General features: G+C 52.7%; 3 protein-coding genes across 9 annotated transcripts in view; 1 reads left to right on the forward strand and 2 right to left on the reverse strand.

Moving 5' to 3' along the window:
* Positions 1-1,174: 1,174 nt before the first annotated feature.
* Positions 1,175-21,774, reverse strand: SLC6A7 (solute carrier family 6 member 7). Of its 4 annotated transcripts, none has more exons than XM_029052286.2 (16): positions 21,567-21,774; positions 15,177-15,360; positions 14,720-14,851; positions 13,395-13,629; positions 12,498-12,636; positions 11,745-11,879; positions 10,710-10,813; positions 10,118-10,242; positions 7,426-7,538; positions 7,175-7,306; positions 6,663-6,762; positions 6,442-6,542; positions 5,377-5,544; positions 2,932-3,137; positions 2,134-2,210; positions 1,175-1,513 (listed from the first exon to the last, which is right to left on the reverse strand). In XM_029052286.2, the coding sequence occupies exons 1-15, from the start codon at positions 21,597-21,599 to the stop codon at positions 2,138-2,140; spliced, it is 1,980 nt and encodes a 659-aa protein (XP_028908119.1). In that variant the 5' UTR covers positions 21,600-21,774; the 3' UTR covers positions 1,175-1,513; positions 2,134-2,137. The 4 variants fall into 4 exon arrangements, with proteins under 4 accessions (XP_028908119.1, XP_028908118.1, XP_028908117.1 ...); XM_029052285.2 differs by having other exon boundaries at positions 1,175-1,553; XM_029052284.2 differs by having other exon boundaries at positions 1,175-2,210.
* A 9,851-nt stretch (positions 21,775-31,625) lies between these two features.
* Positions 31,626-63,101, reverse strand: CDX1 (caudal type homeobox 1). Its single transcript, XM_029050258.1, has 4 exons — positions 62,678-63,101; positions 58,524-58,541; positions 33,705-33,850; positions 31,626-31,949 (listed from the first exon to the last, which is right to left on the reverse strand). The coding sequence occupies exons 1-4, from the start codon at positions 63,099-63,101 to the stop codon at positions 31,743-31,745; spliced, it is 795 nt and encodes a 264-aa protein (XP_028906091.1). The 3' UTR covers positions 31,626-31,742.
* Positions 63,102-95,014: 31,913 nt separating this feature from the next.
* The window catches only part of PDGFRB (platelet derived growth factor receptor beta), a 65,482-nt gene continuing 19,353 nt past the window's right edge, over positions 95,015-141,143 (forward strand). Inside the window, exons 1-10 of one of the 4 annotated variants that reach the window (XM_029050254.2) lie at positions 95,017-95,171; positions 98,632-98,698; positions 132,481-132,551; positions 133,807-134,127; positions 135,934-136,200; positions 136,473-136,600; positions 136,860-137,034; positions 137,287-137,479; positions 139,178-139,293; positions 139,577-139,700. In XM_029050254.2, the coding sequence (XP_028906087.1) occupies positions 132,512-132,551; positions 133,807-134,127; positions 135,934-136,200; positions 136,473-136,600; positions 136,860-137,034; positions 137,287-137,479; positions 139,178-139,293; positions 139,577-139,700 (1,364 nt within the window). In that variant the 5' untranslated portion in view covers positions 95,017-95,171; positions 98,632-98,698; positions 132,481-132,511. Of the gene's footprint in view, positions 95,172-96,556; positions 96,807-98,631; positions 98,699-132,220; positions 132,366-132,480; positions 132,552-133,806; positions 134,128-135,933; positions 136,201-136,472; positions 136,601-136,859; positions 137,035-137,286; positions 137,480-139,177; positions 139,294-139,576; positions 139,701-141,143 lie in introns of those variants that run through there. The other 3 variants (XM_029050255.2, XM_029050253.2, XM_029050256.2) reach the window with 3 other exon arrangements.

The following is a 141,143-nucleotide window of genomic DNA, read 5'->3' on the forward strand; positions in this document are numbered from 1 at the left end:
GAGACCCGGCGATTGGTCGATAGTCCTGGCTCTGTTTGCTTTGGGAGCTGGCACGGGTGATGCCCTACCTTTACTTCCTCTTGGCCGGGCAAATGGCAAGACAGAACTTTAGGCTTTGGACTCTCTCCCTGGCACCTGTTCCGTAGGGCCCCAAAACCCGCTGGAAAGGGGGCACTGGTGGTGAGAGCAGCCTGGGCAGGGGGAGTGGGAGGGCCCATCTGCACATCCCCCTGCCAATTAACAAATACAGCTCTACTCCCCAGCAGAGGCTCAACAAAGAGAGAGTTGGGGGGGCGGGGGGGGAGGGCCCTTTGTTCAAGGGGAATTTATTAATATCCGAAATATGCAAGGGCCTGGTCGTTCCCATCCCCAATCAAAGCCTCAGCAAACACCTTGGTGTTAGCATTTGAAAGACCCTGGGCCCTTTCTATGAAGTCTCCCAGCTGAGCGGGGGTGGGGCCGGGCGTCCCGTCCCGCAGCCCATTTCAATACCCTCAGGCCCCGGAAATCCGCTTCCAGCCGCCTCTCTGCTGCTGCCGCCGACACCCCCAGGGAGGTCAAGGAAGCTAGGGCAGTCTCCTCTCCCCTCCCCAAGCAAAAAAGGGAAAAAAAAGGCTTTTGGGAAAAGCGGGAAGGGGCATCTCCCCATTCTCCTGAGGGACATTTCTTTCACTTCCTGGGTCACCAAATCCTAGAACCGGAAGCAGGTAAACTAGACCGTAAACTCATTGCGGGCAGGGAACGTGTCTACCAACTCTGTTGTATTCTCCCAAGTTGCGTAGTATGGTATTCTGCACATAGTAAGCTTTCAGTAAATACTATCGATGATGATGACAGCAAGAGGTCATTTGGTCCGGTCTCTTGCCTCCAAGAAGGTGACTATACAAGTCACTGAGAGTTGCCTGCTTTTTTCTGCAGGGCGCTCTAGACTGTAAGCTAAGGGGCAGGGAATATGTTTACCAATCCTGTTATATTGTATTCTCCCAAGCGCTTAATACAGTGCTCTGCACACCATAAGTGTTCAATAAATACAGTTGATTGATTGATTAGTAGAATGTCTTCTAATATGCCGCCCGGCCAGCATACCTCACCTCGATCGGCCGACTGATCCTCTGGCCACCCTGTGGGAGCTAGTGACTGTCCATCCGGGACCACCGAAGAGAAGAGCCCTGAATCAGAAGACTTCTCACAGAGGGTTTAATAACGTTGAACCACTGACAGCACAAAAACAGCTGAGAGCACATCAGGGCCAGGGGCCGGGGAGGGGGCCACGCTGAGGCCCGCATTCAGGCTGCACAACTGCACCTTAAAAAAGGGTGCCCTGCACCCTCTACACAACACCTTTTTAGGAGACAAGCCACCTGACACACACATATACACACGCACTACACCCAATGTTCACACGCGCACACGCACACATCCACACACGTGCACACGTAGGGCTGAGGAGATTCACTGCCGCTGGCTGAGCCTCACCCCTGGCGTGGAACAGGGTTGCTCCAGCTTCTTCTAGCTGGAGGGTCAAGAGAGGGAGTTCCCCGCAGCAAGATGAGCTGATGGAATTGTGAGAGTGGATTCCCTCCCCTTTTACACTCTCCCTTCGCTCTCACCCCATCCCTTGCCCACTCCAACCCTCGCCACTCTGGCACCAGAGTCCAAGGCCACAGGCCCTGCCAGGGAGGAAGGTGGAAGAGAATTGCTCAGCCATGGGCTCGGGTACATGGGCGTTGGCCCAGGCTCGAGATTCCTCCAGGGTCATCTTGCCTAGGAGAGCCACAGGAGGTGTCTCCCCTATGGACCCCAACCCCCGGCAACGTTTCTTGAGCAACTGGCAGTTTCAAGCTACCCCCAGACTGCCACTGGGGCCCTGCTCTGGCTTTTGGGAGATAAAACCCTCTCTGGACTAAGATATACATTTGGGTGGGCACCACCAACACAGAGGGTCCCCGGAGAAATCGGGCAGAGGGGCATGAGCAGATGGGACCTCACCCACAGCACTCCCTTGCTCTGTGGCCTCCCACCCCTGACCTTGAGGTGAATCAGGGTTTTCCCTGGGCTTAGGACCAGGACACCCAGGAGAGAGCATGTGCAAAGCTTCCCATGCCTGACCCCCTCACTGACCCCTCTTCTTACCCTCTCAGACAGATGCCCTCTGCCCCTCGCTGAAGAAATCAGTGGTCTCCTCTCCGGCTCCTCTCTGGGACTTCCGGCTGGGGTGGCGGGAAAGAGGAGTGAGAGGACAGAGTCCAAGGAGAGAGCAGGGAAGAAAACGGGGCGGGGGGGGGTATTCCACCTGCCTCCGGTGGCTCGGGGCCTTGATCCAGGACAGGTGGGTGGCCCAGGCTGTCAGGTGAGGTGAGGCAAGTGTCCTCCCCATCTCCACTGCCTCTTGAGCTGGCAACCCACCTGCTGGTGACCCAACACTGCCTTGCTCTGGGAGGAAAGGAGGCTCTCCCTGCCCCCACCCTCTCTGACATGGGTTGGGGGGTGGAGAGGGAAGAGAAGGGAGGGGGGACCATGAGGCTATCTGGTGTCAGAGGAGTTTGCAGGAGGAGTCCCGTAAGGGCCAGAGAGAGAGAAGGATTGGGGTGACTGGTGCCGGGCCGGTTGGAGAGGGTCTGGAGGGTGGAGGCTGGGCGGTGACTTCAGGTGACACCCCTGGAGTCTGGACAGATTTGCTCACCACACAAAAGACCTTAAGGGTTGACCACTCCCATCACCAGTGGATACAACACAGTCACTGATAGCAGCAAGGCCCTGCATCCATCCACTGGGGTGGGGGAGGAGGGGACCACCATGAACCCGCAACCCTGTCCCCCCAACCCGGGGGAGGATTCCACATGCCCATGCATCTGCCTGGGCAGCCGTCTATCCCTAGACCGTGCTGAGGAGAAGCCGTTCTCCCTCCCCCCACCCGCCCCACGCCCTCACATCATTGACTCCTCCTCTTCCTCCATCTCCTTGTCCACCTCGATGGCTGTGTTCTCATAGCTGGTGATTCCCCCGTACTTCCTCATGTGGACCATCAGCGGTCTGGGAGACTGGCTCCCGGCCAGGGTGGCCACGTACATGCCAGTCCGGTTCTCCTCCAGGGACGGACCCCAATCCATAGCGGGACGGCTGGCCTGCCGGATCCTCTGAGGACAGAGAGGAGGAAGAGGTTGGAGGAGAGGGGCGGGCAGGGCAGAATAGAGGAGAAGAGAGGAGGAAAAAAGAAGGGAGGAGGCGAATGGGGAGGAGAGGAGTAGGGAGGACAGAAGAGGGAAGGAGAGGAGAGGGGAGAAGGGGGAAAGAGTAGGGAAGGAAAGAGAGGGAAGGAAAAGGGAAAAGGAGGGAAGGGAGGGGAGCCACTTTGTCAGGGCCTTGGCCAGTAGAGAAGCAGCATGTCCTAGTGGATAGAGCACGGGCCTGGGAATCAGGTCATGGGTTCTAAACCCGGCTGCTCTGTGACCTTGGGCAAGTCCTTTACCTTCTCTGTACCTCAGTACCTCATCTGTAAAACGGGGATTGAGAAGTGGGGATTGAAACCTTCAGCTCCACATGGGACAGGGACTGCGTCCAGCCCCTGTTTGTAATTACCCCAGCGCTTTGTACGGTACCTGACACCTAGTAAAGGCTTAACGAATACCGTAATTATTATTAATTATCGTTATTATTATCCCTGCTATGTCCACAGTTGCCATCCTGACCCTGGGGAGCCGAGGATGCTGCGGTTCCACCCCTCCCAGACCTCTATCCACCCCTGCAGTAGCGGCGGGAAAGGAGATTTGCATGTGTGAACTCCGCTGATGAGTGTTTCCCCAGCAGCTCATTAGCTTGAGGCTCAACACGAGGAAAGCCATTAGCGGCGGGCGCTCACGGCATCTGCAGCCTCCCCGATCCCAGCTCCCTGCACAGCTTTTGCTCACTGCTCGTTAGCTCCTGGGAAGAAAGGAACCCCCAGGAATTCACTGGCCTGGACCTGTCCTGCTCCTTGGCCACCCTCAGGATAGTAATAATAATTGTGGTATTTTGTTAAGTGCTTATTATGCGGCAAGCACTGTGCTAAGCGCTGGGGTAGGGACAAGAGAATCAGGTCCCACTGGGGCTCACAGTCTAAGTAGGAGGGAGAACAGGCATTGAAACCCCATTTTGCAGAGGAAGGAACTGCGGCACCGAGAAGTGAAGTGAGTTGCCCAAGGTCACAGAGCAGACAAGTGGCTGGAGCTGGGATTGGAACCCAGGTCCTCTTACTCCCAGGCCTCTTCCAACTATTCATTCAGTAGTATTTATTGAGCGCTTACTATGTGCGGAGTCCTGTACTAAGCGCTTGGAATGGACAATTCGGCAACAGATGGAGACGATTCCTGCCCAGTGACGGGCTCACAGTCTCATCGGGGGAGACGGACGGACAAAAACAACGTAATCACGATAAATAGAATGAAGGGGATGGACACCTCATTAACAAAATAAATAGGATCATAAAAATAGATACAAACGAGCACAGTGCTGAGGGGAAGGGAGAGGAGCAGAGGGAAAGGGGGCTTAGCTGAGGGGAGGTGAAGGGGGGAAGGGAACTAGGCCACGCTCCTTCTCCAGGGGAAGATGGTCATTGTCCAGCTGTTCGCCACTGGAGAGGACTCCCTCCTCCCCCCGGGAACAACCAGGCTGGGCTGGGCTCCAGGCCGCAGCTATCCAGGGAAGGGAACCCAGGAGGGCCCATGCCAGCTGGCAGGGAGCTCGGCCACCTTTCCCTGCAGAGCATCGACGCCGGCCAAACTCCGACACCAGCCTGAGCCGTGGCCCGGCCGCCGAGGGCCACTAAGGGGCGCCCCGCCCACAGCCAGCCGTGTGCCTGCCGGGTCGACCACCCGAACCCCAATTCCCCGGCACTGCCCTCTCCCCGACTCCCCACCCCAGGAACCCAACTGCTTAGCACAGCGCAATCACATACGACGGTGCTCTGCCCACAGCAGGCTCTTCATAAATGCAGTCGAATGAATGATTCCCAGCAGGGAGCCTCAACCTCGGTCCAGGTATTCTCTTCCATCCACTACCCATCCTGGGGGCGCCACCCCATTTTCCACACAAAGGGTCGCAGTCGGTCTCCTACTTCTGCCCCCACAGACAGCCCCCGGTCAGGCCCCTTGCGGGGTCCTTGGTTTCCCGAGCAGCTCGGTGAAACAGCAGGTTGAGGTCCATCGGTCAGATTGAAACCAGGGCCGGCTCTTCCTCTGCCACTTGCCCCCCGGAGGGTCTGCTAGACCAGAGGTCTCTGGGGGAGAGCCTAGGGGGCAGCCTGATGGCTTGGGAAGGGGGGGAGATGAGCAAGCAGCGTCGACGGGCAGATAGCAGGGCAGGCGGCAGGGCGGGCAACAGACGGGCGAAGGGTCTCACCTCCCACAGAGGCCCCTCTTCCCTGAGGACGGCGACCACCATCCCGGCGGGGATCATGAGGCAGGAGAGGAGCCCCATCAGGATGCCCAGCAGCTCGGCCCAGAAGGGGAAGTGGTAGTTCCCGTACTCGGAGGGCTGGTACTTGACGATGCTGTACACCAGCAGGGCCTGCGAGGGGAGCGGCGGGGGAGCAGCTGGGGGAATGGAGCGAGGCAGGCGGGCGACCGGCCAGTCCATGGCACCCCAGTGCCCCCACGCTGTCCGGACATCGGCACCGGGACTTGCCCAGGCAGGGCCCTGCCCCGTTCCCCTTCACTCCCCTCTGCTGCTGACCAACTTCTCTCCCCTAATGCTGACCTTCTCACTCTACCTCAATCTCGTCTATCTCGTCGCTGATCTCTTGCCCAGGTCCTGCCTCTGGCCTGGAATGCCCTCTCTCTTCCAATCTGACAGACAGTCACTCTCCCCTCCTTCAAAGCTTTACTGAAGGCACATCTCCTCCAAGAGACCTTCCCTGACTAAACCTTCCTTTCTTCTCCTCCCACTCCCTCCTGCGTCACCCTGACTTGCTCCCTTTATTCATCCCCTCTCCCAACTCCACAGCACTTATATACATATCTGTATTTATTTACCATTTATGTTAATATCCGTCTCCCCGACTGGACTATACGCTTGTTGTGGGCAAGGGACGTGTCTGTAATATTATTATACTGTACTCTCCCAAGTGTTTAGTACAGTGGTCTGCACACATTACGCACTCAATAAATACGTTCGGCTGACTGAAAGATTGGAAAGGAGCTTTCAGGTCACTGTCTCCCTTTGGGGCCCTGGGCCACAGCTGACCCTTCCATGGAGAGAGACAGCAGGGGCAGCCCAAGATGGATTCTCTTCTCCTCCTCCCCCTCTGACCCTAACCCATCTCCTGCCTCCACTCTTGTCCTGCCCCAAGCCACCTCACTTACTGCCCCTCCTCCCCCACCCCCCCCACAACATCTCCTGTCCCCTCTCCTGCTCCCGCCTCCTGCTCTGAGGACATTCCATCTCCTGCCGCCGTATCCCAGTTACCATCATCGTCACCGGAGACAGGCAGGCCCAGCAGGCCTTGAAGTAGAAGCCTGGTTTGAAGCCCAGCATCATGTGGATGTCCCGGCAGAACCTCTGTATGCCTGCACAGAAGAGACAGTGGACGGGCTGCGACTCAGAGGCTCCTAGGGGCTTGTCCCCAGAGCCCCTCTCACCTCCCCTGCACCCTCTGCCTCCTCCCGCCCTCCCGGGACCGGCCTTACCGTACACACGGGTGACTACGAGGCAGGAAGTGATGACCACCACCATGAGACCAAAGCCGGCACTGTAATCATCCAGTAGAACCAGCCAGTACATTCCCCCCTGGAAAACAAGGCAGGGTACCCTCTCCCCATTCCCAGCTGCACCAGGAGCCTCTGCCCTTCCTTTCCCAGATGGGGCCATCTGGGAGAAAACCCACTCCCCAGGAGCCTGGCAGGATGTACCCTAGGGTGGGCCCTTCTGGAAGCAGTCCTACTCCCTAGGAAGACTGGAAGGAGGTACCCAGGATGAGGGGGCTGGAAGAGGGCGGTGAAAGGGGATATTGGTAGGTCCCCCCGGAACAGGGACCCAGCTTCCCTCGGAGGTGCTCTGGGTCTGCCAGTGGGATTCAGTAGTGCCACCCTACTAGCATTTTGTACCATCGCTGGACCTGGGAAATGAGAGCATCTTTGAGCCCCCAGTGATGGCAGGGAGAGTGGGAGCTGATTGTGGGGGGAGGGTCCGGGCTGCTTACATCAGTGGTGAGGATGAGTCCCATGAGGAACATAGCCACACAGAGGACCCCCGAAAAGAAGGCCTTCTTGGGGCGCAGGTAGTAAGGAAACTCGTCCGTCACAGCCGTCACAATGGTCTCCATGAAGGCGAACTGTAGGAGGGGGTCAGGGAGCAAGCCGGCGGGCAGGGAAGGAGCGGGGAGGGGAGCTGTCAGGGTGGTGGGGACCCCTGGACCTGCGCCCCCAGTCCTCCCGACCCGTGCGGCCTCACCTGGCTGTCCAGGCCCAGCGTCAGCAGCATGAAGAAGAAGAGGAAGGACCAGAATGGAGAGAGGGGAAGCATCGTCATGGCCTGGGGGTACACCACGAATGCCAGGCCGGGCCCTGGGGACAGGCACAGGGTCAGGGCCCGGGGCAACAGAGGCAGAACAAAGTGACGTGAGGGAGACCCTCTCCCTGCCCACCTCAGGCGGGTCTCCAGAGCAAGAGTCAGTAAGCTCGTTTTGGGCTGGGGAAGTATCTACCAACTCAATTGTATTGTATTCTCCTAAACACTTAGTACAGTGCACACAGTAAGCACTTAATAAATACCACTGATTGATTGACTTGGGGGTGTGGGAGGAAGCGGAAGGCCACACAGATCATTGACAGGGATGGCAGCTGCATAGCCCAAGCCACCGGCTGGCAGGGAGGGAGCTTCCAGGGGCACAGCCTTGTGTTACCTCATTTTCCCCCGCCCGTAACCCCGATGTCCTTTCCCAACTGGTCTCTCGCCGAGCCACTGCCCCCGGTTCTGCGGAGGAGGGTGGGAACAGGGTTTTGTCCTGAGTGGTGGAAACCAGGATGGGTGAATTCGGAGAAGGCCAGGCCTGGCCCCCAGTGGGCAGAGCGCTGCAGATGTGTGTTCTCCTGGTGTTGCCCTTTGGCTTCCTAAACTGTGAATGACTCAAGAGTCCAGTGTGCCCACCATCTTGTCAGCTCATGACTGAGGGCAGAGAGCTGGGTATTAGCCTCACTTCCAGCCCAGTCCTCTCTTGGCTCATACTGGCATTGGGATAGTCCCAAAGATGTGGGGCCTCACCCGGGGTTGGGGGGGGGGGTAGCCGGCCAAGGGGCTAGTGGGCCAGAGAGGGAAATGGACTGTGTCCAACCTGACTAGTCTGTACCCACCCCAGTGCTTAGTACAGTGCCTGACACATAGTAGGCACTTAATAAATACCATAGCAAAAAGAAGGCAGAGGGGTCACTTTCCAACCTCCTGCCAACCTCCTGCCCAGGGCTGGAGCCTTGTGCCCTCTGACCCCCTCCCACTGCCCAAGGCAAAGCTTCCCTTCTCATCCGGGAAATTTCCTCTTTTTTACACACACAGACACACACAGACACACACACACACCCCTCCCCTTCCTTTAGCCAGTGCAGAAGTATCAAGTGTCTATATAGTACAGGTACAAGCCCGTAACCTTGACATTTTCCTCCACTCCTTTATCTCATTCAACCCACATAGTCAATCGGTCACCAAATCCTATTGGTTCTACCTTCAGGTCTCTAGAATTTACCCTTTCCTTTCCAACCAGACTGTCATGCTGATCCAAGCACTTATCCTATCCCGCTTTGACTACTGCATCAGCATCCTTGCTGGCCACCCAGTCTCCTGTCTCTCCCCATTCCAGTCCGCACTTTACTCTGCTGCCCAGATCATGTTTTCTGAAAAAAAAGTTCAGACCATATCTCTCCATGTCTCAAAACCTCCAATGGTTGCCCATCCCGCCTCTGCATCAAACAGAAGCTCATTACCATTGGCTTTAAAGCACTCCATCACCTCTCCCCCTCCTATCTTACCTCACTGATCTATTACAACCCACAGTGTATGGTGGCCGACTGGAAAGAGCCTGGGCCTAGGAGTCAGGACACCAGTGTTCTAGTCCCAGCTCTGCCACTCGTCTGTTGTGTGACTCTAGGAAAGCCATTTAACTTCTCTGTTCCTCAGTTTCCTTGTCTATAAAATGAGGATTAAACTGTGAACCCCATGTGAGACAGGAATGGTGCTGGATCTAATTATCTTGTATCTACTCCAGTGCTTATGCACAGTATAAAACACATAAGTGTTTAATAAATGCCATCATTGTATTGAGGATATATTATTGTAATAATTATCCAGCAGAACTTGTTCCACCCAAAGCAGGAGGCTTTGCGAAATGAGCTGTGAGCTAGAGGATAGAAAGGAAAGAAAAAAAGGAAGCAAAGGAGAGAAAAGAAAGGGAGAGAGGAGAGGCTGAAAACAGTGAAGGAAGAGGATTGTGGGAGACAGTTAAAGAATCCAAAATCTGTATGAGAAAAAGGAGAAAAGGAAGAATGGAGAGAGGGCAGAGGAAGAAGGAAAAAGAGAAGAGTTTGGGAGAGAACAGAGATGGAAAAGAGAAAGGAGGAAGAGAGACCAGACAGATGAGCTGATGACACGGTGGGCAGAGATTCTTAATAACGGAGGTATTTGTTAAGCATTTACTATGTGCCAAGCACTGTATTAAGAACTGGAGTGGGTACAAGGTTAATCAGGTCCCATATGAGGCTAGCAATCTAAGTAGGAGGGAGAAGAGGAATTTTGCAGATGAGGGAACTGAGGCACAAGTGAAGTGACTTGCCCAAGGTCACACAGTAGGCAAGTGGCAGAAGTAGAATTAGAACCTAGGTCCTTTGACTCCCAGGCTCAGCGTCTTTCCACTCGGCCATGCTGCTTCTCAACTGATTCAAATTCTTGAAATGATTTGGGCGGCAGCATCTCCTCAATGAGCTGTGAACGTATTCCAGGTTCCCCGGGCATGCTTCCTGCCCTCCCGCCCTCAATCCTCCCTCCCTCCCCAAGACAGGGCTGCGGGAGTGGGCAGAGAGTCCACTCAGCCTCCATGCCCACCAGCCCCCCTCCTCCCTCCACACACACGTCTGATCCCCACAAGTCACTCTCTAACCTGCTTTGGCCACTTGGTTGACAGGGACGCCCAGCTCCTGGGACATGTAGCCCAGCACGGAGAAGATGGCGAAGCCAGCCAGGATGCTGGTGATGGCATTGCCCAAGGTGACGATGAATGTGTCTCTGGGAACAGAGAGGGCCGGAATCCCTGGGTTGCCCCCTCCCACTCCGTACTCACCTCCTGATGGGGGGTGGAAGGCAGGCTGGCAACCCCAAGGAAATCTGGGGTTTTCCCCTGCCCAGGTGGCAGGGCCCCAGCCTGAGGGGTCTGGAGCCAGGCTGCCGAGCTCCACCATCCCGGATTCTCTATGGGCAGCTCTAAGCCTCGGGTGGGGGAAAGTATGTCCAGAGGACAGGGGCCGGGTCAGCCCAGCCTCCAGACCAACAAAGTCCAAGCCCTGGGGAATGGAGCCCCTTTCTAACTAGCAGTGGGGCGGAGGTGGGGTTAAGGTCTCCAGGGGGATCGTTCCCAGATGACCTTGGCCTCCCCCCACCCTCCCCTCTGTCCTTAGGTTTAATTGATCCTGTTATCCCCCTTCTCCAGCCCCTCCCTGCCCAACCCACCTCTAGGTGGGCTCCAGGAGCCTCACCTGTAGATGTTCTGGTGAAAGGTGTTGTAGGAGGCAAAAGTGAGGAGCCCTCCAAAGCCCACTCCCAGGGAATAGAAGATCTGCAGAGCTGCCTCAATCCACACCTGAAGGAAAGGGAGAGCAGAGTGGAAAGGGGGGAGGACAGGGGAAAGGAGGGAGTGCAAAGAGGAGGGGAGGGAGGGAAAGGGAGAAGAAGGGGAAAGAAGAGAATAGGGGATTGGAAGAAGAGATAAGATGGCCTGAGTTAGGAATGTCTTTTATTCCCAAGGCAGCATCCTCTTTCCTCTCTCCCCAGCCTGGGAAATCCCTGTGGAAACCCTGCCCTGCTCTATCCAAGCTCAGATTCATGGATCTTGACTTCTAGAGAGAGGAAGTGCAGGGCCCATTTGTTCACCAGTGTCCTGGATTCACTTAGGCAGACATTTGTGCGTTCCCATGTGTATGTCAAATCATACACACACACACTTGCATGCACATACGCATACATGCAGGATAGTGTACATACAAACACACACACACAGGGTATATATATACATTCCCACTCTCGCTCCCTCTCACCCCTCTCTCTCTCTCAAGCCCTCCAGACCTCCCCTGTAAGACAGTGCTAATGCTTCTCACCCTCTCTTATCCACACTTGGCTGCTGAAGTCAACTTCCTCTTAATTCAAAGACGTTTACTCCCAGGATGGAGGGTATTCCCTCTTCCATCCACTCACCCACCCTACCATCCTGGTTGGGCAGGTCTCCTCCAAGGAGGAGGTAAAATGCTGACCCAGAGCAGGAACTGCTGACAGCTTGGGGCAGCCCTGCTCAAGGTGAACTCAGTGCAGCAGAGCCTCCAGAAGTGAAAACCATGTTTCTATCTTCCCTGTGTTCCTCTCCCTCTCTCTCTGCCCCTCACCTTTCCCTTTCCCACCGGCACTGAGGGTCCTGTCTCTCCAGGAGGCGGGAACACTCCTCCCTCCCCCGAACCCCACATACACACTCCCCAGTCCTGCAGAGACCAATCAATCTCCTGGACACTCTCCACGCTCACCTTGGAAGACAGCAGGTGCTCAAACTGGGGTGTGAGGTAGAACCGGATGCCCTTCCAGGCCCCCTGCAGCGTCACACCGCGGACCAACAGCATCAGGAGGATGACATAGGGGAAGGTGGCCGTGAAGTACACCACCTGGGGAGTGGGAGGAAGGGGTTGAGGAGCCGAAAGGGCTGGGGTAGGAGACCCCAGGCTGCCTCTTCTGTCTCGACAGGCCTGAAGGTTGCCCGGGGCTGGAGATGGGAGGGGTCGTGCCAGGCTGCCCTTTTTTAATAATAATAATAACGATGGCTTTCGTTAAGCACTTACTATGTGCCGAGCACTGTTCTAAGCGCTGGGGTGGATACAAGGTAATCAGGTTGTCCCTCCTGGGGCTCACGGTCTTAATTCCCATTTTACAGATGAGGTAACTGAGGCACAGAGAAGTCAAGGGACTTGCCCAAAGTCACAATGCCGATCAGTGGTGGAGTCGGGATTAGAACCCACAACTTCTGACTCCCAAGCCCGTGCTCTTTCCACTAAGCCATGCTGCTTCTTGGCCCATGGCTGCGACAACTCAGACATGGGCCCGGAGCAGCTGAGCTGCCCACCTTCCACCCTCACCTGGGACTCACGTCCTTCCCACTTTGCCCTCCACTCATCCTGTCAAGGCAAAGACTTCCTCTCCCAGGCGCCCAGGCCCCAGGTCTCCCCACCCACCAGCCCATCCTGGGCCAGGGCAGCAGCAGCCCAAGGGGTCGGGCCGGGACTCACCTTGCCGGACGACTTGACCCCCTTGAGGATGCAGAGGAACACGATGACCCAAGAGAGCAGGAGACAGAGGCACAGGTTCCAGCGGATCCCGCCGGGGTCTCCGATCCCTGCGCTGCCTTGGATGTGAAGGACGTAACGGCTGCAGGGAGAGAGAGATCCCCCGCCCCCTCAACGCCTGCAGAGCCCTCCCCAGCAGGGACTCATGGGAGTGCACGCAGACCTCCCCAGGGTAGGGGACTCCCCAGCTCCCGGGGCATATACTCTGATGCCCGTATCTGCCCCAGCCTCCCGAAGAGGGAAGACCCAGTGAGCATGCCCAGTTCCTTCCCTAGAGCTCAGCTTCTGGCATCTGCGGGAGTCACTCACTAGTTCCAGTTGCCCTTTTCAAGCTCCTCCATCCTCTCCTAAGTGCAAGCCCACCAGACATTGAACTTTCACCCATAGCATGCCCAAATGACTCAGGGCACTCCCCAACCCCTTCGATCACCTCTGTTTCCCCTATTCCCTCCCCGTTTCTGCATTGCCTATGCATTAGATCTGTTCCCTTTAAGATCTTGTTACTCACCCCACCCTCAATCCCACAGCACTTATGGACATATCTGAAATTTAGTTTAATGTCTACCTCCCCCTCTAGACTGTAAGCCCCTTGTGGGCAAGGTTTGTGTCTTCCAACTCTGTTTCCTTGTACTCTCCCAAGCGCTTAAAACAGTACTCAGCACACAGTAAGCGCTTAATAAATACCTTTGATTGATTGACTTATTGTCCCATGATCCCTCACTCGAGAGAGACACAGGCAGGGTCCTGGGGGGGGCAGGGGCAGACCTCGGGCACCGGGAGAGGTGCCGGGTGCCTCCTTCTCCCCTCCTGCACCCCGATCCGTGTCCCAGCTGTCCCCACCTCCAGTACTCCTCGCTGGGGCTGACGGTGCCGCTCAGGTTGAGCGGCAGGGCCACGTTGGCCTCCCGCATGGCATGGTGGTCCAGGCAGAGCTCCGTGTTCCACCAGTTGCCGCAATGCTGCCAGGGCAGGTCGCTGGTCAGGGAGGCGAAGAGGTAGAAGAGGACGTAGGCGATGATCATGTTGTAATAAATGGCCACCAGCGACACGATTAGCAGCATGCCAGCTCCAACCCCTGGCGGGCACAGCAAGCGGACGTCAGGGCCCGGTCTCGGCTCTTGCCTGGCCTGGCCTAGTTGCTTCCCACCTCTTTCTCCTCCTCTTCCTGTTCCTCCTCCTCCTCCCTCTCTCCACATCCCTTCCTCTTTCTCTTCCTCCTCTTCCTTGCGGAGCACCCGCCTAGGCCCTTGGAAAGATGCCATAGGAATTGAGACAAGGACCTAGACTGTAAGCACGCCGTGGGCAGGGAATGTGTTTGCTAACGGTGGTGTACTTTCCCTAGTGTTCTGCACATAGTAAGTGCTCAATACTTAGTATCATAGTAGTGTTCTGCACATAGTAAGTGCTCCATACTATGCACATAGTAAGTGCTCACACCAGGGATTTACTGATTGATTGACCCTGGCATGGAGGAGCTTACAATCTAATGATTGTACCTCTCCCCACTGTGGTGGGGGTCCATGCATGGTCTCCTCTCCCACACCTCCCTTGTCAACGAGGGCCAGCAAGGCTGTAGGTCTCCAGTGGGTAGAGACCAGCGATCCATGCTTGAGGAGGAGAAGGAGAAGCAGGAGGAAGAGGAGGAGCAGGAGGGGGAGGAACAAGGAGGTAGGGATGAGACATTGCTCCCTTCAGGAGGAAGAGCCCCCATCGATGGTCTGGCCTGGCCCTGGATCTGAGGATCTCTAGTTGACCCCTCCAAAGTAGGACAACCAATTTAGCGTGGCTTAGTGGAAAGAGTCTGGGCTTCGGAGTCAGAGGTCATGGGTTCGACTCCCGGCTTTGCCACTTGTCAGCTGTGTGACTGTGGGCAAGTCACTTAACTTCTCTGTGCCTCAGTTACCTCATCTGTAAAACGGGGATTAACTGTGAGCCTCACGTGGGACAACCTGATTACCCTGTATCTACCCCAGCGCTTAGAACAGTGCTCGGCACGTAGTAAGCGCTTAACAGATACCAAATACAAATACCAACATTAATTTGGGTGACCCAAGGGGGGGGAACACTGCCCACCCAGACTAAAACCTGGCCCAGGGCCGGGCTGAGAGCAGGGAAGGAGGAGACCCATATCAAGTTTGGTGATTGGAGGGTGCCCCTGGACTCACCTTTGAAGAGCGGACTGATCTTCCAGACAGCCAGGGGTCCCAGGCTGGAGAACTGGCCCAGAGACAGTTCCATGAAGAAGATAGGGATCCCACAGATGGCCAGCATGATGAAGTAGGGCACGAGGAAGGCACCTAGCAAGGCAAAGACCAAGAGGAAGTCAAGCTGAAGGACCGGCGTTGGGGGAAGATGAGGAGAAGAAGGAGGAGGAGGAGAAGATGGTGGGGAGATCTAGGCCAGGGCCAGGTGACCTCTTGAGGTCCTCCCAGCTCCTTGCAGTCCTGAACCCCAAGGCCGCACCTACGCTAGGGAAAACTCAAGTCAGATCCCTGAACCCAGTGGGGCAGTAAAAGGGGCGGTGGAGGGGTTGGGGGCAGAGGGAGGACTGTGGAAAGGGAGGGGAAGGGACGGGTGGGGCCGGAGGGAGGGATGGGGGGTGGGGGAGCTGGTGAATGGTACCTCCCCCGTTGGTGTAAGCCCGATAAGGAAACCTCCAGACGTTGCCTAGCCCCACACAGTAGCCAATGCAGGAGAGCAGGAAGTCCAGCTTCCCTGTCCAGTTTCCCCGGTCGGCGGAGTAGTCCATCTCCAGGTCCCCATCACCCTGGTCGCTGGGGGTCATCAGCAGGTCTGGAGTGACCGGCTGCCAGAGAGAGAAAGTTGGAGAGGAATCCGTGGAGGAGAAGGGAAGAGGGAGAGAGAGAGAGAGAGAGAGAGCGCATGCAAACCAGGGCAAAACGAGGAAGTCAAAGGGAAAATGACTGGGCATCTCTGTCCCTCAGGATCCCCAGCCTGTGGGCCAGACAGTGAGCAGCCATGAGGCTGGAGGCTCTTCTCACCAGCTCTTCCCGCTCCCAGTGGAGAAAGTTCAGAAGAGGAAGGTGCAGAGGTGGTTGGTGTAGAGGTAGATGCTTACGCCAGGAGCAGAAGGGAAGGGAAACCAGTACAGGGCACTGTCCCCGGGGTGAAGGAGTGTGCTCACTGCTCCCTGCTGAAAACTCCTCGTTGAATGAGGGAACATCCAGCAAAATAGCCCAGCATACTGGTCAATCAGTCAATCATATTTCCCGAGTGCTTGCTGTGGGCAGAGCTCTGAGCTAAGTGTTTGTGAGAGTAATGTATAACAGAGTTGACAGGCACGTTTCCTGCCCACAAGGAGTTTACATTCTAGAGGGGGATACTGTCCCAAGCACATCCACTAGACTGTGAGCGCTTCTTGAGGGCAGGAATGTGTCTACTAACTCATTTATAATCTCCCAAGTGCTTAGAACAGTGCTCTGCGCACAGTAAGAGCTCAATAAACACCTTCGATTGATTGATCAGGAGACCAGTGCACCGGGGCCCAGCACACTGGCCCCCAGTACTCCAGCAGTGTCTAATACATTGGCATCCAGCACACTTATCCCAAACACATCGGCACACCCAAGTCACCGCTCCCCACAGGATAGAGAGAATCAGCATCGAGTAGAATGAAATTTGCAACGTGGCCTATCAGACAGAAGCTTTCCAAAGCCCAGAAAAACTTGGCCCCTCCCTGAGATCCCAAAGGCTACAACTACCATTGAGCTGCCTCCTCAGGGAGGACACTTCTGCACCACAGTACCTGGACCTTGGCGTTTCTTTTTTTTCTTTCGGAATATTTGTTAAGGGCTTACTATGTGCCAGGCACTAAGTGCTGGGGTAGTTACTAGGCAATCAATCAAGTGGGATACAGTCCATGTCCCACATGGGGCTCTTGTTTTACAGACAAGGGAACTGAGGCGCAGAGAAGTGAAGCGACTTGTCCAAGGTCACACAGGAGACACTTGGCAGAGCTGGGACTAGAACCCGGGTCCTTCTGACGTCAGTGCTCTATCCACTAGGCCGTGTTGCTTCTGTTGGGTGCAGTGATTCACACAGGGCTGAGCACCCTAGCTCCTTAATTCACAGAGGGCAGTTGAGGACGGGGAGTCGGAGGAAGAGGTGGAAGGGAAGTGGGAGGGGGATGGGATAGGAAGAAAGGGCAGTGATGAAAGAAGTGGTCCTGTGAAGGTGGAAGAAGTGGATCCCGCTGATGACGGAGAGGGGTCGGAGGCAACAGTTGAAAGAATGAACTGTTTTTTGGTTTGTTCCCTATATGTGTTGGTATTTGTTAAGCGCTTACTATGTGCTGAGCACTGTTCTAAGCGCTGGGGTAGATACAGGGTAATCAGGTTGTCCCACGGGAGGCTCACAGTTAATCCCCATTTTACAGAGGAGGTAACTGAGACACAGAGAAGTGAAGTGACTTGCCCACAGTCACACAGCTGACAAGTGGCAGAGCCGGGATACGAACCCGTGACCTCCGACTCCCAAGTCCGTGCTCGTTCCACTGAGCCATGCTGCTTCTCTGTGTGTATCATATATGTCAGGACAGCTCATAAGGGGTTCATTCATTTAAGAAATCAGGCTTCCTGGGTCTTATCATAGGCTCTGGGTCAGGTGGGTTTAGCCGGATCCAGCCAGTTCCCATCCAGAAGAGAAAGAATAATCCTTTGTCTCTGGGCCCAACACCACCATCCCACTCCCCTTCCCACCAACCAGCCACTGAGGAATCCCAATTCCCCCACTTCCCACTCCACCAATCCTCAGTTCCCTGGAGCCCCTCTCCTTTTGGCCTCTTTCAGCTCTCCCTAGATCTTTCCCTGTCAGGTGAGGTGGGAAACATCTGGTCACAGCCGGACAAGGTCAGGTGGGAAACGTCTGGTCACAGCCGGGCAAAGACAGGCCGGGAAGACCACTTCTAATCAAAATGCTGTCTAGGCCCACTCTGCATCTTGATTGCCTCCAGGGTGAGGACCCTGTAAGCCCACCCAAGGGTCGGTGGCTCCTGGCCTCTGCTCCCCCCAGGTTCCAGCTTGGAGCGTGGTGGGGACACAGACGCTCCCCGCTCCGCCTGCCCCTCTGAAGCCGCAGAGCAGGGTAGCTCCTGACGCTCGGTTTCCATGGAGACGGGAAGTTCGGAGGGGGAGAGGAGAGCGAGCAGGTTGCCGACTCTCTGGAAGACATGAAGGGTTGTCGCGGGGAGGAGGCCCTTCCCTGGAGTTTCCAGAGAGACGAAACTGGGCCCGATGACCCAGAAAGGGGTCAGTCCCAGGTGGGGTCTGGCCCACCCCTCCGGATTTGGCTCCATCTCATATCAGTGAACTCCTAGTCCTGGCCTGCGGCCCTCTCTGCTTGGAAAGGGGCAAATCACAGATCCCTGGGGAGGGAGGTTTGAGGACAGGGTGACGATGTGTGAGGCATTTGACTCCCAGAGAAAGGGCGCTAGGTAAACTGGGGAAAGGAAGATGGCTCGCTAATGAATCAATTAACACACAGCACCCACACGAAGTCACACACACACAGAGTCACAGGGACAGCCACAGGAGCCTCCCATGACAAGCCATCATTGTCTCTGAGCTTAGGCTTCTGGGACCGCCCCGAAATCCCTGGCCAGCCTACTTCATCTGGCCTCAGGCAACCAGGAACTCCTTCCTCTCCTTCTGCCCATCTTCATTTCCTATGAGCCTGCCGTAGACTATACTGCTCTAGATTGTAAGCTCCCTGTGGGCCGGGAACTTGTCTACCAATTCGGTTATAGTGTACTCTCCCAAGTGCTTAGGACAGTGCTCTGCACCCTGCAAGTGCTCTATAAATATGATCGATTGATTGTTTCACTGATCGGTGGCCTCTTCCCTTCAGAGGCCAAGCCTTCTGGGGACGGGATGGACTAGAGCAGGAGGCTTTGAGAAACTGACTTCAATATAGCCTTGCTTCCTGGGCACCCAGGGGAGAAAGAGGAGATGGAAGGAGAGTGTTACGGCCCTTCCCGTTTCCTCTTGCCCGTCCCTCCTTACTCTTTCCTGCTCCTTCCCTTCTTCTCATGCCTGGTTCAGCCTGGTCTTATTCCTGCTTCCCCTCTCCCCACGGGGCACAGTCTAGCCCAAACACGGCCCCCACACACCCTCTGAGGCAGCTCCAGCAGCCCACATGGGCAGGCTCTAGCAGGGACTGAGATGGACTGGTCCCGGACCAGAGTTGTGGAGAAATAACAACAGGCAGGCCCTGCTGCTCTTCCATCTCTCACAAGTCTGGGAGGGACTGAGGGAGGGGTGGAGGGATAGGCTAAGGGAGGGAGTTTGGGCTGGTCTTCTTCCATATGCCAATGCCTCCACCCCAAGTAGTACTGCCCGTTGCAGTCAAGAACAATCAGGGACAAGAATTTCAGGAGCTGGCAGGAATTCAACCCCTGAGAATGGGGTAGAGGTGGCCTGGAAGTTCAGCAGAGGGGGTGGGAGGCTGAGTAGCAAACCGGAACTGGGACTTTCTGGGACCCCAGGTTGTAGATATGTGTAGCAGTACCCAGGGGAATCATATGCCCAGGGTGCCAGTGGGGCAGCGGGCAGGGGCATGGAACAGGGCGAGTGCTTGGGGAAGGGAAACAGGAAGTAAGGGGAGAGACGTCCACATAGAGGGAAAGGCAGGAGCGTGAATGGTGTTTTGTGGCCTGGTGGATAGAGCATGGACCTGGGAGTCAGAGGACCTGAGTTCTAATCCCAGTTTTACCACTTGCCTGCTAGGTCACCTTGGGCAAATCATTTAACTTCTTTGTGCCTCAGTTACGACATCTTTAAAATGGGGGATTAAATATCTGCCGTGTGACCTTGGGTAAGTCACTTAACTTCCCTGTACCTCAGTTAACCTTATCTATTAAATGGAGATTAATAGCGTGAGCCCCATGTGGGACAGGGACTGTGTCCAACCTGAACAGCTTGGATATACCTCAGTGCTTGGCACATAGTAAGTGCTTAACAAGTACTATTATTATTAATAATTATTAATAAAATAATAATAAATCCTACACCCTCTGATTTAGACTGTGAGCTCTATGTGGGACACAGACCGTGTCCAACCCGATTAACTTGTTTCTATCCTAGAGTTTAATACAGTGCCGGGCAAATAGTAAGTACTTAATTAGTACCATTAAAAAAAAATAAAGATTAAGGGAAAAGCAAGAAGGATACCCAAGGGGACGGGGCTCAACCTGTTTACTCGTGGAGGTAGGCAGGGGAGTTGCATCTGTTCCAGGAGCTCGAGAAACAGTGGTCTTGAATTCTTCCAGTCTCCAGAACTGAATTTGCCTCCTGGACAGGAACCACTTTGCTCCATCTCCTTGATCCCAGGAAACCCACTCGCGTCCCCTGAGCTGGGACTTCCTCTCGAGGGGCAGGGACAGTTCCGGCTGCAGCCCAGCCCTGGCTAGATGGTCCCCAAGCCCTAAATCTCCCTCCCCGGGAGGGACTGCAGGAAAATCAGCCCTGAGCTGTGGGAGCTGCCAGGGGTAGGCCAATGGGCAGAGAGGCCCAGGGTCTCCCACAGAGACACTGCAGGCCCCCTGCTTTGTTGAGGCAGGATGGTCCCTGGCTGAGCTCAGAGCCACTGATGGGGCTGAGGTGAGGCGCTTTCTCCACACTGATATGGTCTGCTCCTTCACTGGTATCGGGAGCCTGGAGCTCTCAGTGGAAGAGGATGGAGAAGAGGAAAAGTGGGGAGGGATGGAGAGATGGTCGGGGAAAGAGAAGAGGATTGAAGTGGGTCCCCCCTGAAAGCAAGGGGTAGGGATTCACCCAGGGGGCTGGGCTAGCCTTTGCCTCCTCCCTCTGCAACATTTCAGATCCCCCACCAGCAGCAAAGCAGCATTTCTCCCATGGGAGTCTTGGCACCCCAGTACCCCATCTTCCAGGTCTCTGACCTCCCCAAAGTCCCCCCCAACTCCTCCTCACATTAGATGCTCCCAGATGGAATTGTCTCCTTCTTTCTGTGTGCCCAAAAAACCAAGGACTAGAATGCCAGAAAAGCCTGGGGCGGTGTCTCAGGTGGTTTGTGGTGGGGATTGGGTGATCCAGCCACAGGTAATGAGCAGGGGAAGAGGTAGGAGGGGGAACTGAGGCAGGGGGTGGGGGATTCTCTAGGCAGGGAGTCCAGATGTTCACCTCAAGTCCTTTGCCCAGGACATTAAGCCCACTCTGGTTCTGGCTGCAGAAATCTCTGCTCTCTCTCCTCCCAACCCTCCAGGGTGGGGTCTGACTCATTCCCGGAGGGAAGGAGCTGGGATGCTTTATCCAGGGACCCCTCCCCTCTAACCCAGATGGGTCAGGGGGCCCTTCCTAGAGTCCCCTCCCCTCTGACCTAATGGGGCCAGCCCTTCTAGGATTCCTCCCTCCTCACCCCGAAGCCAGCTAACCCCCTCCCCTCTGAGATTCTGAACCGACCTGAATACCTCTCCTCCACCCAACAGGGTGACGCCTCCCGGCTTAAAACACCTGTTCATTGGGAACAGGAGGAGGGAACCTGGAAGAATCAATTAGCCGGTGGGTGCAGGGTGGTGGGGTTTACTGATTTTACTAATTCAAAAAAAGCAGGAGGAACCCATTAAGGGTTGACAGACACCCACCCACCTGCCCGCCAGCCACCCACCCACCCTGCCTAGCCCGCTGCCAATCCATCATCGCATCTCCACGTAAAACCCCCCTTCTCCCCACCTTTCTGACACAGCTGGCGGATGACAGGCTAAGCAGCCGCAGAGAGAGACAAAGGGAGTGGATGGGGGGGCTACGCAGAGCTCTCTGGCGGTCCATGAGCCCCCCACCCCCAGCTCGATAGCAGCCTTCCCTACCTCCTGTTCTCACTGTTATAATATTCCTCTCTGGGCATCCCCAAGCCATGGGGTGCAGGGGCCCGGCCTCCCCACCTCCCTCCACGCACACACGCATACAACAACATACATGTGTGCAACGAACACACACACACGCACACTCACCACCATCACAGGTCTACGTTGGCTCTTACCTCCCGGAGGTGGTCGGCCTGCAACTTCCTCATCCCGGATCCCCGTGGCTACACACAGTGCTCCCTAGAGACCCTCTTCACGCTGTCCCCTCCCAGCACCGTGGCTGGACCGGAGAGACTGTCACACGGAGAGGAAGGGCCTGTCCAGAGGGAGGGTCTCTGCTGGTGGGGAATCTGGCCAGGTCTCCTCTCCTTCCCCCCTCCCACCCCCCCCACCCCGTCTCCAGCTCTGCCTCCCGCTCACTCCGCTCGCTTGAGCTCAGCTCACGCTCCAGCCTGGGTGTTACTGGCACCGTCAGAGGAGATGTTAACCCTCTCCGGTGTGAGGCAGGCAGAAGGAGGCCGAGGAGGGGATGGGAGAGAGCGGAGGGGAGCGGGCCTAGAGAAATCGAGGGAGGCAGGGCGGAGAGATGGGGGAAGACTGCAACCCCGAATTTGCATCTCTGCCCATCAGGGCCACTCACCCCATAGGGAGAGGAGGGTCCTTGATGCTATTGAGGAGCGGGGTTGCCTCCAAGAGTGGAAACAGCCTACAGAGTATGCTGGAAGTCAGGGGGATCTGTATCCCCCCCGGAGATGCAGTGTGGCTTCGTGGAAAGAGCACAGACCTGGGAGTCAAAGGACCCGGCTTCTAATTCTGGGTCTGCCTGCTGTGTGACCTCGGGCAAATCATTTAACTTCCCTGTGCCTCAGTCCCCCCTCTGCAAAATGGGGATTCATTACCCATTACCCGTTCATTAGGGAAACAGTGTGGCTCGGTGGAAAGAGCCCAGGCTTGGGAGCCAGAGGTCGTAGATTCTAATCCTAGCTCTGCCACTTGTCAGCTGTGTGACTTTAGGCAAGTCACTGAACTTCTCTGTGCCTCAGTTACCTCATCTGTAAAATGGGGGTTAAGACGGTGAGCCCAATGTGGGACAACCTGATTACCTTGTAACCTCCCAGTGTTTAGAACAGTGCTTGGCACATAGTATGTACTTAACAAATACCATCATTATTATTATTATTACCTCTTCTCCCTCCTACCTAGACTGTGAGCCCCACGTGGGACAACCTGATTGCCTTGTATTCCCCCCCAGTGCTTAGAACAGTGCTTGGCACGTAGTAAGTACTTAAATACCATCATTATTATTATTATTGTTATTATTATTACCTCTTCTCCCTCCTACCAAGACTGTGAGTCCCATGTGGGACCTGATTAACATGTATCTACCCCAGAAGTTAGTCAGTGTTTAATACTATGTGTCAAACAACTTAACAAATACCACAATTATTAGCCAAGGGAGTAGGCATTGGGTGGGGAACTGCAGGGTCTGCCCACCCTTGGAAACCCTCCTGGGCTGGAGCTGTGGAGGACCCCCACACCTACCGTCATGCCCTCCGCCCCCCCTCTTTGGGAAACCAGTGTCCAGAGAGATTTCTGAAGTGTGTCCCCCAAGCTACACTGGGGACCCTGGGGAGCAGGGCTATGGCTCTGGAGAAGGAAGGAAGAAAGGGATTCTGAGTATTGATTTTGAACACCGCTAGTGAGCTGAGGTGATCACTTGGGATGCCTCCTGAGGAGAACTGCCGGCCAGACTTGGGGGACAGCGTAGGCTTCAGGGGCAGGGGGAGGAAAGGGGACCAGGTGGTCTGTCTCCCTCCATCTGGCGTGAAGGCAATTCATCCCCCCACTCCCACCCACTGCCGGCTCCCTGCTAATGGCCAGCCCACCTAAAGACACTTACCTCTCCCCCTGTCCTCTACCTGTCCTCTCTGGGCCTTTCCCTTCTCTCTTTTCTGCCCCACCGGGTACCTCCCCAGGGCTTCCAGGAGCTGGTCCTCTGAGGAGGGGCAAGCAGCAGCTGGTGTCTGGGCTCTCCCCTCCCCCAGACTCCTCACTCTCCTCTCTCCATTCTCTAGTTGAGGATGAGATGAGATCATTTCAGAGGCAGGTCTATTTCAAACCAGCTCCACAGGCTGCCTGTGTTGTTAGGTGGGGGCCGATTTAATTGGGCCACCTTGCTTATTCCTGGCTTCCCCTCCCCAGTCTCAGAACCTCTAAGCTTCTCCCCTCCCTGCCCCCGGAAAGTGACGGGAGACGTTCCAGATTTTGCCGGTGAGACCGTGGGAGGGTTTCTGGACCACAGAATAACGTGGAGAGAACAGGAGAGAAAGCCCTACCCAAGCAATACATTAAAAAAAAAAATCAATGAATAGAGCGGAGGAGAGGACAGTCCATCAGCAATAAGGATTCCGGAAACAAAATTAAAAGCATAGCTCTGCCTCTAAATAAACCACAGTACCTCGTAACTGGGATACGGGAGATGGTTCCAGCCACGGCACAGAAGATGGTGCGGCCTAGTGGAAAGCTCAAGGGACTAAGGGGAAGAAGACCCTGGTTCTAATCCCAGCTCTGCCACCAACCTGTTATGTGACCTGGAGCAAGTCACTTTCCTCTCTGCGTTCTGGTTTCCCCACCCAAAAAATGGGAACGACACCTGTTCTCTCCCAACTCACTGCGATTGTGAACCCCACGTGGAGCAGGGACTGTGACCTCATGTTCTTGAATCCTTCTAGACAGTAAGTTCGTTGTGGGCAGGGAACGTGTCTACCAACTCTGTTATTTTACCATATTGTACTCTCCCAAGCATTTAGTACAGTGCTGTGCACACAGTAAGCCCTCAGTAAATACGATTGATCAACTGATTATATGGAACAGCATGACCTAGAGTGCTGTGCACATAATAAGCGCTCAGTAAATAGGATTGTTGATTGAGTTCTTGGAGCAGTGTGACTTTGTGGGATGAGCACAGGCCTGGGGGTCAGAGGACCCACTCGCGGCCCCCAACTCTCCGTGCCCCCGCCTCTAACCTGACTAGAGGTTGGGGAGGGCCAGCGGTGGCTGAATGGGAAAGGGGAGATAGTGTAAGGACAAGGGTAGGAGCACTTCTAGTGTTTCCCAACTTGGGGCTCAGAGCCCTACATCATGGGGTGTCCCAGGCAGCCTGCTAGGAAATCACCGAGGGACCCCTTGATAATAATAATAATAATAATAATAGTGATATTTGTTAAGTGCTTGCTATGTTTCAGGTTCTAAGCACTGGGATAAAAACAAGCCAATCTAGCTGGACACAGTCCCTGCCCCACGTGGGGCTCACAGTCTCAATCTCCATTTTACAGATGAGGTAACTGAGGCAAAGAGAGGTGAAGTGACATCCCAAGGCCACGGCAAGTGGCGGAGCCGGGATTAGAACCTATGACCTTCTGACTCCCAGGCCTGTGCTCTATCCACTATACCATGCTGCTTCCTGGGAGTTGGGTCATGTGAGGGAGAACCAACCATCTGAGCAGGTAGGTTCAGTTACTCACCTGCCTGGTGGCAGGGAGCTGGACTAAACAAAGCAGGATGACCTGGGAGTCAAAAGACCTGGGTTCTAATCCCAGGTCTGCCACTTGCCTGCTGGGTGACCATGGACTAGTCACTTCCCTTCTCTACGTCTCAGTTTCCTCATCTGTAATATAGGAATTAAAGACCTGTCACCCTCCCCTTTAGATTGGGAGCCTCACGTGGGACAGGGTCCCGGTCCACAATCCCGGTCCCACGTGGGGCTCGCAGTCTCGACCCCCATTTTACAGATGAAGTAGCTGAGGCATAGAGAAGTGAAGCGACTTACCAAAGGTCACGCATCAGACAAGTGGCGGAGTGGGGATTAGAACTCATAACCTTCCGACTCCCAGGCCCGTGCTGTATCCACTATCCCATGCTGCTTCTTGGGAGTTGGGTCATGTGAGAGAGAACCTGGACATGTCACCCCCCTCTTCAAAAATCTCCAGTGGTTGCCTATCAACCTTCGTATGAAGCAAAAACTCCTCACTGTTGACTTCAAAGCCCTCCGTCACCTTGCCCCCTCCTATCTCACCTCCCTTCTCTCCTTCTGCAGCCCAGCCCATACTCTCTGCTCCTCTGCCACTAACCTCCTCTCTGTGCCTTGTTCTCTCCTGTACCTCCTTCAACCCCTAGCCACGTCCTACCTGTGGCCTGGAATCCCCTCTCTCCTCACATCCTCCAAACTCGCTCACTTCCTCCCTTCAAAGCCCTCCTGAAAGCTCACCTCCTCCAGGAGGCCATCCCAGACTGAGCCACCCTTTTCCTCTGCTCCTCCTCCCCATCCCATCACCCCTACTCCCTCTGTCTGCTCTACCGCTACCCCCCCCCCCACCCCACAGCACTTGTGTATACATGTACAGGTTTATTATTCTATTTATTTTATTAATGATATGTATAAATCTATAATTCTATTTATTTATATCGATCCTATTGACATCTGTCTACTTGTATTGTTGTCTGTCTTCCCCCCTTCTAGACTGTGAACCTATTGTTGGGTAGGGATTTTCTCTGTTGCTGAATAGTACTTTCCAAGCTCTTAGTACAGTGCTCTGCACACGGTAAGCGCTCAATAAATATGATTGAATGAATAAATGAATGAATGAACGAATCCACTATACCATGCTGCTGTTGCTGATGACCCCTGACAGTCCTCTTCCAGCTTTAGGGTTCTAGGAGTTTGGGACAGTTTAGGGTCCAGGATCACCCACGTGGAGATCATATGGCTCCAGCATTTCCTTCTTCCTGCCTACCAGAGCTCAGAAGTTGATGGCAGGAGAATCAGCCAGAGGAGGCTCAGGGCCAAAAATGTACAAAACAGATATGAGTGTTCAATCCTGAATTGGAACTGGACAGGGACAGGCCAGTGGAAAACTATGTAAAACTGGATGGGTGGCCACCTCATTGATGATGAGCAGCTATCTGACTCTCTCACCCTTCCACCAGACTCTTCCTGTCTACCAGACTGCTTGGGGCCTCTTAAGCCACCCACAAAATCTTTTTTGCTTCTGCCCCTTTGGAAGAAGCACAACCAAAAGGCCTCTGGAGAGCACAGGGGCTGTTGTCCTGCGAGGGATAGAGGTGCCCGTCTTGTCCCTGGCATGTCCACTGTCCAGGCGGGGCGTGGGGCACACTCCTATGCCTTTCCCCATCACCTGAATTCCCAGGGGAAGAGTCCAAGAGATGAGGATGGTTCCTCAGTGATGGTCACAATGTCCTTTCCAATGGAGATTTGGAGAGGCAGACAGTGAGGGAGGAGGAAGAGAAAGAGGAGGAGGAGAAGGAGGAGGAAGAGAAGGAAAAGAAAAAGGAGGAGGAGGACAAAAAGGAGGAGAAAGAGAAGCAGGAGGGGGAGAGCATGGATTCTCCCGAGGGCTCTTTCTACAGGACCAAGTTGCCTGGCTCTCAGTCAATCAGTGGTAATTATTATTTACTATGTGCAGAACACTATACCAAAAACTTGGGAGAGAACAGTGTGGCACAATTGATAAACATTCCCGACTCAAAAGGATCTGGGAAAGAGAGGGCTGCCGCTAGCTCTTCCCAGGCACGAAATCCAACTCCTATGTCCCGATTCAAAAAGCAACTTTGGTTTTGAACAGGGTTAATTCTTTATGGTATTGATTAAACTCTTACAAGGTGCCAAAGTAGAGGCACGAGACCCACACTGGACCCAGTCCCTGCCCCATATGGATCTCATATGGGAAGGAGAGCAGGAATTTTATCCTCATTTTACAGATGAAGAAACCGAGGCAGAGAGATTAAGTGATTTGCCCAAGCTGACACGCAACAGGTGGAACCAGAACTTGGGTTTCCTGACTCCCAATCACAAGCTCTTTCCATTGGACCACACTACCCGATCCTAACCACCAGGTCACCCCTGCCCACCTGGAGCTTCCCTGCCCATGCCAAGTCCCTGGGCAGTCTTGTCCTCTCCCTCAGGCACTCTTTTGGAGGAGAGGGGACGGGGGGCAGTGACCGGAACCACCATGCCGCTGGTTTTTTTTCCTCTCTCGGGGTTGGCGCCCCTGCCTGGCGCCAGTCGGCACAGAACCTGGAATCGAAAGTCACTTCCACGGATTGCCTGCTTCTGGGGCAGCCACCAGGAACCCGGGGCCCGAGGAGCAGGGCTGGGCATCGGGACTGGCACCCTGGTCCCCGGCAAGAAGCAGCACCGGGTGCTCCCCGCCCAGCGTGCTGTGTAGAGTAGAGCCTGACAGCAGATGGAGAGAGGGGGCCCGGCCGTGGGCGTGGGGTGGGGTTAGGGGAGAGGGGAGACAGGTGAGTCAGCCTCCAATGACAGACGCATTGCGAAAGTCGGGGGCAAGGTGGGGCACGGGGATGCTGGCCTGGGCACCTTTATGGCTGCTTCCCATCAGCACCTGCTCCCTGTGCACACACACACACACCCTGGGGGCCCAAACCCTGCCCTCAGCACTGTGGACTTTTACCCGCTGTGCAAACAGAGCCTGGTCTGATAGAGTATCAGTTGGAATTTCATCCTGTCCAGGTTGGGCAGCAACGTTTGTGTGAAAACGCATCTCTTCCCCTAGGCCGGACCACCTCCTCCATCCCCACTCTTAATCCTGACGAGCCCTTCGTCCCGCTCCCATGCCCCCGGTCCCCCAGCTCCACTGCTTCCTGGCCAGCCGATCGCCTTCTCCAGCCCCCTTCCTCCCCTAGGGATGGAGTCCAAGCTGACTACCTCTTATTCGAGCCCAACCAGCCATTTCTGCAAGCTGGCCCAGTCCCTGGCCCACATGACCAGCAGGGACTAGCAGAACTGGGAGCATGAAAGGGGGCCAGAGTGGGGAGAGGAATTCTGTGCCTTTTAATATCAATCAATAAATCGTATTTATTGAGAGCTTACTGAGTGCAGAGCACTGTACTAAGCACTTGGAAGAGTCCAATACAACAGAGATGGCAGACACATTCAGAAAAATGACACAGAGGAGATGTGCAATTAACATTCATGGCCCTGCCCTTCCAGCCCTTTTCCTCAGTCATCTGCCAACGCGTTGTTGGCTCTGTCCCTGGACATGCCTATGCCTACTGAGTGGACACTGAGGTCTCTGTCAGGTCCCCATGGCTCCTCTGCCACGTGCCAACAGGAGACTGTTGGCAAAGAGGAGGAGGAAATGGGAAAATAGACCGTGAGTCCCCAGGAGCAGGCAGAGGACTGGGATCGAGACCCCATGGCAGTCACCACCTCACTTCCAGCAGTTCAAGAAGGGCCACGCAGCTCCTCTGGGGAGACCAGAACTCAGCTGACTGGTATCATCGGCAGAGCCGGGCTTGCCCATCCCCAGGAATCAAGACCGGCCACATCGTTGGAGGATGGGGAGGAAGTACAAAGAGGGTGTGAAGGCAAAGGAGAGAAAAGTGAGAGGAGCATCTTGGGGGCCCCACTGCGATTCCCAGGCTTAGAGGCCCCGGTGCCTACTTGCTCCATGTGGCAGGAGCGTCCTGCCAGCTGGATCTAGTGTGCTATCTGGCCACCTCTCTCTGTTTATTGTTCTGGGATGAGGCGGCTATTCTGCCTGCTTGCGGCCATAAAAGAGATTAGAGGGCAGTGAGAGAGCCCCTGGGTTTATGAGAGGCTGGCCTTGCCCTTCGCTCTCCTAGCACACAGCCCTCCTTTCCGCCCCTCCCCTTTCCCTCCCCTCCGCCGCCTGCCCTCCCCCCTCCCCCCATAACCTCCAGGATCCCATGGAAGGGTTCAGCCAACAGCCTGGCAATGGGAGAAGGGTGAGACTGAGGGGAGGGGAGTGGAGAGGAGGCTCCCAGCACAGAAGATCACGGGCGAGAAAAGGGCAGGTAAGGGCCAGGGGCTGGTAGGACTAGCTACTGCAGGGACTTAGGCTACACAATCACTACCAAGAAAAGAAGGCCCTTCATTCCACAGGGCTGACACCAGCCCAGACAAGCCCTGCTACTGCAAAGTACTATTTCTTCTTCCCACTGACTCAATCCACTCAGAGCCTGCACCTTTCACAAGGAACTTGATCACAAGGATTTTTTACAAATTTATTCAAGCTGTGTCCAAAAAAATCCCACATTATATACAAACAGCCATCACGGGCCTCAGCTCTGAAGAAACAGAAGGTCTGGGAGCTGGCCACTCGCACCCCCGATGCCCCTTGGCCCTGGGGACCCGCACGCTCTGGGGTCAGGGCGCTGAGGCCGTTTTGCCTGATTCTGGCTCTCGCTTGCCAAGCACACAGGTTCTGGGTGCCGGGGACAGGGCTTCCTGGGGCAGGAGAAGCCGGTGAGCGTGGCAGAGGGGCATGGAGGCCAGAATCTTGGCTTTGCCTGGGCCCTGGCTGAAGGTGGCAAGGTTGGGCTAGACCCTTCTGGAGCCGGGCCCAGAACTATGGATGGTTGGAGGGGGCAGGAGCACCAGAGGGGAAGGTGGTAGAGGGACATGTGTGGGACCTAACCCATCAGCACAGGGCCCACCACAAAGGGGAAAGGTGGTTTAAAGAACAGAAATGTTGCTGACACTTCCCCTGGACCGACATTCCCATGCTTTCCTCCCACTCATACCTCCTCCCAGGGAGAGGAGACACCCTGGCAGTCCCAAACTCTAGGATGCCCTCTCCCTCTCCAGGGAGCTACCACCAGGTAGGACGGAAAAGGGATGGGGCAACCAGGGTCCAGTCATTGTTGCCCTCCCCTGAGCCTTGTGTGGCAGCAGGCTGCTGTATACCTGCTCCCCTGGGGCCTGTGGGGGAGGTGGGCAAACTGGGCATGAGAGACCGTTCTCTGCGGTTGGTTTCAGCTGCCAGGAAGCCAGAGGCCCCTGACTCATAGCTCCTCCGCAATCCACAGGGAGCTCCAGGAGGTCGGAGGAGGAGCTGGGCCCCTAACCACAAATGCACTCAGAAATCCTGCGTGCCTGTAGCACGGTTCTTATTGGTAAGCACCACCAGTCCCCTGGGAGTCAGGGGGTTTGACCCTGGGGGACAGGCGGGGGCTGCAGCCCCTCCTCTCGACAAGGATGGCCTCCCTTCCCCGATGTCTTTTTTCAGCTCTCCCTACTGTGGGAGATTGAGCCTGGACAGGGATTTCTGACCTCTGTTCAGTGCTTGGTGCTTGGACAAGCTCAGTCACTGAGGAGGAAGAAGGGGAGAGGAGGGACAGTTTGGGGGGGCTTGGGTGGGTCTCTCCAGCACCTAGGTCCACAAGGTGGAAGCCCCCGCTCTCCCCCCCACCACCCGCGGTGAGAGACCAAGGAAGATGCAGCCCAGGACCAGAGGAGGGAGAGACTGAGGTTTGTGGGTTGGGGGGAGGGGGAGGGGGAGAACAGAGGGCATATATTAGAAAAATAGGGTAGATACAAGATGACCCCAGATTCCTTCTTGTGGAAGGAACCTTTGGTGGTCACCTAGTCCCTTCTCCTGTCCATGGCCAAGAACCCCAACTTCCCCTTAACAGACGGAAGTCTCCCTTAGGCATTCAGTAGATTACACAGCTTCCCTTGGGCCTCCCAAACTTCGTGACCTGGAAGCTCTTTCAGACCCTGCCCTCTTCAAGCTCGGCCCTTTGGCCCTCTCCAGGTTCGGCTTGCCTCTACCCCCTTCTGGGGCCTCGTGTTTACCTCAGCCCTTCTTCATCCCATAATTCTCCGGGAAGCTCCTCAAGCTGGAGATGCTACTTCCTCCACTCCTGGAATCAGGCCTCTCCCCCGGTTCCCTCCACACCCTGGGCCTCTTGCACCGCCCCCACCCTCCGCTCCCTCAGCAATTCCCTGCGGGGCAATGTTCATTTATTTGCCTTTTGGCTCCCCACGGTCAAGTCAGCGGTTCCTCAAGTCAGAGGTTCCTCGTGCTCCCACGGCCCCTCCCCCTCTGACCCTTTAGCTTGGGCTCCAACGTGAAGCTTACCTCGTAGGCTTGGCGGGGGAGGGAGGAGAGGGGCTTCTCCCCTCCCACTCCCGCCCTTGCCTCTTTGGGCCTGGACTCCCTCCCGAGAGGGGTGATTTCCCAGCTTCAGTCCCAGGGAGCCTTCACATTAAATAATTGCCATGAGGCAAGCAGATCATTTCCGGACACAGTCCCCTGCTTGTCCTAGTGCTCCGTGCAGCACTTGCCCACAGGGCTGGGGGAGGCGAAGAGTGTAGCCACCCTCCTCCTCCCCATGCCCCCCCACCCCCCCTGCCACCAGCACCCTCCCACCCCGGCCCCACCGCGACAAGCTCCAACCCCAAGGTCCTCCTTCTAGCGAGCCGGGGGTGGGCCGAGGCAGCGGGCGAGACAAAGTCCGCACAGTGGCAACCCCGCGGCTCAGTCTCGGGGGCGGGGGGGCGAGGGCTACGGCAGGTATTCTTCCTTGATAGTCATTGGGGAGGAAGAGACGAGGTTGGTGGTGCTGCTGCAGATGCCCCCGATTGGGGTGCCGGGGGTCCCCGCGCCGGGCGGGGTGGGGGTGGTGGTGCTGGCTGGCTGGCTTTGCTGCTGCATCTTCTTCTTGTTCACTTTCCTCTCTTTTGCTCTTCGATTCTGGAACCAGATTTTCACCTGGAGAGACACAAAGAGCGGAGCTAGTGACGGGAGAGTCGGCCAGGGAGCGGGGGGATGGAGGGCCGTACCAGAGGGTGACCGAGGCACTGACCACGAAGAGCATGAGAGGGTTGAGGTGGGAGGAGACAAACAGAGGAAGACAGAGAAAGGGCAAGGGAGATTTAATGGGTCTGGGGAGGAAGGGAAAGAAAGAAAATCCAGGCATAGAGGCAACAGAAATAGAGATAATAACAGGGAGGGAGAAAGCTTTCAGCTCAAGGGTCTAAGGAGGAGGGTGGGAACTCAAGGGGAAGCTGGGTCCAGCAATAAGAGATTGAGGAGCTGGGGGAGAGAGAGCGGGCAGAGGAGTAGACGCAGCTGGGCTTTGGAGCAGGGCAGAGTGTTAGGGGCTCTATACTCCACTGCAAGCTGAATGATCACAGTCCAAGGACAGCAACGTTTTCTGGGCTCCTCTTTCTACCGATGACCCTTGGGGGAGCATCAAGGATATCAGAATTGCCTTTCTGGGTCAGACCACTGGTCCACCCCATAAGGATTCCTTATGATTCCAGGAGGGACCCTAGGGGATGTTTTGAGGAACAATGTGATAATCGTTTTTCTTACATCCGTTCTCATGGTTAGGGATGTTGCAGCTAACATCCTGAATTTATTCCTGAATTTGGTCCATGAATCCATCTAAACCCCTCTTATACCACCTAACTTTCCCTTCCATGTTTCCCTCCAGTGGCCCCTTGTGGACCTCTCATCTGTGGATTTCCCCAAATCCCTTTTGATGGTTTCTGACCTGACAACTGCCCAGGGAACTGAACTCCATCTGCAACTGTAATTTGTAAACTCCTGAAGGGCAGAGAGCATCTGGTGTTCTCTCCTAAGTGCTTACTACAGTGTTTAGCCCTCAGGAGGTGCACAATAAATACCAGTGCTCAACTGAGGAAGGGTTTCTATCTGTTAATAATAATTCACAATTGTGCTATTTGTTAAGCGCTTACTGTGTGTTAAGAACTTGTACTAAGCGCTGGGATAGACTCAAGATAATTGGGTTCCACATGGGGCTCACAGTCTAAGTAGGAGGGAGAAACAGGTATTGAATCCCCATTTTGCAGATGAGGGAACTGAGGCACAGAGACGCTAAGTGACTTGCTCCAGGTCACCCAGCAGACAAGTGGTGGAGCCAGGATTAAAACCCAGGGCCTCTGACTCCCAGGCCCAGGCTCCTTCCACTAGGCCATGCTGTTGTTAAGCACTTACTCTGTGTCATGCACTGTTTTTAGTGCTGGGGTAGATACAAGTTTATCAGGTTGGACCCAGTCCCTGTCCCACATGGGGTTCACAGTCGAAGTTAGATTGTGAGCTGCCTCCTTCGGTTTGTATCGCACCCATCAATCAACTGATCAGTGGTATTTACTGAGCACTTACTATGTGCAGAGCATGTACTAAGTGCTTGGAAGAATACAGTACAACAGAGATAGTGGACACTTTCCAATCAATCAGTGGTATTTAGTGAGCACTTACTACGTGCACAGCACTGTACTAAGCCCTTGGGAGAGTACAGTACAAAAGAGATAGTGGACACGATCCAATCAATCAGTGGTATTTATTGAGCGCTAACTTGGTGCAGAGTACTGAACTAAGCTTTTGGGAGAGGGCAATATAATAGCATTAGCTGATATATTCCCTGCCCATAACGAGCAGGCCTTCCCACCCTCGGCATTTTTCACTGTTCCCTTCCAGCCTGGGCCGGGACCCACACACCTGCCGCTCCGTGAGTCCCAGGTTTGCTGCCAGCTCCGCTTTCCTCCGGATGGTGATATAGCGGCTGTAATGGAACTCCTTCTCCAGCTCAAGACGCTGATGGTCCGTGTACACCACCCGGTACTTGTCCTTTGTTCGGGTTTTACCTGGCGGAGACACCAACGAGGGGAAAGGACGATGAGTTGGAGCTGAGGGTGCAGGAGAGGGCGGGAGCTCCCCCGTACCCACGAGGAAACTCCCTGCCTGACCAACAGCCAGGAAGGGGAGCGTCCCCCCGCTCCTGCCCCGACCCCAGATGGGAAAACACCAAACCTCAGGAGGAACAGACCAAAAGTTGGGAGTGCCCTGGATGAGGAACAGGGTCAGAAGCACAGGAATCAGAACAGCTTTGAAATTTTTCACTGTTCGGATAGAAGAACCCGGCCTACAGTAGGCACACACACATGACCCACTCATGTATACAAGCACACTTTATCCGCACGCTATCCTGAGTCCCTCTCCCACTGCGACCCACCAAGAAGTACTACAACTTGATTTCCCAAGTGAATAAAGGTTCTCAGAGGCGAACACCAATTATCGCTCTGGGGGTGCCGGGCTGAAAAGGCAGACGTGCTCTTGGCATCCAGGGCCTAGCATGCGTACCCTGCTGCTGGGGGAGAGTCTGGGTGGGTTTCTGCACTCTGGTCCCAGACACGCAGGTAGGATCCTCAAATGATCCCTGCGCACCTCACCTGCTTTTCCCAGTGCCACCGTCGATGTGGTGCCACGGGCCCCTAGCCAGGACTCCGTCATGTCCAGGCTACACTGCGACATCAGGCTAGGGAAAGAAACATCCGCCTGCAACTAATGACTCCAGCATTCTCCCCCACTCAACAAAAAGGATTGGAAAGCCCAGGCGGGATTTCTTGCATTCTTTTTGAAATATTATTGATTCTCTTCATGAAAACACTAACAACAATTGTGGTATTTGTCAAGTAAGCATTGTACTAAACGCCGGGATAAATGCAAGTTAATCAGGTCAGACCCAGTCCCTTTCCGACGTGGGGCTCACAGAAGGGGGAGAGGGAAAAGAGGTGTTTAAACCCCCATTTTACAAATAAGGAAAGTGAGGGCCAGAGAAGATAAAAGCCTTGCTCAAGGTCTTAGAGCAGGCATGTGGCAGAACCAGAATTAGAACCTAGGTCCCCTGACTCCCAGGCCCTGGGTTACGTCCACTAAGCCATGCTGCCTGATTTCTACCGGGCTCACTGCCTGATTTCTGATCGCTGTCCCATTTCTCTTTTGGCCCTGAGCCCATGTTAATTTACTTGGTTTTTGATTCGCAGCTTAGAAGAAGACCTGAATTTTTTGGGAAGCTTTCCCGAAACGCCAGCCTGGATGACTGGTCACTGGCCACCTCACACGATCACTATGTGGAAAAGACTTTTTCAACGGAAAGTCTGAGTCAACCACTGAACTCAGGCATGAAAAATGTAATAATCACTGCTACTCATCCCTCCCCATCTTAGCTTCTTATCTGCTTGCATAATACTCTCAGGGGTAGATGGATGGGGTCTGGGCCCTGAGCCCCTCCAACCCCTTCCCCAATAACGATTATAGTAATAATGATGATAATAATAATGATAATTGTGGTATTTGTTAAGTTCTTACTATGTACTAAGCACTGTACTAAGCGCTGGGGGGGGACAAGTGGGGCGGTGGGTACAAGCAAATCAAGTTGGATAGAGTTCCTGTCCCACTTGGGGCTCACAGTCTTAATCCCCATTTTACAGATGAGGTAACGGAGGCACAGAGAAGTTAAGTGACTTGCTCAGGGTCACACAGCAGACAAGTGTTGGAGCAGGGATTAGAACCCAGGTCCTTCTTACTCCCAGGCCCGTTTTCCCTGCCAAGCCCAGAAACCATACCAGTGAAGCTTCCTAGTTTGTGCTGGTAAAATTCCCCCTTTGAAGCTTCCTAGTTTGTGCTGGTAAAATTCCCCCTTAAGTGTGACCACAGTCTGCATCGCTCCTCCGGCCAGAACCAAAGTCAGTGGACTCCTGGCTGTCATGACAGCAAGACCCAACACTGGGTGGGGACCGCTGAATAAGTCGAAGGCTCGATTGTTGTCAGTACCCTCTGAACTTTGCAGAGAATCAGGCACCGTTACTTCGGTTGAGTTTCAGTATGTCTTAAATGCTTATTATGTGCCCAGCACCATGCTAAACACCAACACAGACACAAGATAAGCAGATCAGGCACAGCCCCCAACCCATGCAGGTTCTTCATGGTCTAAGAGGAAGGGTGAGCAGGTATCTTATACCTATTGTAGATGAACAGTAATGATTGTGATATTTGTTAAGCATTCACTATGTGCCAAGCCCTGTACTAAGCACTGGGGTAGATTCAAGAAATCAGGTCAGTCTCTGACCCCCATGTGGCTTGCAATCGAAGCGGGAGGGAGAATAGGTATCGAACCCCTTCTTATAGATGAAGAAACTGAGGCACAGAGACTTGCCCAAGGTCACACAGCAGGCAAGTGGCAGAGCCAGAATTAGAACCTGGGCCCTCTGAATCCCAAGCCCGTGCTCTTTCCTCTAAGACATGCTGCTTTTCAGCTGAAGTCCAGAGTAGCTGAATGAGTGGCCCCAGGTCACCCAGACATGCAAGTTTCCCTCTGCCCTCAGTATCCCTCGGGAAGATGCTGTCTGTGGCAAGTGATGGGCAGAGCTTTGTTCTCAGAGCCGAAACATCCCTCATCTTTGTGGACTGTCGGGGGCTGCCCCAAAGCCAAGGCCAAATATAAGAACAGGGGCCCTGGCCCCATCCTCTCTGTCCCAGAACGAGCCCCGGCGCTGGTGTTCCAGGCTTGTGCCCCAACTCTCAGAGCTGGCGGGAGCTGAAGGATTCTGCTCCGAGTGAGTCAGATGATTTTTGTAGAAAAGAGGAGACAACAGATGTTCCTGAGAGAGCTGTCCTGGCTTTGATGTCTCAACAGGGTGGGCGGAAACTGAGCCTCAGCTCTCGCCTGGCATCTCAGACTTGGTCCGGTGTTGGCATGATGAGCAGGGGACGGAGCCCTCTGTTCTCTGCCCCATGGTGGGACCTAAGCAGGGGCCGCGGGAGATGCCGGTGCGGTGGGCAGCACTCCCCCCGTTCCCTTCCTGGCTCCCTCCCCCTTCCCTTGAGGAAATGGAGCATCCACAACAACACCAACGTGGGAAACGCCAGAGGAAAAATCATTCTGCGGCAGAATCAATAAAAACAGGGAAGCACCCACTTAGGAAACAGCCACGCTGCACACACAACACAGACAGTGGCCTTAGAGCCAACTGATCAGTGGCAGGCAGGGCTGGTGGAACTGGGAGAAGCGTGACCTACTGGATAGAGCCCGGGGCTGGGAGTCTGAAGGATCTGGGTTCTAATCCTAGCTCTGCCACTTGTCTGCTGTGTGACCTCAAGCACCTCCCTTCAATTCTCTGGTCTTCAGTTCCCTTATCTGTAAAATGGGGGTTAATACCCCGAGCCCCACGTGGGACAGGGACTGTGTCCAGCCCGATTTGCTCGTCTCCATCCAAGAATTTAGAACAGTGCCTGGCACGTACCATAATGATCGTTATTCTTCTTATTGGGGGCTCCCCGGGCCTTGCAATTTTGGGTCCAGGAAGGGGAAGCCCCTGGAGAAACAGAGGGGATTTGGGAGCAGAAACGGTGGTTTGGACCTGTGACCCAAACTCATCTCTCTCCTTGCTGCAAAGACCAGCGACTCTCCCTAGTGCTTAGTACAGTATGCACTCAATAAATATGATTGATTGACTCCCAGGCCCATGCTCTTTCCACTAGGCAATACTGCAGAACCAAGACCCACTTGGGAAGGCATGGGGTAGTTTGGGGAAGCAGCACGGCCTAGTGGATAGAGCATGGGCCTGGGAGTCAGAAGGACCTGGGTTCTAATTCTGACTCTGGCCACTTGTCTGCTGTGTGACCTTGGGCAAGTCACTTCACTTCTCTGTGTCTATCTGTAAAATGAGGTTAAGATTGTGAGCCCGTATGTGGGATATAGATTGTGCCCAACCTGATTAGCTTGTATCTACCCCAGTGCTTAATACAGCACCTGGCACTGTCTGTGAAGGACTCTGGGACGGGAAAGGATCTGATCACGCTCTTCCCCAATTTCCCCACCACTCAATCAATCAATGCTATTTATTGAATGCTTACTGTGTGCAGAGCACCGTACTAAGCACTTGCGAGAGTATAATACAACAGAGTTGGGAGACACAGTCCCTGCTTATGGTGAGTTTACACCCTAGGGAAAGGGAGACAGCTTGGCCTAGTGGAAAAAGCACAGGCCTGGGAGTTAGAGGACCTGGATTCTAATCTTGGCTCTGCCACTTGTCAGCTGGGTGACCCTGGGCAAATCACTTTTCTGTGTCTCAGTTACCTCATCTGTAAAATGGGGATTCATTTCTTCTCTCACCTGCTTAGACTGTGAGTGCCATGAGGATAGGGACTGTGTCTAACCTGATTATCTTATATCTCCCCGATATACTGCTTGGCACCCAGTAAGCACTTCACAAATACCACCATTATTATGTAGTGGCTTGCGTCACCACCCTCAGACCTAGAGGCTCCATCGAGGTCTGGCGACTTTCCTAAGACATTTGTAGCAGCGGAGCTTCTGTCCCTGGGGAGAGGCAATGTGGCCTGGTGGAAAAAGCTGGGGATTGGGAGTCAGAACACCCGGGTTCTAGTCACTGGCCTACTCAGTGACCTGAGCCTCCCTTTTCTCATCTGTAAAACGGGGATGATAATGTCTGGCCCCTCTCTACCCCTCTGGGATGTTGGGAGGATAGAATGAGATCATTGGCATGAAAGAGTTGGGAAAAATAAAGGTACTAGACAAAAAAAGCGAGGATCATTATTTCTCAGGGCATACCCTTTGCTCCTTCAGCCTGCCGCTGAGGCTTCTGGCCTCAGAAGGCCACAGAGTACAGCGGAACCCTTCTAAACAGGGAACCATCTTAGGAAAGAAGTCACATTTGGGAAATGTTGGTCTGACCCAAAGCTTGTCCCAGCGTCATCCTAGACTCTTCCAAAATCAATCAACTGTATTTACTGAGCGTTTACTGTGTGCAGAGCACTCTACTAAGAGAAATAGGCTCTTCCCCTACTCCCCACCCACACAGAGGAGTGGATGCCAGGGGAGGGCCCTGAGAATCAGCTTGATACGAGGCGGGCCGGGGCCCGAGGCTGGCAGGGCCATGCCGCAGATACCCAGGGGGTGCGGGGGAGGCCGGCCGGCCGAGGGGCCTCAGTGGAATGATTCACAGCCAGATTGGCACACACAGCAGATAAGACGGGGCAACTGCAGGCCAACGAAACAGGTGGTGAGCGGGAGTCCAGGCAAGGCCCACCTGCTTTTCTAATTAGTAACCCGGCCACGGGGCGGCCTTTCTTTTCCTGGCCTAGCACCGCGCCAAGCCCAAGTCGCAGTCAGCTCTGTAGGTTGCAAGTGGCATCGGGCCTGTGGTCCCTTGGGCCAGACCAAGCTCATGGCATTAGAAAGGATTCTGGTTCAGCAACAACAGAACTGATTACCTTCCTGGTAGCCAAGCCAACTCCTGAGCTCCCCAACCCCATTCTTGGAACTGGTCTGCCTGAACTGAGGGAGCCACAGGGTCCCCACTTAGAGGTGCCAAGGCCTCAGCCTCCTCTCCCCTGACCAATGGATGCCCACCCACAGAATGTGAGAAGCCCAGATTCCCTGTCAAGGGTTCTTGCCCAATATACCAAGAACCCTCGATTGATTGATTTCCTAAAGGATACCGGTCGGGTCACACTGGCTTAGGTGGTCTGGCTGTAACAGACCAGACTATTGTTTGAGTAGAATAGAAGCTCCCCTGGGACAGGGCCTGTCTGCCTCAAGATAGCAATGCTCAGAGAAGCCAACTGGAGTGGAGGACAAGCACTTGGTGACTGGTGGCTAGCGACCAGAAAGTGAGGCCAAGCCATACATCACTAAAATGCTTTTCTCCCTCCCTTCTCAAGATCACTTTTCACTCTGCTGCCCACATCAGATTTCTAAAATATTTTGCAAAGCTCTCCCCACTCTTCAAAAACTCCCATGGTTATCCATTTCTCTCCACATCAGACAGAAACTACTGACTTGAAACACCAGCTTGTCAGCTCTCCGCTTCTCACTGATCACTTTTCTTCTTTTTCATCCCAGCCCCCATTCTTGATTCCTCCAAAGTTCTCCTCCTCCCTGTGCCTTGTTCTTGGCTCTCTGTTCACTTCCTTCCTTCTCTTCACAACCCTCTGATCCTTTTATTCTGGGAGACCACAGCTGGCCCCATCTTAAAAGTCATCCTGAAAATCCTCACCACCTGTAGCTAATCTGTACATATCAATCTACATATGCTACTATCGAAGCACTTTCCACTTTTGTTTCTCCCAGCTATTAATAGTTTTGAATCTGTCTCCGCCATTTGATTGTAAGGTCATTGAGGGCATTAAGGTCATCAAGGTCTATTGTATTTCCAAGCTTTTGGTCCACTACAGAGAAACAGCATGGCCTAGTGGAAAGAGCACAGACCTGGGAGTCAGAGAATGTGAGTTCTAATCCCACCTCTGACACTTGCCTCCTTTGTGACCTTGAGCAAGTCATTTAACCTCTCTAGGCCTGTTCTCTCATCTGTAAAATGGGGGTTTCAATACTTGTTCTCCCTTCTTTCCTCCCTCCAAATGTGAGTCTCATCTGGACCTGATGATATTGTATCTACCCCAGCACTTAGTATAGTGCTTGGCATATAGTAAATCCTTATCACATACCACAATTAATTAATTGCTCTGCACACAGTAGCCCCTTGGTAAATATGATTAATTCATTGACTGATTGGGCCTCCCTGTTTCCTCAGCTGTTCCCCCCCCCCCGCAAAAAAATGGGGGGACTTGGAACTGAAAACTCTGAAACCCCAATTGCTGAGTTGGTAAGGAGCGTCGGATCAGCCATGCTCCCCGATGCGACCCCATGCTCCTGTCTGCCCCACTCACCCCTTCCTTCTGGTCCCCCTGTCTCTAAGCTAAGAGACACAAGGAAAACCTGTCTCAGAGGCCATTTCCCAATCCAAGAACAATTCCCAGAAGAATCGAAACCATTGGGATTCAAAAGGAGAGAAAGAGCCCATTCCACTTCCTCTCTGGCTCAGTACACTGTTTCACTGTAGAGCCATAACACGTGTTCACAGGCACAGCCCCGTGGGGCAGGCCTGGCCCTTGGACCCCTAGATGCTTCCAGCTGACAGATCCTAGGGTCTGGCCCCAACGAGCTGCTTAGTCTCTCTCTGCAGGTGTCCCCAGATTTGGGGAGTCCTCTCTCCCTGTGAGAGGGCCCTGAGGGGTTGGGGGAAGATGTCAGCTGTGGGGAGAACTCAGTGCCATCCCAGAGTAAGGAACAGCTGTATCCAACCTGACTAACTTGTATCTAGCCCTTTGCTAAGAAAAGTGTTGTACACATAAGGTAGTGCTTAATGAATATCATAATAATAGTAATAATAACATTCCCATTTCCCTAGTTAATTTTAATGTCTGTCTCCCTCTGTAGATTGTAAGCTCTTCGTTGGCAGGGGTAGGATCTTCCAACCCTATTGTACTCTCTCACATGCTTAGGACAGTGTTCTGAACACATAAGTGCTCAATAAATACCACCCATTGGTTGATTGGGATCACCTCAGCTGGGTCAGCCCCTCCCTCCCACCTGTCCTCCCTTCCTCTCTCTTTCTGCATGCCATCGAAAAAACCACATCCTGGACCAGTGGGATCAGTTCTGAATGATTCCCTTGGAATATTGGCAAGTCCTCCCCAGCTCTAAAACCCTAAGTTCCCCTGCAAATAATTGTAAACCCTCCTTTTAATGGTATTTATTAAGCCCCACCTCTCCGCCAGACACTATACTAAATACTGGGGAACCTACAAGATAATCATGTTGGATGCAGTCCATGTTCCACGTGGGGCTCACAGTCTTAATCCCCATTTACAGATGAGGTAACTGAGACTCAAAGAAGTGAAGTGACTGGCCCAAGGTCACAAAGCAGATAAGTGGCAGAGTAGGGATTAGAACCCAGATCCTTTTTATGGCCAAGCCCAGGCTCCATCCACTAGACCACTCTGCTTCTCTACATCCCAATGAAGGATCTTACCAATCCAGTTCTGCAACTGCCTAGGGAGCTTCCTGCCGACAACCTCCTCCTTCTTCATCTCCTTTATCACCACCACCACCATCAGCATCATCAACACTACCACCAGCACCCCTTAAAGAGCACTCGCAGGCTGCTGATCTGTTGTAGGACATTCCCAGAGCCAGACCCCTTTGTTTGCATAACCCCTCTGCTTCCCGGGTCTAAGCAGCAGCCCCATCACGACTTCCTTCCTGTTCCTTTCCCCTCTCCTGTTCCTTGTTCAGGATTTCCCCCAAACCAGAGGCTTTCTCCTCCCTGGTTCCACTTCTGTGTTTCTCCAGCGACTCTGCACCCGTTGTCCAAATCACTGAGGTAGAAGACAGTAAGAATTTGAGAGCTGGGGTAGACCTTGAGGTCAGCTGGTTCAATCCCTTGCCTTCGGGCAGGTGAATGACTAACCTACCCAGGACAGATATCATTCTTTAAAAAGCTTCAGGGCTGGGGGAACTGCACAACTTCCCTCAGGAACCCGTTTCCATGTGTTTAATGAGCAGACTCAAGGAAGCTCTCGCTGTGAGTGATCTAGTGCTCTCCTGCTGCCATCTAGTCCTTTTTCTTCTTGGTTGGTCCTCTGTGGATGTGCAGAACAGAGCACAAACTCCCTCCTAGAGCCTCTTATTCATTTGGGTTAATTACTAAGCCATCTCTTAGCCTTCTCTTCCTGGGCTAAGCAGCCCCAATTCCTTTACCCATTTTCCATGGGACTAAATTTCCCATCATTTAATCAGTTTTCTCTCTTTTCCTGGCTGCCAGCACCTTTCTAAAATGGGCTGCAATGAGCAGGGAAAGGGGGCGAGGAAAAGGACTGTAAATGAGTGGCCCAGTAGAAAGAGCATGGGCTGGGAATCAGAAAGCCGGGGTTCCAATCTTCACTCTGTCACTTGCCTGCTGTGAGATTTTGGACAAGTCACTTAACTTCTCAGTGCCTCAGTTCCTTCATCTGTAAAATGGAGTTTGAATACCTGTTCTCTCTCTCCCTTTGACTATATCCAACCTAATTTTCTTGTATCTATCCCACTGCTTAGTAGGATTCTTGGCAAATCTCGTTATCATTGTTTTTGTTATTATTATTATTGCTATTATCATTATTATGCATCCACAGTCAATCCTTGGGAGAGGAGAGGCATCTGGGTTTCCTTTCTTTTTCTGAACCACGGGAATCCTCGTAGAGAGGTTCCTTCAGCGGCTTCTTCTGAAGGTAGAAGAGTCAGAGAAGCTGGCCCAGAGTCTGAGCATCTCTCATCCTGCTGTCCTGTCCAGGGAGGAAGGGAGGGGGCATTTCTGTGACAGTGAGGGGACTGGGAGAGGTTCCCATTAGTGGGGATGGTGGGGGAGGGTCCTCATTAAAGTCAGGTGGCTTTTATTATTCATTCTTATTATAAAGCACACTAAATGGCTACCAGACACTTTTTCCGTCTTCATTTGGCTGGGGCCGTTGCCGGTCTGACCTCAATTTGGGTCCGGGACAGACTCCAAGCAGAGGATCGGGATGATAATTTACACTCTAGCACCTCCGTGGTAGAGTAACATTTTGGGGTGGGGCGGGGAGGCTGAGAAATGGAGGTCACTGAAATTATTCTAATGACTATGATTCATGGTGCCTAAAGGCACAACTGGTGAATGGTGCTGAGTTGTGGTGATATCCAACGGGTAAATGTGGGTGATTACAGGCACACAGCAAACAGGAAGAAGCCCACTGCAGGCTGAGCATTCCAGGGTCACCAATATGAAATAGGAAGCATGGATGATAAGGGCGTGTAGAGTGACCTAGCTATTGTCTGGCCCTGCTGTCAAGCAAAGGGGAAGCAGAAAGAAGGAGATGAGCGAGCAAGAAGTTACATGCAACACATGCAAAACACACACACGTACACACTTACATAGATCTCAACTTCTCCCCTGTCATCCCATCCCAAATCCTTCCCTCCCCAACATCACATATCAACAAGAAAGGGACAGTAGCTGCTAATCTTGCCTCTTCAGCTGATGCCAAGTTTCCTTTCCCGCTCAGTGCCTCAGTTTCCCCAGCTATGGCTAACTGTGAAGCAGTGTGATCTAGTGAGTATAGCACGGATCTGGGAGTCAAAGGACCTGGGCACAAGTCGCAGCTCTGCGACCTGCCTGCTGGGTGACCTTGGGCAAGTCACTTCACTTTTCTGTGCCTCAGTTTCCTCATCTGTGAAATGGCGATTCAATAACTGTTCTCTTTCCTACTGTGGGACTGTGAGCCCCATGTGGGACGGGGACCGTGTCCAACCTGATTATCTGGCATCTACCCAAGGGTTTAGTACAGTGTTTGGCACATAGTGAGTGCTTAACAAACACTATTATTAATAGTAAATATTATCATTACTACTAATTATGATAATAATAAAAATAACAAAAATGCTGACCCCAATCTGAGCTAGGAAGACAAAGAAAGAACATGTTTGATAGGAGCTCTTCCTATCAAAGGTGCTTTCCCTGCAGGGAGAGGGCTGTCCGTTGGTTGGAACTGGTGGCTTTTTTAGGGATTATTTCACAACGAAAGGGGGTAGTGAATGTCAGTAGTAGAAATAATAGTAGAAGCTGTATTTACTGAGGGCCTACTGGATGCAACGGCCTGTACTATGCTTTTAAAAAAGACCTTCAGAAACCCAGTGAGGCTAAATGACCTGCCCAGTAAGAGCAGGACTGGGTCTAGAATCCAGGAGTCCCGGTTCCCAGCCTGAGACCTTGGTCAAGGCATCCCAACGTGCCCCTCCATGCTCTTTCTGGTTGACAGGCGAGGCGTTCCCCTGCCACTCTGCTATCCAGTTCATCCCTCTTCCATCCTCTGGCACCCTCATCCACTTGAACACCCTAGCAGCCCATTCCTAGGTCACTGTGATAAACTCTAAATTGTTCCTGACTCGGGGGGCAGAGATGGGGTTCATCGCCTTGACCGGTTCTGCCCAAATCTGGGGGTCTGCTCCAGGCAGCAGCCACAGGGGCTCTGGGGCCCCTGGAGAGATTTGGGCTTTGGGATGGGCCAGAGGGGCCTGAGCGGCCAGAGCCTGTCTCTGAGTCTGACTGCGAAGAGTCTTATCTCTGTTAATGTATAACCCTAATATCGCTCACCTTAGCCATGCTCCGATAAGGAAGTCACTTTAATGTGAATCTGCAAGAGTAAGAGGGAATCACCCCCTGAGCCCAGGGCACAAGCCCATGGACACTGCCTCAAATACCCCCACCACACTTTCACGCACACTCTTACTGCACACCTGATCCAAAAATACATGGTCTCCCAAGCCTGCACAGAGCCACACCTGATCTCCAGTCACTAAATGTGCTGGCCAGGGTCCTGGCAACCTCCAAGCAAATTTGTGTTGCCTTGAGAATTTACCATGACCGGAAAGCCACTCCACACAGCTTGGCCACGCAGGGCAGAGAAGAATCTGCTGCCAAACTCCCCTCTCATCACTGGTCTAGACCTGTTCCACTTAGTTTAAACACCATCCTTAAGGACACAGAATCAACTTGTGACCCACAGGAAAACTCTTTCACCTCAGCAGCCTCCAACCATCATTAAGTCCTTTAGACAATCACCAGAGAACTGCTATATGCTGATGAAAGGACTGGAGGCATGTACATCTGTGTACACACACACAAACACGTAGAAGATTATGAAATGCACCACTTGAGTCAGCACAGCACAATGAGCTGATAATAAACCTCAATAATAAACCCGACTATGAGTAAACCTCTCCAAAACAAAGATTTTTGGCAGTAGCATTAAGTCGAATGCTGCCATCTAATTCTGCTATCTAGGCAGCCCACCCTCCATTAGCGTCTGAGGCGCGAAGAAGTAGAAAACCGAATCAAAAGACAGCATGGCTTTGGGGAGATGGGCAAGAGTATGGAGACAGTGGGCATTAGGTGTCTCATCGAATTAAAGGCCTTACATGGTGTGGTGGTATCCAACTTTTAATGTGTCTATGAGAGGTGAACCTACCACGGAAACCACACTGATCCATCAATCACATCCCACTTCTCAATTCATCAGTCTCATCAACTAGCCCAAGTCAACATCGCACAGGTCAGAATCACAGACAGTGAGGTATAGAAGGGCTCAGTTCACCAGCTCTGAGTCAGTACACGTTGCAACGGAGCCTAGCGGTGTGGCCTAGTGGAAAGAGCCCTGGTCTGGCAGTTAGGTGACCTGGGCTCTTGTCCTGACTGTCAACTGCCTGCTGTGTGACCTTGTGCAAGTCATTTAGCTGCTCTGTTCCTCAGTTTTCCCAGCTGAAAAATGGGGATAATACACCTGTTCTTCCCCAGCCTACTCCCACTTAGACTGTGAGCTCCATAGGAGATAGGGACAGTATCCAACCTGATTGTCTTGTATCCATCCAGTGCTTAGAACAGCACTGGGGACACTGGGTAAATACTTAACAAATACTACAATCATTATCATAAGCCGTGGGTTCTAATCCTGGCTCCGCCACTTTTCTGCTTGTGACCTCGGGCAAGTCGCTTGACTTATCTGTGCCTCAGTTACCTCGTCTGTAAAATGGGGATTAAGACCGTGAGCCCCACGTTGGGACAATCTGAATACCTTGTATCTACTGCAGCGCCTAGAACAGTGCTTGGCATATAGTAAGTGCTTAACAAATGCCATTTATTATCATTTTTATTAGATGGGAGGAAAATGAGTGAGAGTACAGTTCACTAACAGCCACTTTATGGTGAACTGAAATAGAAGATATACTCACAAGTGGGAGGGTGGGAGAGGAAAGACATTTTAAAGACACAGTGAAGCAGCCTCAAAGGGAGGGAAAGAGGTGTGCACAGCTGGGAGATTACTGAAGCACACAGATCAGCTTGAGGAGCAGCAGTCAGGAGAGGAATCACTTTCCATGAGCAGAAATTTTCAGAAGATCGAGACACCAAGAGGTAGATTCCAAAACAGAAATAGCTGCTGCAAGAGGCAAACACACTAATGCAACCAAAGACATTTTTTCCATGCACACAGGGAGGAATGTATGTCATAAATGCATTCCTTCTTGTAAGTTTATAATAATGATAATAATAACTATAGTATTTGTTAAGTGCTATGTGCCAAGCAATGTTCTAAGCACTGGGATAGATACAAGGTAATCAGGTTGTCCCACATAGGGCTCAGTCTTAAACCCCATTTTACAGATGAGGTAACCAAGGCACAGAGAAGTCAAGTGACTTGACCAAGGTGACACAGCAGACAAGTGGCAGAGCCAAGAGTAGAACCCATGACCTTCTGACTCCCAAGCCCGTGCTCTATCCACTACGCCATGATCTCACGGGCTGTGTTATGGTCTTCCGATGCAAAGCTCATGTGTGTATGTTTGAGTACGAACACAGAATATATATCACATATCCCAACATCAAACACCCATCCCACAGGCTGGACAAATTCCCAGGGTGCCGCGGCATTGGGCAGAGTGACCAGGGCGGGGCTTATGGAGATTGGTGAACTCACCGGAGGGTGACAGAATAAAGGGAGGGGGTTTAGTTTAGGGATGTTAAAAGTGCTGCTTTCTCTCACTCCCATCTGGAATCCAGAGTAAAAAACGTGTTTCCACCAGCCAATTCCCAAACTCCCTCTGGGCTCAACTGGCCACGTCGCAGGAAACAGGATGGCTCCCTACCCTACTCTTCAGGCCCCTATTCCTCACCATCCCCAGAAGCAGAGATTGTATGCCCTCCTCTCACCTGAAACTACCACTCCTTCTTGGTTTATAGATTCCTGTTTCACATCCCTTTGACTAGCCATGATCTCCCGAGAAGCAGCTTGGCCTAGTGGATAGAGCACGGGCCTGGGAGTCAGAAGGACCTGAGTTCTAATCCCGGCTCTGCCACTTACCTGCCGTGTAACCGCGGGCAAGTCACTTCACTTCTCTGTGCCTCAGTTCTCTCATTGGTAAAATGGGGATTAAGACTGTGCCCCAAGGGGAACGTGGACTGTGTCCAACCTGATTAGCTTGTATCTACCCCAGCGCTTAATACAGTGACTGGCACATAATAAAGCGCTTAATAAATACCATAAAAAAATCTCTCCCACTGCAATTCAAACCCTTCGTATACCCCCAGATTTGAAACAGCCCAGGGAATCTGGGCTCCTAGCCCTATTTTTAGAGGAGAAGTGGGCAGCTCACAGGAAGTGGCTCACAAGTGCTATAGGAAGGGGGTGGAGAACATCAGGAGGGAGTCTATTGTCCAGGACCCTGTTGGGGGCTGTTGAGGAAGCTCAGGAAAGGCAGGTGTGTTCATCACTCATGTCCACACCCCCCAACAGCTGCATTCAGCCCGGGACTCTGTGTGTCTCTTCCCGGACTGGACTTTGCCTCCTGGGACAGGGTCTTCAGCTAGAGTCCCGGGGGGGGGGGGGGGGGGGGGGGGCACACACATCAGCTTCCTCATGCAAATAAGAACGGGAGGCTCTGCGGACACCTCTCCTCGGGTGCCCACGGCAACGCAAAGGACAACAAATAGGGCAAGCAACCACGCTACCTCTGCAGCCCCAGCGAGAAAACAGGGACCCTGGCAACCTGCCACCATGGGAGTCAACAGGCCAATCCAGGGACCCGCCAAAGCCCCAGACCCATCCCAGTCCGAGCATCAGCAGGCTGGGCTGTCAGCCCTTGGGGAGCAGAGCACTGGGTTCTAATTCCGGCTCCGCCGTTGGCCGGCTGTGTCACCTTCAGCAAGTCACTTAACGTCTCTGTGCCTCAGTTTCCTCATCAGTAACATGGGGATTAAGACAGTGAGTCCCCTTTGGGTCCAACCTGATTATCTTATATCTACCCCAGCACTTAGAACAGTGACTGGCACATAGTAAGCACTTAACAAACACCACGATTATTATTATTATTATTAGGTTTGGAGTATACACAAATCAAAGGTGTGGCCCCTCATGTGTAGGAGTCTATGATCTCATGAGGGGCTCGGTGGGCATCAACAGGTGAACACACACTAATTCGGAGGGGCAGGAGAGAGGTTGACAACAGTCACAACTGAGTCGACTTCTCAGACCACAGAAAATGAATCTATGATTGCTGAGAGGGTGACATCAATCAATCAATCATATTTATCGAGCACTTACTATGTGCAGAGTACTGTACTAAGTGCTTGGGAGAGCACAATACAACAGAATTAGCATGAATTGGAGGGTGGGGTTTAAGCAGGGCAAATCTTCTGGAGGAGGTGAGTTTTTAGGAGAAGACAGTTGTGGTTGGGGAAAGCTTATGGGGAGGGATGGTCTGGGGGATGGGGTTGGGGGGAGGAGGCAGGAGCAGTGGGTCAGAGGTCAGGGAGTCAGAGGGGGAGAGGGAGATTAGAGGGAGAGTTAGTGTGCTGTTAGACTCAGTCACAGATTTAGCCACGCATCCTACAGGTTGTCCCAACTAAAGCCCTGGGGCACTGGCCCTGACTTGTCTGGGGGTTGGGGCGTTCATTCATTCATTCATTTTATTCAATCATATTTATTGACTGCTTACTGTGTGCAGACCACAGTACTAAGTGCTTGGAAAATACAATTCAGCAACAAATAGAGAATCCCTACCCAAAAAGAGGCTCATAGTCTAGAAGGAGGAAAGCCTTTCATGATGAACTACTGGTAGAGAGCAGCTGACTGACTCCCCCACAGAACTTACCTGGCCCAGTCCACCCACCCCTGACCTCCAGATGGTAGGGCACGGCCCAATCCCTCAGTGCCCAAGGACTGGCTCAGACACCACCTCTTCTTGCCTCCTGCTGACTCTGGCCCCTCACCAGTCAGTGCTACTCTCGCCTCACACTCCTCTGCCTCTGCCTTGGGGTGACCTAGGGCTGTTCCAGTGATAAGCTGGACTCTTAACTCAGCTTCCTCACTACCCCCCAGCCCTCCCTCCAGAACCAATTCTTCTGCCTGAATCTCTGCAGCCTCAGGTCCCGTGGAGGGGGAGGGAAAGGAGGAGGGGCCCTCCCTTCTCCGATCGGGACCTCTTCTTCTCCAGTCTCCTCTTCTCTTCAGTCACTCCCACACCCATCCTTTTTCCTTCTCTCTCCAATTCTTTATCCCGTGGGTGGGTAGCTCCAGAGAGCTTCTGGTGGTTATGAACATGGACCTGACCTTTCACTTGAATAACCTGGGCATTATCCTCGACGCGTCTGGCTCATTCAACCCAGATATTCGGTCTGTCGGTTCTACTGTCACAACATTGTTTTCCTTTCTACTGAAACTGCCATCACACTGATTCAAGCACTTATCGTTTACCTCCCAGACTATTGCATCAGATTCCTTGCTGACCTCCCCGACTCCTATCTTTCCCCACTCCAGTCCATACTTCATTCTGCTGTCAGAATCATTTTTCTAAAAAGCATTCAGTCCAAATCTCCCCATTCCTCAAGAACCTCCGGTGGTTACCCATCCACCTCTACATCAAACAAGCTCCTTACTACCAGCTTTAAGCCACTTTAATCAGCTTTTCCCCTCCAAACTCAGCTGGTTTGATATCCTACCCTACCCACTTCCACCCTCCCATCTGCAACAGCTGTGCACTTAAATATGTTCCCTTTAAGCACTTGTTAGAGGGATCTCTTCCCTTTAAGTATTCAGCCCCATAACATTTTTATTCATTTCCTTATACTCTGCCAATTCCCCTTTCTGTAATTTATTTCAAGGTCTATCTCCCCCTTTAGACTGTAAGCTCCTCGTGGGCATAGATCGTGCCATCTCTGTTGTACTGTACTCTCCCAAACACTTTGGACAGTGCTCTGCACAGTATGACCTCAATAAATACCATTGATTGATGGATGGTTTCTCCTCCTCGAGAACAATCAATCAGTGATATTTATAAAGCATTTACTGTGTGCAGAGGACTGTACTAAGCGATTGGGAGAGTCCAACAGAATTAGCAGGCATGTTCCCTGCCCATAACGAGCTTACAGAGGGAAAGACAGACATTAATATAAATAAATAATTTATAATATAGAATTAAAAGAGTATATACAGAAATGCTATGGTTTGGGGGTGGGGTGAATATCAAATGCCCAAAGATCACAGATCCAAGTGCATAGGTGAGGCAGAAGGGAGAGCTAGCCAGGAAAAGAGTGTCTAATCGGGGAAGACCTCTTGGAGGAGATGTGACCTCAATAATGCTTTGAAGGTGGGAAGAGTGGTGGTCTGGTGTATACAGAGGAAGAGGGAGTTCCAGACTAGGGGGAGGATGTGGGAACGGGGTCAACAGTGAGAAAGACAAGATTGGGGCATTGTGAATAAACTGGAACTGGAAGAGCAGAGAGGGTGGGCTGGACTATACTAGGAGATTCTTGAGGTGAGGTAGGATGGGGAGAGCTGATTGAGGGCTTTAAAGCCGACAGAAGTTTTTGTGTGATGTGGAGGTGGATAGACAGCCAGTGGAGATTCTTGGGGAGTGGGGAGACATGGACCGAACGTTTTTGTTGAAAAATAACCTGCGCAGCGGAGTGAAATATAGACTGGAGTGGGGAGAGACAAGAGGCTGGGAGGTCTGAGGAGGCAGATGAAGTACAAGGGCGGGATAGGATAAATACTTACTTCAGCATGATAGCATTTTGGATGGATAGGAAAGGGCAGATTTTAGCAAGGTTGAGATTTGTACTGAATAATTATGGTATTTTTAGAGCCTTATTATGTGCCAAACACTACATTAAATTCTGGGGTAGTTACAATCACATTGGACAGTCTCTGGTCCGCAAGGGACTCGCAATCTAAGGGAGAGGGAGGGCAGGTATTTAATCTCTATTTTACAGATGAGGAAACTGAGGCCCAGACAAGTAAAGTGATTTTCCCATAGTCACATGACAGCCAAATGGCAGACTTGTGTCTCCTGACTTCCAGGCCATTGCTCTTTCCCCAGGGCCACCACACGCAAACTACACTAGTTACCCATAAGGGCATCCTGAGGCCACAGTGACTGTTCACCCATCTCCTTGGACCAGGTGTAGTCTTGCCTGGTGGCGTAGAAACAAACTGGGTCCCATTTTCAAGCTGCCCTTCCCATCCTGGCTGGAGACCAGGAATCCCAGGGTGGATGGGAAGCAACCTGGCCTGGATATTTCCTCCTTCCCACGGACCTCAAGGACCTCAATCAATCATCGTAACTCTTGAGCCCTAAGTCTCTGATGCCCATGATCAAGAGGTTGGGGAGAAGACTGACTTCAGTCTTCCCAATTAACCTATCAATCAACAGTATTTATTAAGTACCTATTGTGTGTGTGCAGAGCACTGTACTAAGCGCTTGGGAGAATACAATAGAACTAATAGAGATGATCCCTGCCCTCAAGGAGTTTATAATCTAGCAGAATTGGAAAGTGACTCAGCCGCCTGCCTTGTTGCCGCAGAAAGATTTAGCCTGGGATAAGAAGTTTTAGAAGCTTCAGCATCTCTCTTGACTGTAAGCTTGTTTGGGGCAGAGGACTGTCTGCTAATTTTGTTGTATTGTACTCCCCCAAGCACTTAACACAGTGTATTGTACTCCTCCAAGCACTTAACACAGTGTTCTGCACCTATTAAGTGCTCAATAAATACCACTGATTGATTGAACACCCAATTGGGAAAGCACTAAAGAAGCAGGAGACTCATTCCCTGTCCACAAGAAGCTTGTACTTTAGTGGGAGAGATAGACTGACAAATATTTGCAAAGAGCGCAATTAGAACAAATAATTGAAAGTCCAGTTGAATATGCAACTAAATACCAGGGCTGAGGATGCCCTCACCAACTGAGTGGCCACTTCAAGCCCCAAGGTACTCCTGGAACAAAGCCACGGAGGGGGCTTCAGGTAGGACAAGGTGGATGGAGGGCGGTGGTGTCCCGCCTTGTGTGACTGGACCCGCTGGGCCTCCTGGAGATGGGATAACTGTCCAGCACTGTTCCAAAGGGCTGTGGAGGCTCCAACCCCCACTGGAGGCAGCTCTGTCTGCCAGGTGTCTGGAGGTCCATCTCCCAGGCAGGCTAATGTTGGCATTGATGGATTGCTTCCCATCCAACCCAGCTTGTTCTCCCTCTGGTGCTCCCTGCCCCTGGACTGACTGAATCAGGATCTCTTGTGCTAATCCTGAAGGTGCCAGGGCCCTCTGGTTGGCTTGGGGTTTGATGGACACCTGGACCAGGGGATCTAGCAGGACTGAGAGACAGGGTGAATGAGTGAGGAACCCAGAGGAAGAGCCTTCTGGGTTCCTGGCTCTCTGACGACATTTATTGGGCAGGTCCACTCCATGCATAGTATTTGGGGTTTGCAGAGGAAGAAGGTAACAGTATCTCCCTCAGGAATTTTGAACTCTAAGGATAAGGCGTGACTTCAAAGGGGACCCAGAGTCACATCTCTCTGCTTCCTGTTTGTGTCCCACCCTTCTACCCTTTCTCATGCCCCACCAGTTCCTCCCACCATGTTCACACCCCACCGGCTCGTTCCACCCCTTTCATATCTCCCCAACCCCTTCCACCCCTGCTCATAATAGCCCATTCTGACCCATTAACTCCTTCCAACCCTGTTCATGGCCTATCCACCATCCACCTATCACTCAGCCACCCATCCATCCATCAATCTTCCATCCATCCACCCAACCACCCATCCATCCTGGTGGCTCCTCACCCTCCCAAATAAATCTTCCCTCCAGTCTATTCATTCTATACCTTAACCACACGGGTCCCATCATCTCTCAGCTACCCATATCTAGACTTTCCTCCATCCCAGTGGCCAGCTCCTTTTCCCTTCTTCATTTTAGGTTTTAAAAAGGGAGGGAGATAGCAACAGGGACATTCTACTAGATGACTTCAGGTGTTATCTAGTCATCTCCTGGCTCCAACTTGATTTAGTCCAGCGGATATATGGGAATCTCCTCTTCTTAGAGGAGCAGCGTGGCTCAGTGGAAAAAGCCCGGGCTTGGGAGTCAGAGGTCAGGGGTTTGAATCCCGCCTCTGCCCCTTGTCAGCTGTGTGACTGTGGACAAGTCACTTCACTTCTCTGGGCCTCAGTTCCCTCATCTGTAAAATGGGGATTAACTGTGAGCCTCACGTGGGACAACCTGATTATCTTGTATCTACCCCAGCGCTTAGAACAGTGCTCTGCACATACATACCAACATTATTAATTCAGTGGGATAGCTAGAGTCTGCCCTAGGTCACACAGCAGACAAGTAGCAGAGTTGGGATTAGAACCTAGGTCCTTCTGACTCCCGGGCCTGTGCTCTATCCTCTAGTCCACACTGCTTGAGTCAGGATCTGACCAGACTGATTATGGTGAAAGAATTAGGTGGAGCTGACCTTGCTTTCATGTGAGTGTGGATTAGCTGTGTGTCCAGAGAGAGAAAGAGAGAGAGGAAGAGAAAGGGAGGGAGGGGGATTCAAAGTGCCTTAAATACTTGGCTGCTGATTGTTTCCCAATAAAACTTTTCCCCCAACACACTCTATATCCTAGAAGCCTCAGTGAATGAACTTGAGAAAATGAAATAAATGAAGATGTCTTCATAACCCCAAGAGACCCAATGGTCTTGTTCATTTTGACATTTAGAAATCACTCCCCAAATCTCTTGGCAGGAGAGAAAAAGAGCTTCATCAGGAACGTTCCCTGTTTTGGTTTCACTCCTACTGAGAGGTGTGATGCATTCTCTGTTCTTTCCTGTGGAAAGAACCAACAGCCGTAACCCCCCCAGGCTCCTCGGTCACATCCGAGTTTGGACCCCACAAACAGATATGGAGAGTTTTGCTCTTTCCCAACATTTCAGAGGCAGAAAAATAGCACAAACCAGCACCACGTATACAACGATTTGGCCCCTCCAAGCAAGCCCCCTCCTCCCTAGGCAGAAACTCTTGCTATCATTCTTAATATCGCCTGGGTTAAACCCCTTCCCAGCAGTGGCCAGATTAACAACCAGGGAAACTGTTTATCCAAGGAGAGACAGAGGCAGACACATCATTTACAACCTCCTAGAGAATGATGATTTATAACCTCCATAATGAAACTACCGATATTTATAGAAAAAAGGTTCTTATATTAATTTCCTATTTTGGCCATGGACAAGTCAATTTGCTAATCAATCTGAGCAGATTAATGCCTTGTTTATTGATTTAAGGTGAACAGTTCATTTCAGCACTGCATTCTTATCTGTGTCAACCCTCCACTTGGTGTTTTCGGCTGGCTCTCCCCACCCCCCATCACCTCTTTTTTTAATAAAGACGGAGTCTGAGAACACACACACTTTGGAAACGAACAGAAGCAGTGGGGAAACGCTGCATATTTTAAGAGGGCAGAGGGCTGAAGAGAGCACATACTGTTCAGGTGAAAAAACTCCACTTTTTGATTTCAGAATGGATCCGTGATTTGGAAATTTTGAACCAACTGAATGTCCAAACTTGTTCTCCCCAGGCTAGGAGAGCAGAAAGAGGTCTCTTAATCAGTCAATCAATCAGTAATATTTCTTGAGTGTTTCCTGGGTGTAGACCACCATACTAAACACTTGGGAAGGTACAATAGAGTTGGTAGACAGGATCTCTGCCCTTGAGGGGAGATACAGACACTAAAATAAATTACAGGTAAGGGAAGCAACAGACTTCAAAGCTTTGTAATTAATTGATTAATGATGGCATTTGTTAGGCAGTTACTATGTGTCAAGCACTGTTCTAAACGCTGGTACGAGATAATCAGGTCAGACAGATTCCCTCTTCCAGCTGGGGCTCACGGTCTAGATGAAACCAGAAAAGGGACATTAATTTTCAAGATTGATTAATGTCTAGCTTAAGGAGCAAATTTGTTCAAATGCAAGATTGTACATACATAACTTCTGTGGCTGTGCATACGAACTAGTCTTCCTGGGTTGCCGTTTTGGAGCTGGGAGACACAGAGAAGGCTAAAAGCAGGATACTTTCGTCTCTGGCCTCCGGGGCGACCATTTCCACGGCTTTATGCTAGACTGTCTGGTTTCCAGCTGGTCTGCCCCTTCTCCCCTAGACAGATACTACTGCACCAGACACCTTTATGTCCGGGGTTTATATTTTAAGTGCCAGGTCCCCCCCGCCCCCACCTCCGCCCCCCGACTCTGCTCCTGCCCCCAAATTCTATGGTTCAGAAACAGCTTCTGTGTTCACATGAACTTGGGAGGGAAATTCAGCTGACTCTAGGGCAGGTGGTGGCTATGGGCGGAGCTGGAGGAGTCCCCTCCACCCTTCCTCCCAGAGAAACAGTCTCAGTTCCAGAGGTGGCCTCGGGGAGGACGTCCGCAAAATGGCGCAAACGACATCAATATATTTATCGCTGTATTGTACTTTCCAAGCGCTTAGTGCAGTGCTCTGCACACACTAAGTTCTCGGTAAATACGATTGAATGAATGAAGATATTTCTCTGTGAGCCTAGAGGAAAGTACTTGATGTCCTGAGGGTCTTCCTGTTCATTGTTTGCAGGGTCAGTAGGCTCTGCCTGCGGGTAAGCAATCCCAGATTCCTCTGGCATCCTGGGTGCTTAGCCTCAGAGCCTCGGGAGCAGGTCCCCTGATCCATTAGCTCTGAATTATGGCAGTGCAGAAGACGATAATGGGCTAGAAGCCAGATAATGGGCCAGAAGCCACTCGTGGGCCAGCGCTCCAATCCGCAGAGGCAGAAGATGTGAATTGGTAGCATTCTAATAGAGAGCCCATTACAGTCCTCCGTCCACCTATAACCCTCTAATGCTTCCCCATTTTTCACCCCCGTATGGACTCGTTCGCTCCTCTCGAGTTAAAAGTCTACCGGCCTCCATCTTAGTACTCATGCCTTCTCCTCTGCCTGCAACCCCCCCATTCCATCAAACCACATCCAATCAATCGATCGATCAATCATATTTATTGAGCACTTACTGTGTGCAGAGCACTGGACGAAGCACTTGGGAGAGCACACCAATATGACAGAGTTGGTAGACACATTCTCTGCCCACAAAGAGCTCACAGTCTAGACGTCCCCCCCTTCTTGCAAAATTCTCCTAAAAAGCCACTTCCTCCAAGAGGTGTTCCCTGACTAACCCCCAATTAGCATTCAGAGGAATAACTGTTCACTTATTTATCTTATTAATTGCTGTTTTATCAATTGTACCTATGGTCTCTCTCTTTTACCTATTGCGTGTTTAGCAATTTATGTCCGTTTGTCTCCATTAAATGGCAAGCTCTCGGAGGGCAGGGATGAGGTCTCTTTGGTTCTGTGTTTGTTGTTGAGCACCTCCTTCAGGTCTTTGCATTCAACAGGTTCTCAAGACATGCCATTGAGATAATGATGACTGGGAAGGTAGGAGTGGGAGATTCTCTCCAGGGGCCCAACTTCTCCACGGGAGATCTGGCCACCCTGATCTTCGGGGATTGGGTTAACAGTGTCCACTACTTTGACAGAGAACCCTGACTCGGGAGCTACCAGTTGGGTCACTTCCAGGGAGACTCTTGGGAACCAGCAGGTCCCTTCCCCCCGGCGCCCTCCCTCATCTTATCTCGCACTCTCCCAGCCCCATCCTCTGCATGGACGGGAAGTTTTGCACCCAGTTAAGCGCTCGATAAATAGGATTGAATGAATAAATGAAGTAGAGTGAGGGGTGGGGAGCTTGAGATTCTTTGCTCACCTTCTTTCCCTCTGCTGGAGTCTCAGCAGCTCCCAAACTCTCCAGGGGCTGCCATGCCCTACATTGTGGCATCGGCCCTACTCAGGATGGCCCAAGACTGCCCCAGACCTCAGCTACCTGATCCTGCCCCGCTTCCTGCCCAGCACGTTGGGGACACTCCCTCTCACGCTCCCCAAGTAGCAACCTGATTCGCCCTCATGCCCCTTAGGGGCCCAGCCGGCCACCACCTAGGGAGGCTTGGGGACTCTCTCTTCCTACCCATTCCCAAACCAGTACACTCTTCCGGGTCTCCTTTCTCCTGGAGGACAAAGCTGGAGCAGGAAGGGAAGCTGGAATCCTTGTGCCCTCCACCCTGGTGATAAGCCTCCGCAAAGACCCGGAATCTCTCCTCATCAGCCCCTCCCCCATGCCTGCCAGACGCAGAAGTGGCATCAGGCAGACTCAACTGAGACCACAAGGCAGCCTTCACGGTGCTAATTTAGTGCCCAAACACTGAGCTAAGTACTGGGGTAGGGCAAGATAATCAGATCAGAATAGCAAGCATCAGTCCGCTTCCATCCCTGTGGGGCAGGCAGCGTTCAGATAAAAGAAGCCCAATCCTCTTATACAGAGTCCTCATTGTCTGGGCGTCCCCTTCACGGTCTCACTGTAGGCTCCCAAACACCTAGAACAGTGCTCTGCCCTTAACAGGTGTTCGGTCAATAGGGATGACTACAAGTACAGGTTCTGTGCGTTCTCCTCTCTCTGCTCTTGCTCTGTTGAATAAGGCTAAGTAAAAGAAACTTAATGCACAGACAAATCAGTTGAGACAATTCCCACAGCACTTATGTACAGACCTGTAATTTCTTTGTTTACGTTAATGTACATCCCCCCTTCTAAACTGCAAGCTTGTTGTATGGAGGGAACGTGCCGATCAACTCTGTTAGATGGTACTCTCTCAAGCGCTTAGTACACTGCTCTGCAAACAGTAAGTGTTCAATAAATGCGATAGATGGATGGATTGATCCCACTACACCTCGCCCCCCGCCCCCCGCTAAAAAAACATCTTTCTGGCATCTTTTTCGCTGCAAAACAGCCTCTTCCACCACCTCTCCCAATCGCTTCAGGAAGTGGAAATCATCACCCCACTTTGCAGGTAGAGAAACAGAGGGATAGAGAGAAGTGACCTCCCGAGTGGTGAACCCAGATCACAATCCAGATTGATTGACCTGCTCTAGCCACGGGGCGGTCCATCCAGTCAACGCCCAGCAGGTCAACGGGTGAGTCTGAGACACACGTGACACACTTCCTTGAGCCTGGCTAGTTTTCATTCTGACTTCCCTTAGGCTTCCAGTGAGAGAACCAGAGAGGGCAGAGAACTCGAGGCAGAGGGCATGCAGGTGCATACAGAACCCATCCACCAACAGTCCCCAGTCACACACACCCCACACCTCCGTGGCACTCAGAGGGGACCTGAGCAGCCGGAACTTCTACCGGTAGTTGTGTTGACACCTGTTGGAAGGAGGATGCTGCTGCTGAGACCTGGGAAGGAGTTCCAGGATATTGATGTAGTCCCATCCCTGGGCCCTCAGAACCCCCCCCCCCCAGTCTAGAGTAGGATGGTGGGGGGGGTAGAAGGGGAAGGGCGTCACCTCGGGAAAAGAGCAGTCAGAAACAACAGCGCGACACCAACCATTAGATTAGCGGTACATACCATGAAAAGCTGTGGGGCTCAGGGGAAAGAGCCTGGGCCTGGGAGTCAGAGGACCTGGGTTCTAATCCTAGCTCTGCCACTGGTCTGTTGTGTGAGTTTAGGCAAGTCAAACTCACTTCCCCGGTCCTCAGTTTCTTCATCCATAAAATGGGGTTCAGATACCTGTTCCCCCCACTCACCTTAGACTGGGTGGCCCCATATGGGACAGGGACTGTGTTTATCTTGTATCTACCACAATACTCGGCCCACAGGAAGCGCTTAACAAATGCTGCAACTACTATTATTATTATTACTGCGGGGAAGGGAAGGGAGAGTTCTCAGGTTCCTAAAATGTGGCAACCTTCTCTTGCCACGGGATCGAGTGCAGCAGCGCTGAGACATGGAGTCTTCCGACATTTGTAATGTTCAGTGCCTGGACTTCTGGATGCAGAAGTGAGCGAGCGCCTTAACCGCTATCCCCTCGTCCCCCAAGCCCAGAATAGTCAGACGTGGTTCCTCAGTTTCCCCTCCCTGAGAAAGGGGGTCGGGATCTCTGCCCATTCGTCCCTCTTGGGGGCGGGGGGGTAGGGGAAGCCAGGAGAGAGCTAAGGATGAAGGAGATGGTGTGTGAAAAACACTCAGAACTCCTGGGAAACAAGGAGGGAGAGAGACCTGCAGGATTGTTATTCTAATAGAACAGGTCAGCCCACTTAACATGGGCCCCATTGAAAGCTGCATGCATGAATGTGGGCTGCTGTTAAACGGGCCACTCTGGGCCCACTACCTGGGGGGCTCGGGTCCTTTCCATATTGCAAACAAAATAAACAGAGCACGCCGACGTGCAGAGAGGAGGCACCGTAGGGTGGTCCAAAGGGGAAGAAAAGAGAAAAGAAATTACCGGGAAATAGATACAGATGGCCCTGAAAGAGCAGAGGAGGAGGAGAAGGAGGAGGAGAGGGAGGAAGGACAGGAGGAGGATCAGGGTCAACCTGCTACCTGCACCTGGTGGTGGTGGAGGAAGAGGGGAGAAGAGGTGGAAGGCAAGGTCGGGCCCAGGACAACTCCTGGGCACTGCAGGGCGGTCGGGCCAGGTGGCCTGCGCCAGCTCGTAATGCCCCCCGACTCGGAGGGTTTTTTTAACTCGGGGAGCAACTCTGCCCACCTCCAATCTCCCCGGGGCTGGGGGTGGACGTCGGGGGCTCGAGCGAGCCCGACGGCGCAGCAGAGGAGGGGGCTGGCGGAAACCTCGGGGTGCTCTGCCAGAGGACCGGGTGGAGCGGGTTGACCAGCAGAAGGGTCCGGGCCTGGTGCACCTGCGCCAGGGCAGAGCTGGCCAGCAGCCCGGCCCCGGCCCAGGCCCTACCCGGCGCCTGCTTGAGGAAATTCTGGGTCCCCTAAGGAGACCAGAGACAGAGACCCCGAGAGCGAGGGGGCAGACAGGCCGGGCCTCGACTACAAGTCGGGGAGAATCGGTCCGGGGACATCAAAGCCGGGGCAGGCCGCATGTTTCCCCGCCCTCAAAGCCGGGCGGCACAAAGGCCGGGACAATGGGGGCCATCGGGTACCCCCTCACCTTCCTGCAAACAGGAGTCACTCCAGATCCCGGCCCGCCATGTTTACATGACAAAGGGGCAGTGCTTGTAAACTGGCACTTGCGGACCCTCATTAAAGGCCTTTGCTTTGTAGTCCCCGCCCCCTTGCTGCCTTTGAAGGGTTGATCAGAGGCTGCCCCAGGCGTGTTCATTTAGATTTCCGTGGGGAGAAGCTTCCACTTTTTCCCACCGAGAAACAAGCGGCGCTTCCCACCTCCCCCTTCCTCCTCTCCCGTGCCCTGTGGGGCCAGGTCAAGAGTTCAGGGACTGGTCGGCAGCCCATCCTACTGCCTGGGGGCGGGGAGGGCGGGGGGGGCTGACCTCTCCCTGGCACCGAGGTGCCCACCAGGGCCCAAGGGCTCTGGTCTCCTTCCGCATTCAACGACAGGGTCCGGTGAAGGGGCTGGTCTGCGGGCAGCGAGCCACGCACCTGAGCCTCGACTGCCCCCGGGGGTGCGGGTGGCATTTCTGAGGAGGGTACGTCCGAGGATGCGGGCGATGGATCCCGGTGGGCAGAAGAAGGCCTCTAGCCTGACACAGTGGGAGCGGCTGCGGGGGCACCCCATGAGGGGTGGGGACAGGGCCGGGGCTGGCGGGGGAACCCCAAACTTCGCAAATCAGCCGGAAGGTCGTTATTCGATCGTATTTACTGCGCCCTTACTGGGTGAGGAGCACTGTACTGACCGTTCTGGTCCGAGCCAGAGGCCCCGAAGACCTCCTGCCCGGCCGTCGGGAGCCGAGGTGCTGAAGCCAGGGGAAGGAGCCTGCTCGGACTGTACAGCCTGATCCGACTGTGCGATCAATCACTCCATCGTATTTATTAAGCGCTTATTGCGTGCAGGGCGCTGGACTAAGCGCTTGGGAGAGGACAGCACACCCCCACAACGAGTTTAGAGTGGGAGACGGACAATAACAAAAGTAAATAAACACAAGGTCCTCGTAAGCTCGTTGGGGCCGGGAACGTGTCTACCAACTGTTTCACTGTACCCTCCCAGGCGCTTCGTAATGATCACAATAACAATAACGGTATTTGTTAAGCGCTTACTATGTGCCGAGCACTGTTCCGAGCGCTGGGGTAGTCAGGTTGTCCCAAGTGGGGCTGCCGGTCTTAATCCCCATTTTACCGATGAGATCACTGAGGGGCAGAGCCGCGAAGTGGCTCGCCCAAGGTCACACACCAGACGCGTGGCGGAGTCGGGATTAGAACCCACGTCCTCCGACTCCCAAGGCCGTGCCCTTGCCACTAAGCCGCGGCGGTCTGCGCCCAGTAAGCGCTCAGTAAATGCAACTGATTAACTGATCGACTGATCGATCGATCATTCAATAGTATGTATCGAACGCTTACTATGTGCAGAGCACTGTACTAAGCGGTCGATCGGGGAGAGGTGCCGGGCCAGGGCTCGGGAGCCCGCTCGTTGTCCAGGGCCGGAGATGGAGAGGGGATTGGGGTGGGGGCAAGTCACTTCCCTTCTCTGGGCCTCAGTTGCCTCGTCTGTAAAATGGGGATTAAGATTGTGAGCCCCCACGTGGGACAACCTGACTACCCCTTATCTACCCCAGCGCTTAGAACAGTGCTCCGCGCATAGCGAGCGCTTAACAAGTCCCACTATGGTTATTGTGATTATTTCTACGCTCTTGGGAGGGTCCATTATGATTATCATTCTACTCGTAAGATTATTATTCCCCGGCTCCACGTGGAGAGGCCGGTCGTCGAGCGGTGCCAGGCACGGGGCGGCTCCACCTCGTCGAGGACCGTGCCGGGAAGAGGAGACGGGGAGGGCCCCGGCAGGGGACCGGTTGGCGGGGGCGGTCCGAGGAGAGGAGAGGGGTGGGAGACGGGGGGGGGGGTCCTCTCCCGGGAAAGGTGGGGAGGGGGCGTGGAGGGCGTCTTACCGCTGTTGTTGCCCGCGGGCACAGTGCGTCGCATCCACTCGTAGGGCGTGCGCCTTTGCGCGCCGGGCGAGATTGGTGCCACCGGGGCGCTGATGGGCGGCGGGAGGAGGCCGGGCCCGGGCCCGGGGGGCGGCTGCATGGGGTTAAAGTCCGGGGGGCTGAAGCCCAGCTGGGCCGGGCTGGCCGCGGGGGCGGCGGGGCCCGGTCCGTAGCCCTGCCATTCCTCCTTGGCGGGCGCGTAGGGGGTGGCCCAGGCGGGCCCGGGCTGGCCGTGGTGAGGGTCGCCGTTGAGCCCCGAGACGTGGTGGTAGCCGGTGAAGTCCGGGTACTGGGGGGGCGCGGGCACATAGTTCTGGGGGCTGAGGTTGAGACTGGGGTGCCTGACGGAGTTGGGGTACATGTTGGAGTCCTTATCCAGAAGATAGCCCACGTACATCTTTCCTGGGGAGCCCCGGGCGCATGCTGGGCCCCAGGAGTCCCCGCCGCCGAGTCCTCGCCCCGAGCTGTGCTTGGCGACCGGTCCCGGCGCCTTCCCGGACCAACTGTTCACCTGAACCTCCCGGCCTCCGGCCGGGGTGGCCCCACCCCGGCCTTTTATTGCGCCTTTTTTTTTTTTTGCATTGAAAGGCGGGTTTGCATTTCAAAGCGGGAGAAAGACTCAAGTACAGGAATCAAAGTGGAAGGCCCCCGGGGGGGGGGGGGGGGCAGAGGGGGTGTTCAAACAGGAACAAAGTTACTGGACGGCTAAGGAACCCTGCGCTGGGGTCTGGCTGGGGCCTAGGGTGAGGGTGGAAGCCATCCCGGCTCCCTGGCTCGGGGGCATGGAAAGGGAGAACGGACACCACCCCCTTCCCCTCGAGAGGGATAAAAGTGGAGGGGTCCCCAGGCCCCCCACCCCTCCCCTAGCCCTCCACTCTACTCCCGGAGGGGACCAGATCGGGCCATGGTAGAGGCAGCGTGGCTTACTGGCAAGAGCCCGGGCGTGGGAGTCAGAGGTCGTGGGCTCTAATCCCCCCTTGGCCACTTGTCAGCGGTGTGACTTTGGGCAAGTCACTTCTCTGTGCCTCAGTTCCATCATCTGTAAAATGGGGGTGAAGACCGTGAGCCCCAAGAGGGACAACCTGATGACCTTGTTAGAGCTTAGAGCAGTGCTTGGAACGGAGCGAGCGCTTAACAAATACCATCATTGTTGTTATTATTACACCTTCCTTCCCTCCACGCCTCCTTTGCGCATCTGCCCTCTCCACCGCCCCCAACCCCCGGAGAGGGGACAGTCTGTGCAGTAAATTGGGGTGGGGGGACGTGATCCGGGGGTGCAACTTGGGGGGAGGGGGAGAGGCGGGACGGATACAGCGATGAAATCTGGTTAGGTTCGAAAACTCCCAGGCCCGGGACGACCCAGGTGGGGAGTGGAAGAAGCGCCCTGGCTAGCCGACCCCTGACCCGGGCCCTGACGGACTTGGAGGACCCGTCGGTGCCTTTATCCTGGCGACAGCCCCCTGCCCTCCCTCGCCCGGGCACCCAGCGGGAAGCTGACTGTGCTTCCGCAGCTCCCTCCCCACCTTCCCCCTCGCCCCGGCGCCGCCCAGCCAGGTGGGGGTAGCCGTGGTCAAGACACACACGGTGGGCTGACCCATGCGGCCCTGGGGGCCAGGAGTGAGCCCCCACTGGGGAGGAAGCAGCATGGTCTAGTGGTTAGAGCACGGGCCTGGGAGTCAGAAGGTCACGGGTTCTAGCCACTTGTCTGCTGTGTGATCTTGGGCAAGACGCTTCATTCCTCTGGGCCTCAGTTCCCTCACCTGTAAAATGGGAATTAAGACTGTGAGCCCCAAGTGGGACAGGGACTGCATGTCTACTCCAGGGCTTAGAACAGCACCTGGCACGTAGTAAGTGCTTAACAAATATCATAATAATTATTATTATTATACTAGCAGCTTAGCGGGAGGCTGGGGTTGGGATGGGGCAGGAACTAGGCCTGGGGCCGGCCAGGGGCAAGGACTGGGACTAGGTTTGGTGCTCCAAAGGCAGAGCTAATCCGGGCCTTATTCCAGCCCTAGGAAAGAGGAGTCTTTCCACCTGTGGATCCTGAATGCGAATGCTGCCTGTCCAGGGGTCAGGGTCTCCTACCTGCCCCCGGCCCTGTGCTCTCCTGCAGGGTGGGAACCGACCTGGTTTTGACTGCAAGAGCCTTCAGCTCAGCGTGTGCTCCCTTCTGCTCAGTGTGGTGATTCATTAGTTTAGCAGGGTCTTTGAAGGAGACAGAGGGATGGAACACGATCTTGGAGGCAAGCAGAGACCAGGCTCTGCAAGAGCCACTAGCTTCCCAAAGGGGTCCTGGGGTCTGCAAACTGTTAATTCTCTCTCCTAATATTTACATCTATTTTCTCTCATTTAGGGTATATTCCTCCCTCTACTTCTACTGATTCAACCCTAACAATAATAATAGTATTTGTTAAGTGCTTACTACGTGCCAATCAAGTTCCCTGCCCCACTTGAGACTCACAAATCTAAGGGGGGTGGGAGGACAGATTCTTAATCCTCATTTTCTACTGATTTACGGAGAAGTTAAGTGAGTTGCCCAGCTCACACAAATGACAGGATTAGAGCCCAAACCTCCTGACACTCTGTTCTGTTCCTACTATGCCTCACCGCTCCCATTAGATTACAAACTATTTGAATCAATCGTAATTTTTGAGCACTTACTAAGTGCAGAGCACTCTTGGAAGGGTACAACCTTAGAGTTGGTAGACATGTTCCCTGCCCACAAGAACCTTTCAATCAATCAATCAGTTGTATTTATCGAGCTCTTACTGTGTGCAGAGCACTCTACTAAGAGCTTGGGAGAGTACAGTATAACAGATTTGGTAGACACATTCCCTGCCCATAATAAGTTTATGGTCTAGAGGTGGAGAAAGACATTATTACAAATAAATTATGGATACGTACGTAAGTGCTGTGGGACTGAGGGAGGGGTGAATAGAGGGTGCAAATCAAAGTGCAAGGAAAGAAGGAAGTGGAAAGGAGTGGGAATGGGAGTAGGAGGAGAGGAAAATGAGGGCTTAGTCAGGGAAGGTCTCTTGAAGGAGATGTGTGTCAATAAGGCTTTGAAGGTGGGGAGAGTGATCGTCTGTCAGGTATGAAGAGGGAGGACATTCCAGGGCAGAGGCAAGACGTGGGCAAGAAGTTGGTGATGAGATAGACAAAATCTAGGTACAGTTGGTATTAGAGGAGCCAAGTGTGTGGGCTGAGTTGTAGTGGGAAATCAGGGAGGTAAGATAGGAGATGGAAAAGAGGTGGAGTGCTTTAAAGCCAATGGTGAAGAGTTTCTGTTTGATGCCGAGGTGGATGGGCAGCCACTGGGGGTTTTTAAGGCATGGGGAACCATGGACTGAAAAATGATCTGGGCAGCAGAGTGAAGTATGGACTAGAGTGGGGAGAGACAGGAGGCAGGGAGGTCAGCAAGGAGTCTGATGCAGTAATCAAGGCCGATTACAAGGTAGCAGTTTGGATGGAGAGGAAAGGGTGACTTTTAGCTATGTTGTCAAGGTTAAACTGACAGGATTTGGTGACAGCTTAAATATGTGGGTTGAATGAGAGAAATGAGTCAAGGATAACGCCAAGGTCACAGGCTTGTGAGACCGGGAGGATGGTGGTGCTGACTACAGTGATAGGAAAGTATCAGGGTGATCAGGGATTGGATAAGAAGATAAGAAATTCTGATTTGGACATGTTAAGTTTGAGGTGACTGCAAGACTTCCAAGTAGAGATGTCCTGAAGGCAGGAGAAAATGAGAGATTGCAAAGAAGAAAAAGAGCAGGGCTGGAGGTGTAGATTTGGGAATCATCTGCATGGAGGGTTGTAGTTGAAGCCATGGAATGGATGAGTTCTCCAAGGGAATGGGTGTAGATGGACATTTAGAGGGGACCCAGAACTGAGCCTTGAGGGGCATCCACATTTAGGGGGTGGGAGGCAGAGGAGGAGCCCCAGAAAAAGACTGAGTGGCCAGAGAAATAGGAGGAAACCCAAGAGAGGACAGAATCAGTGAAGCTAAAGTTGTGTAACGTTTCCAGGAGAAAGGGGTGGTTTACAGGGTCAAAGGCAGCTGAGAGGTCCAAGAGGAATTAGGATAGAATAGAGGCCTTTGGATTTGGCAAGAAGGAGATCATTTGTGACCTCTGAGAGGACGGTTTCTGTGGAGTGAGTGGGGAACAGATTAGAGGAGGGAAGCTTGAAGGCAGATGTCACGATCATCTTTGATTTATTTGATATGTTTCCCAAGTCCCTACATCAGTGAGTGTGTGGTGCCCAGAAGTACTCAAATTCTGCAGCAAATGGAAGTAGGAGAAAACAGTTAACTCCTTGTTCAGCCAGAGCTAATTATTATTATTACTGTTACAATATTTATTATCACTTACTATTACTGGCATCATTTTATAGGTTGCTAGTAGTGATGAGCCCAGAATTATCCTATTAAAATTACATTGAAAACAAACCCCTTGCCAAGCGTGGCTGTACTCTGTTTTGGGTCACTGCATCAGGTGCTGAGGGTGACTGGAGGGATGGGATTTGGGGCGGGGTCCCAACTCCTTCACCAAAAGTGAAATGGGCTGAGGATCTCCACCTCATCCCAGGCCGTGTTTCTAGTATGTCCTTGCGGAGGAGGTGAAGGGGTCAAATGGCTACCCAGAAAAAGGATCTGGTACCATGTCAATTCCCCCTTCGCAGGATGGCATCTGGAGAGTTTCCATTCATTCATTCATTCATTCATTCATTCATTCAATCGTATTTATTGAGCGCTTACTGTGTGCAGAGCTAAGCGCTTGGAATGTACATTTTGGCAACAGATAGAGACAATCCCCGCCCAACAAGGGGCTCAGTCCTCTACCATTCTCAACTACGGGAGGGAGAGTCAAACAGAGCCCTATCCATTCCATTCCTAGCTTGGGCAGGGACTAGCAAGTGGAAGGCAACCTGCTACAAGTCAAAAGTCACCCAGGCAGGGCAGCAGCGGCACAGGAGAGAGACCAGGGTGGAGACTCAAGTTGCCTGCTTGGAAGGAGGCATTGGACAACCACTTCTGGATTTTAACCAAGAATACTCTACAGACCCACTACCAGAGCGATGGCAGATGGAGGCGGGGCGTTCTGGGAGAGATGTGTCCTTGGCGTCGCTATGGGTCGGAGACGACTCGGCGGCATAAGACAAGGCAAGACCATGTCAATTGCGCTGGCAGAAAAACGAGTTGTTTGGGGCCTTTTTTGATATTGCCATTGTGCCAGTATTACATATCTTTGTTCTATAACATGTTTGCCTGTGTAACTTCTGTCGCACCACTGTGCAGTGGGCTGAGCTGAGACTTGGCTTTGGAGAGAGCTGCTTTGAGAAATAACTTGAGGCAGTATGGTCTTAGGGATAGAGCACAGACCTGGGAGTCAGAAGGACCAGGGTTCTAACACCAGCTCCATCACTTGTCTGCTGTGTGCTCTTGGCCAAATCACTTCACTTCTCTGGGTCTCAGTTACCTCATCTGTAAAATGGGGATTAGGACTGTGAGTCCCACATGGGACAGAGACTGTGTCCAACCTGATTAGCTTTGTACCTACCCCAGCACTTAGTGTAGTGTCTGGCACATAGTAAACAATAAATACCATAAAAAAACCCAAAAACATACTCCAGTGGACTCTGGGTTTTCTGTTGCCGTGTGTTGTCCCAAACCCAGAGTAACTTGTTCCTTGGTAAGGGAGGAAAGGTTGAGAGCTCCTCTTAGTCCAACCCCAATTTCTTCTTTTCCCTCCCCATTCTGGCTAGGTACACTTTGGTATGTGAAACACCTTCCCAATCCTTTTAATTGGACCTGTCTCCCTCACCTACCACCCAGGGAAGTCCCAGGTACCTGGCAGAGGAATTCAGGCCAAGCCCAAGGCCACCCTCCCAACTTAATGACAAGATCTCATTCTCCTCTATTTCAGCCAACACTTTGAAGGAAATTTCCTCCCTATCTGCAATGACAAAAACTAGCAGCTTTTTTTCTTTCCCACTCCTCTCCCTTCTACAAGCCCTCACCCTTTTCCCCTCCATTTCTTCTCTACTCTGTTCGGGGTAGGGGTTGCTCTCCTCATTCTCCTTCACACTAGTAAAGTCTACTGAGCCAGGTAGTTGTGGGAGGGTGGGCTGTGATGGTAAAGGCCCAGGGAATGCTAATTGCTGGCTCCTTTGTTGTGCATTCCTAGGGGCTAACAGTCTGTGTGTGTGTGTGTGTGTGTGTGTGTATGTGTTTGGGGGGGGCGCGACATTATGGAGGGGACTCCACACAACCCCCCTCTCAGCAAAAGAAGAGTTGGAAGAAGTGGGGAAAGAAAGAAATCCCAGTGACACTGAGGTCAGAAGAAGAAGTGTGGGCTAATGGATAGAGCACGGGCCTGGCATTCAGAAGGACCTGGGTTCTAAACTTGCCTCTACTCTGATGTGTGACTCTGGGTAAGTCACTTAACTTCTCTGGCTCTTCTGTAAACTGGAGATTAAGACTGTGAGCCCCATATGGGCTACGGACTGCATCCAACCTGATCGGCTTGTTATTCATTCATTCATTCATATTTATTGAACGCTTACTGTACGCGGAGCACTGTACTAAGTGATTGGAAAGTACGATTTGGCAACAAATAGAGACAATCTCTGCCCAACAACGGGCCCACAGTCTAGAAGTCTACCCCGGCGAATAGAATAGTGCCTGGCACATAGTAAGCGCCTAACAAATACCATAAAAAAAGCGGGACATCCTTCCGACTTCTGTGGATTTCTCCCATACCACACACTGGCCCGAATCAGGACCAGGAAGACTAAGTGTGGAAGGCCGGAAGGAGGCCCTGGTCCAGCCTCGGCCTGGGGTTAAACCTCAGTTTGCCCTGATAGCATCAGGGCGTGGGGTTCCTGCCTGAGGCCTCTCCCCAACAGCGCCTGGTGCGGGGGCCACGGCCTCTTCGGCCCTGTCTCGGATCTCTGTCTCTCTCTCTTGTCCAGAGCTTTGCTTAAGCAAAACAGCCCATGATCCTCTTCCTCCTGCTGCATCTTCATGCAAAGAAGTCTCCAGGGGGCACCCCTGCCCCAATCTCTCACCAAAGCTCCAAAACTAAAGTCCAACGAAGAGGCAAAAACGAAAGGCAAAGACAAGCTCCATGTCAACCTCTCTGACGGTCTTGGCTGAGGGCGTGGTAAGCCTTGCCCCTTTGCCCCCTGGTATAGCGCAGAGACAGACTAACAGTAGTAATATCACATATTCATTCGTTCATTCATTCATTCGATAGTATTTATTGAGAGCTTACTATGTGCAGAGCACTGTACTAAGCGCTTGGAATGTACAATTCGGCAACAGATAGAGACAATCCCTGCCCGATGACGGGCTCACAGTCTAATCGGGGGAGACAGACGGCAGAGGAAAACAGAACGAAACAAAAACAACATTATCACTATTTGTTCATTCATTCATTCAACCGTATTTAGTGAGCGCTTACCGTGTGCAGAGCACTGTACTAAGCGCTTGGGAGAGTTCAATACAACAATAAACGGACATATTTCAAGCCCTCGACGAGCTTACATTCAGTGTATACTGAATGAAAAGCGCTGTGCTAAGCTCTGGGAAAGAATTTCCCCAGTTGAGATCTAGGCAAGGACTCTGGACCCCAAGAGGCTCACTATCTATGAGTAAGGCAGGGAGGGAGTTGGAGACAGGCACCCCAGGGAAGATGAAACAAAAACATGAAAGACAAGGATGATAAACACAAGAGCAGTTGAGGCATTGTGGCCAGAGGAGCAGGGTTTCAGACTCCTCAGGGCTCAGGCCAGCAGTCACAGAAGTCACAGCTGTGTTCTAAAAGTTAAGAAGCTGTTGTCTGAGCCTCTCCCGTGCCAGAGAAGGGCTGATAGGAATTACATCCTCTCTCCTACATGATGGGTGTTTTTTTTAAGATTTGTTAAGCGATTACTATGTGCCAGGCACTGTACTAAGCTCTGGGGTAGTTAAAAGCTAATAGCTTGTCCCATATGGGGCTCACAGTCTTAGTCCCCATTTTATAGATGAGATAACTGAGGCATAGACAAGTGAATTGACTTGCCCAAGGTCATACAGCAGACATCTGATGGAGCCCGTATTAGAACCCAGGTCCTCTGATTCCCAGACCTGTCCTCTATCCACTAGGCCATGCTGCTTCTGGAGTTGAATGAAAGAAGGGCGGTGGAAGCAACCCATGGCATCGATTCTTTTTCCACCCTTTACCAGAGGGGTCTCCTCCCCCTCCTCCTTAATCAATCAACCAGGGGTGTTTATTGAGCACTTACTTTGTGCAGAGCACTGTACTAAACACGTGCAAGAGTACAATATAACAGACACATTCCCTGCCCACAAGGAGCTTTCAGTCTAGAGTCTAGGCTGTAGAGTCTATAGTCTACAGTCTAGTCTTGATTCATTCTCCTTTTCTTTCTCCCTTTCTTCCCTTCTCTTGCTCTCCTCCCTCTCTCTTCCTCCTCATTCCTCCCTGGAAGCTGGGTGGGGGAATGACTTAGCCCTCCAGGTGACACTCGGAGCAACCAAGGCTGCTTCCTAACTCCCACTGCACCATTTAAAAACCAATCCAAGGGCTTATCTGATCTCCCAATTTATCTCTCTGCCCCATGAGATTGACTTGAAAAGAAAGTGACAATTACAGCAGGTGATATTTGTGTTACCTATAAGGAAGAACTTCCTTACGTGATGATAACAATAATAACAGTGATGATGGTGGTATTTATTAAGTACTTTTTGCCCGATATTGTGTTTAGCTCTGGAGAAGAAAAAGATAATCAGATGGGACACAGTCCCTGTCCCACATGGAGCACACAGGCTAAGAGGGCGTGAGAACAGGTATCAAGTTCCATTTTTCTGATGAGAAAACTGAGTCACAGAGAAGTAAAAGTGGTTTGCCCAAGGCATTCACATGGTGTAGGGCTTACGAAGCAAGTCACAGAATCTCCTTTGCTGATAGATGGCAGTCTTTCTAGAATGGCATTGCCCATGAGGAGGTGGGTGAGGGTAAAATGGGGACCCACGGGGCGATGTTTTTGGTCACGGTAAGTTGAACTGGCACTCTGCCTGTTAAGAGATGCCTGGCCCCATTTCTCTGTCCTGTGATGGTTGGAGATAATGCTTTGATGCTGAACTGGGCAGGCAGAGCTGCTCTCCCAAGAGAAAAAGAGAGGGCAGGAGTTTCCCTGGTAGTTTTCTCTTCCTTCTCTTACAGTTTCCACGGAAATTTATTCTTTCCTCTTAACACCAGCCCTCAGGGCGACTGTCCGACCTTTGAACTCCCTCTTGCTTGTAGTGGAAAATGCTCAAGAACGGGAGTTGGGAAGCCTGGATTCTCATGCCAACTGTGTGACTTTGGAAAAGTTACTCAGCCTCTCTATGCCTAATTTGTAAAATGGGTAGAACCATCTCATTCTTGCCCCCCACTTGTTGAGGGACAAATGATGACATGAGATCAATAAGCAAGAACAAGAGGGAGAAGCAGCATGACAATGGGAGTCAGAAGGATTTGGGTTCTACTCTAGCCTCTGCCACTTGTCTGTTTTGTGACCTTGGGTACCTCACTTAACCTCTCTGTGCCTCAGTTACCTCATCTATAAAACAGGAATTAAGACTGTGAGTCCCATCTGGGACAAGGACTGTGTCCAACCTGATTATCTTGTATCTACACCACAGCCTGGCACATAGTAGGCATTTAATAAATACCATTAAAGAAAAAAATAAGAGTTTCTATCTGTCCCTGTGGAAGCACTGAGTTTCTATGGGGCTTGGTGATCTTGGAGGACTCAAAGAATCGCTCTTCAAGGTTGCTCAGTGGGTGAAGGAAGCTGAGGCCTGGAGGGGGACAGGGGACCATTTAGTGCACCCTCAGTCTTTGGGGTGAGATCAGCTCTGCTGAGACCAAGAGTCAGGGCCCCACTGGCATTTGCAACCAGGTGGCAGTTCTGACTTCTCCACGACGACGCCCAACCTGTTGCTTCCACGCCCTGCTCCTTTCCCAGAGCAGGTGACTAGGAACATTCATTCATTCATTCGCATTTATTGAGCGCTTACTCTGTGCAGAGCACTGCACCAAGTGCTTGGAAAGTACAATTCAGCAATAAAGAGACAATCCCTGTCCACCCCAGATGTCTAGAAGTGGGGAGACAGACATCAAAGCAAGTAAACAAGCATCAATAACGTCAATACAAATAGAATTATAGATTTGTACATATATACATAAGTGCTTGGGGCAGGGAGCGGGTTGGAGCAAAGGGATAGAGTGGGAACAATGGGGAGGGGAGGGGGTGCTGAGGAAAAGGGGGGCTTAGTCTGGGAAAGCTTCTTGGAGGAGGTGAGCCTTCAGTAGGGCTTTGAAGGGCGACAAATGTGGTTGTTTGGCGGATTTGAAGAGGGAGGGCATTCCAGGCTAGAGGTAGGATGTGGACCAGGGGTGCGGGCTGGGATATAGGAGAGAAGGCAGGTGAGATAAGAGGGGGCAAGGGGATAGAGAGCTTTGAAGCCAATGGTGAGGAGTTTTTGCTTGATAAGGAGTTTGACAGAGAACCCCTGGAGATTTTTGAGGAGGGGGTGACATGCCCAGAACCGTTCTGTAGAAAGATAATCTGGGCAGCAGAGTGAAGTGGAGTCTGTGCTCCTGCAGCAACCCCGCTAGGTCTCAGACCTGGCACTGCCCACAGTCTCTGCTTACAGGGGCAGCTAAACCATCCCACACTGGGCAGTCTAGTTTATATGCTAGGGTCGGCTATTTCAGGTGCCCTAAGATTTGCCTTCAATTCAGCTTGTGCAGTGAAACCTCTTGGGATGAGCTCAAACTGGGCTTCCCCCAAAATGTCCTTCCTTGGTCGGTGCCCTCCTGAGAAGGGACGGAGGCCTCACCGGGGATCCAGAGGCAACCATGATAGGTGGAGGGAGGGATTCCTCCAAGCTGGACACAATGTGGACCCTCTTTAGCTTCCCCTCTCTCCCTCCACGAAGCTCGAAGCTCTTTCCCTGGAGCGACAATAAGCTCTTTGTGGGCAGGGAACTTGACTATCAACTCTAGTGCCCTGCACATAGTAAAGCGCTTAATAAATAGCATTGATTAATTGGGGAAGGAGAGGCTCAGGGAGGGGAAGGGAGTTCAAACTAAGTTGGGAACAGAACCCGGGCACCTGACTCACAGCTCAGAGCTCTAACCAGTGGGCCCACCGATCTGAAAGAAGCTGTGTCATGTGGGATCCATGAGAGGCTTTCCTTCCTCTGCCCGGTCCCACCCCGTCTCCAGGTCCAAACCTCATAAGGGCCTCCCCCACCCCCTGCTTACCTATTGATCCATATTCCCTAGACTGGAGCTCCAGCCTCACATGTGCCTTCCTCATTGTCCTCTCCCACCCCCTCCCCGACCCCCACTCCTTCTGTCACCCCCATTCCCAGCCACTAAGCCAGCGCTGGAGAGATCTGGGTCTCTATGCCAGCTGCCTGCTCACTAGCAGTCCATCCTGTCTTCTCTCCTGGGGAGAGTTTACTCTGGGGGTGGGGGCTGGAGGAAGGAGGGGAGAAGGGGGTGGGGAAAGACAATAGCCCCATAAAGATCCAGGCTGATAACTTCTCTTTAGAGTGGCTTTTATGACCCCCAGGATAGGACTCAATGCTCATAGTTCTGTAGGGAAAAGTTTGCTTAAGAGAAAAATCAAGGAGGGGGCTTAGAGGAGAAGGTTAGCTCTCAGTTCCTCTCTTTCCATAGAACAAAGCTGAACAGACTTCCCCTGACCCCAAAGGGTCCAGAACCAAGAAACCCCCAGGAACGAGGCACCTGAAGAGGAAGAGTCTGAGTTTTAATTTCCAGCTCCTTTTGACCTGCCCTCAAACTGGAAGGGGCCTTAAAGGACCACCTGGTCCAGTCCCCTGTCTTCAGGCAGGAATACGAACAGATGGTTGGTTGCCTATTCTTCTTTTCAGGTTTCCAGGGAGGGAGAGTCAAAGCCCCTCCCGTACCACACCTCCCCCCCCCCATCCCCCACACATACACCACACATACACACAAACACACACCCCTACAACCACAACATTTCCCCTTCTTCTCTGCCAAAGTGTCCAGGCTGCTCTCCCCATTGTCCCCCAGAAGCGAGCCCCTTGCAGGAGGGCAAAAACTCATTTGGACAGTCAAGGTTCCAGCCTCCCACCCCTCCCACACACATGCCCTTACCCCAACCCACTCAAGAAAGGAAAGGGCCAAGCTGACCCAACTTGGATTTGAACCCACATTCTAAGGAGCAGAAACTACAAGGTGGACATGAGCCAATCGAGCTCTGACCCTATCAGAATTTTATGCATCTAATGCTTGGCACAGTGTAAATGCTAAATAAATACCATTATTTTAAATAATATTGTTATTAATAAGCCCTCTGAGGCTATCTCTAAGACACGGGCATATTTCTTGTGACCCTGAGTATCATTTGACTTGCGTGCTTGTGGAAGGTATGACCTTCTCTGCCCTGTGAGCCCTTCCAACCCCCATGAGACTTTCTTGTCAGGCAGGGAGAAGCCTTCCAGGGATGTGGGAGGCATCAGCATCCTTTCTGACCTCCCAACCTCCTATCTCTCCCCACTTCAGTCAACACTTCAGTCTCCTGCCTGGATTATCTTTCTAAAGAAACTTTCTGGACATGTCACCCCCACTCTTCAAAAATCTCCAGTGGTTGCCCATCGACCTCCTTATCAAGCAAAAACTCCTCACTATTGGCTTCAAAGCTCTCCATCACCTTGTTCCCTCCTACCTCACTCCCCTTCTCTCCTTCTAAATCCCAGCCCACACACTCCGCTCCTCTGGTGCTAACCTTCTCACTGTGCCTCGTTTTCACCTGTTCCACCGTCGACCCCTGCCCCACATCCTACTTCTGGCCTGGAATGCCCTCCCTCCTCAAATCCGCCAAACAACCACACTTTCCCCCTGCAAAACCCTATTGAAGCTCACTTCCTCTAAGAGGCTTTCCCAGACTAAGCTCCCCTTTTCCTCAGCTCCCCCTCCCCTTCCCATCGTCCTGACTCACTCCCTTTGCTCTGCCCCCCACCCCGCCCCACAGCACTTGTGTGTATATGTACATATCTATAATTCTATTTATTTATATAATTGCCTGTTTACTTGCTTTGATGTGTATATATCTTTAATTCTATTTATTTATATTGATGCTATTGATGCCTGTTTACTTGTTTTGATGTCTGTCTCCCCACTTCTAGACTGTAATTCCGGGGTGGACAGGGATTGTCTCTCTTTATTGCTGAATTGTACTTGCCAAGCACTTAGTACAGTGCTCTGCACACAGTAAGTGCTCAATAGATATGATTGAATGAATGAATGAAAGTTACTGGATGGGGTTGCGATTTAGGGAATCTAATCTTGAGTTTTAGATATCCTTATTCATGGTTATGGATTCAGGCTTCCCTTCCGGGCCAGATGAAATCAATCAATCCACTCAATCAATCACATTTTTTGAGTGTTTACTGTGTGCAGGACACTCTACTATGTTCTAGGGAGAGTGAAATACAACAGAGTTGGTAGACACATTCCCCAGTCACAAGGAGTTTACAGTTTAGAGGAGGAGACAGACATAGAGATATGTATGTGTGGCTGAGGGTGGGAGTGAATATCAAGTGCTTAAGGGGCACAGATCCCAAGCAATGCAGAAGGGAGAGGGAGTAAGAGAAATGAGAAAAATCAACCAATGGGTGGTATTTATTGAACTCTTCTTGTGTGACAAACACTGTACTAGGTACTAGGCACTAGGGAGAAAACAATGCAGTAGAGTTGATAGACACATTCTTTCCCTAAAAGGAGCTTACGGTCTAGGGAAAGGTCATAGAGGACCCAGATTGCTTATTCCCCAATTTTGGGGGGTGGGTGGGAGCCTCCAGGGCAGTCCTATTGATTAACTGATTCAAAGGGGAGGACAGGGGAAGGATCCCCCCATTTTATCTAATGGTTAGAAAGGTCCTGTTAGCCTGGGCTCCCCCACTAGGCTCCTCAAAAACAAGACGGTGCCTCTGTGAGCCCCTTATAGGGTAGGGATTATCTCTTATCTGTTGCCGAATTGTACTTCCTAAGCACTTAGTACAGTGGTCTGCACACAGTAAGCGCTCAATAAATATGAAGGAATGACTCATCCCCTGTAAATTCCCGCTTTGTCTGTCCAGGACTTGGCAGTCCTCAGAGGCTGAATAAGTGCTACTGGCTGAATGAGAGACTGTAAACTCCTAGTGGGGAGGGAAAGTGTCTACCACCTCTGTTGTACCGTATTCTCCTGAGCACTTAGTACATTGCTCATCACACACTGTACTACAGTGTGTGTGGTATTTATTGAGTGGTATTTAAATACCACTGATTGGTTGATTGATTGACTTCCACCGCAGACACAAAGATGAAATCTCTTTCTGGCACTCCCCTTTCTTGGGTTTCTCCAAATGGCCTGATCTCTTCAGCTTTCTCCCTTTTTCCTTTCCCAAGCCTGGGCCCCTCCTTCATCCCACTTCTGGGTGATCTTTCCTAGGGCTTAGTGCAGTGCTTTGCGCACAGTAGGTACTTAATGAATGCCATTGTTATTATCACTATTATTATTGCTGCTGCTGCTGCTATCACTAATATGACTTGCTATTACTTCCTCACCTTAAAGTTGTGATGTGCTTTAGCATTGCATGTTTATTGTTATGCTGTACTCTCCCAAGCACTTAATACAGTAGTCTACACACAGTGAGTGCTCAATAAATACAATTGACTGACTGGGATGGGCAACTTTTCAGGTTAAACTTTCTGTTTATGCTGATACTGGGCTCTGGAGGGCACCAGGTTTCATGAGCTTGGGCATAGGCTTCAGGAAACCTTTAGTCTCCTGTTATTTTAATGTTCCACCTGAAACATCCCCACTTTTTCTACATCTGACCTGTTCTGATGTCCTCCCTCCCCCGCCACTTTCCCGCTCCAATCTGTCTAGCTGTACAGAAGACAACTGTACATAAACATTTTTTGCTGTTGTGCTTATTTTGTTTTGTAGTTCCCCCGGTTTTCCCCTGCAGCCCAGGCCCCAACCCTTAATAAATCCTTCTGAGAATTATATTTACTTGATGATGGCTTACCAAAAGTGTGACGGTGCAGTGATGTCTGCTGTGGTGAAGTCTCTGAGATACTTTATTCGGTTCTGGGACCCTCACGCCGCTCCTATTCTCCCTACCTGCACCTCACAGTCTGTACAACTGGGGAGAGAGAGTGCGGATGGCTCAGTGCAAACCATCACCACACCTGCAGAAACAACTCAAGCACAACACTTTACTGGTGAGAGGACACACCTCTACCCTCTTAACCGCTAATGGTTGATCAAAGCTTACCCTGAATGGTGAGGGATTGGAAAAGGTTCCCTACTGCATGTTCACAGACAAGATGTCAGGGTGCAAGAGTCTCTCAAAGACACTCACAAGCTCACTGCCATCTTTGAACTGAATGGCATCACTACCTAATGCTCTGCCGCCCGGAGTTGGGTCACAGTACTAATAGTACTAGGAGTTGTAATAGCAGTGATACTTATTAAGCACTTACTATGTACACTAAGTGCTGGGATAGGGCAGACAGGTGTGAATTCCTCTGAATTCCCTCCCTCTTCATATGCCACAGATGTTCACTCTCCCCACAGGCAAAGCCTTTTGCAAAGCTCATCTTCTCCAAGAAGCCTTCCCCAATTAAGCCCTCATTTCCTCTTCTCCCACTCCCTCCGATTCACCCTTGCACTAGGATTTGTACCCTTTATTCACTCCCCCCCCCCCCATCCCCATCACACTTTAGCATTTATCTGGAATTTAATTTATTTATTTACTTAATGTCTTTCTCCCCCTTTAGACTCTAAGGTTGTTGTGGGCAGGGAACATGTCTATCAACTTCATTACATTGTACTCTCCCAAGCGTTTAGTACAGTGCTGCGCACACAGTAAGAACTCAATAAATTTGATCTATTGATTGAGATACAGCATGGCCTAGTGGAAAGACCCCAGGCTTGTCAGAAGGACCTGAGTTTTAATCCTGGCCTCAACACTTGCCTGCTGTGTGACCATGGGCAAGTCACTTCACTTCTCTGGGCCTCAGTTACCTCATCTGTAAAATGGGGATTAAGACTGTGAGCCCCATGTGGGACATGGACTATGTCTAACCTGATTACCTTGTATCTACCCCACCACTTAGAACGGTGTCTGGAAGTAAGCGCTTAACAAATGCCATAAAAAAAAATTAGACATGAATCCTGCCCCTTTAGGGATTTACAATATAATAATGATAATAATGATAGCATTTGTTAAGTACTTAGAGCAATCTGAACAGCCACCCTGAGAATGTCTCTATAGCAGGGTCTGCATGTACCCTATTGTTACCTCACAAATACAGGCTAAAGTATCCTCCTTCTCCATTTAGGAGCGGACAAGGAGAAGTGAGGGGACTGCAGTAGAAGGGATTTGATGAGGCAGAGGGAAGGACATCCTGATGATGCGAGTGGTTATTTGTAGTATCTGAGAGGATCTCTGGAGGTCTTTAAGCTCAGGATTCATTTTCATCCTTTTGGGATGGTCAGGTGCAATCTTTCCCAGGAGCAGGGGGTTGGATTAGATGATTCTCAGGCTCTCTTTCAGCCTGAGTGACTGGTCTCCTCTCATAATTTCTATTATTTTTGGACGCAAACTGAGGGACATGGGATGGGGAAAGCTGCTGATTCCTGAGGGGCAGCAGGGAAGGGGTGGACCTAGCTCAGAGGAGAGGGGTGGAGGAAGGTGTGGGGACTTGGTGACATGTGAAATGACCTAATTAACATCAAGTTCGTTGTGGGCGGGGAATGTGTCTAACAATTCTGTTACACTGTACTCTCCCAAGTGCTTGTACAATACTCTGCACAGAGTAAGCGGTCAATAAATACCACTGATGAGGATGACCAGCAAATAAGCCACCTCATCCATCCATTCACCTCACTTCAAAGTCCGGCGGCAGGGGTGATTGAAACTGAGGAGAGGGCACAGTGGAAAGATTGGACTCTTTTGGGGATGGATTCTCCTGCTCCTCACAATTGGTGTCTCCAGCAGAGCTGGGTGGCTTGTGGGGGTGGGCTTCACGGGGATAGGACAGCTAGTAGAACAAGGAATAACACACTGGCTAAGCAGGGGACTCTGAGGGGGAGAGCGGAGAAGCAGGGAGGCTGGTGGGAAAGGTGCAGGGTGGGAACTCTGTTTTACTGTGTTTTCCCAAGCACTTAGTACAGTGTTCTGCACATGATAAACACTCAATAAATATGATTGATTGATTGAGAAGAGGGAGGCTGGGAGATTCAGGCTCTGGGGCCCCTGAATTGCCTCTCGCCATCTTGTCTTGGATAGACACAAGAGGTGAGAAGTCTGGTAAGGGAAAAGAGCTTGAGCTGGAATGAGAAGGACCGAATAAGTCTGCATGGGTCAGGCTGGACCCCTTCCTCTCTTTTGCTAATGTGGGACAGTGAAAACCTCTACTTAAGCAATATGGTGTAGTGGAAAAGCTTGGTACTAGAAGTTGGAGGATCTGGGTTCTTGTCCCAACTCTGCCACTTGTCTGCTATATGACCCTGGGTAAATCATTTAACTTCCCCACATCCCAGTTTTTCCATCTGTAAAGTGGAAATTAAAATTCCTGGCCCCACTCCCTCTCGCACAGTGGTGTTGGGAGGACTAAATTGATATAAATAATATGAAGTGCTTCGACAGTAAAAGCACCAAATAGAACTAAGGCATTAAGAACCCTGTGCCCTGAGCGGGATCAGGTGGCAGTCCAGGGCCGGGCCGACCAGGAGGATTTACCAAATTATTCATGGGCACCTAGAATATAGGCCACTGGACAGGGGGCTTGAAGAATATTCAGAGAAAAAAATATTCAAAGAAGTAGAGTGACCTAATGGAAAGAGCACGGGCCTTGGTGTCAGAGGACCTGAGTTCTGATCCTGGCTCCACCACTTGTTTACTATGTGACCCTGGACAAGTCACTTAACTTTTCTAGGCCTCAGTTACCTCATCTGTAAAATCGGGATTACGACTGTGAGTGCCGTGTGGCACGTGGGCAGTGTCCAACGTGATTAGTTTATATCTACCCCAGCGCTCGGTACAGTGCCTGGCACATAGTAAGTCCCCGATTAGACTGTGAGCCCGTCCTTGGGCAGGGATTGTCTCTATCTGTTGCCGAACTGTATATTCCAAGCGCTTAGTACAGTGCTCTGCACATAGTAAGCGCTTAATAAATACTATTGAATGAATGAAAGTGCATAATAAATACCAATAAAAAAGTCATTAAGCACAGCCCCTGCCGTCTAGAAACTCACAATCTAAGGGAAGGACCAACACAATCAATCAATCATATTTATTGAGCATTTACTGTGTGCATAACAGAGTTAGCATACACATTCTCTGTCCACAAGGAGAAACAATGACTGGGAATTCAGATTTCAACTATTAAATCCGACTGGAGAGACTCTTGATTCTATTTATTGCCATTGTTCTTGTCCGTCCGTCTCCCCCGATTAGACTGGAAGCCCGTCAAAGGGCAGGGACTGTCTCTATCTGTTACCGATTTGTACATTCCAAGCGCTTAGTACAGTGCTCTGCACATAGTAAGTGCTCAATAAATACGAATGAATGAATGAATGAATGAATGAATGAATGAATGAATGAATGGAGAGAAGCCTCTGGACAGCCCCATCAATACCCTCCCTACTCTGCCGACCTACCAGCCCCCCATCTGTGGTAACCCAGGCTTCTCTTCTCCTTCTCCTTCCCTACCTCTTCCACTGGCTCCACTTTCCTCCTCCCTTGGGCAGTCTGAACTGGAAGCCAGACCAGAGACCCCAGACCCCAGTGGCCGCTCATCCCGTCACTGCTATGGTCTCTAAGCGCCCCCTCCTGGACCAGAGGACTCAGAGTTCCCAGGAACAGCGTTGCTCAAGGTCACTGGGGTCTCCCCCGCAGACCCCTTACACAGTAGAGACCCCTCCTGGGGACCGCCGTCTACAGTGCTGGGCCTGAAAGACAGTCCCTCTCCCTCACCCCTCCAGCCAATCCCCCCAGCTGCTGGGGAGAGCCCAGCCTGTCAGGACTGGGAGACAGAGGCCTCCTCCTCCTCCTCCAGGTCTAGGTACGGTGCTGCCCAGAGCCGGGAGAGACCAGATATTGTCTCAAACCCCTTCCCATTCGGGAATTCTAAAACTGTCCCTGTACCCCAAGTAACATCCAGTTATCTTCGGGCAAAAGCGACTGCATCACCCAGCCTTCTGAGCACCGCAGATCGCTGAACACTGCAGAGAGAAGATTTTCTATCCTCTGAGGCTCTCCTTCCCTGATCTGGGCCGTGGTCGGGGAGGGGGCCGGGGGCTGATTCCTGAGGAGCCTACTCCAGACACAAACTGCCCCAAATGCCCCCAGAGACCGTGACAGGATCCAGGAATGTATCTCGGCCTGTCGGCGGCCTAACGTCGCCTTTACTTGCCCTTCTGTCCCAAGGGCCTGGCCGGGTCAGAGGCCCGGGCCCTGTCTTTGAGGGAAATGAGAAACAGATGGCACCAGCCACGTGGGTCAAGCCAAGGCGCATAGGGACCGGTGGTCCAGTGCTGGGCGGACACGGCTGGAGCCGTTTAGAGCTGGCAGAGGCCAGGAAACACGGCCTCTGAGGGAGACTGAGGTAGAAAGACCAGCAGCTGGGATCTGAGCCACCACCTATTTCTACTGGCCCCCAGTTGGGTCCATTTAGAGAGGGGCTCTGGGAGGTACTGGGAGCACTGAGATAGATCATCATCCTCCTGCTCGGGAGAGCCAATCCCAGTCTCTGTCGGGGCCTGGACTCCCACCAGACAGGGGAATTCTGTATTGGGTCCATCACTCTTTTCCTGCCAAGGGAAGGCTTGCCTTGGGTATATCTGTTGATTAATTATTTAGTTAGTCGGTTAATTGCTTACTTGTGACTTTATGATTTAGAGGTATACACTTACTCATTTCCCTACTGCATGCCTGGCAAGTTGTGTCTTTCCTGTCTATCCAGGTTAGATTATGAGCAGCCCTAAGGAAGGAACTGGGGGAGGGGTCTAGGTCTGTCCAGTGCTCTGGGCATGAACGTATTCAGTCAGTACTGCCCCTATCGCCACTGCCGATGAGGTCGTCTTATACATTCCCAGAAAGAATCAGATGGACCAAGTCAGAACGGAGGAACATGAAAGTAGTTATATGAGAAAGGCTGCACTTTACTAACATTTTCCGCCCTCTGAGGCCAGTTTGATTTATTGTTACTATTAGTAGTAGTAGTCATAACAATAATAATAATAATAATAACAGCACTTATTAAATGCTTACTATGTGCCAAACACTGTTCTCAGTGCTGGGGTAGATACAAGTTAATCAGGTGGGACCCAGTCCCTGACCCACATGAGGCTCCCATTCTTAATTCCCATTTTACAGTTGAGGTAATTGAGGTGCAGAGAAGTAAAGTGACTTGCCCAAGGTCACACAGTAGACATGTGGCAGAGCCGAATTTAGAACCAAGAACCTTCTGACTCGCAGGCCCTTGCTCTCTCCACTAAGCCAAGCTGCTTCCTGCGCCCCTCAGCCCTTTCTGATCTCTCCTCCTGGTGGTCCGCCGAGATCTCAGAAGCAGCAGTCCTCACTTCCGGCCTCCCGGATGAGAGCTAATGGATGGCTAACCACAGGAAAGAGGAGAGCCCGGCCCCCAAGCCTGGTCTTAAGTCTTAAGGTCTTTCTTCAGCTTGAGACACTATGTGGATGTGAGATCATATTTAGACCCCTGGGACTGGAAAGGAGGCTGGGAGGTTCCCTACTCTTTCCCCTTGCCTTCTGGCAGGACTATACACCTAAATCACTACAGGGAAATGGGTGCCAGAATTTTAAAGATTTCCAGAGATGGGGATTCCGCAGCTTTCCTCAGTTTGTGTGTATGCCTGGTTATAAAGTTGTGACATCCTCAGGGAGCTGCCCTCAATCCCTGTTTCCCAGGCAGGATCTCTGCCAGGGCTGCGAAAGCAAACCATTCCATCGCAACTCTACCTCCCAATAAAACTAATAATTGCCATATTTATAAAGCACCTATAAGGTACCAAGCGCTGTAATAAGCCCTGGGTTAGATTCAGAGAAATAGGATCAGACAGTTCCTGTCTCACACGGGGCTCACAGTCTAATGATAATGATGGTATTTGTTAAGCACTTACTATGTGCCAAGCACTGTTCGCAGCGCCGGCTGGAGTAGCTACAAGCTAATCAGGTTGGACACGGTCCCTGTCCCACATGGAGCTCACTCTTTTAATCCCCATTTTACAGATGAGGTAACTGAGGCTCAAGGTCATAGAGGAGACATGTCATTCAATAGTATTTATTGAGCGCTTACTATGTGCAGAGCACTGTACTAAGCGCTTGGAATGAACAAGTCAGCAACAGATAGAGACGGTCCCTGCCGTTTGACGGGCTTACGGTCTAATGGGGGAAGACGAGAACGATGGCAATAGAGTCGAGGGGAAGAACATCTCGTAAAAACAATGGCAACTAAATAGAATCGAGGCGATGTACATCTCATTAACAAAATAAATAGGGTGATGAAAATATATACGGTTGAGCGGACGAGTACAGTGTCGAGGGGATGGGAAGGGAGAGGGGGAGGAGCAGAGGGAAATGGGGGGAAGAGAGGGTTAAGCTGCAGAGAGGTGAAGGGGGGGTGGTAGAGGGAGTAGAGGGAGAAGAGGAACTCAGTCTGGGACTGAGTCGACTGAGCTGGGATCAGAACCCAGCTCCTTCTGACTCCTAGTCCCGTGGCCTATCCACTAAATCACGCTGCTTCTCCTAATTCCTAGTTTACGGGTGAGGAAACTGAGGCCTAGAGAAGTTAAATGACTTGCCCTAGGTCACGGTGCAGCTAATAGATGGGCCCGGGGTGAGAAGCCAGTTGCCCTGACTCCCACTCCTGTGTTCTTGCCATTCCGGCATGCTGCTTCTGCTTCTCCCACACACCATGTCCCAGCTCCCTCCCACCCCTCCATGTTCCCCTCCCCAACTTGCCCTTCCTGCCCTTCCCTTCTTTTCTCCCTCCCTCTCCACCCATCCCAGAACTGCCACGTGGCTATCCCTGCCCTGGCCCCGACCCCCTGGCATTCCACCTCCAGCCCAGATGCTTAGGCATGCGGGCCACATTGTTCTCATTCCTAGAGGTCCTTGGGTCAGGTTCCTTGGGGAACCGCTTCCCCAGGATCCAGGGCAGGAAGGAGCCGGCCGGCTTGACCGGCCAGCACGAAGGATTCTGGAGCTCACGCCATGGGTCACTCGCTCCTTTCCCTCAGCCTTGTGTGTACACAAGATGATCACAATCGCACACAAGTACTCACCATCCCACGCAGACGTGCATACCTCATTCTCGTCTATCCTGCCGCCGACCTCTCGCCCACGTCCTACCACTGGCCTGGAATGCCCTCCCTCCCCATATCACACAGATAACCGCTCTCCCCCATTTCAAAGCTTTATTGAAGGCATATCTCCTTCGAGATGCACAGATCCACAGGCTCAATGCCCTCGCCCCACTCGCTCTCCATCAGGAAGCAGTATGACCTAGTGGAAGGAGCCCAGGCCTTGGGGTCAGAGGACTTGGATTCTGGTCCCACCTCTGCCCCTTGTCTGCTGGGTGATCTGGGGTAAGTCACTTCTCTTCTCTGCACTTTGGTTCCTCACCTACAAAATGGGGTTTCAAGAGCTGGTCTCCCTCCTTCCTTAGACTGTGAGCCCCGTGTGGGACGCGGACTGTGTCCGGCCTGATCGATTTTTATCTACTCCAGTGCTCGGAACAATGCTTTTTTATGGTGGTTGTTAAGCGCTTGCTATGCGCCAGGCAGTGGACTAGGCTCTGGGGTAGATAGAAGCAAGTCAGGTTGGGCACGATCCATGTCCCGCATGGGGCTCACCATCTTAATCCCCATTTTGCAGATGTGGTAACTGAGGCTCAGAGAAGTTATGTGACATGCTCAACATCACACCTAGCCGACAGGTGGCCGAGTGGGGAGTAGAGCGTGGTCCTTCTGACTCCCAGGTCTGTGCAGTATCCCCTAGGCCACGCTGCTTCTCTGTGCTCTTGTGTTTCTCTGTACTATATACTTGATACATATTAAGCGCTTCACAAATGCCATAATTATTATTATCAATCTTGCATTATCAAACCCCAGTCCTGGATCCCCTTCATTCCTTTGCTCATGCCGTGGAGCCCCGTTGGTTGAAATCTAGGCACCAGGACGACTTTGGATGTTTTAAATTAATCATTACTTGCTATAACTCTGTCCTCTCTTCCACACAGCAACATTAGTTCTCCCCCCTCAACCACTCCAATGCGACTGTCACTCTTTATTGCTGTGTTGTACTTTCCCAAGCGCTTAGCAGAGTGCTCTGCACACAGTAAGCGCTTAATAAATATGATTGAATGAATGAAGAAGCCTTTCCTGACTAAGCCCTCTTCGACTCTTCTCTCGCTCCCTTCCGCATCGCTCTTCCTTGCTCCTTCATTCATCCTCTCCTCCCTCCCATCCCCATGGCACGTACGTATACATCTACGTATATTCAATCGAATTTATTGAGCGCTTACTGTGCGCAGAGCACTGTACTGAGCGCTTGGAAAGTACAGTTCGGCAACAGATAGAGACAATCCCTACTCAACAATGGGCTCACAGTCTAGGCAATGGGCTCACATATATCTGCAATCTATTTATTTATCTATTTATTTATATTAATGTCTATCTCCCCCTCTAGACTGTGAGCTTGTTGTGGGCAGGCATGTGTCTATCTGTTGCTATATTGTACTCTCTGAAGCGCTTAGTACAGTGCTTTGCACACAATAACCACTCAATAAATACGATTGAATGAATCAATGAATGCCTAGAAATGTGTCTTCAATCGCTCATGTGCATATCAGTACGCTCATCTATGCAGATGTCCAGAGCATGTGATCTGTAACTCTCAGGGGTATACACAAACTCATGTATCCACACAGGATGTACTTATAGACGTGCGAGTCCACACAGACAACCCTCCTACTGCCCCAGAACTCGGGACCCGGAGATGAGAGGAAAGGGCAAGATGGGAGCGTGAGAGAGTCAGATGTGGACGCAAGAAGTGTCACCGCTGGGACGGGACCGGGAAATCTCATCAGTGACTCGCCGCGCCATTTCCGAGGTCTCGTCCCCATCTCTCCAGATGCCTCCGGCCTGAACCCGGGGGGCTCCCGGCCTGGTCATTGTGGTTCCCAGCTGTGCAGACTTACAAAGGCCAGAGGGGCCGGCCGGAAACTGATGGATCCAGTCGGAGTCCCGCCGGATCTCTCCCTCTCCCCTCTGCTCTAAGCGCTCAACGAGCGCTTGGACTAAGCGCTTGGAATATACAATTTGGCAACGGAAATACACAATCCCTGTCCTACCCAGGGCTCTGGGTCTAAAAAGGAGAGAGAACCCAGAGTTTCGAACAGTGTTTGACACATAGTAAGCATTTAACAAATACCATAATTATCGTTATTATTATCATTATTATTACTAACAGGCATTGGATCCCCATTTTACAGACGGGGTAACTAAGGCACAGAGAAGCTAAGTGACTTCCCCAAGGTCATCCAGCAGGCACGTCTACTTGTTTCGTTTTGTTTTCTTCAGAACCAAACATTAAGGAGAGCCCGGAAACCTTTAGAGAGGCTAGAGCCCTGTTGCAATTCCCCTTCCTCAATCAATGGTCAATCAATGGAATTTAGTGAGTGGTTACTACGTGCAGAGCACTGTACCAAGCCCTTGGGGGAGTACAGTATGACAAAACTAGGGTCACGTTCCTTGACCACAACGAGCTTACGGTCTAGCGACAAGTTTACAGTCTAGAGTACAGTCCTCTTCCCACCAAATCATTAGCAAAAGTCCAGATGAACCAGATTATGCTTCCACTGATAAGGAAGGAGCTGGCCCTTCCCTGCCCAGGCAGGTCACAGCCCCCCACCCCCACCCCTTTATCCCTGGAAGTCCTCTCTGAAATCCTGCCACCCGCCAAAGGTTCCGCTGAAGCAAGAGCTGACGGGAGGGAGGGACGAGAATAATAACTGCGGTATTTGTTAAGCATTTACTACGTGTTCATCAATCACCATCAATGGTTTTGATTCAGCTCATACCATGTGCAGAGCACTGTACTAAGCGCTTGGCAGCGTGGCTCAACGGAAAGAGCACGGGCTTGGGAGTCAGAGGTCATGGGTTCGAATCCCGGGTGGAAGGAGAGGGATGGAAGAGAAAACGTTGGGAACGATTCCGTCAAAGCTCCCAATTCCATCCTGACTAGAAAGGCCCTAAACATAAACTTTTATGGCTCGTAGTAGGAGCAGCGTAGTTTGGTGGAAAGGGCACAGGTCTGGGAGTCAGAGGACCTGGGTTCTGACCCCTGCTCCGCCACGTTCATTCATTCAATCGTATTTATTGAGTGCTTACTGTGTGCAGAGCGCTGCACTAAGCGCTTGGAAAGTACAATTCGGCAACAGATAGAGGCAACCCCTACCCAGGGAAGCAGCGTGGCTCAGTGCAAAGAGCCCGGGCTTCGGAGTCAGAGGTCATGGGTTCGACTCCCGGCTCTGCCGCTTGTCAGCTGTGTGACTGCGGGCGAGTCCCTTAACTTCTCTGGGCCTCGGTTACCTCCTCTGTCAAATGGGGATGAAGACTGTGAGCCTCACGTGGGACAACCTGATGACCCTGTATCTCCCCCAGCGCTTAGAACAGTGCTCTGCACATAGTAAGCGCTTAACAAATACCAACATTATTACAATACAACAGAGCGTAAAACACTGTTCTAAGAGCTAGGGAACATACAAGATAATCAGGTTATTCATTCATTCAATCCATTCAGTAGTATTTATTGAGCGCTTACTGTGTGAAGAGCACTGTACTGAGCGCTTGGAATATACAATTTGGCAACAGATAGACACAATCCCTGTCCTACCCAGGGCTCACGGTCTAAAAAGGAGAGAGAACACAGAGTTTAGAACAGTTTGACACATAGTAAGCATTTAACAAATACCGTAATTATTATTATCATTTACAGGCATTGAATCCCCATTTTACAGACGGGGTAACTAAGGCACAGAAAAGCTAAGTGACTTCCCCAAGGTCATCCAGCAGGCGCCTCTACTTGCTTTGTTTTGTTGTGTCTCCCCCCTTGTAGCCCGTGAGCCCGTTGTTGGGTAATAATAACAATAATATTCGTACTTGTGAAGCGCTTACTATGTGCAGAGCACTGTTCTAAGCGCTGGGGGAGATACAGGGTCATCAGGTCGTCCCTCGTGAGGCTCACAGTTAATCCCCACTTTACAGATGAGGTAACTGAGGCACAGAGAAGTGAAGTGACTCGCCCACAGTCACTCAGCTGACAAGCGGCAGAGCCGGGAGTCGAACCCATGACCTCTGACTCCGAAGCCCGGGCTCTTTGCACTGAGCCACGCTGCTTCCCTGGGTAGGGGTTGCCTCTGTCTGTTGCCGAATTGTACTTTCCAAGCGCTTAGTGCAGCGCTCTGCACACAGTAAGCACTCAATAAATACGATTGAATGAATGAACGTGGCGGAGCAGGGGTCAGAACCCAGGTCCTCTGACTCCCAGACCTGTGCCCTTTCCACCAAACTACGCTGCTCCTACTACGAGCCATAAAAGTTTATGTTTAGGGCCTTTCTAGTCAGGATGGAATTGGGAGCTTTGACGGAATCGTTCCCCACGTTTTCTCTTCCATCCCTCTCCTTCCACCCCTTGTGAAGATCTTTACTTTTTCTATTTCTATTTCCCCGTAAAGTGTAAGCGGCCTTCGAGGATTTCCAATCTGGCGTCAGCAGAGGGCAACAGTCAGGCTTCCGGGCCTCCAGTCCGGCTTCAGACGCTCCCGCCATTTATTCACCGTCTCGACCCCGACTGGACAAGGCCTCACCTTTCTCCTCCTTCCCCTCCTTTCCCCAGCAGCCCATCCCGTTTCTGCCTCCTCCTGCAGGATCCCTTGCTGGTGAGAAGCCGTGCGGTTTAGGTGAAAGAACAAGGACGTGGGAGTCAGGGGACCCGGGTTCTAATCCCTCCTCCTCAAACGTGCCGGCTTCCCGTGACCTACGGCGTGTCACTTGATTTCTCCGGGCCTCGGTTTCCTCATCTGTAGAATGGGGATTCGATACCTGTTCTCCCTCCTACTTAGACTGAGAGCCCCATGTGGGACAGGGACTGTATCCGACCTGATTAGAAGAAGAATAATAATAATACCGATGGCACTTGTTAAGCACTTACTATGCGATTTTCTTGTATCTACCCCAGAGCTTAGTGCAGTTCTTGGCACTTAGTAAGCCCTTAACAGTTACCGTTATTACTATCTGTGCTTCCTACTGCTAAGGAGACCTGAGATATATGACGATGATAATTTTTGGTATTTGTTAAATGCTTACTACGGTGCCAAGCACCGTACTAAGCGCTGGGGTAGATACGAAATCATCACGTCGGTCAGAATCCCTATCCCACGTGGATCGCACGGTCTAAGAGTGGGGCAGCAGAGATCAGTTATTTAATTCCCCATTTCGTTCATTCAATCATTCAATCGTATTTATTGAGTGCTTACATTTAGCAGATGAGGAAGGGGAGGTTCAGAGAAGTTAAGTGGTTTGCCCAAGGTCACAGAGCAGGCAAGTGGCAGAGCTATTAGAACCCAGGTGTCCTGACTCCCAGACCCATGTTCCTTCCAGGAGGCCATGCTTTTTCTCCTAAAAGTCCTAAGTTCCCATCCTCCACCCTCGCTGCTCTGGCAACCCTAACACCTGCAGGTTTGAGGGCTGGGAAGACAAGCCCGAGAATCTTCCTCCTGGCTCCTCGGGAAGACAAAGGCCGGCGAGTCAGTGAGTTTGATCCCGGACCAAAGGGCCCCCAGAGGGCCCCCGAAACCCACCGGCCAGTCATCCCTCAGCCCTGGCTTCTGCAGGATTCCTGCTGAAACAGATTACCCCACCTAAGACTACAAGCTTACCTTCTCTGGAAACCACTTTGCCACTTCTCTCCTACCCTCAAACAGGCTCCGCATCTCCCTGTTCAGAAACCTCCCAAACTTCCTGCCCTTTCCCTTCTATCATTACCATCATTTTACTTTCACCGCTTTTACCGTGTATAGAGTTCTCCTTCCCACCTTCTCCCCTTTTCCTCCTCGCGCTCATCTTATCCTTCCCACCCAGCTGGAAACTAACTGGTTCTTCAAGCCCAGCCGTGGACCGGGCCAAGGCAGGGCATCATTCCTCCAGGGCCTGATGGGACCTTGCCAGGATCATCCCCACCTGTGAATTCGATCTGGGCATTTTCTCTCCAGTTTGCTTCCTCCCTGTCCTGTAGAATCTTCTGGAGCTAGGCTTGGTCAAGCTCCAATGGCCATTAATGCTGGACACTATTAAGGTCGCATCCCCTCCCTCTCCCTTCTGCAATGTTTACCACTTGGGATCTGTAATCTTTGGACATTTGATATTTCCTCCACCCTCAACCCCACAGCACTTATGTACATATCTTTATATATTGTAAATTATTTATATTAATGTCCGTCTCCCCCTCTAGACTGAAAGTTCACTGTGGACGGGGAAAATGTCAGCCGACTCTGCTGTATCGTACTCTCCCAAGCGCTAAGTAAGCGCTCCGCATAAAGAGGGAAAATCCTTTGACCCTTCACCTTGGAGGATGCGGGGCTCATAGGGGAGACCCCAGGAAAATAGCTACTCTCTGCTTGCCCGCTGGGCCTGGCTGGACTCTGACTCAAGCCTCTTCACCCACTCGATAGGCATGAGAGCTGTGGTTTCTTTCTTTTTCTTTTATTTGTTAAGCACTTAGTGTATGTCAGGCACTCTTCTAAGCTCTGGAGTAGATGAAAGTTAATCATATTTGACACACTCCCTGTCCCACGTGGGGCTCAGAGTCTAAGTAGGAGGGAGAAGAGCCATGGAATCCCCATTTTACAGACACGGGAACTGAGGCGGAGAGAAGTTAAGTGACTTTTTATGGTGATTTGTTAAATGCTTACTATGCGTCCAGCACTGTTCTATGCTCTAGGGGAGTTACAAGTTAATCAGCCCGGATATAGTTGCTGTCCCACCTGGGACTCCCGGTCTAAGTAGGGGGGAGAACAGGTATTGAATCCCCAATCTGCAGCCGAGGAAACCGAGGCACGGAGAGGTGAAACGACTTCCCCGAGATACACAGCAGATGAGTGCCCGAGCTGGCGTTAGAATCCAGGTCCTCTGACCTCCCAGGCTTGGGTTCTTTCTACTAGGCTACACGGGTTCCAGGAAAGAGTTAATTATGCCTGTGCCTAAGTGACTCCAGATGTGCTGGCTGGCCCAGGGTGACCGGAAGCCTCTGCTCTCCTGATTCCAGCTGGAGTTTGCCACCCTGGAGGGGGGCCACCCCCACTCACAGAGAAAAGTCCCTGTTCTCCAGTTTGAGGGAGCAAAACCCCCACTCCTGTCCGGGGCTAGGGACAATGCCATATTTAGTCGGAGCCCAGGTGGGGTTCCCAGACAAGCCCATTTCCAAACTCATCATGAGCTGGTCGTTCGGGGGCTCTCGGGGGAAACGGAGGGTCAGTTTGGACAGTCGTCCCTCGGGGACCCCGTTGGGTCACGATCTCACGTCTAGACGTGTCGCCTTCCCATCGTGGCGTTGAGTCATAATGCCGGTCCCTCACCCCGGGGTCTCTGTGGAGAGCCAATGGGGACACCCCCTCCCACACACACACACATTTCCAGAAATTAGTTTTAACCCCTAACTGGAGAAAGGGGGGAGGGGGGTGTCTCTCACTCTCTCCTCCCAGAATTTCTCAGTCCCAGTGGCGATTCCTCCCGAAGAATCCAAACTGAGATGCCCAGCCGCCCTCCAGCCGAGGGGCATGACCCTGCATTCTTTCATTCATTCGATCGTATTTATGATGATCCATAATAATAATAATAATAATGATAAGAATAATGGCATTTAAGTGCTTACTATGTGCCAGGCACTGTATTAAGAGCCGGGGTGAATACAAGCAAGCGGGGTGGGACACGGTTCCTGTCCCACGTGGGGCTCACAGTCTCAACTCCCATTTTACAGATGAGGGAACTGAGGCCCGGTGAATGATTTTCCCAAGATCACACAGCGGACAGAGGTGGAGCCAAGATTAGAACCCAAGACCTTCTGACTCCCAGGTCCGTGCTACGTGCTTACCGTGTGCGAAGCACTATACTAAACGCTTGGGAGAGTACAACGTAACAACAGACACATTCCCGGTCCACACGGAGCTCACAGTCTAGAGGGGGAGACAGACGTTACTATAAATAAATAAAGAAATTACAGATATATTCGGATTTACAGGATACAGAATGATACAGAATCCTGCATCCCACCGCCCAGGGTCTTTTCACGGAGAAACCTCTCTTTGGTCAACCACTGCAGAGAAGCCAAGGAGGGCAGAGGAGCAGGTTTCCAGGTGCCCCAGACTGGACAGAACGCTCAAGGGGTGGCCTTGGGGAGCGGGTGCCCTCTTCCTGAGGGAGGGGGTGCGCACTGAACTTCCAGTGCTCCAAGGCAAAGGGGAGGGCAGCCTCTTATCCTGTTCATTTCCTCCAGGAACGTCCTGGCAAGATGCAGGCCCCTCTCCTCAGGGGACTGTTGCGGGGGGAGGGCCCGGGCTGAGGTCTCAGGCTCCACCCTTCCACTGCCCCCACCCCGCTACCCACCCAACCCCAAGTGTCGGGGCCCTGGAGCCTCCAGGTTGGGGATCTAGTGTCGGGGAATTAGTTCAGGCCCAAGGGTGACCGGGCCGAGGGGACACAGAAGCCAAAGGAGGGTGAGATGGGCACAAAAGGTCCCGAGGGTTGGGGACGCTCTGAGCTGCGTCCATCGGAGTCGAACCCGGAAGGCCTCCCTCCTCTCTGGCAACGCCCTTCCACCCCAAAGAAACCCCTTCCTCTTCCTCATTCGGCAGGCATGCTCCTCAAGGGCAGGCCCAGAGAGAAAGGGATGTCCACGGGCATGTGCGTACCGAAGCGTGAACATCGGGTGTATTTGTACAAATGTGTGTGTGGCAAGGGAGAGTTTCCTTCACTTGGATTTCAGCCACCCAGGAAGCCAGGCCCTCCACCGGTCATCCCTCCCCTCGTGCCCTGACCTAGCGGGCACAAACCTCTCTCAGCCCTCTCTGAGAGCCCCGCTCTCGCCTCTTGGACCAGCCCCCACCGTCCTGCACCGGAAGAGGGGACCCAGAGATCAGCCAATCTCTCCTTAATGCCTCCGTCTCAGGCCACCTCACAGGTCAAGCCGCAAGCCGCCGGCTTGCGGCGGGGGACGCGGCGACCCGGACGGAGACGCCGGAGGCTCCAGGCGTGATCTCTCGCGCCCGTCCCGCAGCCGGCACCCGTCCCTCCGCCGCCGGCACCGCCGACCATCGCCGACCATCGCCGGCCACCGACCGCCGCCGACCGTCACCGACCACCGACGGGCGGCGGCGGCAACGGCGAGGGGAGAAGAGCCGCTCGCTGCCAGCCGGCCCCGGAGTCTGATCGAACAGGCTGCTCTTTAATAAAGACATGAGTCAGCTAGTGGCGTGGGCTGCAGTGGGCTGCAGATTTTCTAAACATCCCTCATATCCCGAGTAAGGAGGAGAAAGAGAAGGGAGAGTGGGAGGGGAGGAGGGAGAGCGAGAGAAAGAGAGGGTGAGCGAGGGAGAGGAGAGAGAAAGTGAGAGAGTTCGAGAGAGAGGAGGGAGAAAGAAAGAGGGAGGGGGAGTTTGAGAGAGAGGAGGGAGAAAGAAAGAGGGAGGGAGAGATCGAGAGGAGGGGGAAAGAAAGAGGGAGGAAGGGGTAGAGAGAGAAAGGGGGCGGGGGAAGGGAGGGAGACATCAAGAGAGGGAGGGAGAGAGCTCTCAGAAAAAATATTTAGGGAAAACATCCAGAATTGAAAACAGACACACGCCCACACACCCATACACGCACACGCACACCCGAACGCACACACCCACTTTTTCGGAGCCGCGGAGAGAGAGCGATCGGGTTGAAGGGCGCTCCCCGCTTCCACCCTAAAGTTAGAGGAGGCAAAAGCCGGCCGCGGCCGGGACCGGGAGGGACCGTCGGTCCCCAAGTCGGGCGGCGGCGGGGACCCCCCGGGCCGGGCCGCGCTGAGGATGCCGTAGGGCCGCCCGGCCGGGCACTGCCCCCGCCCCCCTGCCTTCCGGACCGACCCCCCCTCCCCCCGGCCGTCGAGGGGCAGGTTCCTTGGGCCAAGGGAGCCGGGAGCCTGGGGAAGCCCCCCGCCCCCCGAAAGGCGAGGGACAGGGGCGAGAAAGGACCCGGCCTGGGGAGACGTCGAGCGGGCCGGAGGAGGAGGTGGAGCAGGAGCGGGCGGGCCCTCCGCCCCGAGGTAAGGTGCCGGGCCCCGGACCCCGGGCCCCGGGCCCCCCTCCCCCCCTCCAGCCCGCCCACCGCTTCTGTCCAACTGAAAATGGAAAATATCTTTAACGAAACCAGATGGGACAAACCCAGATTCGGCCGCTCCCGTGATGTCAGTTTTCCCAGTCTCCGGGCGCCTTTCCCTTCTGCGAACCGCCGGGGTGGGGGGGGGTAGGGGGGTCCCAACTTTTCTCCCTTCCGCCCCTCCCGACCCCCTTCCATCCCTCCCACACCCCGCCGCTTGGTACGACACCCCCAGCCCCCCCCCAACACACACACACCCCCTCTTCCCCACATCCCCCCCCCCCCCCGATGGTCAGCATCTCCCGAGGTCCTGAGGTCCTGGGGGCCTGGGGCCGGACCGGGGCGGTGGGGGGTCCGGCTGGGGGCTGGGAGATGGAGGCGGGGTGTCCCCCTCGCCCCCAAGGGTCTCCCCCAACCACCGAACCGCGACTACTTTCAAAGACTCGAAATGGCCCCGCTCCAGCCCCAGCCACAATGGCGATTCGGGGTATTTAAATGGGTTTGCGAATTTTTGAGATTCCTGACGTGTCCTTCGAACCCCCGGCTGCTGGGAAACCGTTAGCTGGGTGGAGCGGCCCATCTCGACCGAATCTCAATTCCCTCCGTGGCCAGCAGCCCCGGGGCCGCTTGAGAAGCCGGGGTCGGGGGACACGGGAGACGGAGGAGGGTGTTCGTGTGTTTGGGGGTTGGGGGTGTCCGGCCGGTCACGGAGGGGCCGGGTCCCAGAGTCATCGAGAAGCGGCATGGCCTAATAGGCAGAGCGCTGGCCCGGGAGTCGGAAGGACCTGGGTTCTAATTCCGGCTGCGCCACCTGCCTGACCTCAGCTTTGCTTCCCTGGACCTCGTTTGCCTCATCGGTAACAAGGGGTTGAAGACCGTGAGCCCCAGGTGGGACAAGGACTGTGTCCAACTTGATTAGCTTGGTTCTACCCCAGCGTTTGGTACGGTGTCTGGCGCAGAGTGAGCACTTAACAAATACCATAAACAACAATTGTGGTGCAAGAGGGCTGTGTGTGTGTGTGGAGGGAGTCACCCTCTGGAAGAAGATCTGGGTCTGGAGGGTTCAGGAAGGGCTAGAAGCGGAGAGGAGGGGTTGAAGAGGAAAGGGGGGGTGCTCTCCGGGGCCTAGGGGTGGGGAGAGCTGGCGAGATGGAGGGGCCGGGACTTCCCGAGAGCTTAGTACAGTGCTCTGCACACGGTAAGCGCTCAATAAAAACGATCGGCTGAATGAATGACTGAGACAGCACGCTCAGTGCTGAGCGGACAGAAGAGCGAGCCAACTCGCTTGCTCGACTCACCCGCTGTCTCCATCCTTCTCTGCTGAGACAGGATGCTTAGTTCCAAGCAGGCAGAGAGCTGCACGGAGAGGATAGCAGAGCGGGCAGCGGAGAGGGCCGGCTCACCTGCTCTTTCCATCCTCATCTCTTCACTCTGCAAAATTCCCACTGCCAGTGAATCGATCGTATTAATCAAGTGCTCGAGGGAGGACGACGTACAACAGACACATCCCTGCCCACCCTGCAACTGAGCCCTCCTTTCCCAGGAAGAGGGCACGCCGATGCTGGCAACCCAACCACGGGAGGTACCCGGCGGGCAGAGCAGAGAGCCGGGGGCGGGTGGTCTACATGGTGTCTTACCCCACGGAAATGTGGGGTCGTGGAGAATAACTGGCACCCCTCTTGGACAGGTCTGCCTCAAATTCGGGGGCAGGGGTAGGGGCTGGGCTTAGACAGTGGCATTTGGGGCTCTTGGTTACCTGGGACTCTCACCAGAAAGTCTTCACCTGCTGCCCCTGGGGGTGAGGCAGAAACCAGGAATGTGGGGGTGGGTGGGAGAGCTCTCTGCCCTATCTCTGCTGCCCTCCGCATCAGAGTGGTTGCTGGTATCAATCAGCCCCTCTGGAACCTGAGCAAAATCAATGGGGATTCAGCCAGAGCCAGCTGGCAGCCAAAACCCTAGTCACTGTGGAATTTGTTAAGCTCATACTCTGCCCTGAGTACTGTGCTAAGCACAAAATGAGTCCTATAGGGCTCACAACAGAAGAGGAGGGAGAGCAGGCATCTCAACTCCATTTTACAAATGAGCAGTCACAGAGAGGTTAAATGGCGTATCCAAGGTCACAGAGCAGCTCAGTGGCAGAATTGGGACTAGAACCCTGGTCTCCAAATACATTCCAGTTGGTCACGCTAGTGAACCCAACAGCCTCCTCTGGCCCGGGGTACATTATACGGCACGCTAGGATCTTTTGGCCTCTCTGAGTAAGGGGCAGGTGGAGTTGGTGGGCAGAGGAACTAAGGAGTCAGGGATCTTGGGTGGGGGGCTCTGGAGAGATCTGGGGCATGGGCTGGGGAAATGTCTCTAGAGGAAGCATAGAAACGGGACAGGAGACTGGGACCACCTGGAAAAGAACCACCCCAATCCATGAGGGACAGCGTGTAGGCAGGGAAGGTTGGTGTGGGGGTGGGAGGCAGAGGACTGGGGAGGACTGTTCTTGAGGTTCTCCGCTGAGAAACATCCAACAACTCCTCCCAAACTTATTTAACTGCTTAATTCTTCCTGGCAAGAAGTTCTCCCTTAAGGGATCTGAAATCCCTCCTGCCCATGTTTGCTTCTTGGATCCTGAGCAGAATGGAGAACAGTTTGCTGCCTCCTCTTCAATCGATCGATCGATCGGTCAATCTATTGTATTTATCAAGTGCTTTCTGTGTGCAGAACACTGTACCAGGCAATTAGGAGAGTGCAATATAATGATATAATAGACACATTCCCTGCCCACGAGCTTACAGTCCAGAGGGGTAGGCAGACATTAATATAAATAAATAATTTTCAGATATGTACGTAAGTGCTGGGGGCTTGAGGGAGGGTGTGAGTGAGGGGATAAAATCAGGGGATGCAGAAGGGAGTGGGAGAAGAGGAAATGAGGACATGGTCAGGGAAGACCTCTTGGAGGAGATTTGCCTTCCATAAGGCTTTGAAGGCGGGGAGAGTAATTGTCTGATGGATACGAAGAAGGAGGGTGTTCCAGGCAGGATGTGGGCGAGAGGTTGGCGAGATAGACGAGATCGAGGTACAGTCAGTAGGTTGGCATTAGAGGAGTCGAGTGTGCGGTCTGGGTTGTAGGAGACTAGCAAGGTGAGGTAGGAGGGGCAAGCCGACTGAATGCTTTAAAGCTGGCGGTAAGGAGTTTCTGTTTGACGCAGAGGTGGAGTTTGCCTTCTTGGACTGAATCTGAAAGCAGTTACTGTCCCACACTGTCCCTCCTACTCTCCCCCACTAGCCTCACTAGTTACCCATCCTGCGGCCTTCCCTCCCACATTCCCTGCCCAAGGAGTTGGGGACAGAGAAGGAAGACCTGGGAAAAACTGGGAAGATTCTCAAATTTCCATTTGATTCACTGTTCTTGCCAGATTCTCACTGCTGAGCGAAACGTCCAAGGAAAGAGGGGGAGTCAGTGGTTAGAGCCTTGGAGTCTCGGTAAGCACCCCGCTTCTATTCCCAGTTCTGTTCTCTGCCTCTTCTTAATAAATCTATCAGTGGTATTTATTGAACACTTATATGCGGAGCGCTGTACTAAGTACTTGTATTAGCTTACAGTCCTCTAGGCTGTAAAGCTCACCGTGGGCGGGGAACTTGTCTACCAAATCTGTTAGGTTATACTCTCCCAAGAGCTTAGTACAGTGCTCTGCACATAGGAAGCGCTCAATAAATACCATCGACTGATAGGGAGAGTATACAATACAACAGAGTTAGCAGACATGTTCCCTGCCCACAATGAGCTTACAGTCTAGAGAGGAGTTTACAGTTTCTCCTCCTCTTTCCCCTCACACCCTCTGCCTGGGCTCAGGAAAGAAGTCTCTCCACCTCACACTCGAGTTTGCTCCCTGGAACTACTGATAAGTGCTCCGAGTCTCTGGCCTTCCAGGGGAAGGGGTCCCACTGCCCCTCTGAGAGAGGAATCAAATGAGTCAGGGGCAAGCCAATTTGTGTTAGAGCTGGAAGGAAACTCCGTTTCCACCCCCAACCCCAGGACGGCACCTTTGTCCCTGGTGAGCGGGGAGCATCTCAGCCCTCAACTCCAACCTGAGTGCCCTTTCACTTTCCCTTCCTCTTCTGCTTCCTGACCAGTCTCATGATCCACCCCACCACTGTGGAATGGACTTCCTGCCACCCACCTCTGGGCCCTGATCCTGCCCCCAGCATCTTCCCAGATGAGCAGTGGACCGGATGAACTTTCTGCCGACAGTGGGCAGAGGCAGATTTGAGGCAGACTTGAGGAGATTAACGGGCCTTACTGGAGGAGACTGGGACTCTATCTCTAGCATGACCTCTAACCCTCAAACTATCACCATCCTGAACTTTGCCCCAACCCCAAACTTACTTGCTGCCCCAAGACCGATGATTCTGCTATTTGTTAAGCACCTACCATGTGCCAAGCACTGTCCTAAGTGCTTGGGTAGATGCAATTTCATCAGGTTGGACACAGTCACTGCCCATATGGGGCTCACAGAGAACAGGTATTGAATCTCCACTTGAAGAAACTGAGGTGCAGAGAAGTGACGTAACTTGCCCAAGGTCACACAGCAGGCGAGTGATGGTGGAAGGATTAGAACTCAGATCCTCTAACTCCCTAGGCCTTTGCTCATTTCACTAGGCTACGTTACTTCCCTAAGTCCAGTTATCCTTCTCTGGGAGAGTGTCCATTCCATCAGGTGAGAGAGGGGTCAGGTCACTGTTCGAGAAGGTGGTTTAGGAAGAAGGAAGAATACTCAAATGCCACACAGAGCTCATTTAGGGTGTTCAGATGCCTCAGCCCCAGAGGAAGCCATTTTCTCTCCAGACCAGAGGGGCCCCAACCCCAGGTGGGGCCCAGGAGATCCGGACTGGATTCCCTATCCGCACCCCCACTTTCTGGTCAGGAAGCTAACCCTGACCCTAACCCTAACGCCACTTTCTGGTCAGGAGGTTCATGGGCTGCCCCAGAAAGCTCCTGGGCATCCTGGGTCAGGATTAATAGGGGGCGCGTGGCCAAGACAGTCACAGACCTCCCCATCTATCCCGAGACTGTGTTCTTCTTTCTTTTTTTATGGTGTTTGTTAAGCACTTACTCTGTGAAAAACACTGTTCTAAGTGCTGGGGTAGATACAAGTTGATCTGCTGGGTCACAGTCCCTGTCCCGCCTGGGGCTAAGTAGGAGGGAGAACAGGAGAACTGAGGCCCAGAGAAGTTAAGCGACTTGCTCCAGGTCACACAGCAAGCAATTGGCAGAGCCGGGATTAGAACTCAGGACCTCTGACTCCCAGGACCCTGCTCTTTCTACTAGGCCTGGGACCAGAGAAACCCCACTTGGATGGACCCGTTGGTCCACTCCCGCTCTGGGGCCTGGTCAAGCTCGGACGGCACCACTCCCCCCGAGCACCTCCCCAAGGGATTCCCACCCCGATGTGTTACATGGGAAATCGAATTCCGGCTTCTGCTGCATTAACACCACACTCATCCACACTCTTCGTCTTGGCTCAGTTGAAAGAGCCGTTTGATGTCCGAGCCACCTCGGAGCCTCTGGGAACCTTTCATCTCTATGTGGCGGGACGCACTCCGGCGGCCAAGAGAGAAACTCCGATCCCCAACCCAGGCCCTGCCGGGAAAGACCACTCATGGGGCCGGAGGCTGAGTGGATCTCGGCAGGAGGCCCATCCCAAAGTACCTACCCAGCCCCCTGACCCACCCAGAGTTGGGGACTGTGGCCTGGGTTGGGGGGCCCGTGACAGGCTCGGTCCTGCCGGTTAGAGTTGTCCTTCGGGCCAGAGCCCGTGAGATGGCGGAGGGAGGGAGGGAGGCCTGGGGGACTCTGAGTGGCTCTTGGCAGTAGGCCCACCCCAAAGCGCTCACCCAGCCCCCCGACCCACCCAGAGTGGGGGGCTGCAGCCAGCGTGCGGGGGGACCGGGACGTAGACTCAGCCCTGCCGGTCACAGCTGCTCCTTGGGCCGGGGCCCACGGGATGGTGGAGGGAGTGAGGGAGCCCCGGGAGGACGCTGAGCGGATCTTGGCAGTAGGCCCACCCCGAAGTACCTACCCAGCCTCCCGACCCACCCAGAGTGGGGGGCTGCAGCCCGGGTGGGGAGGGACCGGGTCGCAGACTCGGCCCCGCCGTCAGAGCCGCGCCTCGGGCCGGGGCCCGTGAGATGGTGGTGGGAGAGAGGGGGGCCTGGGGGAAGCCTTTGTGAGGGGACAACCGCAGGGCTTGGGGGGGGGCTCCTCCATGATTAAACAAGGACAGGAACTGTCGGGGGGGGCGGGGGGGTGGGAAAAGCTAGGGTTATTTCCTGAGAACTGGGAAAGGCTCCAGGGAATAGCTTCCACTCCGCTGGGCAAACAGAGTCCAACAATAACACCAATACTAATAATAATAACAACAATGACACTCTGTGTTTCTTGAGCCCTTTTCTTCCAAGGCCTCGCAGGAAATATGGTCAGTCTCCAGATAGCATTTCTCCCACACACGCACTGCAGATGGGGATGCCGAGACCCAGAGGGGTCCCAGGCTGCTGTGTCCAGAGTGGCGTTGGGGTCTTCAGGGAAAATCCCATGGCGTGGCGGATAGAGCACGGTCCTGGGAGTCAGAGGGTCATAGGCTGGCTCCGCTACTTGATCACTGTGTGTCCTTGGGCAAATCACTTTCCTTCTCTGTGCCTCAGTTAACCTCATCCAAAAAATGGGGATTGAGACTATGAGCCTCATGTGGGACAGGGACTGTGTCCAACCTGATTTGCTTGTACTCACCCCAGTGCTCACTACAGTGCCTGGCATACAGTAAGTGCTTAAGAAGTACCACGGTTATTATCATTATTATTATTATTATTTTTATCTGAATGGGGGCAGCTTCGAACCAAGATGCTCTAGAGGGCAAACTCGGGGGGGCTCTGGGAATGCAGTCGTCAATCGCATTTACTGAGCACTTAGTGTGTGCAGAGCGCTCTGCTAAGTGCCGGAGACAGTACAGTGCAACACTATAACAGACACATTCCTTGCCCACGACGAGCTTACAGTCTAGAAGAATGGCACGGACACCAGTGGAGTGAATAAAGCTCCATCTTATCCAGCCCTCAAGCCCCACCCGCCGGCCTTCTGCCCCATCCGGGCCCCCACCACCTTATCTCACCTCACCCCTGCCTGTCCTCAGCTTTCCTGACCGGGTTCCCCCCCATCCCTGCCTCTCTCTCCCTACCTCCTGCAAAACATCCCCTAGCTCCAGCTCTCCCCAAACCCCTGCAAACATCCCCAGCCTCAGCTCTCTCCTCCGAACCCGCAAACATCCCCCCGGCCCTGACTCTCTTCTCCCCATCCCCTAGTTCCAGCTTTTCACCCACCCTCTGCAAACATCCCCTAGCTTCAGCTCTCTCCCCCGACCCCCTGCAAACATCTCTAACTCCAGCTCTCCTCTGACCCCCTGCAAACGTCCCCAGCCTCAGCTCTCCCCTCCAACCCCTGCAAGTATTTCCCCTGCCCCATCTCTCTTCCCTATTCCCTGCAAACATCCCCCCAGTCCCAGCTTTCCCCCGATTCCCTGCAAATATCTAACCAGTTCCGGCACTATCCCCCCTCCCCCAGCTCCACCCCCTGCAAACATGCCCTAGTCCCAGCTCCCATGGTCCCGGGCCCAGCGGGGCCTGTAACGCGGGACTGTGACTGCAATCCGAATGCTTCCGAGACGCCGTAATTGGCACCAATTAAATCGCTGCATTCATGTCAGAGCTGCTTTAACTGGCGAGACACACTGTCTTAGTTATATGGGGAAAAAGCTGTTTGCTTGTGGGTTTGTGTGAAAGGGGGCCGGGGGGGGAAGCAGGCAGCTGAGCGCCTTTCAATCTCTGCCTCGCTCACTCTCTTAAGCCGCATTCTCTCCCGGTAAACTGGAAGTCACCTCGGCCTAATCAGAGGCCCCCGAGCGGCCGGGGGAACAGAACGCCGGCTTGTCCGAGGGGTCGGAAGCGGAGAGACCCCCGGCCGGGCCCCCGGCTGGGCCTGCCCGCCCGTCCCGCCCCGGGAGCTTCTCGGGAGGCTGCCTACAGACCACGCACGCTGGGTCGTGGGAGCCCTGCCAGGAGCGGGCTTGAGGAAGGAGGGTTGCCAGGGTGAGAGTTGCCAGGGGCCCTGGGGAGGGGGTGGACCCGACGGGGTCAGGTGCAGGCTGGGGGCCGGGGGGGAGGCAATCTGGGCAGGGTGAGTCTGGGTGACCAGAAGGTTAGGCTAACACACCCAGCTGGGAGCAAGAAGCTGGCTTTCTCGCCCTTAGCGGCCTGGGGGCCATCTCCCCTTCTCCACGCTCAGTCGTTCCTTCCTTCCTTCACTCAGTCATTCAGTCATATTTATTGAGTGCTTACTGTGGGCAGAGCACTGTACTAGGTAGTTGGGAGAGTACAATATAACAATAAACAGACATAACCCTGCCCACAAACAGCTTACAGTCTAGAAGATGTATTTCTGTCCCCCTCCCCCTCCCTTAATGCTTCGTCAACCATCTCCCCATCCGTGGTATTTATTGAACACCTACTTTCTGCAGAGCACTGGACGTAACACTGGGAGAGTAAAGCAGAGTAAACAGGCACAATCATTGCTCTTGAGGACTTTCCAACGGGGGAGATGTACACTAAAATAAATTTCGGGTATGGGGCGCAACCGAGTGTAAAGATATGGATGTAAGTGCTGTTGAGGGGTGGGGAAAAGTCGGGATGAGTACCCAAGGGTTTGGGGGTCAGGCCTCAAGTGCATAGGTGAGGCAGGAAGGGGAAGACAGGGTGGGGATACAGAGATTAGGCAGGGAAGACTCCCTGGAGGAGATGTGATTATAGTAGGGCTTAGAAGACGGGGACGGTGGTCGCCTGCCAAATGTGAAGAGGGAGAGAGTTCCAGGCGGCGGGGAGGGTGTGAGACTGAGTTCAACAGTGAGAGACCAGAGTGAGACGCAGTGAGTCGATTGGTACTAGAAGAGTGGAGTGTGTGGGCTGAGTTGTAGTGGGAGAGAAGCAGAGATAAATTCGGGGAGAGAGCTGATTGAGTGCATTAAAGCTGATGGTCGAGAGTTTCTGTCTGATGCGGAGATGGATCGGCAACCACCGGAGGTTTTCGAGGAGCAGGGAGATGGGTGCAGAATGACGTTTTAAGAAAGCCATAAGGGCAGCGGAGTAAAGTGTGGACTGGAGAGAGGAGAGACTGGAGGCAAGGACACCAGAATGATAAAAACAACTGAAATTGAGCAGGGGTGGGCCAGGTGAAGCCTCCCAACTTAACTGTTACTCTTCAGTCCATTCATCTCTGGGGTACTTGCTGAGTGCCGAGCACTCTACTAAGTGGTCGGGAACATATAACAACAGCGAGACACACTTTCTCTTCCACCTAGGAACTTACACGTTAATGAGCACAGCAAAATTTATTTTCAAGTAGTTCAATCAATCAACTACTCGGTGGTATTTATTGAGGGCTTACTGTGTGCAAAGCACTGTACTGAGAGCTTGCGAGAGTACAATAGAATTAGAAGACACGGACCCTGTACTGGAAGAACCAACAGTGTAGTGGAAAATGGGAGGAAGAATGAGGGTACATCAGAATCTTCTTACTCCATTGTACCAATCGATCAATGGCATTTATTGAGTGCTTTCTGTGTTCGGAGCACTGTCCTAAGTGCTCTGTATTGTACCCCCCTAAATGCCCTGTATTGTACTCCCTTAAGCACTCAGTACAGTACTCTGCACACAATAAGCACTCAGTAAATATGATCAATTGATTTAAATCACCCTGAAGCTGGGTTTGAGTGTTTCCCTTCCCGAAGAGAGGCAGAGTTTGGCTCCTTCTTCCTGCCTCCCCCAGGCCCTGCTGGGCTCCTTTGGCTCCATCGTGCCCTCCCTTCCTCCCTCCTCCTGTCCCTCACTCCTTCAAAGCAGGGATAACTTGCCAGACCCTTGGAGACCACCAGGCTCCCATCCCAACTCATTCTCCCCTTGTTTTCCTTCCCCTCAGACAATTAACGGTCACCACATAATAATAATACCATTTGTTAAGTGCTTTCTATGTGTCAAGCACTTTTCTAAGCACTGCGGTAGGTACAAGATATTCAGGTTGGACACAGTCCCTGTCCCACATGGGGCTCAAAGTCCTAATCCCCATTTTACAGTTGAGGAAACTGAGGCACAAAGAAGTCAAGTGACTTGCCAAGGTCACACACAGACATGTGGAGGAGCTGGGATTAGAACCCAGGTCCTTCTGACTACCAGGCCCCTGTTCTATCCACTAGGCCAAGCTACTTCTCGATATTACTGCATCTGACAGATTTCTTTCCTCTTTTTCCCCAACTGTGGCTGCTTCTCTCCGATTTTCTCTTGGAGGTTTGTGTCTGAGGCTCCTCAGCTTCCTCCATTCCCTAGCCCCTCCCTGTCCTCTTCCACCCGGAAGCCCCACTCAGAGCTGTAATATATTTGGTTATATTAATGTCCGTCTCCCCCTCTAGACTGTAAGCTCACTGTGGGCGGGGAATGTGTCAGTTATATTGTCGCGTTGCACTCTCCCAAGTGCTCAGTAGAGTGCTCTGCACAGAGTAGGTGCTCAATAAATACGACTGACTGACAGACTGACTGCTCCTTCCCTGCCTCTTCCAGGATCTCTTTGCCCCCAGCAGAGAGGTCCAGGCAGGGCCCTGGCCTCCGATCGGGGAAGCGGTTTGGACCACAGCCTCCTTTCTTCCTACAAAATGGCTCCATCCTCCGCAATCCGGTCTGAGCTCTGGGGTTTCCTTCAAACCTTGCCGGGGCCTTTAATTACTAGCAAGAAGTGGAGCCTGCTCTGTCTCCCAGCCACAAAATGATCTAACAGCAACTTGAGGCCCAGCCTGCCCCGCCTCTCCCTCCCTGGGCAGTTCCTCTCAAGGCTACCGAAGCTTAGCTTGGCCCTTAATCAAGCAATCAGTCAATCAGTGATATTTACTGAGCACTTACTCTGCGCAGATCACTGTACTAAGTGCTTGGAAGAGTACAGTACAATACAGTACGGGTTGGTAGACCTGTCCCTGACCCACAGGGAGTTTATAGTCCAGAGGGGGAGATTGACTTTTTTATTTTATGGTATTTGTTAAGTGTTAACTTGGTGTCAAACACCGTTCTAAGCTCTGGAGAAGGTACAAGTTAATTAGGTCAGACACAGTCCCCGTCCAGCATGGGGTTCACAGTCTAAGTAGGAGGGAGAACAGGTATTCAAGCCCCATTTTGTAGTTGAGGAAACTGAAGTACAGAGAAACGAAGTGACTTGCTCGAGATCACAGAGCAAGCACTTGGCAGAGTCAGGATTAGAACCCAGATTCTCTGACTCCCCGGCCTGTGCTTTTTCCACTAGGCCACGCTACTTCTCGTTACTATGTTATATCAATTATAATAAATAAATGAATTATGGATTTATAGAGGAACTGTGTGGTCTAGTGGAAAGAGCATGGGTCTGGGAGTCACCTGCTGTGTGGCCTTGGGCAATTTACTTAACGTCTCTGTAATAATAATAATAATGTTGGTATTTGTTAAGCGCTTACTATGTGCAGAGCACTGTTCTAAGCGCTGGGGTAGATACAGGGTAATGAGGTTGTCCCACGTGAGGCTCACAGTCTTAATCCCCATTTTACAGATGAGGTAACGGAGGCACAGAGAAGTGAAGTGACTTGCCCACAGTCACACAGTTGACGAGTGGCAGAGCCAGCATTCGAACCCATGACCTCTGACTCCCAAGCCCGTGCTCTTTCCACTGAGCCACGCTGCGTCTCTATGACTCAGTTCCCTCATCTGCAAAATGGGGATTCACCTGTTCTCTCTTCTACTGTAGCCCCAAGTCAGTATTGTATTTATTGAGTGCTTACTGTGGGCAGAGTACTGTACTAACCGCTTGGGAGAATATAACAATATAACAGAAACATTCCCTGGCCAAAATGAGTTTATAGTCTAGAGGGGGACCTGATTATCTTGTATCTATCCCAGCACTTGGAGCAGTGTTTGACTCATAGTAAGCACTCAGCAAATACCACGATTATTAGTATTATTATTACAAAAGTGTTGTGGGACTGAGGGTGGGGCGAATATCGGTGCTTAGAGGTTACAGATCCAAGTGCGAAGGCCACGCAGAAAAGGAGTAGGGGAAATGAGCGCTTAGTTGGGAGAGGGCCGTTGGAGGAGATGTGATTTTAGTAAGGTTCTGAAAGCGGGGAGAGACGTGGTCTGTCATTTATGAAGGGGAAGTGACTTCCAGGGGAGAGGCTGGATGTGGGCAAGGCTTCGACGGCAAGATAGACGAGATCGAGGTACAGTGAGTAGGTTGGTAAGGAGTTTCTGTTTGATGTGGATATGGATGGGCAACCACTGGAGGTACTTGAGGAGTGAGGAGATGTGGACTGAACGGTTCTTTAGAAAAAGGTTCTGGGCAGCGGGGGAAGTAAGGACTGGAGTGGAGAGTGGAGTGGAGGCCGGAAGGTCAGCGAGGAGGCTGATGCAGTAGGTAAGGCAGGATAGGAGAGATGCTTGGATCGGTGGAGGAGCAGTTAGGATGGAAAGGAAAAGGTGGATTTTAGCAATGTTGTGAAGGTAGGATTCGGTGACAGATCGAATATATGGGTTGAATGAGAAAGATGAGTCGAGACTAACGACAAGGCGATGGGCTCGTGAAACAGGGAGGATAGTAGTGATGGTGTTATCTACGGCGTTGGGAAAGATGGGGGAAGACAGGGTTTGGGTGGGAAGGTGTTTTTGGACATGTTAAGTTTGAGGTATCGGTGGAACATCAGAGTAGAGACGTCCTGAAGGCAGGAGGAAATACAAGACTGCAGAGAAGGAGAGAGGTAGATTTGGGAATCATCTGAAGAGATGAGAGTTGAAGCCATGGAAGTGAATGAGTTCTCCAAGGCAGTGGGTGAAGATAGAGAATAGAAGGGGACCCAAAACTGAGCTTTGAGGAACTCCCACAGTTAGAAGTGTAGATAACTTGCTCAAGGAGTTTGGAGAGAAATGGCAGGAGGGAGATGGGGTGATTACCGGAGGGAGCCATGAGGTCAAGGAGGGTGTAAGGTTAAGCATAACGGATAGATGAGCAAGTTTGAAAACAATGGCAAAGGAGGCATTGGAAAGCCAACAGATTGAAGATCAAAATCAGAGTGGACCATGGATCCAGTCCAGGCTGGGGATAGGGTGTGTGCATGTGGGTAGAGGGGAGCCAGCCAAATCCATCCCAGAACATCCCAGGATTATTTCTTAGGCTGAAGGTGGTGGTGGAGGGGGAGGGGGCTGGGGTTGGAGAGAGAGGGGGACCAGTGGGAAGAGTATGGGCTTGGGAATCAGAGGACCTTGGTTCTAATCCTGACTCTGTCACTTGTCTGTTGGGACCTAGGGCGAGTCACTTAACTTCTTAGTGCCTCATTTTCCTCAGTTGCAAAATGGGGATTCAGTACACATTCTCCCAATGATTCATTCATTCAACTGCATGTATTGAGCGCTTACTGTGTGCACAGCACTGTACTAAGTGCTTGGGAGAGTGCAGTAGAACAATAAACAGACACATTCCCTGCCCACAGTCTAGAGTCTAGAGGAGGGGGAGATAGGCGTTAATATAAATAAATTATAACTATGTACTGTGGGGTAAGTACTGTAAGTGCTTTGGGGCTGGGAGAGGGGATGAACGAAAGGAGCAAGTCAGAGAGACACAGAAGGGAGTGAAGAGGAAAGGGGAGCTTAGTCTGGGAAGGCCTATCGGAGGTGATGTGCCTTCAAAAAGGTTTTAAAGCAGGGAAGGGTAATTGTCAAATTTGAGGAGGAAGGGCATTCCAGGTCAGAGGCAGGACGTGGGCTAGGGGTCGGCGGCGACGTAGTTGAGATCGCGGCACAGTGAGAAGGTTAGCACTAGAGCCAAAGGGTGTAGCCTGGATTATAGAAGGAGAGTAGCAAGGTGAGATAGAAGGGGGCAAGGTGGTAGTGTCTTTAAAACCAATGGTGAAGGTGGGGTCGTCAGGATTAAGCGATGGATTGAATATACGGGTCGAATGAGGGAGAGGAGTCGAGAATAATGCCAAGGGTATGGGCTTGTGAGAGAGGAGGGATGGTGGTGGCATCTACAGTGATGGGAAATTCTGCGAGAGGACAGGGTTTGGCTTGGGAGATAAGGAGTTCCATTTTGGATATGTTGAGCTTGAGGTGATGGGAGGACATCCAAGTAGAGATGTCTTGGAGGCAAGAGGAAATGCGAGACTGCAGAGAGGGAGAGAGATGAGGGCTGGAGATATAGATTTGGGTATCATCCGGATAGAGGTGGTAATTGAAGCAATGGAAGCGAATGAGTTCTCCAAGGGATTGGGTGTAGATGGAGAATAGAAGGGGACCCAGAACTGAACCCTGAGGGACCTCCACAGTTAGGAGGTGGGAGGCAGAGGAGGAGCCTGCGAAGGAGACTGAGAATGAGCTGCCAGAGAGATAAAAGGAGAACCAGGGGAGGACAGTGTCAGTGAAGCCAAGGTTGGATAAAGTTTCCGGGAAAAGCGGGTGGTAGCGTCGAAGGCAACTGAGAGGTCGAGAAAGATTAGAATGAAGTAGAGGCCGATGGATCTGGCAAGAAGGAGATCACCGGTGACCTTGGAAAGGGCAGTCGCTGTGGAATGAAGGGGACGAAAGCCAGATTGGAGGGGGTCAAGGAGAGAACTGGAGGAGAAGAATTCGAGACAGCGGGTGTAGACAACTCACTCAAGGAGTTTGGACAGGAATGGTAGGAGAGAGATGGGTGGTAACTGGAGAGAGCCGTAGGGTGAAGGGAGGGTTTTTTTTAGGATGGGGAGACATGAGTGTGTTTGAAAGCACTGGGGAAGAAGCCACTTAGACTACTTAGACTGCGAAGCCCATGTGGGGGAGGGACTGTGTCTGATCGGATTACCTTTATCTGTTGAATCGTACTTTCCCGAGCACTTAGTACAGTGGTCTGCACATAGTAAGCATTTAATAAATACCATTGATTGATTGATTGATTGTATCTGCCCGGCATTTAGTTCAGTGCTTGAGGTATACTAACTGCTTAACAAATACCACAATTATATTATAATCACTAAGTGCTTGCGTGATCCACACAACAGAAGCGAGACAGACTTCCCTGACCTCCTGGAACTTACATTCTAATAGGGGAGGCGAGAAGGAACAAATGGTTTACAAATAGTGGGAACAGGAAAAAAAACAAGAATATAACAAATAAGTCAGGGTGAATTAGTTGAATAAATAATTAAGTATACAGTTGAATGTGCATAGGTACCCAAGCGCTGAGGATTGAGAGAAACGACATGAGTAAGAGCAGCTGCTGGGATGAAGTGAATTAGGGATTTGGGAATTCATCAGGGAAGACTTCCTGGAGGAGGTGGAATTTTTAGGATGATTTTGAAGAGGGGGAGAGCTCTGGCCTGGCGGATTGCTTCCAAGAGATTCAGTTGTGCTTGGGCAGTGTGGCAGGGCGTGTAGATTGGAGATGATGATGATGATAATAATGGTGATGATAAGGAGGAGGAAGAGGAGGAGGAGCAGGAGGGAGAAGAAAGGAGAAAGAGGAAGAGGAGGAGGAGGGGGAAGAGCAGCGGGAGGGGGAGGAGGAGGAGGAAGCAGAGGAGGAGATGGAGGAGGAGGAGGAGGAGTAAGGGGTGGAGGAGGACAAAGACTAGGAGTAGGAAGAAGAAAAGGAGGAGGAGGAGCAAGAAGAGGAGGAGGAGGAAGAAAAGGAGGAGGAGAAGCAAGAAAAGGAAGAAGAGGAGGAGGAGGATCACTAGGGAAGGAGGAGGACAACGGAGGATGAAATCTCCCTTGGAGAACAACAGATAAGATTTGGCTTCAATCAGTCAATCAATAAATCGATGGTATTTGGTGGGTGTTTGCCGTGTGTAAAGAACTGTACTAAATGCTTGGGAGAGTACAATGTAAGAGATTTGGTAGTCCCATTCCTTGCCCACAAGGAGCTTACAGTCTATAGGGAAAGCCTCCAGACTGGTTTGTGCAAAGCCAATGGCAGTCCCTCATCCCTCTCTCTCATCTCTCTCTCTCTCTCTTAGATTTGAGCCCCTATGTGGGACAGGGACTTTATCCAACCTATTATCTTGTCTCTACCCCAGTGCTTGGAACAGTACTTGACACAAAGTATGTACTTAATAAATACCATTTAAAAAAATTCCTGCCAGACTTGTTCCCACTAGTGCACAAAATGCAACAAGCGACTAGGTGGCCAGGGGTGTAAAGTGGTTACAAAGCATGACCGTCTAGAAGACGGTAGGTGCTGTGGACTTGGTTGCCCACATTCGCCAGCTGTCTTTTCGAGATTCTTCCCGGGCCCGTCCATCTCTCAGAACGTCTTAGGTTTGGGGGTCAGAAACCTTCAGCATTTATGGCACGGTTCCAGCTGGCAGAACTCAACCTAGAACCTAGAACCCTGCCCATAACGAGCTCACAGTCTAGAGGGGGAGACATATTAATATAAATAAATTACAGATATAATCCAAAGTTCAAGTGTCCCAGTTCCCAGAGCAGTGCTCCTTCCAGCACGGAGGAGGTCAGATAGGGTTTTCTTGTAAGAAACGCTTCTAAGGGAAGCAGTGTGGTCTAGTGAGAAGCAGTACGGTCTAGTTTACAGAACGTGGACCTGGGGGTCGGAAAGACCTGTGTTCTAATAGCTGCTCCTCCACTTGACTGCTGTGTGACCTCGGGTAGATCACTTCACTTTTCTGTGGGCAAATCACCTCATTTTTCTGTGCCTCGGTTCCCTCATCTGTAGAATGGGGATTAAGACGGTGAGCCCCAGGTGGAACATGGACGCTGTCCAACCTGATTAGCTTGTATTTACTCCACCACTTAGGACAGTTCCTGGCACATAGCGAGCACTTAAATACCATGAAAAAGTCACTTCATCTTTCAGTCTCAACTTCCTCCTCTGGAAAATGAAGAGAGTGAAGAGAACTGTTTTGAAAGCACTTTGGGACCAGCCTTTGGGGGAATGTGGGCAAGGGGGCCAGGACACCCTTTTCACTTCTTGATAATTACCCTCCAAAGGGTACTCTCCTTGCGACAGGAAATCTATGACCCTGTAACTGGAATTGCTTTTTTCTCCCTCAAGCCTCCTCTGCTCCTGTTTTACCTTTCCCAAGCATCCAGGAGGGTTTCTCACACCAGAAATAATCGTCAGGGAGGGGTCCCTGGGCTGGGGGAGGTAGGGGTGGGAGTCTACGTAGGGTCCGCTAGTGCAACTTCCTAAATAAGTTCCAGAGCTGGACATGTTTTACCAGTCAGCTCTTTCCCTGTGGGAGGAAAATGAAGGAATCAGTCTCCTTTCCCACTGGCTCCAAGGAGCCAGTTCAGAAGCTGGGAGAGCAGGGAAGGGGCCTGGAGATCAGCATTGGCCGATCTGGGAGGCTGCAGTTAGGCAGGAAGTGCCGTGGGGGAGGGGACCTAGCTTGTCCTCTGAGCCTCCCTCCACCCTCCTGCTTTCCCAGCCCTTGTGGGGACCTTCCTCTTCCCCCTCCCTCCTCCTCCCCTCACCTGGGCCTGACACCCACAGAGTTTTTCCCACAGACGGATCCAAGTTTCTGGCACTGAGGAATAACCCCCAATCTGGTCTTTATTTTGCAGTCGGGGGCGGGGAAAGCTTTGCCTTGTGGAGCTCAGGATGAACGGATGAGTGCTGAGCTGACCCTCAGGGCCCAGGCGGGCGGGAATGGGGAAAAGATGGTTATTTTTAAGACTGGCGGCTCTCCAGACAGATGTTTTGCTTTATTTTGAACTCGCAGAAAATAGGTCGTTAGTTTCCATCGTCTCCCCTGGGCCCAGGGAGACAGGGAGAGGCCCTCAAGCTGGTTTTGGAGACATAGGCCAGGGCGCTGGGGACTTCCGGGGGAGAGACGATTCGAGTGGACGTGTCTCTCCACGGATGGAGCACATTGCCCGCACGCTTGCACGTACACAAACACATGTACATTGGCAAACAGGCATGTGTGTTTGCACACTGATAAAAGCATTTTTATGGACACTTGCACACACGTATATATGCACCAAGAAGGAAGTACATACAAACACTCAGTCCTCCTCAACACAGGCATTGCGTTCTTACAGACGTCCCCCCTAAAGGAAACTCACATCTTTTCATTGCATACAATGCCGCTTGCATGCAGACAAACCATTCCTTCCAACACTGTGGTGTGGTCAGTACAAGCAGGGCCTGGGTTCTAGTCCCAGGTCTGCCAACCTCTGCTATGTGACCCTGGGCAAGTCACTTAATTTCTCAGCGCCTCAGTTATCTCAGCGGTAAAATGAGGATTAAAACTGCGAGTCCCAGGTGGGACATGAACTGTGTCCAGCCTGAGTATCTCGAAGATACCCCAGTGCTTAGTACAGTGCCTGGTACATAGTACGTTCTTAACAAATATCATTCAAAAAAGCAGGCTCATGCTGTTGAACAAACATTCCTTAATTTTCTCACAGTGCTCTAGCCAAAACACGAAGTGAAAACAAAACAGAGCTGATTGTAGCCGCACGCATGCGAAAATACGTTCTCTGGCAAATATACATTTAGTGCACAAACATCCATCTAGAGTTCCCCATACAAACATGCCACTTTCATTGATGCAGGCTCCCATTAGCACATATGTGCATTATGCACATGCAAACACTTATCTACTTGTACCTGTGCATATGCACACATCTAAAAGCTCTTTGCTCAGATATGCAATCCTCAATAAATACCATTGATTGACTGATTGATTGATATGCACATGGACTCTCACTCTCTCCCTTGTACTGCCTGGACCTCAGTTTCCCTCTCCAGAGAATGGGGAGAATCCCCGCATTATGAAGGGCTTTCAGTTCCTCAGGTCAAAGGATCCAGCCAGGTCTTCTACCTCCTCTTCCGCCAGGCTGAGACACTGGGGGAATTAGAGATGCTGGAGATCTTGCCCTCTTACTGCCCACTCCCCACCCCCTGCCACCCGCCGAGGCTCTCTGCCTTCCTGGCATCCTTAGGGGCAGCGCTGGCTACCCTGGGCCTCTGCTCACTAGGTCGTATCGCAGAGAGTTTTCAGCTCTCTTCCTCTCAGCGTGTACTGAGTCGTGGGTCCCTTCCTTCCAACCATTTTTCCCTTGGTTCCCTCAGACTCCCACCCATCCCAGTTCCCCCAGCCTCTCAGACTGCTAATTCCAAAAGCCAAAGGCATCCCTGCGGAGAAGCAGTGCAGCTGGGAGTCAGAGGACCAGGATTCTATCAATCAATCAATCAACTGTAGTTATTGAGCGCTTACTGTGTGCTGTGCACTGTACTAAGTGCTTGGGAGAGTACAATACAGCAGAGTTGGTAGACGTATTCCCTCCCCACAACGAGCTCACAGTCTAGAGGGGGAGGCAGATATTAATATAAATAAATGACAGATATAATCCCTAGTCCAGATATAATGTATCCCGATATAATCCAGGTTTAATTAGAGGTTCTAATCCCAGCTCTATCACAGGTCTGCTATGTGACCTTGGGTAAGTCACTTCACTTCTCAGTGCCTTAGTTACCTCATATGCAAAATGGGGATTAAATCTATTCCCTCCTATTTAGACTGTGAGCCCCATGTGGGTAGGGGCAGTGTCCAACCTGATTAGCCCCAGCGTTTAAAACAGCGTTTGACACACAGCAAGTGCTTAACAAGTGTCATAATTAGTATTAATCTACAGAGGGAATGAGGACCTGGACCCCAGAAGTGAAGTATAAAGGGGAGAGGCTGGAGGAGGGGAGGCGAACGAAAAGACCGATGCAGTAGTAGAGATGACGATATGACAAGTACCTGCACCAGCCCGGTGGCAGTTCGGATGAAGAGGAAAGGACAGATTCTTAAAGGGTTGTGGAGGAAGAATTGGCAGGATTTAGCAACAGACTGAATATGGAAGTTGAAAGAGAGGGAGGAGGCATGGAAAATGCCGAGGTTACCGGCTTCAGAGATGGGGAGGATGGTGGTGTTCTCAGCTGATGGGAAAGTTAGGGGAAAGAGAAGATCTGGGAGGGAAGATGAGGAGTACAGTTTAGGACATGCTGAGCTGGTGGTGCTGATGGGACATCAATCCCTCTAAGCTCATTGTTGGCGGGGAACTTGTCTATCAACTCTGTTATATTGTGCTCTCCCAAGCACTTAGTACAGTGCTCTGCATACAGTAGTGTCAGTGAGTACCACTGATCGGTTGATTGATGTAGAGCTGTCCTGGAGGTAGGGGGAATCGTGAGATCGCAGAGGAGGAGAGAGTGGGGAACTAACAAGATCGGTTTGTTGAGTTGGGAGTCATCATGGCTCCTCAGTGAAGTCCTGGGAGAGGAGGGACTCCCCAAGGAGTAAGTGCAGATTGAGAACCGAAAGGGACTCAGAACAGAGCCCTGTTGAGGGTCACTCACAGTGGGTGCAAGCAGAGGAAGAACCGGGGAAAGAGATTAAGAAGAATGGGCCAGAGAGGGAGGAGAAACACCAGCAGAGCCACTGATTAGCTGTTCATCTTTGCATCAAGGAAAGCCCGCCAGCTCTCTCCCTCTGACCTGTACATTCTCTTGTCCAGCACCTCAGCTTTCACTGTCCACTCCTCTCAAGCTCCTTTATCCTTGTTCTGGGCTCTCCCACCTCTGACCTTCCCTCTGAAGGGAAGCTTCCCTCTGACCTCTGAAGCTTACACCTTCCCTCCTGCCTGGAATTCCCTCCCCCCTACAAAGTCACCACAGCTCAACTCTTCTCAGCTTCAAAACCCTTCTGAAATTCCACCTAACCTGGAGGCTTTCCCCAATTAATATTTTTCTTTCCCAAGTCATGACCTCCCTACTATCATCTCAGAACACTTGCACCCACTCAGCTCTCGTTCCTTCTTGTATTTCTGGACTTAATGCCTAAAGTTCTCTACAGTTTGAGCCTTTCTTCCTCCTATTTGTAGTTTGTTTTAAGGCTGTCTCCCCCACTAGACTGTAAAGTCTCTGGGGGCAGAGATGGTGTCTGCTTCTTGTGTTGCTCTCTCCCAAGTGGTTAGTACACTGCTCTGCACACAGTAGGTGCTCAGCAAACGCTACCGATCGTCCGATAGGGTGAGGGACCTGAGAGGCCTGAGACCCATCCCTTCTGTGAGATTTGGGAACCGAGAGGCAAAAAGGAGGCAGAGATAGTTATCCCAATTTTAGAGATGGGAAGACTGAAGCATGGAGAGCTGGGTGACTGCCACAATTCAGCAGCCTCTAGATTGCCATTCTTCTTATTCCTGGAGCAGCATGACCTAGTGGAAAGAACCCAGGTTTAGGAGTCAGAAGACCTGGGTTCTAATCCTGTCTCTGCCAGTTGTCTGCTGTGTGACCTTGGGTAAGCCACTTAATTTATCCATGCCTCAATTTCCTCAACTGCAAAATAGGGATTCAGTGTCTATTCTCCCTCCTACTTAGACAGTGTCCGACCTGATGATATCATATCTATTCCAGCACATAGAACACTGCTTGAAACAAACTAAGCACTTAACAAATACAATAACAATATTACTAATAACAATCATTTTTAAAAAGGAATTCCTGCCCCTAGAGGAACCTGACCAGGGGAAGTAGAAGCAGGCAGGGCCTGGGGTGAGATTAAGGTAATGATACTACAATATTTTTTTTACAAAGGAACTCCTGTTTCCTAGAACCTGGCCTGGGGAAGTAGAAGGGGTCTGGGCCCGGGGTGAAGGCGGAGAATAATACTACTAACATCAGAAATTTTTTAAAAAAGGAACTCCTGTTCCCTAGCGGAACCTGTCCAGGGGAAGTGGAAGGGGGTTGGGCCTGGGGTGAGGGCCAGGTGAGAGGACACACCCTGTCAGGGTGGGCAGGGGAGAAAAGGACTTTCTCTCTCGTGCAATCCCATCTCCCAGACTCGTCTTTGCCTGTTCTGGTTGTGCAGGGGAAGAGGGGTGGGGGCGGGGAGGAGGGAGAAGATGGGCACCTGAAACATCGGTGGGTCCCACGTAATGAACGAGATACAGCGTGGCCTAGTGGATAGAGCATAAACCCAGGAGTCAGAAGGATTTGGGTTCTAATCCCACTTCCTCCACTTGTCTGCTCCGTGACCTTGGGTAAATCACTTAGCTTCTCATTGATAAAATGGGGATTAAGACTGTGAACCCCATGTGGGATGGGGACTGTGTCCAACCTGATTACTTTGTTTCTGCTCTAACAAATACCATCATCATCATCATCATCATCATCACCCCAGGGCTTAGCATATAGTAGGCATTTAATAAATACGACACTTAGAATTATTCCATTGTGACCAGCAAGGGCAAATCATTGGCCCCCTGGAACACATCATTACTTTCCTTGGCCAAGTGTCTGAGGGATTAGCTAGGAAGAGAAACCTGTTTGGCTTGGATTCTGTGTCTTTTTTTAATGGAATTTGTTGAGCACTTACTTTGTGCCAGGCACTGTACTAAGCACTGGGTTAGATAGAAGCTTATCGGGTTGGACACAGTCCCTATCCCACATGGAGTTCACAGTCTTACTCCCCATTTTATAGATGCAGTCACGGAGGCACAGAGAAGTAAAGTGACTTGCCCAAAGCTGGGATTAGAAGCCAGGTCATTTCTTCTCCTGATGAGGATATGGACCCCATCCCACACTCCTCTCTCAGCCTTCATGGTGCTGAGAATTGGACTCGGATTCAAGCCCTTTTCAGGCACTGGGTTCCACAGAGGGAAATCTGGGGGCAGAAATGATTCTCCCTATTATACAGATGGGGAAACTGAGAAACCAGAGAGGAAAAGAGGTTTCCTTGAGCTATTCCAGACTGGGGTGGGCAATCCTGAATCCCAGCTCATGAATCCCGCTGCCCAGGCTACTGCCCAAGGGCTTGCTTTGGTCAGAGTTTGGCCTGCTGCCCACATCCAGAGATTATATATAGGGAGAGAGCTTGTTTGAGAAATCCTTTATGGGCAGTTGAGTCTCAGGAGAGCAAGATTGTGGGGGCTAAGATTGGGACATCAGTGGCACCCGAGAGGTGTGCCCAAATGATGTGTGACCAAGTGGCAGTCCAGACCGTGACAAGGACCCCATCCTACAGTACTTGGGGAGCAAGGGGGCTCCTTGGGGTCGTGGCTTAGTGGAAAGAGCCCAGGTTTAGGAGTCAGAGGAAGTGAGTTCTAATCCAGAGTAGGGGTTTGGGGAGTCAGAGGACGTGGGTTCTAATCCCGACTCCGCCACTTGTTGCTGTGTGACCTTGGGCAAGCTGCTTAACTTCTCTGTGCCTCAGTTACCTCATCTGTAAAGTGGAGATTAAGACTGTGAGCCCATGTGGGACAACCTGATTACCTTGTACCTCTCCCAGTGCTGAGAACAGTGCTTGGCACACAGTGAGCACTTAACAAATACCATGACGATGATGATGACCATTACTGACTTCGGCTCTTTCTCCGAATGCTCGCTCGCTGTCCTCTGTCTCGAGAGCAGGCTGATCTGCACAGACCACTGCCATCTGGCTTTTTCCCCGATGACCCCCTGACCAGCCTATCTCTGGCCCTGCATCCTGTTTACACAGAGAGTTCTGCTTCCCCAGGTCCCCAGCAGGGTCTGGCTCCAGGCTCCAGACCCATGTGAGCCACTCTGTCTCACCTCGAGCAGTGGAGGAGGATGTGTGTGTGTGTGTGTGTGTGTGTGTGTGTGTGTGACAGATTCTTTTCCCTTTCTCCCAGGGCTTCACTCTCTCCCTCTTTCCCTCCCTCTCTTCCGCCCTCACCCCCTTCCTTTCACCATCCACTTCCAGCTACAGCCGCCTTGGGGTTCTTCCCATTGATTGGCCCAGACCCTGCCTCGTCCTCACATCAAAACCCCCTCCCAGAACCTACTATCCTGAATTCCCACTATCTCCCTCTCTGTCTCTCTCTGTTCCTCAGCTGCAGCCTCCTCACTCCCAGGTTCTCATTTCACAATCCCCTGGGAACACGATGATTTTCCTTCAGTGTTCCCACATCCTTTCCCGCTTTCCAAATGAGGGCTGTTAGCGGATCCATCCCCGACCATCGGGAGGGATGTCAAGGAGGGCAACCCTCGCAAAGTTCCTCCACCATCCTGTTGCCTCTTTCATTCATTCGTTCGATCGTATTTATTGAGCACTTACGGTGTGTAGACCACTGTACTAAGCGCTCCGGAGAGTACACGTTAACGATAAGCTGACCCGTTCCCACAACGAGCTATTGGAGACAAAGTACTGGGCTGGATGGGATCTTTGGTCCGGGTGGGATCTTTGGTATTGTTTATGGTTACATGGTTCCATTGCCTGAGAGCTGTATTAAGTGACACACGCACACGCCCACCCCACCTCAAAGGAAAGGCTAGTCCGTTGTGCAGATTGGGAAACTGAGGCTCCCTTGCACAAGGTCCACACCAAGTGAGCAACAGCACTGGTATTGAACTTCGGTGTATTGGTAAAGGCTATCTTCCAGTATATATAGTAAATATGAAATTCCAGTAAATCTACTGTTGGGTTCATATGCATCATGTTGCATACCAATTAAATGAATGTGCATTTTACACTCAAAAAGCTTAAACACCAAAGATGTAAAAATAAATATAATGATAGTTACAGAAATCAGTACAACGAATGCCTAGGGCAGAGAAGGGGGAGGGGTCCAGAGTGGTCAATGGGAGAAGAGATTGGTGGCCTCAGGCCATTCCACCTGAAACAGGAGAAACAGGAGTGGCAAGAACCCTCTCTTTAGCCCGTTTCTAGCCATTAACTCCCATAGGCCCGGCCACAATTCCTAGACAACTCGGGCCGAACGAGCCAGTCGCCACACTTTAGCCATGGGTGCCCACCTCCCTTAGTGCTTCCTAGGACCAAGAGGACCACCCAACATGGTGGCATCCCTTGTGCTTCTAGGAGGACAGGCTGACGGGACTCCCACTCCCACCTCCTCGGAGAGGCATCGGGCCACCTTAGGGGGACATCTCTGGGCACAGGGGGAGTAGGCCCTTTGAGGAAGAGATGGGGAAACATGGGGGAAAGGGGGGCATTTTAGCGAGGCAGCGGATGCCAAACACTTCATACCTTGGGCTCTCGCTCAACTCCACTGTTGTTGCCTTTAGATTGACAGCACAGTCCTTGGTGATGGGGGAGGGCGAGGGGGTGTCAGACACAGGCTCACCTAGGACGGAGACAGCACAGATAGCGGTTCATGCCAGCAGAAGCTGGGGCAAACCGGGGTCCGGCTCCAGAAGCACCCCCATCCCTTATTCACGCCACCCCTCCCCTCCTCCCTGTCCCGTCTAGGATCTTGGATCCCAATTCTCACCATCACGGGGCATCTCTGGAAGGTCCTCCAGAGTCTCCCCAGCAGCTCTGGCAGCATTAAGACCTCTTGGCCCGACTGGGCACTGGGCATCCACCAGGCTCTGCCTGGCTCCTCCTTCCTTCTGGGGTGGCCAGACCCCATGCTCTTTTATGGAGTCCGAGCCCAGTCCCTTCCTCCTGTCTGGGCACGTTCCCTGCCTCGCTGGGGCACTACCCTGCTCCCGGTTTGGCCAAACCATCCTGTTGGGTGGCGAAGGGGGTAGAGAAGGGGCAGCCAGGTGACAGTCTCTTGTTAGTCCTCGCGGGGGCAGATGGGGTGAGGGGGCAGAGGGCGGCTAGGGGGCTAGGGGAGGCGGAAAGCTATCACCCTGGAGAAAAATGACTGGAAATAAATCTCCCCATGTCTTTAAATCTGGCCAGCCTCCATCTGTGTAGCCTGGTCCTCTCTGGGGACCACCAGCATCCCGTCCTTCCACCCGAATCTCCCAGGCCGGTTTCAGATTTCATACCTCTGGGTTTTCTCATCCTGCATGTACGCGGCCTCGTGCCCGCCCTGCCGGGGGCTGGGAATGACGCCGATCTGGCCCCTGAGTAACGGCTGTGTCATGGGATCCGGAGGACCCCAAGGAGGGTGTTGCAATAGCGGACGGCCCCGGCCAAAGCTGCAGGATTTTATTTAGATTAGTGGGTGGGAAAGAACAGGAGGTGCGGGGGTGGGAAGGCTTCCGGGGAATTCTGGGAAAAACAGGCTCATGCAACTTCTCCACTAGATTCCAACTTTTCCTTCTCACCTGGGCTGGGAACTGCCCGGGAGGGAATATTCTCGCTACGCCTGTCTAGAGTGCCACTCGGGCTTGACTGCATTTTTCCCATTCCCCCCGCACACACTGTCCTAGAGTTTCACTCAGGGCTTTCCCTGGACCCTCCACTAAACACTCATAAATTACAGGATTTCTCCTTACTTTTCCCCTACCCAGTTTTCAGTCAATGAGCCCGACTCCCTCAACAACAGTGACTTTCGGTGCTCGGCACATAGGAAGTTCGGCGTGGTCTAGTGGGAAAAAAAACCAGGCCTTTGGGAATCAAAAGGACCAGAGTTCTCAACCCAACCCCCCCACTTGTCTGCTACGTGACCTTGGGCAAATCACTTCTCGTCTCGGTGCCTCAGTCGCCTCATCTGTAAAATGGGGATTAAATCGCTGAACTCCACGTGGGACATAGACCGTGTCCTTCCTGATTAGCTTGTAACTACCCCAGCGCTTAGTACAGTGCCTGGCACCTAGTAAGCTCTTAACAAATACCGTAAAAATATTATGATTGTTATTATTATTTTATGGCAGGAAAATCGGAGGGATAAGGCTAAGATGGGCAAGATGCTGGTGTTGTCGGCCTTAGTGCTCAGTTTGCAGTGGCAGAAGTTATGATCTTGGGTTGCCCTACCCTGGTGAATGCCCTGATCTGGAAGGTGAAACTGAGGGCTGCCCTCAGATAGACGGCACTGATACCTGCTGGCCGATGTCACTGACCGGGGATGATCACTCAATGATCACAGTGGACCCGGGCAGGGGGTGGCATCTTCGAATCTGGGTCTGCCCACCTGTCCCATAGGAGAATATGTGAGCATCCACGGGATGGGCCCGAGCTCATCACGGTGAACTGGAAGCTCGCTGTGGGCAAGGAATGCGTCTGCCAACTCTGTTGTATCATACTCTTCCAAGAACTTACTCCAGTGCTCTGTACACTGTAAGCGCTCAATAGATACCTCTGATGATGATGATGATGATGAGGGTGAACAGCTTACCACTCAGTTACCTTGCCCCCTTTTATCCTTTCCCCCCGATTCCTATTATAGCCCAGCCCGCATTCTTCGCTCTTCTAATGCCAACCTACTCACTTTACCTTGATTTTGTCTATCTCACTGCCAACCCCTCACCCACGTTCTGCCTCTGGCCTGGAACACCCTCCCTCTTCATACCTGACAGATGATCACTCTCCCCACCTTCAAAGCCTCACTGAAGGCACATCTCCTCCAAGAGGCCTTCCCTAATCAGGCTCTAATTTCCTCTTCTCCCATTCCTTTCTGCACTATCTTTGCTCTTGGATTTGCGCCCTTTATGAACCGCTCCTTCAGCCCCACAGAACTTAAGAGCATATCCGTAATTTATTCATTTAGATTAATATCTATGTCTCTAGACTGTAAGGTCGTGGGCAGGAAACATATCTACCAACTCTGTTATAATGAACTCTCCCAAGTGCTTAGTACAGGCCTCTGTAAGCTCACTGTGGGTAGGGAACATGCCTACCGACTCTGTTACGTTAAACGCTCCCAAGTGCTCAGTACAGTGCTCTGCATACAGTAAGCACTCGATAAATACGATCGATTGATCGGTCGTTTGAACAACCGGTCTTCTGCTCCTCCCAAACCCCAGGCAATATCAATCCCAAAGAAACTCTGGGTCTCGGCACCCCCTCAGATGGGTCCAGGGTGGTCCCAGGCTCCCTGACTGGAGTGGGCCTTGAAAGTGGCCCTCCTGGGGTCCCCCTGGTCAGATCGGACCAGTTACCTTAGGCTCACTCCAACCTCCACCCAAACGTCCAGGCCTGAAACCGAACAGGCTTCTGTGGACAGCAGAGCAATATCAACTCCCCGCGACAGGGGCGGAGAAGAGGGTTAACTTTGGGAATGGGTGGTATTTAATAAGCACCTACTGTGTGCAGTGCACTGCGCTAAGAGGGCTCAGGATCTCCTGAAGACATTATGGAGTACATATAGGTCAATAGCACAAACTGTGCCAAAAGTCTGGTCCAATTATGATAGTTCTTCCCCAGCTCCCGTGCTCTGCAGACCTTCTGCCTTTCCCCGTCTCACCCTACGGTGCCGTTTATGGACAAACAGGAGCAATCTCAGACCATTCAAGCTAGTGCACGGCTTGTGTTTGGAAGAAGAAGAGAAGAGAGTCCATGTTAGAATGATCTGGGTTAGGCAGCACTTTTCCAGCAAGCTTTACACCAAATCCACTGTTGCGGATTGCAGGCTAGAGACAAGGAGAGGTCCCAGCTCTCACCCGCCTTCCTCCCAGCCCCAGAGAGCACCAGACTGCTGGGCTCAACTCCAAAGCCGGTCAACTCCAAAGCCAGAGCCGAAGCGAGGGACCGGGATGGTGGGGGATTAACTGGGAGTTCTTAGGACAGGCAACTAGAAAACCTGGCTCGTCCACTGACTCATGGTGACCTCAAGCAGCCGCGTCCCTGCTCTCTGCCTCAGTTTCCCTTACCAACAAGTCCTGGGGAGGGCTTAGGGGAGGGAAGTGGGAGACTAGCTGGGTCTGGCTGCTGGGAGATTAATCCAGGGAGAGCCCCGGCAAAGACGGTGGTGATTAAGCATCCCGAGCTGAGCGCTCTGACCCCGAGTTACCTAAGCAAGCACAGAAACTCTTGGGCCAACTTAAAACCACAAACCAACTTCCCAGCCCCACTCCCTCCCTGACCCACTAAAGGATGACACACTCTTCCCTTGTGGCGAAGAGAAAAATCCTCTCTCCGCTTTTTTTTTTTCCCAACTGGAGAGAGACTATGTGTGTCTGTTTGTGTACGTGCATGTAGAGTATACAGAAATTAGCAGCAGGACAGGAAATATACATGTTCATAATAGAAACGATTACAGAGTCAAGCCCAGAATTTGTCCAGTAGCGGTGTAACGGTAGATCCTGTTTAGATAACCAGAGGCTCTGACCGTTGGAGTCTTGAACTGGGAATCAGGACCCTTGAAGTTCTAGTTCCAGCTCCATCCGACTCTTAATCTCACTTGCCGAGTGGCCTTGGGTAAGTAGTCACTCGACCTCTTTGGCTAATCGATCCGAAGTTTGGAGTGAGGGCCCACTACATGTATGAGCGTTGTACTGTACTGGACCTCCGTTTCTTCACCTGCAGACTGAGATAAATTCGCCCCGCTCTGAGGTCGCCGAAAGGATGCCCCACTGCAGAGTGATTGAGTTCCTTAGTGGAAGCTTGTCCTCTAGTCTGTAAACTCTAAACTCTCCCTCTAGACCGTAAGCTCCGAGCTCGTCCTCTAGATTGTAAGCTCATCCTCTAGACTGTCAGCTCATTTTAGGCAGGGAACATGTCCACAAACTCTGTAATACTGTACTCTCCCAAGCACTTGGTACAGTGATTTACACAGACTAAGCGCTCAACAGATACATTAATTGATTGATTGATTAAAGTGGTATATAAGAGTCATTGCCGTGTCAGAGTGGATAATGTTTCTCCCCAGTCCTTGCCTCTGTCTCTAAAGGAAAATGATAGAGAGGAGGAGGCTTCGACCCCGGCCTTCTCTGCCCCCGGCCCTCGCCTCCACACACACACCCCCCCCCCCCGCCCCACAGCTTCTCCTCCGCCTACCAGCAGAGACCCGGAGAGGGAGGAAGCTGGTCCCCTCCTGCCCCCGAGAGAGGCTCCCTCCTCCGAGGACTCTCCGAGAGAGAGGGCGCGGGCCGAGCCCTCTGCAGCCGACAATGTGCCTTTCAGCACGGAAAGTGGCAGCGGGGCCAACCCCGCCTGGGCCCCGGGCCCCGACCCAGAGCCCGGTGACCTCCTGTCTCCTCTCTCAGCCAAATTCCTCTTGAAGAATAATAAACAGTGGAGAGAGGGAGCGCGCGAGGGAGGGAACACAAAATATCCAGCCCCTGCCCCCGCCCGCCTCCCGCTGCTCGCTGGGCTGCTGCTGATTTCCCTTCTCCCCATTCCCTGATGGGGAGGGGGATGAGAGAAGAAGAGAGCAGAGGGGAGAGGGTGGGACCCGAGCATCTGAGCTCCAGCTGCCCCAAGGACTACCCCAGGAGCCACCCGAGGCTCTTGACTCTCTTGGCTCTTGCGGGAGGGCAGGACTGGCTGGGAAGTTGGAAGCCGGAATGCCAGGGGCCGGGGGAGCTGGGGTCTGGGGGAGGTTGGAGCCGAGGGAATTGTGAGCCGGGGGAGTTGTAGGCCTAGAGGCCGAGGTCTGGGGGAGCTAGGACTTGAGACGCTGGAGGCCAGGGGAGCTGAGGAATGGGGGATCTGGGGGTCTAGGTGATGGAAGCGGGGGAAGCTGGGGGCTGGGGAATCTGGGAACCAGAGGAACTGGCGGGCCAGGGGATATGAGGATCTAGATGCTGGGGGCCAGGAGATCTGGGGGCCAGGGAATCTAGTGGCCACTGGATCGGCACAAGGAGGGGCTCTTTGAGCCTGGAAGAGGCTAGTGGTGAGCTGGAAGCTGCCTGCCGAGAGCATCTCTGGGCAGGAGGGACAGGGTAGCAGAGGAAAGAAAGGAGTGAGGAGGAGTGAAAGGTTCAAGGACCCTAAATGTCTGATCTCCCCAAGGATGAGAGTAATAATAATCATAATAACGGTATTTGTTAAGCACTCATTATGCGGCCAGTCACTCTACTAAGCACTGGGGTGGATACGAGTAAATTGGGTGGGACACAATCCCTGTCCCGCATTAAACTCCCAGTCTTAATCCCCATTTGGCAGATGAGATAACAGGCATAGAGAAGTGAAGCATAGAGAGGTGAGGTGACTTACCACACAGCAGACATGTGGTGGAGCTGGGATTAGAACCCATGACCTTCTGACTCCCAGGCCCGTGCTCTATCCACGACACCATGCTGTCTTTAGTGGGAGGTGGGGACAGGAGGTCATGGGCAATCCCTGCTGGCACCCACCCATCCCGCCCCAGGCGAGAGCTGGCATCAACCATCGGAGCAGTGCCCTAGGGTGCATCTGGACTCAGCGCTCCTCCTATGGCCATCCTGGATCCCAGCCTACCCAGTGAACCCTGGGGCATTGACCCAGTGACCTGCAGTGTAATGAGCCCTTATCTTGAGGAAAGAGTGAGCAGAGGTGGCCAGCTGCGGCCAGTGGCCAAATGCCAGCCCCGTAAGTGAACCAACCGGGCCCTTGCAATCTCAGGAAGTCCTCTCCTGGATGCTCCAGCCCTGGCAGGATGGGGCTTTGATCAGCCTCCCTGGTAGAGACAGCTCAGCCCTGCTGCCGACCGAGGCTGCTGACCGACTTTTCTGCTGCCTCTGCGCTCTGGGGCTCTGTGGGATGTGTGTGGGGAGTGGGGGAGGGTGGTGATTGGCGGGTATGAGCCGGCAGGGAGGCGGGATTCCTGTCGATAAGAACTCTGGCCTGAGCTGCCTCGATGGGCTGTAATAATAATAATAATAGAAGAAGAATAACAATAATGGGATTTGTTAAGCGCTTACTGTGGGTCAAGCACTGTACTAAACGCTGGGGTAGATACTAGATTATCAGGTCCCTCGTGGGACTCACAATCTAAGTAGGAGGGAGAACTGGAATTGAATCCCCATTTAACAGATGAGGTAACTGAGGCTCAGAAAAGTTAAGTGAAAGTTAAGTGACTTGCCCAAAGTCACTCAGCGGACGAGTGGTGGAGCCAGCCAGGATTTAGACCCTAGGTTTAGGATTAGGACCCAGGCCTGTGCTCTTTCCACTAGGCCATACTGCTTCTCTAGGCAAAGAGAGAGATCAACGGTGGGCTGTAGAGGTGGCACAGAGCAGGGACCAGTCTCAGGCTTCTCCGGCTCTCTGTTGGTCCGCACGGGCAACAGAGCGGGAGCTGGGATGCCTCCCAACGGCAGGGGACCTTCCTGTCTCCAGGTGTTGGGTGGGATCCACCTGCCCCAGTGCAGGGATTTCCTGCAGCTTCTCCCAGGGAAATGCAGCACCCATTACTCCAGAACAAGGAAGAGGGGAACCAGCTAGGGGCTCTTCAGAGAGGAGAGGAGGAAAGGGGTCTGGGGAGGGGAAAGAAACCTTGAAAATGGAGAAAGCTTGAGAAATGAGCTGAGAGAACGGAGGGGAGGAAGGAGAGAGAGGGAGTGAAAGAGAAAGAGAGAGAGAGAGTGCAATACAGGAGAGGAGAAGAGAGCTGAAGCAGAGAGTTGCTGAGGAGAAAGAAGGGTGCTTATTCTCTGACAGGACACGCAGTAAGCACTTGATATATACTATTGATTGATCGATTGACAGAACCTGTTCATCTGTATGTCTCTGAGGCCAAGCCACCCCCTGAAAAGGAGCAGAGACAGAGGGAGTGTCCAGTCAGCCTGAGACTCTGGAAGGAAGGGCCCAGCCTGCCCACAGCTTTATTGAAAGGGTTAGGACGTGGGCCTGGCTCTGCCGCTTATCTACTGTATGACTTTGGGCAGGACACTTAACTTTTCCGGGCCTTAGACCGAGAGCCCAGTTTGGGACCTGATTATCTCCTATCCATCCCAGCACTTAGTACAATGCCTGGCACATAGTATATACTCAATAAATGTTATCGTTATTATTCACAAAAACAGCTCTGAGGATGAGACTGAGTGTAGTGGCCTGACTGCCCAAGCTCTTTAGAATTGGGCTTTTTCGTCTCGGACGGGATTGAATTGTGATTAATTCATTTTCAAGAGTGCCAGGGTTATAACAATATAGCTCTAACCAAGAAAAAGCTGACTGGGTCCCCCAGTTCTTCCTTTGCCTCTCCCTCTCCCCCTCCCTTCATTTTCTCCATCCCGGTGTGTCTTTGTCTCATTTCCCTGCCTTCCCCATCCAACCTGCCATCCTATGCTCCTTCTCCCCATCTTAACCTCTCTCTCTTCCTCTCCATCTTCTTTCCTTCAGGCCTCCTTCACCTCCCCTGCCCCTGTCCCCCTTTCCCCCTCCCCTTTCTCAGATCTCTCTTTCTGGAGAGCAATTCTGTCTCTGAGAGAGTGGAACAGTGAAACTCGCCGGGAAGAAAGTTGCTGAATAAGTCATTGACCTGGCAGGATCTCCTGGTAAATTAAATCTTTCCAGCCCCAGCCAGAGAATAACAAAAACATCTGAGGCTGGGACATCATGTGGAAACCATCTCCGCCACCATGTCGGCGGCCATGTTGGCAGCCATGTGGGCCGTTCATGTGGACTGGGCTAAACGAGGACAGTCTCGGGCCTCTCCCGGGTCGGGGAGACTCCTGGGAAAAGGTGAGGGGTCTGAAGCTACACTCCCTACTGCCAGCTCACTCCCCAAAACTTCGCTCTGCAAAAAGAAATATTTCATCTGCTCATCCCACTCTTTCCCCTCAGACCCTCTTTCCTCTACCCTGGGCCAGGCACGCCGCTTCCTCACACTGGGGTAGGGCTGTTCCAGCCTGAATTCTTGGGAAACAGACTCAAGTGACCCTATCCTTCATGACTAGCCTGCGGAGACGTGAGGGCAAGAGGTCATATATAAAGAGTAAAGGTCTCTGAGTTCCTGAGTTCAAATCCCAGTTTCTTCATACTCTTCCTCCCCTGCCTCAGTTTCTCTGGGAGACCACACATCAATCAGTCATTCAGTGGTATTTATTGAGTACTTACTGTGCACAGAGCACTGTAGTAGAATGCCCACAAAGAGCTTACCGTCTACAGGGGTAGACAGAGATTGAAATAAATTACAGATAGTAGAGTACAGCATAGTAGAGTACTAGCTGATGTACATAAGTGATGTGGGACTGAGATGAGTATCAGACTGCTTAAGGGGTTCATAGCGAAGTGTACAGGTGATGGTCCAGAGCGGTGAGAGGCCTGAGTTAGGGATTGCTGAATAATAATAATAATAATAATTGTGGTATTTGTTAAGCACTTACTATGTGCCAAGCACTGTTCTAAGCGCTGGGGGCGGGAAACAAGGTAATCAGGTTGTCCCACATGGGGCTCACAGTCTCAATCCCCATTTCACAGACGAGGTAACTGAGACACAGAGAAGTGAAGTGACTTGCCTAAGGCCACACAGCAGACAAGTGGTGGAACCAGGATTAGAACCCATGACCTTCTGGCGCCCAGGCCTGTGCTTTATCCACTAGGCCTTGATGCTTCCCCAAGGGTGAGTTCCTGGAGGGCAGCACACCAGGGTGAAGCAGAATGCTTAGTTTCCTCTGTGATGGAAGAAGAGCAGTTGGGGGGTGACCCTCCCCTGTTGGGTTGGGGGCTGATGGAAAAACTGCTATGCAGCCAGGGCCCTTGGAGGCCTCTCTCCCGAGGGGACTCTGCCCCTCCCAAGTAGTTGCGTGCCCTGGGCAGGAGAACTAGTCAAGGTCGGCTGATCTCTCCTCTGCCCCTCCCCTCGCCCTCCTCCATACCCGTTCTCTTGGCTTTGGGGTAAGGGGGGAGAAAATCCCTAGTCACTAAATTTCTCTTGTGCTTCAGATTCCTCATCCATAGAATGGGGACCAAATGCCTCGCTCTTGGGCCGGGGGCCTCCTGTGGAAGAGGAACTGTCTCCAGTTTGCTTATATTGTGTCTACCCTCACGCTTAACAAACAGTAACAAACATTATCCTAATTATTATTATTATTATTGTTGTTGTTTTGGTTATTGTTATTCTGGCTTGGGTTCCCAGGCTGTTTGGATCCCACTGAGAAGGTCCGGGATGTGTCAGCGGTGGGGATGGAGAAGGGGGAGACTTCCGGGCTGGAAGTTTCGCCAGGCTCCCACCCCTCAGCCACCGGGGTCTGGGAGGACCCCTCCCTCCCACCCACTCCGGGGTCCTGGGGGTCTTGTATGTGACCAGCAATCCCAGGTGGCTGCCTCTGAAATCAAATCCCAGGCTCGGCCTGGAAGGGTCTCCTTATCCCCCTGCCAGCAGGCCGGACCTAGCCCACCTCCTGGTAGTGAGTTTCAGCGAGTTAAGGGCTGGTAGTGAATTAAGTGCTTAGTACAGTGCTCTGCACATAGCGCTCGGTAAATACCACTGATTGATTGATTATGGCTGACAGCTGATGGAGACCGTGGAGATGCTGTCTCTGGGCACTTTAAACCCAGGTTAGATTTTCACCAACTGGGGTGGCTCAGGGTGGGCCCTGCGTGGCGGCAGGGGAACAGACGAGATGGCCTCCCAACAACTTGTCCAGTCAGAATTTGGGGTTGCTTTTCTCAAAGTCCCACTGGAAATGGAAGAGCGCTCCCCATCGCCATTTCAGCGCCCCTCAGCGCTCACCGACACCTCTCTATGTCCCCTCAGAGTCTCTCAGCTTCCCCAATGCCCCTCGGGACCTCCCAGCAGCCCCCAGTTCCCCTCAGCACCTTCCAGGAGTCCCCAGTGCCCTCCAGCTCTCCACAGTGCTCTTCAGCACCTCCCAGTGACTCCCAGCACTCCACGGTGGTCCCCGGGGTCCTCTCAGATCCCATCAATGCCCATCAGCACCTCCCAGAGGCCCTCAGCATCCCGAGTGCCTCCCATTACCCGATACCGACACCTCCCAACATCCCTCGGTACCTCCAGAGCCTCCCAGTGCCCACCGGCACCCCCCCCCCCCCAGTGCCTCCCTCCTCCCACCAGTACCTACCAAAATAAAAACAATAACTAATAATTTTGGTATTTGTTAAGAGCTGACTATGCACCAAACACTGTTCTAAGCACGGGGGTAAATACGAGATAATCAGGTTGACCGACATGGGGCTCACAGTCTTAATCCCCATTTTAAGGATAGGGTAACTGAGGCACAGAGAAGTTAAGTGACTTGCCCAAGGTCACGCAGCAGACAGGTGGCGGAGCCGGGATCAGAACCCACATCCTCTGACGCCCGAGCCTGGGCTCTTGCCGCTAGAGCACACCGCTTCCACTGTCACCCAGCACCCCGCAGAACCCCAACAGACCACATTAAAACACGTGTTTCATCTCAGATATCCAGGAACTCGGCTATTTTAACTGGCGGGGGAGGGTGGACCTGAACTGAATGAACCTCGCTGATTCTGGGATGTGATGAAAACCAGAGTTCCTCCCCAGGCTCAGCCCTTCCTCCTCCCCAGCCACAGCGGGTGCCCCTGCCCCTCACTCCTCCTCGTCCCACCCTCCCGGTCACCCAAAGGGGCAGGGAGACGGCGGACCGGTGACGGGAGGGAGGGAGGGATCGGCTCGGCCTGGCCTATCCTCTGGGGAGCGCCCCCATCATCCTGTTTCCAACCAGCCTTTCTCCCTCTTGTCTTTCTTTCCCAGGACTGGGCCCCTTGTTTCCTGTTCTGTTTCCCTTGGCGCTGCAGGAGCTGTTTGGACGCTCCGCTAGTCACCCCTCCCCTGCAGCCCCCTTCCCCCCCCTCCCAGCTCCAGCCCTTTTATTTCACTTTCCCAAATATTTGTCCTGGCAGACACGGGCCTGGGGTTTAGGCTGTTGTTCTTGGGAGAAACGATCCAGACTGAAGCCGGTGTGTGCTCGAGGCGGAGGGTGCCGCCGGGAAGGGGGCAGGGAATGGGGTAGAGAGCAGGGGCACGGGGTAGGGAAGGGGATGGGGAGCACAGGGCAGGGGACGCAGAGCACGGAGCAGGGGCAGAGGGCACAGGGCAGGGAGCAGGGGACGGGGGCACGGACCAGGCCACGGGACCAGAGAGGAGGTAGGCAGAGGAGCCCGGCAGGCTGTACACGAAGGAGTGGAGAACAGTGAGAAGGGAGGAGGGGAGGAGGAGGGGCGGGAGGACAAAGCCAGCTTGAGTTGAGGCTAGACGTCTTCGTGTTCAGCCCAACCGTTCCACTGGCTGGGCCGCTCTAAGCCAGCTAACTGGGGGGCAGAGGACCACCGGGGGGGGAGGGTGGGGACTTGGGGGGAACCTTTGTCCATTCTGACCTTAAATGGTCACTGGGCCAGTGATGGGGTGGAGCTGACCTGTCTGCACGGCCAGATGACAGACGAGTGCGGTCGCAGTTCCCTCATCCTCTCGGGAGCTGGTTTGCCCACTGAGCCGCCAGAGACCAAAGCCTCTGAAGGTCTGGTCCAGTTACGGAGACAAGAAGGAGCGTAAGAAGGGGGGATAGGTGAGACGTGACACTCCCTCCCGCTTCCACCCTCCCGGTCGGCCACTCTTGGGGCTGGAGAATTGGACCCGGAGAGGTGGGGGAGGTGACACTGAGCCTGATTTTTTCCCAACAGGCCCCATCCAGGACTGGAACAGACGGCCGCCATGCTGGGCCCTGAGCGGAAGATGTTCCCTGTCCCCACAGGTACGGGATGGCCGGGCTGCAGTTGGGGAGACAGGGAGGCAGGGAGGACAAAGGGAAAGGCGGGAAAGGAAAGGGACGGCAGCAAGGACAATGGCAAGATGTCCAGAGGACTGTGCGAAGGATTCTGGAAGCCTCACCCTTAAAGCCTAACTCCATCCCTGGCTCTTAGGGTGACCTAAGGCCTCAGTTTCCCCTTCTGAAAATAGGTCTGTGATTCCCGATGTACATTCCAGCCTTTCCCACGGGCCACACAAGGTTCTGCCTCCCTGCTCCCCTGCCCTTGTCTGACACAGCATGACACACGGACAGAAGGACACACTGCGGGGAGGTGGCGTGAGGGGGGAGCGTCAGTGACAGGTGGAGTGGGTCCCTCTGGCAGCAGGCCTTTTGTTCTTAATCCTTGAAACTATCTCTTTCCTCTGAAGCTGAATCTACTCTGCCCTACTATTTGGAGCGCAGAATGGGGGTACAGATTCGTGGACCTAAAAGAGGAGGCAGGGGCCGCTTTAGGGCATTCTCCCTCCCTGCCTCCCTCCCTCCCTTCGCACCCCATCCTCAGTCCGAGACCTAACTTCTCAGCCTCCCCGATCAGGGACTACCTGGGTCCCAGAGGCCTGGGAAAGCCAAAGGATCTTTCAAGTGACCAGGCATGAAGGCAAGCCCGGTGAAGAGACGACAGGAAGTGACATAGGAAGCAATGCAGGAAAATGGAGGGCTAGGTATTGCTTCCCAAGGATTTCCTGGCAGAGGCCCATCGACGCGTGCCACGGAACAGCTCTGCTGGTCACTCTCTATTTTCCAGTCTGTGGACTATCCGGGTCTCCCCGGGCCTCAGCTTCCTTTAGACCATTCCCCTTCCTATAAACCCCTGTCCCAAAGGGAGAAGGGGAAAGCTTCCATCGGCCCATGCTTCCCCTCGGGAGTAGGCCAAGGTTCGGTAGGGAGGAAGAAGCTAACGGCTGAAGGGAGGTTTGGGAGTTCCCCTTGGATTTCAATGACCAGTGCTCCCTTGGCCTCTGACAGAAAGTCCGGTGACGATTTGGCTGGGTGGCTTTTGCTTTGTTTCGTCTCTTTCCGGAGGCTCCCGTACAACCTCTCGTCTCAGGACTCTCCCTTCCTCCTCCCCTTCCGTCCCCTGCTTTCTCCTTCCCTCCCTATCTCCCTCCCTCCCAATTCCCGCCTGGACCTCCTCCTCTCCTCCCCCCCCCCCCCCCCCCCCCCCGCCAACTCCAACGGGCTTCCGACTCTCTCCAAGGTGGATGTTGGTTGCTGCTGCTGCTGCTGCTGTCGCCGCTGCTCCCAGGCAGCTGGGGTCTGGTTATCACTCCTGGGGACCCTGAGATCATCCTCAACGTGTCCAGCACCTTTTCTCTGACCTGTTCGGGGGCTGAGGCCCCGGTGGCGTGGGAACGGGGGCCGCAGCTCCTGCCCGCTCCCCCATCCGTCCGCCAGGACGACGGCACCTTTGTCAGCACCTTGACTCTGGAGAACGTCACGGGGCTGGACAGCGGAGAATACAGCTGCTCCCAGGGCCTGGAACCTGCCATCAAACGGCGAGTCTATGTCTTTGTGCCAGGTGAGAAACCGCCAGTTCGGCAGACACTCAGCCAGCCCCTCCGGTCTACCCCAGAAGCTCGGTGGACACTCAGCCAGCCCTCCCAGGTTCCTACAGCCTCCCTCGGGCTCCTCCTGCGTCTCAAAGACTCAGCCAGCCCCCCTCGCAATGCCCTGGGTCACTGGAGTGTGGGCTTCTGTATTCTGGTTCAGTCTGCTTTCTGCCCAAACTCCAGATCGTGTTTCAAACCTAGCGTTCAATCCCCCAAACCTGAAGTCATATTGCAAAATAGGTTTCGGTTTCAATTGAACATTTTCACTGCCCAGGTGGACTTTCACATCATCCCAAATTTTTCTGGGATCGGACTGGAGTCAACTGAGCACAGTTGGGGATGCATTCTTTCAGCCATATTTATTGAGCCCTTACTGTGTGCAGAGCACTGGACTAAGCCTTCGGAGAGTGCAATACAACAATAAACAGACAACCCTGTCCACAACGATGCCCTGTCTATGTCCGCACGGCCGAGTCTCGGCCTGGATTTTGGAATCCAGTCCCTGGCTGGTGTGGCCGGTTCTAGATGCATCATCTAGATCTAGATGCATCAGGGAGGGTTCACCTTTTCCCATCACCTTGTGGGAGACTGGAGTTTCCTGAGCAACTGGCGCTGATCTCTTGGGTGCCAGCACGGTTCTCAGTCTAATGGTGAAAGTGCAACCTCCTCCACTCCGCTGACAAAACCTTGTCTTGGAGCGGTTTGTGTTTGGATTGCCTCTAGAATCTGGTAACTAAACCCAGCCAGGCTGCTTTCACTTTGCAGAGAGCGGGAACGTTTGGCATCCATTTAGCCATTTGTGTCACCTGCAGACTCTGGAAAGTGGAAACAATACTGAAGAAATGCCTTTGAGGGCCCGGATCATGTCTTCTAACTCTTGGACTCACCCAGTAAAATCACTGGTCTGCTTTGAGCGCTTACTGCGTGCAAAGCTCTGTACTAAGTGCTGGGCGTGTACAGTAATCCATCAGTGGTATTTATTAAGCACTTACCGTGTGCGGAGTACCCTACTAGGAGTACTAGGGAGAGTACAATACAACAGAGTTGGTAGAAACGATCCTGGCCTAGAAGGAGGTTAGGGTGTAGTAGAACATTTAGTAGACTGCTTCTATTATTGATTGTTGATTACCATGCAGATTGGTGATCTATGTGCATCGTGAACTAAAAGCTAAAATAAATAAAAGCTAAAAGGAGACCTGAAACTTTTGAAATAGAAAGCTTATTTTAACCAGAATTTTGAAGATGAATAAAAGCTGATAATTACCCATTAAGATATATAAACCCCAACTCCACACCCTAGATACTAGGCACTTGGGGTTTATTCAAGACTTCAAGAAGCTGTCAGTCAGTTAGAGGATACAAAAGAGAATAATTGCTGTGTGACCTTGGGTGAGTCAGTTCCCCGCTCTGGCCTTAGTTAACCCATTTGTAAAGAGGGGACAAATACGTTAGCGGAAGTGAAAGGACTTTGAGATCTTTATAAGAAAGGTGCCAGGCAAATCCAAGGTATTATTGTTATCGTAATCGGCGTCATTATGGTGAGGATCTCTGTGCTTCTGGAAGAGTGGGCTCTGAAGACGGAAAGGGAAGGGAGGCTGCTTGGTGGGCAGAGATGGGGATCCGGGGGGGAAGTGGGGTGCCCGGATTGGGGAAAGGAGAGGGAACAGCAGGCAGAAGGCCGCCCTGGTCGATACCACCTCCCCCAGGTCCAAGCTCCCCACTGAATGCGGCCCCAATGACCCCCCCCCCCAACTCCTCCTGCTCCCTCTGCCCAGACCCTTCGCTGGTTTTCCTCCCCGCTCCCCTGGAGGATCTGTTCATCTTCCTGGCTGGAGACGGAGAGGCCACCATCCCGTGCCGGGTGACGGACCCCGGCCTCGTGGTCACCCTGTATGAGAAGAAGGTGGATATCCCGCTGCCCGTCCCCTACGATCCCCATCGTGGCTTTACGGGCCTCTTCGAGGACAAGACCTACATCTGCAGGGCCACCGTCGGCGACGGGGAGGTGGACTCGGATACCTACTACATCTACCGGATCCAAGGTGGGGTGTCTCGGCCTGCCTTCCCTTATCCCTCGCCCCACCCTTCCCTCCACGCCTCCAGATCTTCTATCCCCTGCCCTCCCTGATTCCCCACCCATCCCTCCTCCCAACCCACTGGCCTCCCAGTCTTCCGCTCTGCCCTGGCGGTCCCTGTGGATGGGGCTCAGGGTTTCTCAGATGCCCGAACCCCGCCCCCCTCCCCTCCTGCTCCATCCAAGCTCCGTGAGCCGAGGGGATCGGGGTCTGCCTCACTGCCCTCATCACCCCCACAGTGTCCACCATCAATGTGTCCATGAGCGCGGTCCAGACGGTGGTGCGACAGGGAGAGAACATCACAGTCATGTGCACTGCCAGGGGGAGCGAGGTCATCAACTTCGACTGGGCCTATCCCCGGAAGGAGGTGAGTGACCAGGGCCCACCGGGTGGCTTGGAGCCCCAGTCTGGGCTCCTGGATTGTGGCCTGTGACGCCTGGTGGGTGGGGGGGTGCCTGAGGGCTAACACCATGGGTCAGAATAAACAGGCCCGCAGCTCAATATCTCTCAGACTCCGGCTGTGTAGTTTCGGGTGACAGGCTGAGTTAACTGTCCCAGTGGGCTGCTGACCCTGGCCCGGGCCAAACCCCACCCCAGCAGCCCACCTGGCCCTTCCCTCCCTGCAGAGCGGAAGGCCGGTCAACCTAGTGACGGACTTCCTGTCGGGGACGGCTTACGACATCCGCTCCATCCTGCACATCCCTAGCGCTGAGCTGGGGGACTCGGGCACCTACATCTGCAACGTCTCCGAGGGCTACGGCGACCACAGAGACGTGAAAGACATCAACATCACCGTGGTTGGTGGGTAGCCCCTGCCAGACCACATCCCGCTCCCCCCCCCTCCACCCATCACGCCAAGGCTTCCCAGGGAGGGGGAGAGGACAGTGCCCGCCCATCTGACTTCTCACCGGTCCAAGTGGCCCGAGAGCCATATACCTAAGCTTCCCCGGGGCTCGGGGAGGGACAAGGCAGGGAGGGAAGAGGTGGGAGGGGGCAGGGCATACGAAGGGCCGCATTAAACCCACCGGGCACTAGTCCCTTGCCCCCCTCCAGCACAGGGCTTCATGCATCTGCACACGGAGCTGGGCAGCACAGAGTTTGCCGAGCTGCACAAGAGCTGCGAGCTGCAGGTGCAGGTGGAGGCCTATCCACAGCCCACCATCCTGTGGCTCAAAGACAACAAGACCCTCAGCCAGGGAAACGCCAACGAGATCTCCATCTCCAACAGGAACCTGTCGGAAACCAGGTGAACGGCCTCGCTCCCGCCCAGCTCTGGGGAGCCGGAGCGAGACCCCGCGGAGGCGGGAGGTAGGGAGAGAAGGCGGGTGCAGGACCCCGTACTAAACGCTTGAGACAGTTAAATAGAAGTACAGTCCCTGGCCTCCGGGAGCTTACAGTCTAATGGCAGAGGGAGGGGAGCATATATATAGTAAAAGATATATAAAAGTGGCAGATTATTACAAAATAAATAAGGGAATAAGTTGAGTGTACGGAACAAAGATTGGGATGAATGGACTTAAAGAGTAACGGTGGCCGATGCTACCTCAGATCATGGAAATTCCTGAAGGAAGCCTTCCTAGAGAAGGGGACTTCAGAAGTCCTAGAAGGATGAGGAGAGCGTTGACCTGGTGAATTGGAAGTTGGGGGGAGGTCCAGGCAGGGGTGAGAGAAGGAGCAAGGAACCAGACTTGGGAGAGTTGAGGGAAAGGCAGAGAAAGAAGGTGACCTCAACAGGAGCAGCTAGTGCAAGTTGGTTAGCAGTGGGCGAAAAGAGCTGACGGGAGGAGAGCGAGGGCAGGTGGCATCTCCAAGCCAAAAGGCCAGGGGTGTCCATCTGATGAGAAAGGAGCTCGGTAGCCGTTGGAAGGTTGTGAGGTGGGGAGAGGCAAATGGTAGCTGAGTGATGCTTTAGATGATCGAGGCAGGGGAGGGTGAAACGGGAGAATGATGCAACAGTCCCATTGGAAACAACTCAAATCGGGGTGGTGGTCATCTGGAGCAAGGCGAAAGGGCAGCTCTATGAAATACCGTGGAGGAAAAAGGGCAGGATTGACTTTCAGAACAACGGGGATTTGAGGATCCCACTGTGGCTGAGGGGGCGTCTGGGACAGGAAGGAGGGTCAACAGTGAAGGAAACGTTAGGAGAAGAAATGGGTTAAGAGGGAAGATAAGGCGTTCAGTTTTGGCAATGCTGCATCTGCAGTTCTGGTGGGAGTCCATGAGGAGATGTCCCAGAGGCCGGGAGAAACGCCACACTGTACAGCGGGACTGAGACAGGGGCCGGCCAGTTACAGCTGGGAATCCGCGTGGCCTAATGGAAAAAGCACAGGCCTGGGAGTCGGAGGACCTGGGTTCTAATTCTGGCTCCGTCGTGCACTGCGCTGTGACCTTGGGCGAGTCACTTAACTTCTCTGTGTCTTAGTTCCCTCACTTGCACAATGGGGATTCGAACCCTCTTCTTCCTCTTACTTACACTGTGAACCACGGTAGGTCCTGATTATCTTATATCTACCCCCGTGCTTAGTACATAATACGCGCTTAACAGATATCACAGTTATCTGCTAGCCTTCCCCAAAGAGGGAGCGGCCGAAACCGAGGGAGTAAATGTGTTAGACAAGGACAGCACAGGGAGATTTGAGTTGATTGATAAGCACACAGGGGAAAAAAAAGAAAGCCGATTGGTGGACATTTACATCCTCCTGCCCAGTGCTTTCATTCCTCCAAAGGCCCTTCCATGATTTCCCTCACACCCACTCATGTCCGCAACCCCACTTAAACCTTCCACCCCTCGCCCTCAGTACGGTGTTCTGCAACCACATAAACGACCGATAAACGAGTGATTAGCCGCTCACCTACCTGGGCGCGTCGCCCTTCCTCCGAGGGTCCCGGACCCTGAGCACCTGGCTCAGCTTTGCTCCTGACGCCGGGCCGGGTTCATCTCCAGGTACGAGTCGACCCTGACCCTGGTGCGGGTGAAGGTGAACGAGGGCGGCCGCTACACCCTGCGAGCTTTCCACGATGATGATGTCCAGGAATTCTCCTTTCACCTGCAGATCAACGGTGAGGTCTGAGGGCAGCCCCAGCCCAGCCATCTCCCCCACCTCCTTCCCCGGGCTCCCTGGGCCCCCAACATTTCCCTTCTGGGCCCCTCCCCACTCTGCACTAACCTTCCCTGGGCCCCAGACACCCCCTTCCCTCACCTCTTCTTCAGCCCTTTCCACCCCCAAACTCCCAGTCCCACCCACCCCAGATTCATAGAGTGGGGACAGACTGGCAGGAATGTCCCCTTCTCATCATCCCCATGGTGACGCTGTCCTCCCTCCTTCTCCTGGCCCCCGGGCAGTGCCAGCCAAGGTGGTGGAGCTTACCGAGAGCCACCCCAGCAGCGGCGAGCAGATCCTGACGTGTCGCTCCCAGGGAATGCCCCAGCCTCAAGTCACCTGGTTCACCTGCAGCGACTTCAAGAGGTCAGGATGGCCCTTCCCCTGGGGCGGGGGGAAGCTGGAACTTGGGGAAAAGGGAACTGGAAGAAGGCTCCACCCTACCCCCCGAGCTCAGAGGGCCCACTAGACAGCTTCCAGCTCACTGTCTTCTGGCCAAGCTGTACCCCCTGCCTTTAAACCCTCTAAGAGTAATCGGTTCGGGGGTCTCCCGGCCTAGCTGGAAGTTCCTTCCAGTGTCAAACGGAAATGCTTCCTGCTGCTGAGTTGTTGTTGCCTCTTGAAGCCGATCTCAGACATCTGGGGCTCAGATGCTTCCCTCCTTCCCTCCCTCCGGAGCTGGAGGACATAAGGGTCTTTGACCCCTCAGGTCAGTCACCCTAGCAGGAATGCCTCAACCGCTTATGGGAAAACTGGAGGCAGAAACTCCCTCTGCCGGTCTGAGGCTAGCGGGATACTTGGCCTGGAGAACGACCTTACCCGACCTGTCTTGGACTGGACCTGGCTCAGGCTGAACGCGACGAGGGCGCGGCCCATACCGAGCCCAACGCTTGCTTTTCTTTGGGTTGAATTCAGCATTCCCTGTGGGAAGGGGGGGGATGTGGGGAGAGGCTGGCTCCTGGCCTATGCTCGGTCGCCCCCGGGGCTGCTGGGATTTCAAGTCTTGGACTGTGAGCCCCAGGTTGGACAGGGCCTGTATCCAACCACATTAGCTTATATTCATTTAACTGTATTTACCGAGAGCTCACTGTGGGCAAAGCACCGTACCTGGGCAGTGCCGGGACATAGTAAGCCCTTAACCGGTGCCATTAAAAAAAAAACCATCCCAAGAGGGACAAGTCTGCACCAAAACTACCGCTCCCAGTTGTCTGGTCAGGGGTGTATGCCTGCGCACAAGCACGGCATCCCAGTCCTAGCCCTCAACCTGCAACAGAGGAGGCTCAGGGCAGCAGACCAAATGGTAGTGGGTGCTGAGGATTCCTGAAAAATTGGGTGGAGGAAGGACCCAGCTGGCCAGAGGGAGGAGAGAAGTCTGGGCAGTTGTGTGGGAGGTCAGAAGCACCTTCGCTGCCTCATCGGGGACGGATAACACTCAATTAGTCGGTGATATCTAATGAGCTCCTACTGAGTGCGGAGCACCGGGCCAAACACACGGGAGAGCTCCACTGAGCAGCGAACGATACTCACAGAATCAACTGAGCCTCTTGTATTAACTGAGCCTGGAGGACGGAGGCGTTAGGGGAACACGCATCTGCGCGAACTTAGGGTTGAAGTGGGGAGAGCAGGGAGTCATGGACACAGAACTGTAGGCCGGTGATGTCAAGCTGGGACCCTGGGAGGAAGGAGAGGAGACTTCAAGGGGCTGGTTAAAAAGAATGTAGGAAGTGGCCTCTTCAGGCTCCCCTCTCCCCCAGCCCGGGCTTGTGCTGCCCTGACACGATACCGTTTCCAGGTAGTGATCACAGTGGA

This window comes from Ornithorhynchus anatinus, chromosome X1 (assembly GCF_004115215.2).
Source record: "Ornithorhynchus anatinus isolate Pmale09 chromosome X1, mOrnAna1.pri.v4, whole genome shotgun sequence".
Lineage (NCBI taxonomy): Eukaryota > Metazoa > Chordata > Mammalia > Monotremata > Ornithorhynchidae > Ornithorhynchus > Ornithorhynchus anatinus.

Coding starts and splice junctions, on each gene's coding strand:
- SLC6A7 (XM_029052286.2), bottom strand. CDS start 21,599: ATGAGGAAGTTGCAGGCCGACCACCTCCGGGAG. Junction 10,243..10,709: donor TTTCACCAGAACATCTACAG/GTGAGGCTCCTG, acceptor CTCTGTTCCCAG/AGACACATTCATCGTCACCT. Junction 2,211..2,931: donor GAAGAGGAGGAGTCAATGAT/GTGAGGGCGTGG, acceptor CCGCCACCCCAG/CCGGAAGTCCCAGAGAGGAG.
- CDX1 (XM_029050258.1), bottom strand. CDS start 63,101: ATGTACGTGGGCTATCTTCTGGATAAGGACTCCAACATGTACCCCAAC. Junction 31,950..33,704: donor TGGGACTCACGGAGCGGCAG/GTGTGTGGGTCC, acceptor GTGTCTCTCCAG/GTGAAAATCTGGTTCCAGAA.